The sequence below is a fragment of the Oryza glaberrima genome, chromosome 9 (assembly GCF_000147395.1).
Source record: "Oryza glaberrima chromosome 9, OglaRS2, whole genome shotgun sequence".
NCBI lineage: Eukaryota > Viridiplantae > Streptophyta > Magnoliopsida > Poales > Poaceae > Oryza > Oryza glaberrima.
This window is the reverse complement of record NC_068334.1, coordinates 18,440,283-18,562,178: the sequence shown is the minus strand read 5'-3', so window position 1 is coordinate 18,562,178 and position 121,896 is coordinate 18,440,283. Positions and strand designations below refer to the sequence as shown.

The following is a 121,896-nucleotide window of genomic DNA, read 5'->3' as shown; positions in this document are numbered from 1 at the left end:
GAGCTTGCTCGCCCTCCCTCCTCCATGAGCTCGGCGCAAGCAAGCACAAATTGTATTTTATCCTAGTTATTAAGCACTCTGACGTGTAGTATCTAGGTCCCGTTCTTTTCTCCAATAAAAGTTTGATGAAGATTAAAATTTTCGTGGCACGCTTTTTAAACTGCTAAACGGTATATTTTGTGCGAAAACTTTATATATATATATATTTCGAAGACCGTATCGATGTTCAAACCATAAAATAAATAATTATGAAACCGGAGGGAAACGCATTTGGACGAACTGTGGGATGGTATAATCCCAAATTTCTCACCTACATTAGGGCTTGTGGAGGAGACACCGAAGTGACTTTTACGTGTCCCAACCCAACCCAATGCCCAGCGAACTGCGGCGGCGACCACATCGGCGGTGCAAGCAGGCGCACCTCCGGCCATTCCTCGGTCCTCGCCTCGTGCAGGTGCTCCGCTTCTGGCCCTGTTCAGTTGCAAAATTTTTCACCAAACTTCCAATTTTTCCGTTCCATTAAAACTTTTTTTTACACATATAAACTTCCAACCTTCCCATCATATCGTTTCAATTTCAATCAAACTTTCAATTTTGATGTGAACTAAACACAACCAGACTGTAAAAAAAAAACAGGTCTGAAAAACCGGTCCGGTTAATTCGGCTTTTTCTTACAGAACTGATATTTTCTGAAAACCGAGGCTTCACGTAACAGATTAAATAAACCGAAAGTCAGAAAAACATTTTTAATCTGTCGAAAATTTCCACTCCACATCTCCCGTTCATCCCTTCACTCACTTCCCTCCTCCTTATCCACGAAATCAGGAGGCGCGGCGAGGGCGGCGCTCACAGCCGGCGGCGGGCGGCGGGCGGCCGCGTCGTCCCTTCTCCTTCCACGCACCTGGTGCGGCGAGGGCGGCGCTCACAGCGGGCGGCGGGCGGCCGCGTCGTCCCTCCTTCCACGTACCGCAACCTCGGGCAGGTGAGGATCGAGTCTTCATGGAGCGATGTTGTTTATTAGTGATGATTTTTCATGCTCGTGAATTTGTACATGATCTATTTGGTATTTGTGCCCTTACATAAATCTGAACTGCTTATTTATTTACTTGTGAAGTTGTCGTTCGTTCCTGGAATGGAAATGCGAAGATATTAATAACTGGTTAATTAACTAATTAAACAAACTAAAAAATATTAGGATTTGACAGGAAAACGATATTGAATTATTGATAGATTTGTCATGAAAAAACACGTTCATATGGTTATACTTTTAATATTTCCTTTAAATATGTAGTTTGAAAAAAAATAAGGATGAAACATGTGCATTGGAGACGGTGTCGATGGCCCGCTATGTTGTATGACACTGTAGTGTGTTCTTGTTTGCCTCGCTATGTTATAGATGGACAAGAGGACCAAGCTTTTTTGTATTATAGGGCTGCAGGGCATATGCGTCTAGAAAAAGGAAAAGGATGCGATGAGGCAAGCCATTAGAAATAGGTCAATGAATGAAAGGGATAGGATGGGAATTATCTAAACACTAAAATATGTAAGAATGATTGAACTTGTGTAAACATGCTTGGACTTAATAGTAGGGGTGAAAACGGTACGGAAACGGACGGAAACAACCTTTATCGTTTTCGTTTTCATATTTTTTTCGGAATCGGAAACCCCGGAAACGAAAACGGAAACGAATATTATCGAAACCGAAAACGGAGCAAAAACGAACTGGCGCGGATACGGTAACGAAAATTTATCGGAATACAAAAACCCCTCAAACTGAGCTTCAAACTTTTGTCAAGTCCAATTCTCAAGTCTCAACAGTCAACAATTCATCATAAAACACAATTATATGAAATCGTCTCAACAGCAAAATATATTCTTCTATAACTTCATATAATTTGCATAACAAATATTTAAAAAAAATTACAGCAAAACACCCTTGTATAAGATATATAGTATACACTATTATTCAGTGCTATACTGCTAATCTGCTATGAGCTACTGCTAATCTGCTATGAGCTATCACTCCATCATCAGTACATAGTTCATCAATTGTTTCGGTCATCACACAACAGCAGCACACATCAATCCATCAGTACAGTACTTGGATCAATCACAAAACAGCTACTTGCATTTGATGATTCCATCATAAATCTACAGCACAAAAGAAATCAAATCAATGGTTTAGGCTCGTCGGCTCGTCGCTGGGCTGCTGGCTGCTGCCGCTGGGCTGTTGGCTACTGCCGCTGGGCTGCTGGCTGCTGCGACTGCGAGGCGAGGCGTCGTCGGCTCCTTGGTGTGGCTGTGGCGTCGTCGTCAGTGGTGGTAGCGGCGGTGAAACGGCGGGACGGCGCCGCGGCCACGAGACGGCGCTGCGAAACGGCGGGACAGCGTTGCGAGATGGCGGCGGTACGAGACGGCGAAGACGGTGGGGGCGAGGTTGCGAGGAGCCGAGGATGGCGGACCAGCGGTGGCGCGGGCGCCGGGCGGTGGGCGCTAGCGCGATGCTCCGCCGCCGGCTCGCGGTCTCGCAAAGTTGCGATGCCGTGTGGCTGTCTCTCTCCTCTAGGGTTAGCCACTATTTGGGTAGATGCCGCGATTTGGGTTGGGCTTAAAACTTGGGGACGAGTTATAGACTATTGATTCTATGGGCCTTTTTAACTTCGGAAATTCCGATAATTTTTCCGGAATTTTTCCGACCGATTCCGAGTTCCGACGGAAACTGCTATTATCATATTCGATTCCGTTTCCGAGAAAATATTTCCGTTTTCGATTCCGTTTCCGAGAAATTCCGACCGGCTGATTCCGTTTCCGATAACAGGCCCAGAATCCGGAAAGTTTCCGTACCGTTTTCACCCCTACTTAATAGAGCCTCCTCCTTTCGCATTTGTAAACTTTTTAGTTGTCGTCCAATCCCATCCAACATGTATCCCAAACAAAAAATCGGTTCATCCAATCCATCCAACCAGACAGGCAACTTGGATCATCCCCCAAAAACATGGATGCCTAAAACCCATCCAAGCTTGCTTTCAAACCAAACACTACCTATGTATCTCTCGCAACGACGTAAGGAGTCACAACTCACAACCTCATAGGCCAAGTATGGCTTTCTCTAGGCCGGTCTTCATGATCAACTACCAGTGGCTGAAACAAAGCAAATAACGATATTGGGTTATTTCGTTGATCAAAATAGTCCAATTGAATTGTTAGTTGCTAATTTGATTCAAATTGACATCATTAGATGAATGCGAAAGGAAAGGCTTTTACATTATGAAATGTATTTTAGTAGCTTCTTAGTGGCAATACCTAGTGGCCTCTGCATGGCGCGTGCGGACCTTGCCTCGGCACCATGTGTCCATTGCCTCTGCATCAACGCACACGTCCGTCTTCCTCATGCTGCTCCACCAAACAAGTAGCTTATAGGAATTCATTGCGTTGCTTTCTGATTGCGCATGGGTTTTTCAGGTTGGCGCATGTCGAGTGCGGCGGTGAATGGATTGGCTGGTGCCGGTGGTGGCATCATCGCCCAGATCATCACCTACCCCCTCCAGACTGTACAATCATTCTCCCCCTACCATCTTATGTAGCTCTGCTGTTCCTTTATAGTCTGCTCAATCCTTCCTCATCATGATGATGGCCTGAGCAGGTGAACACCCGGCAGCAGACAGAGAGGTCAGCAAAAAAGAAGAAGGCCAATGGCGCAGCCATCGCCAATACTTCCACCCTCTTCCAGATGCTCCAGGTAGTTCCTCCTGGACTTTTAGTTTATTTGGAATTGCCTCCTCTAATGTTATAATGGCCAAGTGTGGAATCGAGTTACTGCAGCTGTTCCAAACAGAAGGATGGGGAGGGTTGTATAGCGGCCTTAAACCCTCTCTTATTGGCACCGCTGCTTCACAGGTAAATTCCACTGGTTTAGTAATTTGGTGCTACTCACATCATTTTTTTCTGTAACAATTGTATTTCCCTGTTTGTCAATGTGATGATACTTGGATGAGTCTGTACGGTGGTATTCAGGATTTATGGTTCATCCTGTTTGTGGTTGTAGGGAATCTATTACTACTTTTACCAGATTCTCAAAAACAAGGTGGAAGATCTAGCAGTTGCTCGCGGTAAGAAGGGTCTAGGGGATGGTACTGTTGGGATGTTCTCCTGGCTTGGTATTGCAGCTGTTGCTGGGTAAGCCATCTACTCTCGCACTGAAATTGCTAAACATCATTTATATGTCAAGTCAACCTGGAGCCCCAACATTCACCCAAAACAAATCGAATGCTTGTCTCCATTTAATGCTGGAATGAACAATTCAGTCTGGACAACCGGGACATTATCAGTTGGTAGTGGTCCAATAGGGCATCTCCATAGTATCCTGTCAAACGAATTGTAATAGAGTTCTGATGAATTTGACTGAGCTTGCAAAGGCTAACAGAGCGTTGAAACCTTAAATTGTTTCGGAAAGGGAGATAAGAAAATGTAATTCATGGTAATGTATGGTTGCCATGATTGTTCGTATGGCCTTGCCTCCTTAGAACTGACTGAAGGCGGTGATTAACTTTGAATTTGAAGCGTGTAATCCTTTCCAGTTAAGATGGTTTTTGTTCTGGAAAACCATAGCGCTGTGAAATAGAGTCACCAGTATGGCGAAGATTGCACTTTGAATGTAATATTGCAACATTGATCCTCAGGCATTCTGATGGACACTTTTCTCTGCTGCAGGTCAATCAATGTTCTTCTTACCAATCCAATATGGGTTCTCGTGACTCGTATGCAGGTAAATTTTGTTTAACAGTCTATATTTTAAAATGACATATAACACCAAAAAAGATCATCGATGATGGGGTTAGTGAGTTACTATACTGTATGTCCTGTCAAAATTCAAAAAAAGAGAAGAAATCTTCTAATATGTTAGAATATTAACATTGGTATTGCACCCATTGAATTTAATTACTGTTGCTTTTGCCCCCACTTTCTGGTAGCATACTTAACCTTCTTTGTACCTGCCTGACTCCAAGCATTAGCTTTGTTTTTATGATGACAATGATCCATGAAACTTCAGGAGGCGCCGAATCACAAGGATTATTGGTCCATGACATCCTTTGTGAAATTAGTTGGAAGACCATGGTCGGTTGTAACCAAGCTTGTATTAACTATGCAACTACTATTAAATTGGAACATTCTAATATTATTCAAAATATCTGTAAGTTTTTTTATCATCAGTTTGGAAATTAACTTTATTCCATTTTTCAGACACATACGCAAGCAGAAAAGAAGATCATGGAGTCTAAAAAGGAGCTTTTGCTGAAGGATGTTGCTAGGGCCAATTCAATAGAGGTCTCAATTCTTAAGGACAGGTTGTATAAACTTGATTCTGAAAAGCCTCGTCCATATGGGACAATTCAAGCGGTGAGTAATTGAGCACACTCACATTCCTTAAGTTGCTATACATTATTTTGTATATATAATCCATTTCTTAACAATTATGCAGCACATAAAATAAGATAGTACGTGAATCCCCCACACCCAACCCTGCCCCTCTCTATTTTTTGTTGAGAGTTGTGACCACATCTAGATATTTAGATAGATTTCTCACTTGTACTATTTAGATAGTACAAGAATTCTTGATTTTTTTATCGAATTGCTTTCTTCCTTCTAGGACTAATTGCTGCACTTACAGATTTTAAAATTCTGTTTGCAAAAAACTACAATGAATAGTAGCTGCAATTGCATTTCAAGTTTTGGGCTCTACAAACTTGCTTTTAACTAATCAAATGTATTTGTCACTGGTCAGACATGATTTTTCTTACTTTTATCAGTAGTATGTAGGTCCGGGAGGTCTACCGTGAATCAGGCATAAGAGGATTCTGGAAAGGACTTATTCCAACACTAATTATGGTTAGTTTATGTTTCTCAAAACATTTGAGCTGAAATTAGTGGTTATGTAAGAGTGACTATAGAGAATGAACCATTTAAATTGTTAGGTATGTAATCCATCAATTCAATTTATGATCTATGAAACATTGGCAAAGCGTCTCCGGTCAAAGAGATCTGGAAAGGAACTCCCAAAAAAGAACCTTACTGCTATGGAGGTATGGATTTGTTTTTTCGATTTAGCTCTGCATTAGAAATTTGCATGTATCTGTGTCTGTGGATATATGAGTTTTTAACAGTTAGATGGCATCAGCTATTTGCATGTGCTGCCTTCCTAGGAACTTCATGTTTCTTTTTTATTTCTAGAAATTTGTATTGTATCTTTCAATCCTATAAACCTGTTCACCGTTTATCCGCTTCGATGCAAATAAAGCTACATTGATCATGATCAATAATATTTGGTTCAATGTAAAAAGAATCATCGTTGGGATTGCTATAATTACCTTCAAATCATTCGTCTATAATTCTTGTACTCCATAAATTATTATATTTAAAGATGCATGCTACGGTTATTTGAGCAAACCAGATAATTTGGCCACATAAAGCGCCAGGACAGAGTAATTTCATACTACAATTAGCTATGCAGTCAATTTATGATTCTATGAATGCACTAAAGAATATTCATCATTATTACTTCCCTTTGTTTAATTATGTCCATAGCACAGACCATATATTTGTTTCTTTATTCTTCAGATCCAGAGCTAAATAACATCTTAAGCTCTTTGAAATTTCCTTTGATGCATTTATATGTCCTATCCTTACCATTTTCTCTTTGAGCAGGTATTCTTATTAGGTGCAATAGCAAAGCTCGGAGCTACTGTTGTGACATACCCATTGCTAGTGGTTAAGGTAAACTTAATATTATATACATGTAAATCATCTTATCTTGTGCAAAGTGTTAAAACTGATGCATTTCTCACTTGTACATCTGTTTAAGCTCAATTTTTTTTAAGAAATGAGGAATTACTGGCTTGTCAGATCAGCCAGTGATGGGCCACTCAGGATTGCCAAAATAGGCCTGAATAGAAACCCGGAAGTCCACATCGATGCTAGAGATTTCTTTTCCATTTCTCTACTCTGTTTCTCTGATGTTGTTAAAACAAATGCTTTCAGCAAAACAACTACAGTACTAATAGCTGTCCTGCATTGTTGCATACAACAACCCCATGAATATGCTGCACCACATTTTTGCTCTCCTTCAGAATATAATTTAATCTTGTGAGACTTTACTCAACAACGACAATATCTAGACCTGCCACGGGTGCAAGTAGTTGCAGGCAATGCCAGTCTATCTGGGTTGAGTGTATGAATGGTTTACATTATCAAAATAGTGTCATGTTTGTTTGTGCTATCCTGATTGTTGTATTGAACTAATGCAGTCTAGGTTGCAAGCAAAACAAGAAATTGGCAGGAATGTGATGTCCAGATACACAGGTAAATCATTTCCTACCATTTTAACTTACTAGCAGAAAACACTGTTTCATTTCCATATTTGTTGGGATCATTGTTTTTCCGCGCTGCTCCTATGTCTTGTGTGTCAGACATTTAGCTATACCTCTTCCGTTATAAAATGTAGCTACTTTTAGCTACGGATATAGATATTTTGGGACGGAGGGAATATTTGCTACTCATTGTGCAAGTAATATAATGCTGACTGCCTGTTTTCTCCAGGTACGATTGACGCGATCATAAAGATGATCCGGTATGAAGGATTGCACGGGTTTTACAAAGGAATGGGTACGAAGATTGTACAGAGCGTCTTTGCCGCCTCAGTTCTTTTTATGGTAAAAGAAGAGTTGGTAAAATTCGTAGTAATGTTAATTGCTAGGAGTAGGACTGTGCTCGGTCCTAGCTCTAAGAAACGATAGGCAGTTTATATATATCGATTATTTACAAGATAGGAAACCCAAAATGTCTCCAAATACTAATGCTTCTCTTCTTGATGGTGCGTTGTACTTTCCATCTTCAAAAAGAAACATTAACAGCCAATAGCACAAACATCAACCAAAATTTCAACATGCTGAAGAATTTCCTTGTTTTACACTACAACAATTTAGGCAGCGTTCGTTTGGAGGACATTGAACGGTGCATTTTTTGTAAAAAATTTTCTATAGGAAAGTTGCTTTAAAAAATCATATTAATCCATTTTTAAAATTTAAAATAATTAATACTTAATTAATCATGAGCTAATGGCTCACCTCGTTTTGCGTATCTTCTCAGTCTCCTCAATCCCCTTCTTCTCAAACACACCCTTAATCCTTTATTTGCACTTCTTGTCTGTCTCATTGACACGTGAGGCTAAGGACCCACAATTCAGTGACAGAAGGAGAAAAGTGCAAGATTGCCAAAAACTGCAGTAGCGTAGGTGAAATATGTGGGCAGGTTCGATTATGAAACCAGTTTCTCAGATATCACACTTATCATTTTCTTTTACAAGACAGAATACAGATGACTCATTGCTTACGCTTCTCTTCCTGCTGGTGCACTCCCAACTTTGTGATTAGGATTCCTAGTAGTACTAGTTAAATTCGTGACTTTGGACATCACATCCATGGATATAAATAGCGAGAGAGGTTAACCCCTGAGGGTAAGCCACAATCGAGAAATTCGAGAGTTTGGATCTCTTTGTATTATGGTCTTATAAGAAACTCATGAGGGGTGTTGTGGTTGCACATTATGAACAAATTCATTTGGTGAAGTTGTTTCTTAGTTTATCTAATTTATTCTAATAAAGTAAACTTGATCTAACGGTTGGTTTTGGACAAAACGAGTTTCTACAGAAACGTTATCGAAGCAGTCTTCAGTTTTACGGTCAGACCACCTTTTTAAGCCTTTTGAGGTTAGGGTGAACTCAATTATTTGATGTTTCGATTATGCGGGAGAGAAGATTCAGAGAGTTCAGAGATGATGTGCCAACCAGTGCTCGCTTCTTGACCAGTTCATGAGCAGATGGTGAAAAGCCAACAAAGGCTGACAAGATCTGCCACAGCTTTCTTTGGGCTAGCAAAGCTTATGCAAACGGCGGCGTCTGTCGGGTCGCATGGGCTCGAGTTTGCTCGCCCAAGGAGTATGGTGGTTTGGGGATTCCTGATCTAGAGAGGTTGGGAATCGCCTTGAGGTCGCGATGGCTCTCGCAGCAGAGAACTTCACCGGAAAAGCCGTGGCAAGGGCTTAGTATTCTGGTCTCGCAGAAGGAGCGCAATCTAGTATCGATTTCTATGGTATGCTTGGTAGGGGATGGGAATTCAGTGCTATTCTAGGAGGATTGCTGGCTGCAGGGTTCCTCCATTCGGTTGCTAGCACCGGCTGTCTATGCTGCAATCCCTGCCCGTCTCCGGAATCGACGCACGGTGGCTGAGGCAATGACTGACAGAAGATGGATCCAGGACATCAGTTCGGCGTTGGGTATTCAAGCGATCCTGGAGTATTTTAAGCTTTGGGATTGCCTTCGGTCAGTGCAGCTTTCCGAAGAGCCGGACTCTCTATCTTGGCGGTGGGAGACCTCAGGAGAATACTCTTCCCGCTCGGCTTCTCCTGTTCTCTTTTTTGGAAGAACTCTTCTCTAGCACAAGCCAATTTGGCAATCTTTGGCACCCTCTCGCTGTCGCTACTTTCTTTGGTTGGTACTCCCTCCGTTTCACAATGTAAGTCATTCTAGCATTTTCCACATTTATATTGATGTTAATAAATCTAGATTCATTAACATCAATATGAATATGAGAAATGCTATAATGACTTACATTATGAAACGGAGGAAGTAGCTCTTAACCGTTGCTGGACAGCAGACCGTCTCCGGAGTCGTGGTTTGTCGCACCCGGATCGATGTGTTCTGTGTGATCAATGCGAAGAGACAATTGATCATCTCTTGGTCACATGCCCGGAGTCGCGGCAACTGTGGTGGGTTGCGCTCAGAGCTATCGGGCATTCGGAGTGCTTACCGCTCAATGAACACTCTTTCCTCTCATGGTTGTGCGACTGTCGCAAGAAGATGGTCAAGGAACATTGCCGGGGTTTCGACACCATCGCGACGTTGGTTGCATGGACGATCTGGAAGGAAAGAAACAATCGAGTCTTCAACCAGAAGAGCAGAACTTGGGCGGAGGTTGCAAGGGTTATGACGGGTGAAGCGGAGCTGTGGCGGCTAGCTAGAGCTGCAATCCCCGTTTTGGTAGCTCATGTTAGTGGAGAAGGGTCGCAAAATTTAGTTGGAGATTAGGCTTTTGTTTCTTGGTTCTCCTCCTGTACCCTGTCCCCTTCGCTTTGTTTTTTTGGCCCGCTTTATACATGTATTTATTCCTTCTTAATACAAAGATGCGCTCCTTGCGTATTAAAAAAAAAAAAGCCAACAAAGGCATTGATCGTCGATGCCGCTGCTAGTAATCTACTACTACTAATATGCCAAGAATTGAGAAACTGTGCAGGATCAGCTCCCCTCCGATGCAGACTGAACATATCCCTGAAGATCTTGCGAGAAATTCCATCTGCATTCAATTCATTGGTAGTACACAGTTTCTTGAGCGGCCAAAAGGCCATCTTAATTGATTGCCAATCTATCTGAAATGGCATCCACTGCAGGTAGGAGTAGTGATTCTGAAGCTGGTTCAACTGCCGTAAATGTTCTTGGTGATGGCTGACGAACAAGTGAACATCACTTGGTATACATACTAGTAGTCTAGTACTAGTTGCATCTGCTTGGAGTAATTTCATGAAAACAATGGTTTGGCATCTAGTATGATAATGGTAACAAAATATCTTAAATCTGATGGATCACTGCACCTGGACCTGGACCTGGACAAGGACAAGAAGCAAGAATGCAAAGATTGCATCCTTGTTTTTCCCTCTTCTTCTGTCACTCACAGGGGATACGAGGAGTTTGTAAATGCATGCATTGAACTTGTGCATAGTGGAGTATGCAGCTGCCATGGCCGTATGCTATGCTGCTCTGCAAACTCAACTTACTCAAGCTCACATTCATCATCATCATCATCACAAATCTGCAAATCTGCAAACTGCAAATCTCCACAAGGTTGTCACCGATTCATCATCATCAAGGATCGCCACCTGCGCCAGATACGACTGGAGAAGGCAGGGTCCAAGTGGCCTTGGATTGGAACAGTTCAGTTCTTGCTCTCATCTTCTCTTCTCCTTTCTTCTCCCGGCTAGTACCAGTCATAGTCAAAGCATGTATAATTAAAAACTGTCACATTTGTGCAGATGCAGGAGAGAAGATTTCGAAAGTTCAGACTTTGGCTTTGGCCCTGTTTATATCCCACCCAAAATTTTTTACCCTGTTACATCGAACGTTTTAATACCTGCATGAAGTATTAAATATAGGCTAAAAAAATAACTAATTGCACAGATTGCGATTAATTTGCGAGACGAATCTTTTAAGCCTAATTGCTCCATGGTTTGACAATGTGGTGCTACAGTAAACATATGCTAATGACGGATTAATTAGGCTTAATAAATTTGTCTCGCGGTTTACTAATGGATTCTGTAATTAGTTTTTTTTATTAGTGTCCGAACACCCCATACGACACCCTATATAATACCCGATGTGACACGCCAAAACTTTACACCCCTAGATCTAAACACCTCCGATATGGCGTGCCAGTGCATTGATGGAGTATTTGGAGTACCGAAAGTCGTTGGAAAATTAATCGGCACATCATCAAAGCCAAGAACAACACTTGTTTGGTTCTGGGATTAGATGGGATGGGATGAAACCATCCTGATTTTTAGGATGGGATGATTCTACTCGTATGTTTGGTTCATAGGATGAGACCATCCCAGTTCTTTGTTTGGTAGAAAGGATGAGGGAGGTATGGGATGGACGCCATTTGTGGCTACCGTCAACCCATGTTCGATCCCGGCGGCAAGCTGGTGGGAGCGGTGTGGCCAGCAACTCGGCGAGCGAGCAAGCGGAGGAGGGACGGCGTGGCCGATGACTCGACGAGCACACGAGCGAGCAGGCAGAAGGAGGAGTGGTGGCGACCAACAGGCAGACGGGCGGACGAGCGAGAAGGCAGATGACCAGTCGTGGAGGAGAGGCAAGGCGGCCGCTCGCGGAGGAGAGGCGGCGGAGACAAGGTGACGACGGGTCGCGGAGGAGCGTCGGCCTCTCGCAGAGGAGAAGCGGCAACAGGTCGTGGAGGGTCGACGGCAGTGGGTCGCGGAGGGTCGTCAACCGCTCGTGGAGGAGAGGTGGCGGCGGGTCGTGGAGGAGAGGTGGCGGCCGCTTGCAGAGAGGCGTCGGCAGTTGCGGAGGTGGCAGATAGCACGGATGAGCGCCAGCGGATGCAGAGACAAGCTGACGTCGTGTGCTCCGTCTAGGTAGGACGAGCTCGTCCGATTGATTTTGCCGGATGGCTTGGTCCTAGATTTTGAGAGGAATATTCCTCTTCAGGGACCAACCCAACCCACTAACCCATAAACCAAATACTCCTCAAAGTGGGTTCGTCCCATTCCACCCCTGCAACCAAACACCACCTAGATGACGAGACAACACACGCGGCTGTATGCTAGTTCTCCCTCGGGTTACATAGCTGTGGAGATTTTGAGTAATATATATCTACACGAACAGCTTATCCGACTGAAGGTAGGAGGTGGACCAGATTTGTATATTACTACATCCGTCCCAGAATATAAGAAGTTTTAGAGTTAGACATGATTATTAAGAAAGTAGGTATAATTAAATAGGGAGAGGTCGTGATTGGTTAAGAAATGGAGGTAGGTGGAAAAAACGAATGATGGATAGTGGTGATTGGTTGGAATAGAATGTTGGTGGAGAAGTTATTATATTTTAGGATAAGTCCTGAGTGTTAAAAGTTGTTATATTTTTGGACGGAGGGAGTATGTAAATAGATTAGCTAGGCTTTGGACATTGTATTGCCTTGTGTTTTAAGGCATAGTCCGTAGTATTAGTCTTATGCAATTGAATAACTGAATAAGAAAATCCATATCGTGTCTGACTAGGTTTTCCCCTTTGTAACCTTGCCTCCGAACCTATATAAGGAGGGAGGGAGTCCCCTGAGGGCAAAGGAACACCAAGATTATCAGACCAATACAATATCCGGTGGATACAATCCCCGAAACAAAAGTAATGTATTATTTCTCATCGAGAAGGTCTGAATCTGTCGAAATCTTTGTCTTTGTACTCATCCACTTTAGATCTCATATGCTACCCTTTTTCTCAGTGTCAATTTCTAGAATCGACAATAACTATTGTTGTTTTGAATAAGATTGAGGTTAAAAGATCCATTTTTATAAAATTGTTTTTTTTGGAATATTCACTTTCAAACTAAGACCACTTGTCTTCTTCTTCTAATATTTACAAAAACTAGATATAAAGCCATGTTATTACCCTAAATATAAAAATATTTTTTTGCTCATTTCATTGTTAAATTGTAACTAGTGGTCCAAGTTTAAATGGAAACAAATTATAGGTATCAATTATTAAAAATGGAGGGAGTACAACCTTGACTATTAATAATGTTTAAAATATTTAGTTTGAAGAAAAATTTATAAAATTAAATATTTAACTGCAGAGATTCTGAAGCTGGTTCAACTGCCGTAAATGTTCTTTTGGTGATGGCTGACGAACAAGTGAACATCACTTGGTATACATAGGCCTGCTTTAGCTCCCAAAACAAAAACTTTTCAACCATCACATCGAATATTTGGATACATTCATGGAGTATTAAATGTGGAAAAAAATCAATTACACAATTTGCGTGTAAATTATGAGACGAATCGTTTAAGTCTAATTGCACCATGATTTGACAATGTGGTGCTACAGTAAATATTTGCTAATGACATATTAATTAGGTTTAATAAATTCGTCTCACAGTTTCCTGGTGGAATCTGTAATTTCTTTTGTTATTACACTATGTTTAATACTTCAAATATGTGTCCGTATATCCGATATGATAACCAAAGTCAAAAATTTTCTCCAACTAAACAAGGCCATACTACGAGTTGCATCTGCTTGGAGTAATTTCATGAAATTAATGATATGGCATCTAGTATGATAATGGTAACAAATTGTCTTAAATCTGATGGAACACTGCACCTGGACCTGGACCAGGACAAGAAGCAAAGATGGCATCATTTTTTTCTCTCTTCTTCTGTCACACTCACAGGGGGTACGAGGAGTTTGTAAATCCATGCATTGAACTTGTGCATAGTGGAGTATGCAGCCGCCATGGCCGTATGCTATGCTGCTGCTGCAAATCTGCAAACTCAAGCTCACATTCATCATCATCATCATCACAAATCTGCAAACTGCAAATCTCCACAAAGGTTGTCACCGATTCATCATCATCAAGGATCGCCACCTGCGCCAGATACGACTGGAGAAGGCAGGGTCCAAGTGGCCTTGGATTGGAACAGTTCAGTTCTTGCTCTCATCTTCTCTTCTCCTTTCTTCTCCCGGCTAGTACCAGTCATAGTCAAAGCATGTATAATTGAAAACTGTCACATTTGTGCAGATGCAGGGGAGAAAATTTCAAAAGTTCAGATATGGCATGCCAGTGCATTGATGGAGTATTTGGAGTACCCAAAGTCGCTGGAAAATTAATCGGCACATCGTCAAAGCCAAGAACTTCAAGTGACGAGACGGCACACGCAGCTCAGCAGCTGCATGCTAGTACTCCGGGTGGGTTTAGTTCACGTTAAAATTGGAAGTTTGGTTAAAATTGAAACGATGTGATAGAAAAGTTGAAAGTTTATGTGTGTAGAAAAGTTTTGATGTGATGGAAAAGTTGGAAGTTTGAAGAAAAAGTTTAGAACTAAACAAGACCGCCTTCGGGTTACATATATACCCACAGAAAGCTTATCCGACTAAAGTATGTAAATAGATTAGAATTTAGACATTGTATTACCTTATATTCGAAGGCATAGCCCGTAGTATTAGTCTTATACGGTTGAATAACTTAATAAGAAAATCCATCCCTTTGTAACTTTGCCCTCGAACCTACATAAAAAGGATAGAGCATAGGAACACCAATATCATCATATCAATATAATATTCGGCGGATACAATCCCGAAATCGGGAGTAAGGTATTATTTCTCAACCTGTTTAAATCCGTCTCTTTACTCATCCATTTTAGATGTCGTGCGCTACTCACTTTTCTCATTACCGATTTATAGAATCGACAATAACTATTATTGTGTTGAATAAGATTGAGGTTAAAAGATCCGTTTTTATATAATTGTTTTTTGGAATATTCACTTTCAAACTAAGACCGCTTGTCTTCTTCTTCTAATATTTAAGCCATGTTATTACCCTAAAAATAAACATTTTATTTGCTCACTTCGTTCTTAAATTGTAACTAGTGGTCCAAGTTTAAATGGGAACAAATTATAGCTATCAATTATTAAAAATGGAGGGAGTAATACCTTGACTATTAATAATGTTTAAAATATTTAGTTTGAAGAAAACTTTTATAAAATTAAATATTTACTTATTTTCTAAAAATTATAAAGAATTGTGTTTTGGAGATCATGTTGTTGTTGCAAGAACCCCTTCTTACTGTAAAGTTATGACCCACTAACTGCAATTAAGATTCTAAAGCTCAAACCTCGATGTGCTACATCATCGTTAATTCTCAGCCGTTGGATCAGTAGATTTGATTATCTCTGAACCGTTGGATGAAAAAACACAGTCTAATCCACCTCACACAGTCACCATGGGAGGCCCATCTAATTTGATCGTGGCCCAATTCAATAGTGAGGGATTTTTTCATCCCAATCACCAATCTCAGCAAAATATCCTACTGCAATACATGGGGTTTCAACTAGTAATAGTTGACTATAAGCTAATTATGAGCTTATGTGAGTGAGAAGATAAAGAAAAATATGAAATGTTGGCTCTTATGCAAAAATTAACTTTACACATGCTTCAAATAGATGCATTGTTAAGTTCATAGTGAAAGAGAGAAAAAATTGAAGCTACCCTAAGTATTATACTACTTTTTAGCTTTAATACGGGCTTAGAGCAATACTCCCTCCATCTACTTTTGATAGTTATATTTTATCTTGGCACACAGACAAAGGATAAGTAATTTTACTTATCATCTATTTAAACATGCTACTAGTCATTCCTTGTAAATAAACAATTCATTAATATTTACATTTCTCGATGCACATGTAACCAATTTTGTGTGGAAGAACGGAGAGTCGCACATTAAATCTGAGAAAGTCATTAAGATGATATGTTGTTGGATTGAAATATGCCTATCAAAAATAAAATTTTCAGATTTAGAAATATGCCTATCAAAAGTAGATGGAAGGAGTACTGAGGTGGAGGGGAGAAGAGAGGAGAGAGAGGAGAAGCGGGCTATAAAGTTACAGCCAGCTTGGCACAAGAAACAATAAACTCTGTGAGAGAGACAAGTGAGTCCTATATTAATGGTAAAGAACTAACTATAATATAAGTGGCCTGAGAGAAGACTGCAAATAACCTTACATGCAATAATTTGACTGTATTATTACCCTTGCTCTTATAGCTACTTGTTAGCTCCAAGCGCATTAATGTTGAGTTCAGGTCAGCTCGTGGGATGAGATTTTTTGGCGACATGTGAAACAAGATGAGCCATTATTAGTACATAATTAATCAAATACTAATTATTACAAACTTAAAAAAATATATTTATTTGATTATTTAAATAAGCTTTTACATAGAAAGCAATGCAGTTAGAAAAACTGTTTATGATAATTGTGGGGAGAGCTAAGTCGAAATGTAGAAACGGACGAATTGGTTCTTAACTGGTTCCAACCTCCGCTTCCTCCTTCCTAGCACACATGTTTCCCAAACTATTAAACGACGGGGTTTTTTGCAAAAAAAAAATCTATAGAAAAGTTTCTATAAAAATCATATTGATGATCTATTTTTTAAATTTTTTAGCTAGTGCTTAATTAATCATAATTCATCGTTCCGTTTTATGTGTGGAGGGTAGGGGGTTTCCAATCCCTTCAAAAGAATACAGAGTACAACGGTTAATACTCCATCCGTCCCAATATAAGTGTACCTAGAATCAGATGCGATATTTCATAATAAAATGAATATGAATAGGTAGTTGTCCAGATTTGTTGTACTACGAAATGCCATATTCGTTAGTACTATACTCCCTCATTCCAAAAGTCTAAGTCATATTTCATTCTTTAGTTTTTCCAAAAGTCTAAGTCATATTTCATTCTTTAGTTTTTCCAAAAGTCTAAGTCATATTTATAGTTACTATGTGCTATGTTAAATATTTTATCGAAACCCAAAAAGCCATTTTAGTACTTATAGATTGCATGTTCATTGGTTTTATAGTTAACTACACCTTGATCTTGGTTAAAAAGAAAAAGGGCTTCCAAAATACTTTTGGAAGGATGGAGTACTATAAAATGTGGCACCTGATCCGTTATTATACTATACTAGGTGTAGGAACGAATGGAGTACTTCAGTGCTCCCTCTATTGTAGAATATAAGACACAACTACTTTTTAAAGTTGTTTCATAATATAAGACGTGTATGCATGCATATCATTAATTAGTACCTCTTTTTCACTAAAATGTTACTCCGTATTATTTAAATCCTCCACCATTAAGATCTTTAATTTTATTAGGTGCATGCATTCTATTTATTAGGGTAATCTAAACTACGAGATGATAATAATTATTTTTTGGTCTTAACCAGGTTAAGGGTGACTGTGCCTTTTTGAAATGGAGGCAGTAGTCGACTAAAATTAAGCGTGGGTGCATAGGAAGAGTAAAATTAACAAGAGGTTAAAAATGGCGCGCCGATTTGTAGGTCGCAGCCTCGATCGCCTCTTGTAGATTACTCCAAGCAGATGGTGCCATGTGTTGTGGTTCAGGATACGAGGGAGGGATCAATGCCAAAAGGAGAATTGATGGTCATTATCTTGAGAAAAGAGCAATCATATGCTTGCTTAAAATATCCTCACAAACAGATTACGTACTACTCCAGAGTACTCAGTACAAGCAAAAGATCTAAAACTCCATTCGTCGGCATATTTAGTTGAATTTTAAACGCTTCCAAAATTTAAATTTTAAAACTTAATTTTGATATTTTTATCGAAATGAGAAACGTATATGAGTCTTTCGGCTAGCTTCACAAGGTAGTGGGCTAGACGATCTAGGTTTGAAGCCTCATCCCTTTTAATTATTTGATATTAGGTAATTCCATAATATTCACATCTTTTATATTTTTATCAAAATTATTTTTCAGCATTGGTTTTTAAATTGCTAAATACTGACATATAAAAATAAGGCTTTTCTGCATTTATATGTGTTCTTTTCTGCATAGATTGGTTTTTAAATTATATTTTTATCCATAAATTATTTTTATTTTGCTAATAAGCCAACCGATGGCAGCATTCAATATTTGCATGAAAAATACTGTACATATGACTTTGCCTACCTGAAATGAACATTAAAACCAAATTCTAAAATTAAAATCAAGCTAGACCGAGCACGTACAGCCAGTGCGTCCATTTTACCTGACATTTGATCTCAGTTCCGTTCGTTTTCACTCGTCCTTTCATGCTCCAGTTCCTTCTACTCCGTTCTATCGTCTCACGAGAATTTTACGGCGATTTTTTTTACTCCTTGTGTTGTACAGATAATCAATTCAGACACTTCTTTCGCAGATAAACAGTTCAGCTCGATTCCCGTTCTTTTCTGCATGGATTGATGAATAGGTAGTACAATTTTCATAAAACCTTTCTCTATATAGTTTCAAATCCAATTCTTAAACTTTATGATAAGTTAATTCATTCATATGTACTCCCTTTATCCTTAAAAAAACCAACCTATCATAGTACGAGATTGAGTTTTTTTTTTTACAGAAACAGTAGTACTCTTAAACAATTATCACAAATCATTCATATGTTCAGTCATTCAATAAAAAAGAACCGTAGAACACACGGCTAATGTTTTGTTTAAAAACGGACTGTTGTACAAATTATTGCTAAAGGTATATACTTAATTATAAGGATAAATTAAATATTTTGCTAAAAATAAGTTCAAAACAAATGGTCTAACCAAGTTTTTTTCTTAAGAAAAGAGTTATTTTTTTTCTAAATGTGAAGCAAATAATCTATTTCGATACTCCAATTAACAATTCGAAGACAACTAAAACCAACTTTTCTTTCTTGGTTTGTTTCTTCCATCTCCCATTTATATGTGTTGTGTGGGAGAGGGGTGCTTAAAATTGATGAAGATAAAGTTAAGGCACGTAAAACGAGAAAATCATTAGCACACGATTAATTGACTTATAATTATTACAAATTTGAAAAATATGTTTATTTGATATTTTAAAGTAACTTATATATAGAAAAAAGTTTTAGCACGAAATACACTGTTAGTCGTTTAAGGCTCTTTTGAATCAAATGATTTTATGTAGGAATTTCATAGGATTCATATCCTATAGGAATTTTTCTATGTTGCCATTTGATTTAAAGGATTGAAGTTTTTTAAATCCTATGAAATTCCCATGAAATGGCTCATTGCTTATAGATTTTGAAGGAAACTTAGCAAGAGCTCCAATCTATGAGAAAATTTCCTTTTGTGTCTATCTTTCTCATTCGATTCCTGTGTTTTTCCTGTGATCCAATTAAACAGTCATTCCTATGTTTTGCAATTCTCTATTTTACACTTGCATTCCTGTCAAAATTCTGTATTTCTTCCTATTTCTCTTTTTTTTCAATCATGCGATTCAAAGGGGCTTAAGGTTTAAGGTTTAGGGTTGTTTTGAATTGCATGATTGAAAAAAAGAAGCAATAGGAAAAGCACATGATTCAGACAGAAATACAAGTGAGAATAGAGGATTGCAAAACATATTTGATTAGACCACTTTGAATTGACGTTTTGGACAAGGTTGAAATCAAATTTTTATAAATTTGACCATCAATAACTTTAAAAATATTTAGTTTAAAGAAACTAGAACAATATATATAGATTTGTCTTTCAAAACACTATAATAAAAATTAAGCATGCATTTATTTATTGTGTATATTATAATAGAAAAATAAGGTCAAAGATATATTTTATAGACCATGTCATTGTCCAAAACGTCAATTAAAATGAAACCGGAGGGAGTAGGAATCGGTAGAGAAATATACTCAAAGGAAATTTTATAAGAGGTTGAAACTCTTGCTAAGTTTTCTCTAAAATCTATATGCAATGAGTTATTGCATATGAATTTCATATGATTTGTATAAATTCTTTGATTCAAACGAGCCCTTGCTCTGATTGATCTCTGTATCTACTGTATCTAGCTAGCATTGGGGTATTGCTTTGGCTATGGTGGCTATCCATCCCCATCGTTGTGCCTGCATCGCCTCTCATGACTCTCAATCTCTCTCTAGTGTGGTGATGAGCAACAACTAGTGTGGTGATGGGGGGAGGGGAGATGGAGGAGGAAGACAGTGCCCACTGAATGGGCACAGGCCGCCATTAAAGCATGCCTGCCTGCCATCTCTCTCCCCCCTCTCCGTGCCGGCCTCCCCCTCTGAACCCCCATTTATTGTCTGCGCTACGCCCATTAATGTCTAGACATGTCCTCTCTCTCTCTCTCCTCCTCATCGGATTGATTCTTGAATCTTGATTCTTTGCTGCCGTTGCATCTGCATCAGCATCTCTGTGTTCTTGCAACATTTGCTTGCTTTCTTGGTTTGGAGTAGCATGGATGAGGGTGTTTTTACTTCATGTCAAAATTAAAAGTTTGATTAAAATTGGAACGATGTGATGAAAAAGTTGTGTAGGAAAGTTTCGATGTGATGGAAAAATTAGAAGTTTTTGTGTGTAGGAAAATTTCGATGTGATAGAAAAATTGAAGGTTTAAAGAAAAAGTAGAGAACTAAACTAGACATGAGTGTATCTACTGCTGTAACAACAACTCTGGTTGTTGGTTGAAGAAGAGAGGAGAGAATAATTAATTAGGGCTTTTGTGAGATCGATTAATTTGGGTTTAGGGATGGATGGGTTGATGATTTGGACGTGTTGTGCGTTTGATTGCGGGGGGTTGGCATGTGCAGGTTCGCTCAGCAGTCAAGATCGCCATAAAACGCAGCGTATGAGATGCGTACCCTTCTTCTTCCTTGATTGGTTGTCTCCTCGCCAACCTCCTCTTCATGAGATGATAGTAATAATTCGTTCGTTTTTACCCTGCTCACAGTTGATCTCTGATCTCGTCGTACCGGATTATATATACATGTAATTACTACTGCATCGATCGTCAGCAGCATGGTTACATCTGATTGGATTTGTGTTAGTGATGCGATTTTAATCGATTATAAAGTAGTAAATAAAAGAGGAATAATGAGCAGATTAAGAACAAGGGAAAGAAATGTAATATGCATTCTCATGAGCTTAAAATTTTTCATGCGACAAAGCATGGCTGGATGGCTTCTAATGAAGCCCTAGGAGATCGATCGATCGAGCTATATTCAACTATCTTCAATCCTTCATGGTCTGCTTCTTTTCTGAAGATTTCAGCAGCAAAGAGATGAGAAGAAGAAGAAATGCTGATCACTTTGCAACGATTTAGATATACAGGGAGACTTGTGATCAAAATTCCCCTGCAAGAAGCAGAGTTCATGGCTACCCATCGATCTCTCATCGTCTTCCTCGTCGTCGTCGTCTTCAGATCGGAGCAGGCTGCGCGATTGATTGGATACTAGTTTTTACTACTACTACGCCCTCTTGGATGAGGTCGCTGGATCGTCCTCCTTGCGCGCCGGCGGCCGCGGCGACGGTGGCGCGGCGCAGACCGGGATCACTGAACGGACGCTCACCGCCGGCGGCGCGTGGAACCCGGCGGCGCCGGCGAAGGGCCTCGTCGGGGCGACGCCGCCGCCGTGGTGGTAGTACGGCGCGTAGTAGCACGGCGTCGGCGGCGGCATTGCGTCGGCCGCCCTGTCGCGCAGCATGACGGCGTGCAGCATGTGCACCAGCTCGGCGGCCTTCCTCCGCTCTTGCTCCAGCTCGGCGGCGGCGGCTCGGGAGCCGGACGCCGCCGCTTGCTGCTGCTGCAGCAGGTGCAGGGGAGGCAGTATCTTGGGTCCGGCCGCCGCCGGCGGCGGCGACGGACGCCCCCATCGATGTCTGTACAGCGACGTGGCGGACGAACAAGACTCGCTGGCGAGATGCTTCTTAGTTAGAGACGCCGCCGCCGCCTTCCCTTCGCCACCGCCGCCGCCGCAATCGTCCCGCGGCTTCAGCGCGGCGAGCACCCTGGCGACGACCACATGCTCCTGCTCCTCGCCGCCGCCGCCGCCGGGCTCCTTGCGCGCCTCCGGCACTGCACCAAACAACCACGAACACGTCTCCTCCATGACACACGATCCAAACAAGATCAAACACCAATGGCGATACAGTCGTTCTGATATTACTCTGCTTGAGCGAGGACCATGCGGCCATGGCGGCGTTCTTCTCGGCGTGCTTCTTGGTCTTCGCAGGGTCACCGGCGAAGCTCATCCCGGCGAGCTCCACCGTCGACGAGAACACCGGCGAGTGCCCGGGCCCCGACCTCACCGTCGTGTACACCGGCAGCTTCAGCCCCGCCCTGTGCGCCGTCTCCTGCAGCAAATTCTTGTACACCCCCGTCTCATCCTACACCACAAAATCACACACCACATCACAAATCATCTTCATCAACCACGACGACGACGACAAACAAGAACGGAACAATCTTACGAGCACGCGGGCGGTGAGGGAGGAGGAGGGGCCGCGGAGGGAGAGGCGGGCGAGGGCGACCTCGGCGGCGGCGTGCTCGGCCTGCCGGAGCGTGGTGCAGTTGGATGGCCCGTCGAAGGTCTCGCCATTGAAGGTGACGGTGGCCTTGAACCGCGGCGCGTGGTCGGGCCCTTCCCTCGTGCACACGTACGACGGCAGGCTGAAGCAGCTCCTCTGCGCCAGCTCCTGCAGCTGGTTCTTGTACATCGATCCTCCTCCTTCGTCTCTCTCTCCTCCCCACCCCCTCCCTCTCTACTCCTCTTCTTCTCTCATCATTTGATCATGGCATCATCATCTCCATTGATGGACAATAGAGAGAGAGGAGGGAGAGAGATTAGATTAGGTGTTCTTGGGGAGATTGGGAGATGGAGGAAGGAGAAGAGGAAGGTGAGAGTGTGTTTACTAGTGGTAGTGGTACTACTACTACTCTAGTAGGAGTACCAAATGGTGCATTGCTTTGCTCTCCTCTCTTCTTTATTTCTTCTTCTTGTTGCTCATCTCCATCTCTTTCTCACTCTAGCTTCACTCTCTCTCACTACTGGCCATTGTTGTTTGTTTCTCTCTCTAGACAATACTATGGTTGTGGTATGGGTGTAGAGAGAGAAAGTAGGGCAGAGTGGGGAGGGTGAGATGGGGGGCAGAGACACCTTCTGGTATTAATTGGGGGGAGAGCATTTATGGTGTTTTGTAAGCATGCTGCATCCTCACACACACAACACACTTACCTAGAGTCGTCTTCATCATCTCGCAGTGCAATGCATGTGTTGTGCAGACATGGATCGAGATCTCTCTCTCTCTCTTCTCTCTAGCGAACCGAATCGACGGTCGTGATGATCAGAAGGGTTTTCGTTTTCTACCGCTGTTGTTTTTTCATCGAGATGTGATCATCGTCGTCTTCACTCTCGCCACCACGTGATCCCAACGACCCAACGGTTTGTTGAATGTGTATAGGAGTACAGGTCAAAAGATCATTTTATCTCGGTTGGTAAAATGAAAATTTTACCTTTGGGCTTTGTTTAGTTCCACGTAAAAAATGAAAATTTAAAGAAATTAGAACGATGTGACGGAAAAATTGGAAGTTTATATGTGTAGGAAAGTTTGATGTAACGGAAAGTTGAAAGTTTGAAGAAAAAAGTTGGGAACTAAATAAAGCCTAGGGTGTGTTTAGTTCATACCAAAATTAGAAATTTGATTGAAATTGGAACGATGTGACGGAAAAGTTAAAAGTTTGTGTGTAGGAAAGTTTCGATGTGATGGAAAAGTTGAAAGCTTTTTAAGATAAAATTGGAAACTAAATCAAGCCTTGGTCTAATTTTACAGGCTCGCAAGATCAAATCATTCTTTGATCGAGAAAATAATCTCTTTGTTTTTTAATAAATGGTGCTGATGACTTCTGAATATATGATCATTCGTTTTATTCAAAATTTTTATATAAATGTATAAGATATAAAACATGCTTAAAATATTTTAAGTGATAAAATAACTAACAACAAAATAAATTTCAATTAAATAATAATAATAATAATAATAATAAGACGACGATGAATGGTCAATTGTGTAACCAAGTTAACGGCATCATCTATTAAAAAACGGAGATAGTATACCAGTACCGCTCGTGTATAGGTGGTGGCCGGTGGTGGCTAAACAACCAACAATGACCATGATTTAACGAAACAAGGTTGTGACTTGTCCCATTGAGGGGAAGTTGTAACCATACACCGATACACATTCGCATGCTTACTTACAAGAGAAAGTATATAAGTTTAAGAGTTAAACACAATGGTCAGATGAAAGTTTATTACACATACATCTTATCAGATCCAAAAATTGAGGTATATGTGCCATAACATATTTATTAGTATCATGACTTATTGATTATATTTAAACCATAGTATTATCCTCTACGTTTTGCTAAAAGCTATCGGAATCGTCTTACCCGATCAGCCTAGATCCACCTTGAGCCCTTGATGCTTATGGTTGTCTTCAAATGTATAAATTTGTTCCTCAATTAACACTCATGGTTTGACTGCTAGATATAAGGCGTATTTGAAAGAAATGGATTATAGAGTTTAATTTAATTAGCTTAGTCCCTTAACGATGTTTTGGAAAAGAAAAAAGCAATGCTAGTGCGTAACTGCCATGACGTTTTTTTCCCATTTACAATAATACTACATACCTTGACATTTGGCATTGGATTAAATAATCGTTCCAATAGTCTACATCTATCAAATATTCCTCCTTTAGTTCCACTTGATCTTTCTTAATTTCTACGTATTTTTTCCTAATCCTATGAGCCTGTTTAGTTGGTGAAATGAAAATTTTTGGATGTTACATCGGATGTTTGACCGGATGTCGGAAGGGATTTTCGAACACGAATGAAAAAAACTAATTTCATAACTCGCCTGAAAACCATTCTGGGAAAATGAAACTTCCCTGGAAGAGAAGCAAATGAAACGCTTTCATAAAAATTCTCGTAGAATCGAGAATGAAGTTTTCATTCTGTACATGCCAGATCATGAATTAGTAACTGCATCCAATCTCCGAAAAGTCCCAATTGTTTCGATTTTGAGCCTAATTAAGCCGTCATTAGCACACGTGGGCTACTGTAGCACTTAATGGCTAATCATTGACTAATTAGGCTCAAAAGATTCGTCTCGCGATTTACATGCAAAATGTGTAATTAGTTTTTCTTTTTATATATATTTAATGCTTCATACATGTGTACAAAGATTCGATGTGATGTTTTTGCGAAAAGTTTTGGGGAACTAAACAGGGCCAATGTAGAGGATTTCGTTTTACATTACCCATATTCATAAACTAGAAATTTCCCTGGTTAGATTTTAGAGGGGTTTTTTTTTAAGAGAAGGGTATCCACTCTTTTAGTTCCCCTTGATATTTCTTAACGATCTCGCTTTACATTACTCCTATTCATAAACTAGAAATTTCCTAGGTTAGACTTTTGAGTTTTTTTTAAGAGAATGGTATCCAACCGGATGTATGCAGCCTTTTTAAATTGAAAACATAGTCCCTCAAATAACTCAATCTGAAATTCGATCACATTGAAATTTGAATTTAGGATATTGAAGTGCTACGAAGGTTACTACAACCACTAAGCTACATATCCTTTCGCAGGCTTTAGAGGTATCTAGCTGATTTTGTTTCTCATTATGCATTTGTGCGGTTATTTAAAAAAGAGAATATAAGTTAGAGTGAAACACACTGATGAGATGAACAATGAATGGTCCTTTAATCACTATTGCAACAAAAAGTTTAATTAGTTGATATTGCTACTTTGCCTAATGCATATCATTGTGCCGACTTGCCCCATGAGACCTAAGTATGCTCTACCATGTCAAACTCGACCATCCTATGTGGCCATTATTTGGAAGTGGCAACAAGGGTTGAATTGCATAGAAGCATTCTTCGAATGTGTAAACTTATGTTGAAAAAGGCTAAATATTGGTTTCTTATTAGCACCCACAATTTGACTGGTAGATATTAATGTATATATGTTTGAAAGAAATGGATTATTGGTTGAATTTAGCTCAGTTCCTCTTGAGATTTTGGGAAGAAATTAAAGAAACGAAATCTAGCTGTAACTAGCATGATAGTTTTATTTCCATTTAGAGTATTTACCTGGACTTCTGGCATTGGATTGAATGGACATCCTAATGGTCTTACATCTCGCTAGTGTAAACTTAATATTCAAAGGGAAATAACCAAGAAAGAAATTAAAGCCGCCTCTTTTAGTTCCACTTGATCTTCCTTACTAATTTTTTAGTATTTTTTAGAAAGCTCACGTAGAAGATCATATTTTATACTACCCATGAACTTGACAATTTCTTTGGTTAGACTTTAAGAGGTAAAAGGCAGAATCATTTGGAAGAAAACAAATGTGCATAGAAACATGAGATTGAGCTAATCAGTACTATCATTTATACTTATTTTATATTGTATTTGGATGACACTATCTTATTTTTGGCTGTGTTCTTTGATGTGAGTTGACAACTAATCTATGTTCACAGAAAACAAAGTGACATATTATCGCATGATTAATTAAGTATAAACTAAAAACTTAACAAATGGATTAATGCGATTTTTAAAACAACCTTTATATAGAATTTTTTAAATACTGTTTAACATTTTTAAGTGTGCGTGTAGAAAACGAGAGATTGAAGGTTGAGAACCATCACAAACAAACTTAACATTAGTCTGTCTTAGAATATTTATAGTAAAATCGTAACGGATTTACTTAGCAAATTGCAAAGGATAGACAAATGTCAAACAACTTGCAATTTTTTTTACCACAATTTAAAACACATCGATTGATAGCTACCTGACGAGACTACCCTATCACCAGCCAGTCCAGCCCCTTTGGCTGCTAACCCGGTCAAAAAACGATCAAAATCATCAAGTACAGGGGACGATCGTTCAGCCGTTCTCACCAACCAAACAATGAAAATAAAAAAAAAAAGCCACAAATGTCAACGTGTCACTAGGAAAAGTCAAAATAATTCCCTCACTTTTACAATCCAATCTTGTCGATTATAATTATGCATATCAGCCAAAATTTAAACTTTTAACTTTAAATTTAGAGTTAATTCTAAGGGTTTTTACCGAAATTTATTTTTCAGTTTTTTTATTTTTAGATCGCTAAAAACACGCATATAAAAGTTATATTCAAAAACAATTTTCAGTTTGCGAATATATGTCCTATGGCTTATTCAACGACAGGGATAATCCTCCCACGATTTTATTTCATTTTCAAAAACCGCGCCGGCTTACCGGGCGGCGACTCGACCCGCCAACCCGCCTCCACGCCTACGGAGACTGCCACGCGGGCCCCACCCCCGCACACCGCCGCGAAAAAGCTTCTCCCCCGGGCCCACCACCACCCCCCCGGGCTACCGCCGCTGCCGCTGCCGTTGCTACGCGTCCCCCGACAACGTGCACTCCCTCTTCTCCTCTCCTCTCCAATTCGTCTCCTCCTCCTCACCACGCTTGCTTCGCCATCCCGCCTCCGCATCACCCGCCGCCGCCGCCGCCGCCGCCGCCTCCTGCTCGTGGTCACGGCTGCGTTGCCGGTGCTGCAGGAGGTGCTTCGGGGGGGAGATCTCGGTGGGGTTTGCTGCTTGCTGCTTGAGGTGGTGGCAGTTGAGGAGGAGGAGGTTGCTGTGGTTGGCGAGGTGGGGTGGGGCTTGGAGTAAGCGGAGGGGGAGGAGGAGGGGGGTGGGGAGGTGGTGGTCGTCGGGCAGGTGGGGAGGATGTACGTGCCCCCGTCCCGCGGCGGCGGGGGAGGCGCGGCTGGCGGCGGCGAGCAGCCTAGGGTTTACCAAGTTTGGCGGGGAAGCAACGTAAGCGCTCTCTAGCTCTCTGTCTCTTTCTGTCTAGCTTCATGGAGCAATTCGATTTTGTTTGCCTGTGAACGGTGGATCTGGATCTGGGCGCGCGCGCGCGAGATTAGCTGCAGCTTTTAGGGAGGATTTTTAGCCGTTTTATTATGCGACTGGGCGCTGGCGTGGGAGGAAATGCGATTTGTGTGATGCTTATGTTCGAAATGCGAGTTTAGGGGCTTGGTGTGACAGAAATTTGAGCCGTATTTGATGCTTACTGTTGACTGTTCGTGTTCTAGTTGTTTATGGTTGGGAAATATAGCTCTGGATGGGTGGAAGTCAGTTCATATTCGAATCATGAAATGTTGATAGAGCTAGGGGAAAGTGTGTGCTTTCTATTGTTACGAGAATACACAGCAGAAAATGTTTTATATTTATGTTCAGTGCTTCAGTTTATTCATCAGGTTGGGTGGGGACTGGGGAATGCTAGTTCATTAGTTTGTTGGGGAAGCTACTTCAATTCTCAGAATATGAACTTTTAATGACTCTTACATGATTATGAGGATCATGGAATGGGGACTGCAGCTTTTGGTAGTACAATATGTTGGGAATGTTTGATACAGAAAGTAAAATGTTTTATATCTGTTGTGCAGTGATTAGTTTTGGCGAGAAACACATTATATATTGGACCGTAAAATGCTTTGGTTGGAAATGTGTTATGCTCTATATTTCTCGTAGAACTGAAACATACCGAGACAATGGTAATTTTGGTCTAATTGTCTAAATGATCCTTTTGATTCCTTTGATGGGGTACTTGGATGCATTTTTAAGTAGAAGAATTTATTCAATGATAGCTTCTTTGATCCTTTTTATTCCTTTGATGGGATACTTGGAGGCATTTTTTTAAGTAGAAGAATTTATTCCAGGATAGTGTCATGCTTTAGCTCATCTACAGAGTGGTCTATGCACAGCGACCTTTGTACATGATTCAATCACATTCTGGCAGGTGTACCGTCAATAAATTAGTGCACGCTTCGTCTGTTGAACAAGAGGTGAATGAGGCATTTGTGTATGGAGATTACCTCATATTACCATCTTGTTCCTGGCATCTCCGTTTCACTAGATTCTCCAATTGGGACAGCGTGCAACTAGAACAAACAATCCATTCAAACATCTGTCATCTGCATAGTAGTGTGCTTAAGGTTGTGATTAGCCAACGATGTGGGATGATGAATAATCTTGTGGCCTTATAAAGAAGCAAGGATTAGGAAATCTTTCTGGGAGTTTGGATGTACTTTATTTTTTTGGCAAGAGTGAGGCTGTTTTCTTATTAAAAAATTTCTTAGCTTGTGGATATAATTGTCCATCCACCTAATTTTAACAAGCTAGAGAAGTTCTTGATATGGTACACATTCCGTGCTTGGGAGAAACAGCTAGGAATGTTTCATATTACAAAGCCGCTGAGTTACATTTTTAGATATCATTTCCTGTTTCTGATTATTTGGTTGTTTTCATGAGATTTTAGTTTTCTTTTGCCCTTCTCACTATTAGTGTTAGCAGCTTTTAACCTTGCTATATTGAGACATCACTATTTAATGCCATAAAGTGCCACTTTTTTGGCTAATCGACTCTGTTTTGAAAAATAGCATGCTGACCGTTTTTTTTATAAATTCACTTATATATTTGCAATTATTTCTTTTAGTTTCACGCATTGGATTCATTGATAACAATTATGGATCTTTTTTTCAGGAGTTTTTCTTGCAAGGCCGGTTCATTTTTGGACCAGATGTGAGATCTTTGTTTCTCACTATATTCCTCATTCTTGCACCAGTATTAGTCTTCTGTATATTTGTGGCTAGACATCTGATCAATGACTTCCCTGATCACTGGGGAGTTTCAGTTATGGTCGTAGTGGTTGTCTTCACAATATATGTAAGTATTGCTAATTTGCTGCTTCTCATTTTTTTTCTTGTTCCCTCTAAATTGATTGAAGGCTGTCTTAGTTCTGCTACTCTGAATTTGGTTCATATGACAGTTCAACCATGTTCTCTTTATCTCCTAGCGCTTGCATGATCAGTAAAATTTCTGGCCATGAATAAAACTATTATGCCAAGGGTTTTTATTTTAGTTAGATGATTATCAAAATCGGATAAATCTGTCAAAAGTGATGCACATTCATGTGTAAAGAGTAACATAGTATAATGTGTATAGGAAACACATAAAAATGTGATTGGCTACTCAAACATTGTTATCCATATGAAAGGGAGTTATGTGCTGAGTGAATAAATTACTTTGACAGTGTAATTTATTATGTTTGGTTGTTTGCTGCATTTATTTCCCGAGTGAATATGCACTGCTGCAGTGTGTGCAATTAACTGAAGCTTCATTTAATTTTCCAGGATTTGACATTGCTGCTTCTTACCTCTGGTAGAGATCCTGGTATAATACCACGTAATACTCACCCACCTGAGCCTGAATCGATTGATGGAGGCAGTGATATGGGAAATGGACAGACTCCACAACAACTACGTTTACCACGCACGAAGGATGTTTTCGTTAATGGAGTCATTGTGAAGGTCAAATACTGTGATACCTGCATGCTGTACCGGCCACCTCGATGCTCTCACTGTTCTATATGTAATAACTGTGTGGAGCGTTTTGATCATCACTGCCCTTGGGTTGGGCAATGCATTGGAAGGGTAAGTATCTTGATGTGTTGGAAGGTTTAAGATATCCTTATTGCAATTAGCTTGAAGATTTGATATCATGTGCGGTGTTGTGGTCTGTATACCTCTTGTTGGATTTTCTATATTAAATATTAGTAGATTGTTAGTTACTACTTTAAAGTTTTAACAAGTCAGCGCTAATTATCAACTTATCTGCTGCAGCGAAATTACCGATTCTTCTACATGTTTGTATTCTCAACCACATTGCTGTGCCTCTATGTCTTCGGCTTCTGTTGGGTGTACATTGTTAAAATAAGAGATGCTGAAAATTCAACGATATGGAAAGCAATGTTAAAGACACCGGCATCAATTGTCCTGATCATCTACTGCTTTATTTGCGTGTGGTTCGTTGGTGGTCTGTCTGTCTTTCATTTCTACCTGATGAGCACCAATCAGGTTGGTATCCTTTCGGGTTTTTTTAAGTTTTTACAAATAAATCTTTCAAGCATAGCTTAATGACTTGTTAACCGTCCTTTTCTTTACTTGTGTGTATCAGACAACCTATGAGAACTTTAGGTATCGGTACGATCGGCGGGCTAACCCATATAACAGAGGTATGGTGAACAACTTTCTGGAGATCTTCTGCACTGCAATTCCTCCTTCCAAGAACAATTTCCGAGCTAGGGTCCCAGTGGATCAAGGTTTACAACAAACACGCACGCCTGCTAGGGGTTTCATGAGCCCGAACATGGGTAAACCAGTTGGAGATCTTGAATTGGGTAGGAAACCCGTATCATGGGATGAGCCTCGGTCAGCAGCAGATATCAGAGATTTGGAAGTTGGCCTTGGGGGTCTTTTGGATGAGAAAGAGGGTAGAATAGCCCATGCATCCCCAGATCTTTCTCTTCCGGGTGAGCTTGTGGAAGGTAGGGCTGGTATGCATTCGAGACGATCAAGTTGGGGTCACAGAAGCGGAACCTCAGAGTCGATGGACAGCATCGCTGTGCAAATGGGAACCGAAGCTAACTGGGGTTCAATCAGCAGCGGCCATGGTACCACCAGTTCAACTCACTAGCACACATCACTGCATTTCTGACGCTGCATCTGCATCGATTGGATCCATCTCATGAATGAAGAACCATGTGTGTACTCTCTTCTCCTGTGCTGCTTTTCACCTTAGGATATATACACAGTGCTTTCTTCCTCCCGTCCTCTGTTGTTGTTCCATCCTGGAATGGGCATCTATTGATGCACATCCTGTTCTAGTGTGTCTTTAAGCAAAAATAACAGAAGATCTTTAACTCAATGCGTGGCTTGGATTATCTATCTGTATATATCGAGTCTGTAAGCAAGGTTGTCGTGTTTGGTTTGGTTTGGTTTTCGACGTTCTGTAACTGTACCATGCTGCTCGACTCTTACTCAAGAAATACTACTACCCAAATCATCCTCTTTTTCTAATGCAATTCTTTTTCTTCAAGTCTCTAATTGGATTGTTTTTTTTTCTTTTTGGGACATGGTATACCATCTGCTTCGCATTCTTCTGCATGCTGAGCTGCTCCTTATTTGATTCTTGTGTTATCTGCTCAACCTTTTGTATTCCTTTGCATACTGAGCTGCTCATTGGTACTATGAATTCGGTGTAAAAATTAACTTCAAATTCAATTTGCTCGAAAACTTTCATTAGCATATACTCCATGTAATTTATCCAGAAAAACAAAAGCCCAGTTGCAATTGCAACGGGGGTGCTCTGCTGGGTTATTTTAATACAGATGCCACTGAAGCGTGTGCAGCATCTGGCTCGCGCCGACCAATCACTCAACCTGCAACAGTTGCAACAGTGGGCTTGTGTGTTTGGCATGCTTTCCAACGCAAAAAGGGCACATGCTGAGCTGCACTCTCCTGCTCTCGCAGCAATGCAATGCAGAAGCAGCGTCGCTTTTGGTGCTCCCATGAAAATTCTGTGGCATCGCCAGTGCCAAGCATTCAAGTATATTTTGTACCACCATTTTCTTGCTCATACCAGAGAAAAATCATCATAAGAAACTTTGTATTTTGAGTGTTCTTCTGTGTGTCATGATCATATGTTCAGTGAGGCATGTTCTTGCATGTTTCACAGAGCTTCAGTTCCGCTAAAAAAGAGAGCAGAGCGGGCTAAAGTGATCTTAAAAAATTGAACTAGAAGGGTGAAGCCAGTCTCGGGCCACTCCACAGCTACACTTTAGACTCCGCTCCTAAAGTTAGATTTATAAGTTAAAGTCCTATAAAACAAACTCGGGTTTATGACGATTATTCAAGGACAAAAACAATGAATTATATATTAGAAAGTCGAAAGGTTGTTTTATAAAAGTTTTCTAAGAAATGTTGAAGTTTTTTTGGCAAAAAAAATGTAATATTTAGGAGGTTGGAAAGCGTGCCCACGATAATCCATAAGCCATTGTGTTAGGTCAAGTTGGATCGTTGTGACACATCAGTCACCAAATCAAAACCGTTCCAACCACAGTTAAGTACAGAAAATCTGAATGGATTCATGTGAGAGTGAATAAATAATCATCACTAAGAATCAAGCAGAATCAAGCAGGAAAATGCATGTTTGATTCCCCTGCCAGGAGTTCCTGATGCAAGCAGATGAAGCCAGTAAGGGCAAGGGCAATAAAAAAGACGACTGCTTACTCTAATCTTTATACACGTCATTTGGAGGTAACTTAATAGATAATAAATATAATAGTTGTCTCTTCACATTTACTGCAGCACACATATCAATAATTATTTAATTACTTCTCTCTCACTCCTTCCCAGCTGTTCTCTTTCCTCCAAGCCAATCAGGGAAGATTATTCATGCTAATTTCTTGTTCTGTCGATGGTGCTGTCGATAGGAAGGCTTCAAGCCAGCGCTACGTGTATTGGCGCCCGTGCATGATCGTCGACAGATTAATCGACGATGTTTCTCTCTCTTGGTACTCTCTCTCCGCCACATAGGTATAAAATCCAACGTAAGCTTACTATTAGCCGGTAATTTCAAGTTATTGTACTTGCCCTAAGTACGTAGTAGTAGTGGCCTCCAGCTCGAGCAGCAGTGCAGCACTAGAACTGATCCAGAAACATCAAATTTTCCAACAAATCAAAGTTCAGAAACTGGCATGTCATACATGGAAAATTCATACTCCTAAGTGCCTGCACCTGAAGATCCTGTGGATACAAGCAATGGTGTATATTTGGCACACAATCCAAATAATTAACTAGAGCAGATTCCATTGAGTGGCAAAAGGAGATGATATGATCAGGTTAGTGGCTTGTAGGCAAGTGGAGATCAATGAGGAGGTGAGGAGGAGATGAATCGTATCTTTGGTCTCCTCTTATCTTCTTCTTTTTGAATTTAATCTTCCTTTCCAATAATTGAAATGTTCAGAATTCGTCAGAACATTATAGATGATTAAGAGTTAACTATCTAGTTCTTCAATTAGCTCAAGGGAAGCTTCTGTCTTCTCATTGATACACATGGTACCGGCAGGGTTCCCAAACCACCGGGGCCGGAGTTACCACGCCCCGACGGTAGGTAACCGTGAAAAACCGTGCAAAATTTATCAAAAATTTAAATTATTTTTTAAATTTATTTGAATTTAAGGAGGTTACCGCGGTATTTATATTACCGTACCCCGCGGTAAGTCCGGTAACCGCGCGGTTACCGACGGTAAGGGAAACCCTGGGTAGGTATAGGTAGGTAACCATGTACCGAATAGCTGGATAAGACTGTGACAAACTCTGCATTTTGCCCTCCTTTTTCTTGTGCTGATCTGAGAAAAGAACACATTTATGCATCTGCTTAATTAGACCCAAGAAACGTGCACGAATACACATCAGCTCAGTACTCTCCGCAGAAAAGATTTTCTCAGGCTTATCTTCAGCCACAGCAGGAACTCCACTTGATCAGTAATAATGCATGCATGCATGCCAAGCACTTACTAGCAACACTACTTCTTGTTCATCTTCTTCGTCGCCATCTCGATAAAACTTGCCGTTCTTGGAGAAAGTAAAGGCACAGTTGGGCAGCTGCATTATTGAATTGTTCAGCTATTCACCAGCATGCTGAAAATTATTCAGCTGTTCAGTAGCTAGTAGAAGCAGAGAAGGTGCCAGTGAAACAAGCACTGAAACATTTCCGTTTCATCGCCTCCTCATTGCCGCGATGCAGAAAAGGCCTCGTCGCTGCATGCACATAATGTATTACCACCAAGCTTTGATCCGACAAGTGGCAGGCAAATGTGATTTGCAGCTGTAAAGCAAGTAAAAAAAAGGTATAATTGTCCATGGTTTGATGGTGAAATGTAACTTACTGATCAACCAGATGCAAAGCTAGTTTCAGCTGGTAATTAACTTTGGCCATCTCTGATAGATGCAACTAGCTTAATTGTGTTGTGTTTCTGTGACTCTTGTGTGTGGTGCATCATGTATCCACATACTTACATTTACTCTTTGTGTTCATGAGAATTGGCATGCAGCTAGCTAGCAGCATTGCTGAACCTGAATGCTGATCAGTTCAGAAAAAATCAGATATGAGCACCGATCAATGGATGGAAAGAGAAAAGGCCTAACCTTGACTGAACCGGCCACATTGCTATAGTGCTGTACTGTTGTCTGCATGCATGCATCTCTCTTGTCAGTGCTGGTCATGGATGTGTATTAACAGTAGTAGTACATTATGTAATGCGTCTTTGCAATTAAAATGCACAGTATAGTAGTAACAAAAACATGCCCTTTTCTTCCCATAGTTTTGGGGTCCATGCAGGTAATTCATGTGCAGATTCTGATACTGATGATCTGACAGACTGACAACACATGAATCCTCAGATACAACTGGAGAAGACATAATTTGATTACACTCTACAATATCTAAATATGTCTCTCCTATGTACTACTTTTTGAATACATTCCTGAATTTAGTTAATGGAAGGATTATTATCTGACAAATGTTCAATTATTCAGTAAGACTTCAGGTTATAGCAAACAGTAGGAGTATAATATCTCTGGACCACTTAGGCACTTAGGCACCATGTAGATACGTACATATGTAACATATGAGAAGAAGAGAAGCTCTACTACTATATATACAAGGCTTCTACCCCCAATGCCAAGCAACAAACATTGGGTGCAGTAGTGAATCCTCTTCAGAAGTTCAGAAAACTATAGCTTGCTTTTAGCATATAAAAATTAGGTGTTTTTATCTTCTTTTGAGAAGGAGATCAAGAACAGGCAGTAGGAGGCCTCTTCCTCTTCTCCATGGATCACCTTTGGGCCTCTGTCTTTGGGATTCTTGGTAAGCATCTCATGCATGCTAGTTCACCATCTATACATGCATCCATATGGTAGCATATGGCATGGCATGATCTCCCAAATCATGATTTTGTTTAATTATATGTATGACCTCAAGATATATTATTCTTACTGATATGCATGAAAAATGCACTTTTCTTCTCCACAGGAAACATCGTCTCATTCCTGGTTTTCCTCGCACCGATGTGAGTTTTGCTCATTTACGCCCTGATTTTTTCTTTTCCAAATCATTCATTCACCTAAACTTAATTACGCGTTCTGACAAGTGCACAATTAAGTTTTATTTTTTACTCAAAAAACTTAACGCGCACGTCCTGACTCCTGACACGCGTGTAGTTAAGCTTTGTCTTGTTCTTAAAAAAAACAAAAGAAGAAAAAATCTCAATAACTACGTGTTGTGGGGATTGTGCCAGAGTTTTGAATTTCAAAACATGTCTTTTTGCCAGTGGGGACTGAAAGAACTGAAATCACCGAAATTTTGGTAATTTCGGATTTTTTTGAATTTTCAACATATTTTGATTAAATTTGAATGAATTTACAAATATTTGACAAAAACCGAAAATTTCGGGGAGACTTTGTGCTTGCCGGTGGGGCCCGAAATTTTCGAACCGAAATTTCAAACCAATGGATGGTGCAGGCCGACGTTCCTGAGGGTGTACAGGAAGAAGTCGACGGAGGGGTTCAGCTCGGTGCCGTACGTGGTGGCGCTCTTCAGCTGCACGCTGTGGATACTGTACGCCATGGTGAAGACCAACTCCAGCCCCCTCCTCACCATCAACGCCTTCGGCTGCGTCGTCGAGGCCGCCTACATCGCCGTCTACCTCGTCTACGCCCCCAGGCCGGCCAGGCTCAGGGCGCTCGCCTCCTTCCTCCTCCTCAACGTCGCCGCCTTCTCCCTCGTCGTCGTCGTCACCGTCGCCGCCGTCGCCCAGCCCCACCGCGTCAGGGTGCTCGGCTCCATCTGCCTCGCCTTCTCCATGGCCGTCTTCGTCGCCCCCATGAGCGTCATCGTAAGAAGCTCTCACCTCATCGATCAGCTCTTTTCTTTTAAAGATATATAATGAAAGTTTTTATTGAACTCAGCCAATTACATCATATGATATTATAACTGTAGTAAGAACATTTCCCAACTTGAACTCAACTCATCAGTTTTTTTTAATATAATGAAAGCTTTTATTGAACTCAGCCAATATTACGTCAGATGATACAACCGTGCTAAGAACACTTTCAACATGAACTCATTTCATCAGTTTTTTTTTAAGATGATGGAAGCTTTATTGAACTCAGCCGATTACATCAGATGATACGATCATTAGCTTGAACTCAGCTCATTAGCTTTATCCTTTTTAAGATAATGGAAGTTTTATTGGACTGAGCCGATTACATCAGATGATACGATCGTACTACTGAGAACACTTTCAACATGAACTCAGATCATCAGCTAGTGATGATCTTGCATCGTACTTGTTGAGACATGTTTGCTGATCAATCGATCGATGGATGGATGGTTTTGCAGATGGTGGTGATCAAGACGAAAAGCGCGGAGTTCATGCCGTTCTCGCTCTCCTTCTTCCTCACGCTCAGCGCCGTCGCCTGGTTCTCCTACGGCCTCTTCACCAACGACCTCTACGTCACGGTAATTAAACATCTCGATCGATATCACATCAAATCTTGATCAATTCTCTCGACCAATTCATGAATTTCAATCAAAGTTTGAATTGTTTAATTTGCGTGTAGCTTCCAAACGTGGGAGGCTTCTTCTTCGGCTGCGTCCAGATGGCGCTCTACTTCAAATACCGGAAGCCCAATACGGCTGCCGGCGGCGTGATGATCCTGCCGACGACGGCGGCTGCGGCGGCGGTCGACGGCGCCGTGGCTGAGCCTGCGGCGGCGGCGCAGCAGCTGGCGGAGGAGCTGGAGATGGAGCTCGCGGCCGCAGGCGCGCACGCGGTGGCCGTGCTGCCAGCGAGCGCGCTGCCCGTGCTGGCCGAGCTGCACAAGATGGAGCAGGAGATCGGGACGCCGCGCAAGGGCGCCACCAAGACCGTCTGACACGTGGCTCGCCTCCATTGGTTGTCGCGTGCCATGTCATCATCGTGATTATTATATATATGGGCAAAATGCATCATACCTAGTAGTAAATTTCTTAATTTCAGCTGTTTGTTTGCGTTCCATTTGTGTGTTTGAATTGAGTTTGTATTGTGCAATTATCCCAAGAAAAAAGAAATGTGCATGTATTGGTTATGATTAATTAAATTAATTTGTATCCTATCAAGCATAGTTGCAAGTCGAGACTATCTTTTTTCTTCCTAGCCATTGGGTCTCCAATCCAAAGGTGAGACAGCCCATCTGAACTTCGCGGTCCAGTCAGCCCAAGCTCATTAGGCCCAGTATCTCTCTGCAACATTTTTGCATTTTTTTTTTCTTTCTTTGATAAACTCCTCTAGTGAATATGTGCATAACTGAAATGGACGCTGGCCTGACAAGATCAAATTAAAACCAACTCTTATGTTTGAGCCATAGCTCACAAGTCACAAAACAACAAGTGATTCAAACAAATCAGAAACAATAAGTACTCCAGTGATCTTGCAGGGGGAGGCAGTATTCTATCCAAGCAGACTGTTTGCTAATAATCTTATGACCATGAGGCCCCAGAAAAAAAAAATCACATGCACTATTTTAGACTTCCCAATTTATTTCTACACATAAAATTTTAAAAGGGAAAAAAAAAGAGAAAGAAAGACGAGACCACACAGCAGCAGCTAGTGCTTGACCAGCCTCTCTCCCATGTCTCCACTCCAGTCCAAGCCGATTCACATGCATTTGTTCTGTTGCATGTATGCTTCCTCTTCCTCCTCTCCTCTCCTCTCCTCTCCTCCCCATTTCTCATCTTCTCTCTCTTTCTCTCTTACTCCAATCTGATCTCCATTGCTCACCTTCCTAGTAGCTTAGCTGATCTCAATGGCGACAATGGCGAGCTCAGGAGCAGCAGCAGCAGCCATGGCCGTGTTCTTGGCAATGGCGCTGGTGTTGAGTGGCACTGAGGCCAGGTTCCTGTCCAACAACATCACTGTGGTTGGCTCTGTCTACTGTGATGCCTGCTCCAACAACACTTTCTCCAAGCACAGCTTCTTCTTGAAGGGTGAGTAGAAATGGTAGTATACCTGTTACACAGTAGCTCAGCTGCATTAGAGTTAGTTTTGATCAATGTGTCATTCTGCATTGTGGTCAATCAATGTTTTGTTCTGAAATATGGTGGATAAACATGGAGTGTTTTTACAGCAGGTTATTCTTTGTTTCTGCGATAGATTTACAAGATGCTGTAAATCTCTTGCTCATTGCACAGTACAACCACATGTAGGATGTCTTAGAAGTATTAGGTTTTTTTTTTCTGTTCTAGGAAGATGTCACTGAAAAGTGAAAACTAATAGGCAAGCGTGACAAGACTTCTTTTTGAGTACATTGATTCCCTATGAAGCTAAAGGAGACAGAGAAAAGTTGACATATGCACAATTGCACATAAATGTGTCTGTGGCTTGTTCTGGATTTATAATTGGTCTGGTCAATTTTCTTGGTCCAATTGTAATTGTTGTTTAGTTTTAGTTAATGCCTCACACAATATAACTCAAGTTTCTTAGGCCCACTTAAAGCTTGGCATACACTAACTGAAGTTGAAATACAACTGACAATTACTACATTGTGCCTTCAATTGCATAAATGCAGTATCATCCAGCTTCTACTACCCATCTGGGCTCTGGCATTGCAAACAGAAGTTTTAACTGGCTCTGAGATGTGCTTGTTACACAGAGTTTTAATTCAGAGTTTTGATCTTTTTTTTAAATGGAAAAAAAATGTTTCTGTCGGTTATTTTGAGCGGGATATACCTCTAAATATCATAATGCTATGCAAATTACAATGCTGCCTCAAGCTAGAAATTTCCATGTTTTTGGCTTTGTTCTAAAAATAACGATTTCATTATCTTAATAGAACATAGTGTCTATGAGTTGCCAAAGTATGACATTGCACTATATTACCAATGCCTCATTCTACATTGCCACTAAAACTAAAGCTAAGATCATTCACAAGAGCAGCTGGTTTCATGGATTTCATCATTGCATTCAATCTGAAATCTGAACAAGTAAAAATCAGTAACTTACCAGATATGAAATTGTCTTCATCTTTGGCAAGAACTGAGATGCTGAAGCCACACCACTAATGGCCACCATGGTGATGGATGCTGTGCAGGGGCCAGGGTGCTGATCCAGTGCAGCTTCAAGGTGAACTCCACCATGGCCGAGGAGCTGTCCCTGGAGGCGGAGCGCACCACGGACCAGAACGGCGTGTACAAGCTCGACGTGCCGGCCGCCGGCGGCTTCGACTGCCGGGAGGGCCACGACCTCCGGTCGGCGTGCCGCGCCACGCTCGTCCGGAGCTCCTCCGCCGCCTGCAACGTCCCGGGCCTCCGGGGATCCACGCAGCACATCGCCCTCCGCTCCCGCGCCACCAACGCCTGCTTCCTCAACCTCAACGCGCTCAACTTCCGCCCCGCCAAGCGCGACGCCGCGCTCTGCCACGGCGGCGATGGCGGCGGCGCCGCGTTCGGCTCGTCGCTCTTCTTCTGGCCGTTCTTGCCGCTCTTCTGGCCGCCGTACCGGCTCCCGGGCGGCGGCGGCGGGACGGTGTCGTTCCCGTGGCCGTTCCCCGTGCCGGACTGGCTGGTGCCATTCCTGCGGCCGCCGTTCTTGCCATTCACGTTGTACCAGCCGGCGCCGGCGGGCTCCGCGCCGCCGCCGTTCTACCGCTTCCCGCCTTCCCAAGAAGCATCACCATCTCAGCCTTAGACCTGAAAAAGTACAAAAAAAAAAAAAAAAAACTTGCCAAGATTAATCCTAGATTCTTCATGTTTAGCAGCAAGAGAGGTTGTGTGATTGTGACATTGTTGTAGGTGATGATTCTCCCTGCATCACACGTGTAGCTGGAGCTAGTTCAGGAATTGCCACCGTGTTCATCGGGCTGATGAATATGTGGAAGTGATAATTATAATGTAGTGACGGCAACTTGTTAGTAGTATTCGGTATATTGTCTTAAAATATTTCCTCGCTGCAGCTAATTTTTCAATCATATTTATATACTGATGAATGATATTGCAGCCGCTAACACTATCTTGGTACTTTTTTTTTTTACGAACCGGCACTTAGAATGTGCCAATTTCATTGAATAGAGGGAGAAATCCTGGTACCGTTTTTCTCACAATTTAAACTTCATTCCTAAAGGAAATAAACTGGACAACTATTTTGAAACCGAGAGAGTAATTGACAGATACAAAATAGTAAAACTTGTCAGTTGGGTGAACTCATGAAGGTATATGCCTGATTCAGTCCAGACATGAACCAAGGAAAAGTTTCTTCGTCTGCGTGTACCAGCAGAGTAACTACCCAATTTGCATATGGCACAAGGAACAGGTACACATGTCTCTAACCGACTGCTGAAAGTAGAGTTCATCAGAATTGATTGCTTCGTCTTGTCTCGCGGATTTTACTGGCATGGAACATGGTATGTTTTTTGCCAAGCCCAATGGTTTTCTGATTTCTTCCAGTGGAACTGACAGTGCAGTTTGACAAGGAAAAGGGGAAGCAGACACAAGATAGGACACGGTCTGTTTCATCATGTAAAAATGCATGGTTCAGAAGTAATTTGGCTCCTGGAAACACTTCGTAGTGATGACATTTCAAAGTTCAGTTTGATTCAACTATTCAGCAATCGGTTCCAACGTACACAAATCAAGCTATGTTAATCTGAATAAATATTCTCAACCAATAACAAATGGTTAAACTTATACGGAGTATATTCTTAGACCCAGGAGCAGATGTGTCAAATTGAGGAGAGTTGACAAGGACTAGGCGACCAAGACTGAATCCATAACAAAACAACCGACCATTTGGAGCGTTGCATTGGGTGAGAAAAAGAACAAAGAATCCTGTTTAGGCTAAACAACCCTTGTGGCTGGGGAGTTGGACACCTCCATTCTAAGTACAATCATGCACACAGGTCAAGAGGTGTTTATAGCTAAATCTAATGCATTATTGACATGACGCCACTGGCCTCTCCAAGTCGGCCATGGCGTCACTCTTTGCACACTTGCAACTCCTGCTCCAGTTATTAACCTTCCGGTGCTGCCGTACCTCATGTATACTACTATATCACTGCATCCATGGACCAAGTACTTAAATGCTATATATGCAATCTTCAGTTGTACTTAAATTCTATATATATGCAATCTTCAATTGTACTTCAATTCAATATATCCACTCTTTAATTGTAATTAAATTCTATATATGAAATCATTAATTGTGCAAGAACCATGGATATCTGCCCCCAATCCAAAAGATGGCCTTTGGACCAAGCATATATATCATTCACCACCTCTCCTTTCACCTTCCCACATGTTCTTGCTTAATCCTTTCACTAAATGTGTAAACAAGTTGTCGATGTGCCACCATTAGAAGGAGCATTTGCAACTTTGTAATCACTAGCTAACTAAAAAGAGGAAGCTTTTGTATACGTACGTGAGCGTGGGCATGGCCGAGAAGAAGCTGGCAATGGCGGAGAGAGGGCGGAGGGGCCTGATCATGAAGACGCTGGACCGGTGCCGGCCGCCGGCGTGGAGGAGGCCGGCGGAGGGGTGCCTCTCGGTGTACGTCGGCGCGGCGCGGCAGCGGTTCGTCGTCCGGACGGCGAGCGTGAACCACCCGCTGTTCCGGCCGCTGCTGGAGGAGGCCGAGGAGGCGTTCGGGTACGCGGCGGCGGGGCCGCTGCAGCTGCCGTGCGACGCCGCCGTGTTCGCCAGGGTGCTGGAGCAGATCGAGGAGGAGGAGGAGGAGACGGCGGCCGCCGGCGACGTGGCGGCGAGGAGGTGCGGCCTCGCCGCCAGAGGGCACTCCGCCTACCGGCTGCTCGTCCCCGGCGGCCGGCCTGCCCTCGCCGGCCGGTCGTAGGACGGTGCAGACATGCAGTGGAGTGTTTCTTGTCCATCGACTTATCTTGAGCTTGTGGCTCTGATGATAAATCCACCTAAATCAATTAATGTATCTGCAAATCATGAATATTGCAACAAGAGGTTAGTGCTTAGTACTAGTAGTTGATCAGATCTTGGGCTTGAGTTTTTCTTTTGTTGAGCTCATATTCACAGAAGATATGTGTCTCTTAGGTCGCAGTAACTGTTGATCAGTTGATGCAAATGTTATATATTCAAATTCCCTAGCTTTGGATATTTATGATACAGATTTCCCAAGCTTTGAATGTTTATGATACAAATCTCCCTAACTTGGAATGTTTTATGGTGGAATGATGCTTAGAATTATAAATAGGTTGCATATTTGAATGCATCTCACATTGATAAGTTTGTAGTTTTTGGCCTCCTGCAGTTCACTTGTCAATTGTCATGCATGTATTCATTATTTTGTTATACCAAGCTTTTTTAAGTCTACTATTCAATACATATAATATTACAAAGACTCAATGCTTCAAAAACCAAATAGTAAGTCAAGATAGCAATTAGCAAGCAACACAGCAGAAACACGGTGACGAGTGGAAAAATGGGTCAACAATGGACAAAGAACCAGTACTAACCAGCATGTACAGAAGATTGAATTCAAAAAAAGGAAAAAAAATCTAGTGAATCACTGCACATACCTCCTGGTGCTTTGCTTGGCTTGCTAGAAGGTTGGATCAACATAAGGGACTACAAGTATTCAGCAATTAACATCTACTGAGGCAGCACCTATGCTATTATTTTCAGCAGCACTTGAGGGACATTTTGTCAAAAAATCCAAATCTGAAAATTTCAATGTAATATGATATGCAGCTAATGATTAACTTTTCTTTTTTGCTCGGTCGGCCGAAAATCAACCAACCGAATTGTATTAAGAAGAAAAGAGAGAGTTCAGGTTACAAAACGACATTAAACTGTTGAAAAGGGCAAACAGCCAACCACGAAAGCAGCAAACTGATGTCCCTAAAAGGAAAAAAGCCTGGGCACAACTAATGTTTCAGTGTTAACTTGGATAACGAAAACAACAGCATAGAATTTAAAATGGCTAGGTTCCCTGTACTTTTGACATCTGTAGAGTCAAATGACAGGGGCCACATTGTTTCGCTAGCCCTAGTATCATCCGAAAAGCTACAACTCAGTCTAAGACTCGGTAAATAAAATCAAGCAGCAAGAAGAAAATGTCTTGTTACATGAAACGGGCTGACCTTTCAAAGAACAAGTGTTGGAGGCGAGAAGTTTTTTTCTTATACTCGATTGGAGGCGAAAATGGTTGTGAAAATTATACAATCTGGCATAAAAAAAGCTGGCAAATCAAACAGGCTGCTGGTTGTGTCATGTATGTGATCTTAAGCAAGGTGTGGGTAAAATATTCACTCTTTAGATGAGTTTTTTGGATCTTTACCTCAAATTCATAGAGTCCTGGTTTTCAATACTTGCCTCACCACTAGAATGTCTTCAGAATATGGATTCTGAAGCCGTCAATTTGTAACCAAATTACAAGAAGAATGCAGTTACATGGTCGCATACTTTTAAAGCATGTGCAGTAATTCAGATTAGGCATACCAAGACTGCGGTTGCGTGGTTTCTGCTCTACAAAGATATCGCAATTACAGAAGTTCTGGTGAAGAAACACAAAGTACACACCCTTGCAACTCCTGAAACTGAGTTCACTTATTCAATACTCATTGAGAAACAGTGACTCTCAACCTCCTTCAGGCGGCCTCCTCTGTTGCCTCTGACCACTGTGCTCTCCTTCTTCATTCCTGCGTTGACTCGCCAAGGGCGCAGCGCTTTCGCTTTGAGGCCTTTTGGCCTAAGTTTGAGGGCTTCCTCCAAGTTGTGCAGGACGCCTGGCAACCTCCTGCTAACCTTCCCCCCTCCCCGCGCTTGCCTGGTGTTTCTCTAACACGGCTAAGCGCCTTCAGAGCTGGAGTGATCGTCACATCGGTAGCGTCCGCCTCCAGCTGCAGATGGCGAAGGAGCTCATCTTCCGTCTCGATGTCGCGCAGGAGAACCGGTCTCTCTCCCCCCTGGAGACCTGGTTGCGACGAGACCTGAAGTTGAAGTCCCTTGGGCTTGCCTCTCTTGAGCGCACCATCGCCCGTCAGCGTTCGTGTCTGCTTTGGCTCAAGGAGGGTGACGCCAACACCAAGTTTTTCCACCTTCACGCCAGAGCCCGAAGATGGAAGAACTTCATCTCACGTCTTAGAGACGGGGACCAGCTTGCCGTCACCCATGATGAGCTTCAAGAGCTCGCCTCTTCTCACTTTGGCGCCATCATGGGGACGTGCGTTGAGCGCGAGCTCGCTCTTTATCTCCACTCCCTCGGCCTCTGTCCGGCGCAGCTTGGTGAGCTGGACGGCCCCTTCTCGGAGGAGGAGGTGTGGGCGGTGGTTAAGTCTTTGCCTTCTGACAAGGCGCTTGGTCCCGATGGGTTCACGGGTCGGTTCTACAAGACTTGCTGGCCAGTGATCAAGTCAGTGGTTTTGGCGGCTCTCAACTCCCTCTTCTTGGCTTACGGCCAGGGTTTCTCCTCCCTCAATGATGCCCTCATCTCTCTCCTTCCTAAGAAGGATGAGGCCGTTGACGTTCGAGATTTCCGTCCGATTAGCCTCATTCACAGCTTTGGGAAGTTGTTCTCTAAGATTTTGGCCTCCCATCTTTCTCCTCTCCTCGACGGGCTTGTGGAGGCCAATCAGAGTGCCTTCGTCAAAGGCCGATCTCTTCATGACAACTTTTGCTATGTCCAGCTCGCGGCAAGGGCTCTCCATGCCAGACGCACTCCCCGCCTTCTTCTCAAGGTGGACATTGCGAAGGCTTTTGACACGGTTAGCTGGCCGTTCTTGCTTGAGGTGCTTGCCCATCTAGGGTTCAGTCAACGCTGGCGTGATTGGATCTCCCTCATTATTAGCGCCTCCTCTTCCCGGGTGCTGATCAATGGGGTGCCGGGTCCGCGCTTCCTTCACCGAAGGGGTCTTCGGCAAGGAGACCCTCTTTCTCCTATGCTTTTCATTCTAGTCATGGAAGTGCTCAATGCGATGCTTCGTAAAGCCTCTGATTCGGGCGGGTTCCTTCCGCTTAATGATCGCGCTTTGCGACACCGCGCCTCCCTCTACGCTGATGACTTGGTCCTCTTCCTCTCCCCGGTTCGGCAGGATCTCGAGTTCATCCAGGGCATTCTCTCGGTCTTTGGTGCGGCATCCGAGCTGCGCACCAATTTTGCCAAATGCTCGATTACTCCGATCCGCTCCTCGGATGAGGACCTGGAGCTGGTTCACTCTTGCTTCCCCTGCTCGATTTCTGATTTTCCTTGCACCTACCTCGGCATTCCGCTGTCCATTCGCAAGTTGCCGAAGGCGGCTCTTCAGCCACTGGTGGACAGGGTCGCTCATCGCCTACCACCTTGGAAGGGGCGTCTCACCACTCTTGCTGGTCGCTCCGTGCTGGTCCAGTCTGTTCTCTCCTCCATTCCAGTCCATGTGTCTATGGCAATCGGCCTTCCTGCCTGGGTTGTTAAGGCCATTGACAAGAAGCGACGCGCCTTCTTGTGGACAGGTACAGATTCGGTTCATGGGGGATAGTGCCGGGTGTCCTGGACGAATGTCTATCGTCCTAAGGCCTTCGGTGGGTTAGGAATTCCTAACCTCAGGTTGGCAGGGTTCGCCTTGCGCATTCGCTGGCTTTGGCTTCAGCGTTCCGGGCATCCCTATTGGGATGGCTTGAAGGCCCCGGTTGAGCAGTCTGTCTCTGACATGTTCGAGGCGTCCACCTTCTTCGTGCCGGAGGATGGTGAATCTATGCTCTTCTGGACTGACCATTGGATTGATGGAGGCCGCTCAGTGGCCTCCTTGGCTCCTGACCTCCTCTTCGCTGTGCCACAGCGCCTCCGTTCGCGCACGGTTGCTTCTGGTCTGGCGAACAACTCCTGGGTTTCGGACATCCGCGGGGCCCTCACTGTCCCTGTCATCTCCCAGTTTCTTCTTATCTGGGATGCTGCGCTCCGAATTCAGCTCTTGCCGGGTGTCAGAGACCGTCTTGTTTGGCGTTGGACGAGCGACCAGCGCTACTCTGCGCGTTCAGCGTACCAGGCCTTCTTTTTTGGCCAGCACTCCTTTGCCTGTGCCGATCTTCTCTAGCACGCGAAGGGCCCTGCTAAATGCAAGTTCTTCCTCTGGTTTGCATTTCAGCGGCGATGCTGGATGGCCGACCTCCTCCTAAAGCGCGGCTTGGATAGTCATTCGGCCTGCCCCTTCTGCGGTCAAGAGCTTGAGACAGCGAACCATATCCTCCTCGATTGCGTGTTCGCTCGGCAAGTTTGGGTCCGTGTGCTGTCGCCTCTTGGTTGGACTGCCTCTCTCCTCTCCAGGGTAGCTGTCTCCAAGATTGGTGGCCTTCTTCTAGGGTTTGCTTGCCGGGGCATCTCCGGGCCAGTTTCGATTCTATGGTCCTCCTAGTCTCTTGGCAACTGTGGAAAGAGCGGAACTCCAGAGTTTTCGACTTTGCATTGTCATCGGTCTCGGAGGTCCTTGAGTCCATCCTCTCTGAGGGCCACCTTTGGTCTTTAGCTGGTATCGCTAATTTTGGGGTTCTCCTAGGAAGGTAGTGGCTCTGCCCCCTCCCAGCTATTTGGAGTTGTGTGTAGCCGTCACAGTAGTCTTTTGTCTCTTATTTATTTTAGTCTTTTTTCTCCCCTTTCTTGGCATAAGTCGGTCTGACTGATTGCGTCATGTAACAAATATTCTATTCTTCTAATATATTGACGTGCAATCCTTTTGCGCGTTCGAGAAAAAAGAAACAATGACTCAGTGAGGCCCATAGGAAGATATTTGATCAAGCTCTAAATTCAATAGTCCCTGACAGGTTCCCAGGCATAGAACTTTATTCAGAATTTTGGACGATTGCCTCAACAAACTTTCAAAATAGGTAAAAATACCAATATTTACTGGAACCTCCATTCCCAAAGTCCCAATCTACAACTTGCAATAAAAACCAGGCGATTACAGTTTATCCCCGAAACCAAGTAAACCTACTGTCCACCAGGGGAGATGCAAAGCATCGCAAGACATAACTGTCGGAATCCCCAAGCAAACCGCACAAAAATCGCATCGCATGAATACTAGCGCGCTATGATCCTACCAGTACACAGAGCACGAGTATAGAAGGCTAGTTGTTGATGACTTGAGATCTGCGAAGAGAACGAACAGAGCGAGGGAGATTCACCTGGGAATCCCCGCGCGGTGGAAGACTGCGAATCGCTCTCCCCGGCGGCTCGCCGTCGCCGCCTCGCTCCGCCGCCGTCGCCATTGGGTTTACCGGAAGGGCAAACACGCAATATCAAAGTACGCGAGGGGTCTACATGGAAAAGTACCAAACAAATGGGCTGGACTCACAATCAATTACGGCCCGGCCCAGTAGATACCACCACCTCACACTCCATTCACGAGGCCCACGGCCCAAGTGACGCCTCCTAAACCCTAATCCTGGCAACGGACGGCGGATACAGCCCACCTCCTCCCCCCACGCCGCATCCGACGCTCACGAAGCGTCCACGTCGCCCCGACGATTGCTTTATAAAACCACCACCTCCTCCTCGCACCACCAGTCGCCGCCTTCTTCCTTCTCCTCCTCCGCCGCCCGCCTCGCCGCCTCCCGAGAGCTCCACCCTCGCCTCCGGCGAAATGGTAAGCTCCCGTCTCCGGTGCCAGTTGCCCCCCGCGGTTCTCTTCCCGTGGATCTTGCGATCCGCCGGCTTAGATTTTTTTTTTCTTCAGTTGCAGCGTCGATTTGTAGCTTTGTATTTTGTGTGTGAATCTTGGGATGCTCTAAGTAAGATTTTGGATGGCGAATCTTGCAGGCACCGAAGCGAGGCGGCAGGGCGCCGGTGCCGGCGAAGAAGAAGACTGTAATGCTCGCCGTCTCTCTGCTCGAAATCTACGTTGTTTCGTTGTTGGGGGGCTTGTGATTTACTTGGATGTTTTGCTTGGTGGTTCTTGCAGGAGAAGGTGACCAACCCGCTGTTCGAGAAGAGGCCGAAGCAGTTCGGCATCGGCGGCGCGCTGCCGCCCAAGAAGGATCTGCACAGGTTCGTGAAGTGGCCCAAGGTGGTGCGCATCCAGCGCCAGCGCCGCATCCTCAAGCAGCGCCTCAAGGTTCCCCCGGCGCTCAACCAGTTCACCCGCACCCTCGACAAGAACCTCGGTATATATCTACATCTCAGTTCGTTCATCATGTCGGATTGCACCTGGAACGCTAATTGGCCGAACTGGTTAGGTGTTACAAATGTCATTTCCTTGTTAGGTTTGTAATTGTAGTGACTAGCTGATGAATGTGTCTTCAGTTTATGATGACCTTTTGGGTGTTCTAGTCGAACATAGTTATCTCAAATTAATGCTGGCTGTGTCGGTATTCTTGTTGGCATGGTAGCTCTCTGTCCAAATTTTATTTTAGGATAGAATGTTAACCCTGTGTCAAAAGTGGTGCTTTTAAGAATGGAAAATTGCTAAAGCAGACTATTGAAGTTTTGCTGCAGTATATGGTGGTTGTCAGTTTTTATCATGTTTCTGTTTGTTTATCACTATGATTAGACTCAACGCTGTCTCTTCAACACCATTGTTATGTAGGATCGTGTTATCAATTTCTTAGTTGTTACCATTTCAAAAATGAAGCAAGGAAACTCATCTGTTAAATTGTTAATTTGTGTAGAGGAATTAATGGCATAAAAAATATCTGATGTAAATCTTTATTTGCAGCAACCAACCTGTTTAAGATGCTTCTCAAGTACCGCCCTGAGGACAAGGCTGCCAAGAAGGAGAGGCTTTTGAAGAGGGCCCAGGCTGAGGCTGAAGGGAAAACCGTTGAGGCCAAGAAGCCAATTGTTGTGAAGTATGGTCTTAACCACGTGACTTACCTCATTGAGCAGGTACAGGAGCTTGTTAATGTGTTCATTTCTTTGTTAGTCACTCATCAAGGAGACTTATTCATGGGAACATATAATCAAACACTTTACTGATAATTTGAATGCTTCTCGTGCAGAGCAAGGCCCAGCTGGTTGTCATCGCTCATGATGTTGATCCAATTGAGCTGGTTGTGTGGCTTCCAGCCCTGTGCAGGAAGATGGAGGTCCCTTACTGCATCGTTAAGGGCAAAGCTCGCCTTGGATCGGTATATTTCCTGACTCTCCATACTCAAATTGAATGTACTTATTGAAAGTATAGATGCTAATAGGAAGCGGAGCTCAACCTTCGCAAATGATCATATGCAGATTGTTCACAAGAAGACTGCATCTGTTCTGTGCTTGACCACTGTCAAGAACGAGGACAAGCTTGAGTTCAGCAAGATCTTGGAGGCCATCAAGGTAAGAAACCACGGCATCCCTTGTTCTCTCATTCATTATCATCATGCTATCCAGTGCTCTGCTCTTTAGCCTCATTGCTAACTCGGTGAACCATAACTTTGTAGGCGAACTTCAACGACAAGTTCGACGAGGTCAGGAAGAAGTGGGGAGGCGGCGTCATGGGCTCCAAGTCGCAGGCGAAGACCAAGGCCAGGGAAAAGCTTCTCGCTAAGGAGGCCGCCCAGCGGATGACCTAAATTATATTCGCCCCCCGCCGTTGAGCTCGCCCTGTAGTTTCATTTTTCAGTGTAATGATTTTGACGAGGAACTCAGTTAGCACCATGCGACAGTGCTGTGGTTTTCTGAAGTCTAGTTTCATATATTTTCTGTTCACCGGACCATGTTGGGAAACTATGCAAGATATCAGAGCTTTACAATGTTTGGTTTCTACGGAGTTTATGCTGTGTGTTTTGCTACTCGTTTGTGCTGAACCTGAACATAGGGCTTGATCACTTTGATGCCATTTTCAGTCTTATCAAATTTTGGTAAAGTTACCAAAAAAAAGTGGTTATATTTAGTTTGCTGCCAAATTTTGGTAATTTTGGTAATGTTAAATTTTGGTAAGGTTTTTTTTTCATCAAAGTAAATAGCCCCATAAAGTTCATTTCACAGCCTTACCGCCATTTAATTTAAGCAAAATTATGAAAGCTAACATGTTATTTTTTTAATTTTTTGTAATGTCGAAAGTTCTTGGTAGTTTTGCATTAGTTGAAAGTCAAAGTCATACGAAAAATGTCAATTTTGATGGATATACATAAATCTAAGATGCGAGCTCGCAAAAAATTCCGAAACCGTAAGTTTATATTGGGCTAGTAGTAACTCTAGATTAGGCCTAGCCCAATTTGGACAGTTGGCCCAAGATTTTACTTGGAGCTCAATTATGGAATAAGTTCACCGGAGGTCCCTCAACTTAACAGCGAGATTTTTTGAGATCTCTTAACCACAAAACCAGAAATCTTCACCTCTAAACTATACAAAACCGTTCACTCAAGGTCCCTAGGCAGTATATATGAGTGGTCTCGCTGACGTGGCATCCTAGTTAGCCAAAAAAAAATTAAAAAATACGTGGGTCCCACATGTCAGCTGCACTTTTTTTTTCTTCTACTTCTCTTCTCTTTTCTCTCTTCTCTATTTCTCTTCTTCAGTGAAGGAGGCCGGCGGCAGGCGCGCTTCTCCTTCTCTTCTCTTTTCTCTCTTCTCTATTTCTCTTCTTCAGTGAGGGAGGCCGGTGGCAGGCGGAGCAGCGCGCGCAGATGCGGGTGGCGTAGCAGAGGGCAAGCGCCAGCGGAGCGGCGGCGGGCGCAAGCGCGGCAGGCCGAGCAGTCGAGCGCGAGCACGACCGCGGGCAGAGAAGCGGAGGGCGAGTGCGGCGGCGGGTGGAGCGGTGGAGGGCGAGCATGGCAGCGGAGCGGAGGTGGGCGAGCGCGGAGGCGCATCCAGCCCACCCCAACCGACCAAAGCACGCCCTTTGCCCTCGGCCATAAGCCCCGCCGCCAAGTCGCCGTCGCCGTCCTCCTCGTCGTCATCGAGCGGCAGCGATGACTTCGCGGTGCTCCTCGACGCGGAGCTCGAGCTTACCTCCGCCGCTGACTTGGCCTCCGCCGGAGACGACAACTTCAAGGAAGACCCCTCCCAGCCTTCCCTCCTTCCTTCTCGAGCTCCCTCACGCCGGCGCCCGCGTCTGCAAGGATGGGAAGCCGACAGTGCTGGTCGTTGTGGTCAGCTCACTTGCCGCGGCAACGCTAGTCCCAGCGCTAACCGGCTGATGCGTCTGCGGATCGATGCCCTGGCTCATGAGCTTGCGCTTGATGTGCTGTTCCACCTGCAGAACCAATCAATCAGCACCAAGAACACAAGAAGAGCTAACCGGAGCAGATGACAACACATTGAAATTTGTTTTGCTTACTTGTTGTCGAGAAGGGCGTGGAGCTTGATGGTGAGCTCGTAGTCGTCGTCAGTGAAAGTTGCTGCACTTGAGGTCGGGGCTGAGGTAGTTCATCCAGTGGAGGCAACAGCTCTTTCGGCAGCGCAGCAGCCCTATCGCCTTGGGGAGGGAGAGAGGGTCGACAGGGAGAGCGCGCCGCTCGTCGGGCGGCGGCGGGGCCCGTGGTCGAGCACCCGGCACATTCGAACATCTCCGCCGCCGAGCTCACCGCTCCCGCCGGCCGCCATCTCTCCTCCGCTCCCGCCGCCGCCATCGCATTGACCACCTCTCTCTCCCTCTCCGCCGCCGCCGTCCCCGCTCCGCTGCCGACCACCTCTCTCCCCCCGGTCGCCGCGCCTGCTCGAGACTCGAGAGAACTCGGAGAGAAGAAAAGAGAAAAAGAAAAAAAACAGAGAAATGTGAGACCCACACCATTGTCTCACTTACATGTGGGCCACACATATTAATTTTAATTTTTTTTGCTGGCTAGGATGCCACGTCAGCAAAACCACCCGTATATACTGCCTAGGGACCTTGAGTGAACGGTTTTGTATAGTTTAGGGGTGAAGATTTCTGGTTTTGTGGTTAGGGGACTTCAAAAAAAATCTTGGTGTAAAGTTGAGGGACGGCCAATGAACTTATTCCCTCAATTATTTCCCGGCCCATTATACGCATCAGCTTGTCACTGGCAGGTGGGCCTGGGTCCCGTGTCCCCACGTGCTCCTCACTCGCTTCTCGCCACAAAGTCCAAAAAGCCCACGAGATCAAGCCGTTAATCCAACGTAAAGACAAGTTCCCGTGCTCTCTAATTTCCTCTTCCTCTGATCTCGCAAACAAAAAATCCCCGGGAAAAGAGAAGCGGCGGGACAAGATCGCCAGAGATTCCACGGACGGACCCAAGGTGAGCAAGCTCGATCCATCCCCATCAATGCCTGCTCGGTTCGATCTCGCTACTTCTGGATTGCGCCGGGCGCGTTTCGCTGGTCGAATCAGCCGGTTTTTTGGGTGGAAAGATTACGACTTACTAGTTTGGTTTCTTGTTTAAGATTTGTGTTCTTGGGAGGAGGCGGACCTACTCAGGCTTGCTGGGAGATTGCTCGTTGTTTGTTTCTGTTACTGCGGTTCGATGCGCCGTTTGTGATTCGCGTGTTCGTTACTGAATTTTGCTTCCGTGGATGGCGGACAAAGGGCATATCGCGCCGATTCTTGGAGAGTTCTCTAGATCTGGCGGGAATGCTCGGCTCCTTGATTTGCCACTGCTCTTATGCCCCAATTAGATGGGAGGTTTTAGCTCTTACCCTAGGAGGATTTGTGCATCTGTTGCCTGCTACAGTTAGGTCATGGGAAGTGCGTACTTCTTCAGTGATGTGGGAATTTTACTTGTGCGTCTAATAGTGAGAATGAGACAAATAATTTGTGTGTATGTGCTAATTCACGTGATTTTTAGTAATTCTACCTTTGTATTTTGTCTCTGCATTGTCGTAGGGAGTGAGTCAGTGAGCTATTTCTTGAATACCGCACTATCTACCTGCTTTTTGAATTTGAACCCTTTAATAACTACTCCCTCTATCCCATAATATAAGGCGCATACACATTTGAAGATTCAACATTTAAAACATTTAACCAACAGTTAGTATAATATTAAATGAATTTTATTTGTTAAAAAATATATCATTAGATTGAGATTTAAATTACTTTCATATGGTTATAATTTTGTTGCTACAAACCTTCTAGGATATGAGAAATTATAAGTTAACTTTGACCATGCCTTATATTATGGGATAGAGGGAGTATATAGTATGTGAATTTGGGAGACTGCAGTTGTGTGTTCTTATTTCTCTTAAGCTAATAACCTCACTCGTCTTTTTTTGGGTAGAATGTTACAGCTATTTGATAGTAGTTCTGTAATCCTATGTTGATACTGTCTAAATTCTATGGCTTTGTGTTTCTTGCAGTAGGACAATGGAGGGGAGTTTGAGATTGGGGTTTCTGTTGGTTCTATGTATCTTGGCCTTCTTGCGCCCTGCTGCAGCTATTCGCTTCGTGATCGATAGGGAAGAGTGCTTCTCTCATAATGTTGATTATGAAGGAGATACAGTTCATGTATCCTTTGTTGTGATCAAGGCAGAGACGCCATGGCATTATACCGAGGATGGCGTGGATCTTGTGGTATGATCTTGTTTTTCTTTTTCTTACGTCCAATCTTCATCCATGTAAATACTCCACAATTGTAGAGTGTGGTGAGATTCTTGCTTTCATTTTTTAATAAGGAACAATAGCTGGCTAGATATTTCCGTTCTTGTAGTCTGATAACGGGCATGGAGGATTGCATATGGACTCCATGTTTTGTTTGATGCTTGCATGAGCCCTTGAGAACTTTCCAGTTATGCCGCATCCAAAACTGATTCAACTTTGATATATGGCAGGTTAGAGATCCCAATGGTAATCAAATCCATGATTCCCGTGACAAGATCAGTGATAAGTTTGAATTCATAGTTCATAGGAGAGGCGTTCACCGCTTCTGCTTCACCAATAAATCCCCATACCATGAAACTGTAGATTTTGATGTACTTGTTGGTCACTTTTCGTATTATGACCAGCATGCCAAAGATGGTAAGCATTTTTCTGGTTTTGTTAAATTTGTCTAGCAAGGAGCATGTGGTTGATTCCTTTACTCTGGAAATATGTAGAACATTTCAGCGCCTTGTTTGAGCAAATTGCAAAGTTGGATGAAGCCCTCTACAACATTCAGTTTGAACAGCACTGGTTGGAGGCCCAAACAGACCGGCAAGCAATATGTATGTTCCTCGTGTCTTACTCTCTCCTTTAAATACTAGTACTTTTTCGAAATTGTAATATGTGAAGATCTCTTGTTTTCTTTTATCTTGTAATAAATAGAACTTATGAGTTGTAGCAAATGCTCAACTTTCTGTTTCTGTACTACCGACAAACTGTCCTGCCTTAGGAGCTCCAGCCTTTTATGTCAACCTTTGGACCAGACCGCCACACATGCCACATTACCAAACATCTTGAAATTGATAAATATTTGTTACATTGATGAACAACATGAGAACACACACCATCTTCTTTTCTTTTTCTTTTTTTCCCTTTTTTTTTGTAAATATCATGTTCTGTCAAAAGCAAAATTTACAGTATCTCATAAACGTGTTTTGATGCTAAAACTGTAATACTATATTTGTCTATCTGATGCAGTAAACGAGAACATGAGTAGGAGGGCAGTTCACAAGGCATTCTTTGAATCAGCTGCTCTCATTGCAGCCAGTGTTGTGCAGGTCTACCTACTGCGTCGCCTCTTTGAGCGAAAGCTGGGAACATCGAGGGTCTAATTCTCTGATAGTAGGTCTCCTTATACTCAACAACCCAACTGTATTTCAATGCTGCAAAATGTGTTTACAATATCTGTTACATCCTGCTCAGATATTTAGCATTTTTGTTCAGAATTTTGTAATTCAGTTATTTACAGTACTGTGCTGCAGTAACTTGCCGCCTCATCAGATTCATTTCAGTGCATTATATCTATCGTCACATGTATATTAGGTCCTAAGTATTTCCACGGTACGCACTGCTTTAAAACCTTTTTTGCGATCAAGGTACAGGAGTGCTAGTATTGAGAAAGAAAATGAAGAAAGAATTCCTTTTCTGACAAAGACTCCTAAACTTCAGCTCATCAGCATTCTACTTTAGTTTCACAATTTCAGAATCCATATTTCGATGATAACCATTTAGTATGAAGTATTCAACGTTTATTGAGCCTGTATTATTTCTGTATTTAGCTGTCTGGAGGTAGAAAAGCTCAGACGATACCAAATCCAAGGAGATGACACCAAATTGGTTTCTTGCTAACATCACACCATCTGATTAGGATACAGTTGGAAGCCATGTGCAGTCTGGTTGGTCCTAAATTCTTTTGCTGACTGGATTTTTTCGTGTTATGGATAATGATTTCACAAATAATGATTGGCACTACTGCTTGAGCCGATAAGCATAACAACTCTGGTATTCGCATTTCAATGTCCAGTTTGGTTGGTACATGGAGTCACTGACAATCGAGTTTGGAATCTCTGACCAAACATAACAGCCGCCCGTGACACGTATCAACATCAAGGATGATAACCAATAATCTTGAATTTTTCAGTAAATTCTGCCTGAAGCACTGTACTTTGTAAAGTTGCATTTCAGATATCAGCACTTGTTCTCTGAATCAGTTGTAACTTTGTCAGTAATTTAGTAGCCTGAAGCCCTGTACTTTGTAAAGTTGCATTTCAGATACACGAAATCAGGCATCAGCATTTGTTCTTTGAATCAGTTCTAAACCTGTGAAACCTTTTCATGAGTGTGTGAGCTCCACCAGAACACTACCTCACTGTTCATCCACAGTTCATGCTGCTGTTATTAAGCTCAACAAAAACCTTGATGCAGTGATGATTGCATAGTTTCAAGGGACAAGGTCATCAGTCTCTGGATGAATCTGAGGCTGAAAACCGGGTAAAGTTTTGTCATGGTTCAAGAGAAACGAATGCCATTGTTTGTTCAGTTTAAATCTTAGCTTTTACAGAACAAATCCTACCAAAATGTACACAAATTCATGAGATCATCATCTCTTCTCCAGATAAATCAAACACTCCCTGTGGCCATATACTTAGAACAAAATTTTAAGAGAAACATCTAAGGGTCTTCCAGCTAGCTCCATAAGGCGGTGGGCTAAATGACCTGGGTTCGAAGTCTCACCCTTCTAATTATTTGATATTAGGTTATTTCCTAATATTCGTGTCTTTTTAGAACAAAATTTTAAAATTCCGACACAAAAATTTCTCAAATGCTTAGTTTTTTTTTTAAAAAAGAAATGGTTTACATAGATTTGTCTCAAAGAGTATTGTCATAAATATTACAAACTTGTTATTAGATTTTATAAACTTATTCTGATATAAAATTGATGGTTGGAATTATAAATATTTCGATTGAATCATATCCTAAACAATCATATCATAAACATCAAATATTTAGGCCTGTTTAGATTCTAATTTTTTATTCAAACTTTTAACTTTTCCGTCACATCGAACTTTCCTACGCATATAAACTTTTAACTTTTCCATCACATCGTTCCAATTTCTTCAAACTTCCTCCACCACTGTACTGTACCCCCACCATTCCTGTCTCTTCTCTTCTTCACTCCACTCCACTCCACTCCACTCCTCTCCCCCATTTGGCCACTAGCTTAATCCCTCCTCCCCCATTGGAAGGAAGGACAAGCTCGAGGAGCTCCTCCTCCATGGAGCGACGTGGTAGCCCGTACGGCGTCGCGGCGGCGGCGGCGGTGGTGGTGGTGGCAATGGCGGCGGCGGCCGGCGGCGAGGCGGCGAGGCTGTCGCCGGAGCACTACCGGTCGACGTGCCCCGGCGTGGAGTCCGTCGTGCGGTCGGTGGTGGCGAGGAAGGTGAAGGAGACCTTCGTCACCGTCCCGGCCACGCTCCGCCTCTTCTTCCACGACTGCTTCGTCGAGGTGAGCAGCGGCGGCTGGCACTGACCCAACCAACCCTCGTGTTCTTGATTCAGATTTCAAACCGGAATTGGGGGCGTCAGAGTTTCAGAGTCGCACTCGCACCCTCAGATTTTCTGGTTCTAGGTTTCTTGATTTCTTTCGTAATTGATAGCCTCTGTTTGATTTCGGCGAGTAGTTAGCTTTGCATTTGGCATTTGAAAATCCTTGCAAAATTTTCGCAGCTTTTGCAGCTTCAGAGCTGCTTGTGATGCACTGAATTTTTCAGCATTACTCTGCATTAGGCATTTGCATACTTGCAAAGCTTACAAACTTTTCAGCTGCTTTCCTGATGCATTCAGGATTCAGCTTAGCAGCATGAGGGTCTCTGAATTTTCAGCATTAATCTACATTTAATTGCATCAGAGATCATGTCAAAATTTGGTTTGTTAGTCTCAGGGAAAGGAGAGAGATTCTTTATAACTTTCCTCACATTCATATTCATGTTAATGAATCTAGATAAATATATATGTCTAGATTCATTAATATCAATATGAATGTGGGAAATGATATCAATATGAATGTGGGAAATGATAGAATGATTTGCATTGTGAAACGGAGGGAGTAGTAGTATGAGATAATGAGAGATTAACAGTAGATTAATGGTACGAAATGGCAACTGGATTAGCTCCAAATCACGCACTCGTCGCTTCTGCCATGTGACTGCACGACCCTTTTCTGTCAACTGGGCTGCGTAATCAAATGCTCACGACAGATGCTTCTCTGAATCCCTGCTGGAATACCAGGCGCCACGTTGTCGTATCCGATGTGGCGGACACGGAATTCCGTGCCGTCCACGTCATCATTCCTCCCATTTCATGATGATTTCATACTCCGGGTTATTTAGATTGATGTCATTTCAAACCATATTTTTTTTATAAAGTTGTTAAATATATATTTCCATTTATTTCTTTATCAAACTCCAGTAAATACATAAGAAATCATACAAAAATTTGATAATATTGTCAAAATTTAGTAAGGTTTATTTTGGCTTCAGTTTAAACAGACCTTTAAATTTTTGATAGGTGTGCAAATGCTTTGATCACTTTGAAAATTGAAGTTACGTACGTTTTCAATTGGCACTGAAATTATTTTGGGGGAATTTTAACCTTTTCTGACAGGGGTGTGACGCGTCGGTCATGATCGCGTCGCGGGGCAACGACGCCGAGAAGGACTCGCCGGACAACCTGTCGCTCGCCGGCGATGGCTTCGACACGGTGGTGCGCGCCAAGGCGGCGGTCGAGAAGAAGTGCCCCGGCGTGGTCTCCTGCGCCGACATCCTCGCCATCGCCGCCAGGGACGTCGTCGCCATGGTAAACCATCCCATCAATCCTCCTCCTCCTGCCATGGCGAAAGCTTTGCTGCCTCTAACAATGTCGATCAATCAATCAATCAATGGCGTTGCAGTCGTCCGGCCCACGCTGGACCGTCGAGCTCGGCCGGCTAGACGGCCTCGTCTCCAAGTCCGGCGGCGTCGCCGGCAAGCTGCCGGGCCCGGACATGCGCGTCAAGGACCTCGCCGCCATATTCGCCAAGAACAACCTCACCGTGCTCGACATGGTGGCGCTCTCCGGCGCGCACACCGTCGGCTTCGCGCACTGCACGCGCTTCGCCGGCCGGCTGTACGGCCGCGTCGGCGGCGGCGTGGACCCGTCCTACGACCCGGCGTACGCGCGGCAGCTGATGGCGGCGTGCCCGCGCGACGTCGCGCCGACCATCGCCGTCAACATGGACCCCATCACCCCGGCCGCCTTCGACAACGCCTACTACGCCAACCTCGCCGGCGGCCTCGGCCTGTTCACCTCCGACCAGGAGCTCTACGCCGACGCCGCGTCGCGGCCGGCGGTGACCGGCTTCGCCAAGAACCAGACGCTCTTCTTCGAGGCGTTCAAGGAGGCTATGGTCAAGCTTGGCAGGGTCGGAGTCAAGTCCGGGAAGCATGGAGAGATCAGAAGAGACTGCACAGCTTTCAACTGAACATAGTTGCATAGCTGCACTGCGACATTTGTAAGTTGTAGCAATTGGGGATTTGATCGTATATTAAAAATGAAATCATTTCAAGGTAAGAATTTCATACTTTCTGTTTTCGGTCCAGAAGTCATGGCTGAGTGATGAAAGCGACAAAATGCCTCTTAAGTTAACTCTACAATTAAATTAAAATTCAAAATAGCCACAGCTGAAAACAACCGAAAAGAATTTTTGATCGTTTAAGCCACGGATGATAAGCTACTCTTGCTGTTTCAAATTATTTGTCGTTTTAGGTTTGTTCTAAACCAAACATATCTATATTTGACTACCAATTTTTAGAAAACCGTATAAGTTAACAATACATGAATTATATATTATGAAAATATTTCTCATGGTGAATCTAAAAATATAAATATTGAGATGTTAAACTATACGAGTTTATAGAAATTAATGATTAAATATAAAAATTCTTGACTTAGAACAAACCAAGCAATTTAAAACGGATGGTAAAAACAATTTATGGATAAAACCTTTTATTACCATTCTTAATAGTTTGAAAAGCCAATACCCAAAGATAGACTTCGATGCAAATATCTGAATCAACACTAAAATATTTTAGTTTTAAAATTTAAATGTTAGCTACGGTTAATAAGTTAACAACAGTCTCTCTCTCTCTTTCTGTCTGCGCAACGGCATGCGCAAATCTGACGTTCGCAGCCGCTTGCCTGACGTTGATACGTGTAGCTTCAGAAAACAAAACTGGCAGAGCTTTCTTGTGGTGGTAGGGCAATGGCCACTGCTTGCTTCCTGGGGTTGCTCTCCTCTTGCTTTCAAGACCCATACTTTTGACCTAATCACCCAAACCTTTCCTTGCTGTTGTCTGAACACGGGCCATCTTGGGACCTACTCAACGCTTCCAGCATGCATGGACAGTTGCCAGTAGCAATCAGATGCTACTAACCATTTTCAGGTTCAGATATCAGAAGATATACAGAGCTTTCAGATCTTGCTGTCTTAACAAGGATCCAGGTGTTAGGTCATGTCCAGAATGCCTGAATTCATACCGAAATACTATCCCGTTCCAAAATATAAGAGATCTTGAAAGTGCAAATACATTGCCAAAATCCCTTTATATTACCGAATAGTTCAATTATGGCATGAATCAAGAAAAATCCTGGTTCCCAAAACAGAGCCCTTGAGACAGAGTAACCATTCTAACCAAAACAGAGGCAACAGAGCAGCTCCATAAGATTGGAGACAATCAGTCTGACAGTGCCAGTTGAGCAAAAACAAGATACAAACCTTGAAGGAAAAGAACTCTCCAATTCTGAAACAATTATAGGATACATGTAATAAATAATAAAACCAAACCGTTCTTTTTCCATATGTACAAAGTTTTCTGTTAAAGCTTGCCATCCTAATTATAATATATAAAACCATCTAAGCTTGTTGCGGCGTTACATGGTAAAAATGTTGTCCGGGAAGGAAAAGATAGGATGGCAACAACGTAATGCCGCCCAAACTCTTCTGCTTGTATACACCTCCATGAGAACCTACTTCTCATTCAACTTCACATGTAGGACATGAATGGAGGCTTGGAAAATATATACCCTGCCAGAAGATACAATCCAAAGCTCTTGTTATACGATAACGTTGGAAATAGGTATGAATGCAATAAAGACAACAACTCTTAAAAGCATGATAGTGATGATAATAGTGATATAGGCATGATACTGTTTACAGTCAGTAGGACCAAGAAAGGAATTGCACTGATATCATATTTGAACTTATTTGGGTTGTAATAGCTGATCTTGATGGTGAACTTAATACATCTGCATTAATTTACCACAGAAAATTGATGTAGAATACTGTTCGTTTGTGAGGAACAAGCACATCAAGGTTGGCAGGGAAATTGAGGTTCAGCTTCACCTGTATTACACCCATATAAAGTATTTTCTAATTTCAACAATTAACTAGCTATATCAATTTTTCTAGATGCATTGACAGTGAAATCTTGAAAGGTGAAAGGAATACACTAGGTCAAGCTTAACTAGGCTATTCTATTCTTCCTGGGAATCTAAGAAAGCTCTTCTTCTCGATTGTCACTAGTTGCATTTAATTCCTCTCAAGCTCCTTTGTTCCTAAGAAACTCAGCTTGTATCCCGTCGAAACGAACAAAGTTATAAACTTAAGCTTTCTGGTCTCCTACTTAGCAAGCACGAAAGCGCTCAGGCATCCATTTCATTGTTATATGGCCCTTTTTGACTCTATATGTTTACAGCTTCTTTCCCCCTTTCAGTTCATATGGTCGGTGCTCACCGACGCAATTTAGTCCCTTACTCCCTTTCAATATCGAATTTCATCAACCTGAAGCTATAGCCAGCCTCTCTACATCAAATTAGAGATCCAAAACATTTGAGAATCATCTGGATTGCATCGACAACCACCAATTCTGACCCTTTCCACTTCTTACCATCGCGTCAATTTTATTTTAACTACGACAACAAGCTGCTCACATTATTTGGAATGATGTCCTCCCGAACTAAATCAACGCAACAATCCTAATAAAACCACAATTTAAATACAGAAGCTACACATATCTCAATTTTCAGAGAAGCACCCAAAGTATGACAGATGCTTCACAATTGGGCATAATTTAAGCAAAGGCGCTCAATTTAGCGCATTTTGAACTCTGATAAAGCCAAGAAACACCACCAATCATCATATTTACCCCCCAAATTACGCATGAATCCACAGTGAATTCCCCAATCCTGACTAACCCAAACATGTAAAAAGAGGAGCCTCTTCCCTTTTGTCCCCAAACATGTAGGAGCCCTACTCCTAAACGGCCAAGATCACGTACATGTGGAGGCCACCTTGGGCGAGGAGGAGCACGAGGCGGGCCAGAGGATGGCCCTCCAGATCACGGACAGGTTGGTGACGAACCCGACGAGGAGGAAGACGCAGGCGAGGCCGATGACCCAGGGCATGAGGAAGAACCCCAGCATGAAGGTCACCGACCCGCACAGCATCAGCGCCACCGACGCCCCCAGCAGCATCGACGCCACCCCCGCCGCCGTCACCTGCCGCGGCCACGCCGCCGCCCCCCGCCCGCCCCCTTCCTCCGGCCACGCCCGGAGCACCGTCAGCAGCAGCGCGCACAGCTCGTACATCGCCCTCGACTGGTCAGCCTCCGCCGCCTCCGCCGCCGCCGTCGCCGACGACCTCATACCACCCCCTAGAATTCTTCAAGAATCGAATTCAAGAAATCAAGAACCGATCGCCTCCTCGGCGGTGGCGCAAGAATCTTGGAGGAGGCGAATTGGGTCGGAGAAATTGGTTGTCGGGTCGGGTTTGCTTCTCGATCGCTCTCTCTCTCGCGTTGGTGGAATTGAAATGGCGAGAGGAATGGCGAGATGGGGGAGGAGAGACATGGGGGGAGATGTTGAAATAGAGGGGGGAATGGGAAATTGGGAATGGGCGGAGACGTCTACGCTACGAGAGGATAATGGTAGGCTGGATTTGTTTATTCGGCAGTTATTTCCGGTGTTGGCGTGGATAACTGTGCAATTGATTGGTTGCGTTGGCGGTCAAATTTGCACTAGCACTTGTTGAATCCCAACGTTTCAAGTTTATGGAAAACACCTCAATATTTGTACTCCCTCAGAAAGTCGTTTAGAACAGCAACACGATCTCTAAAATACAACTTTAACTTTTTATTTCCATAAAAATATTTATTCAAAAAGTGATATATTTATACTTTTATGAAAGTATTTTTCAAGAAAAATCTATACATATAATTTTTACATTTTCAAATTCAACAACTTGAGAGTTATTCATGATTTATATTCCTAAGGTTTGACTTAAACATTTTCCTAAACGACTTCCTTTATGAGTACGGATGGAGTACTTCTTTCTCCGTCCCAAAACTACTTCAAAGTTTATTGTAATATTTTAAGACAAATGAAGTATACTATCTTCGATTATAAATATTTTATGTTTGGAGTAAGACACGGTCGGACTTTTGATAAAACGTTGACGATCATTAGTTTCTAAATCACTATTTTTTTTAAAAAAATGATATGAACCGATTTGGCTTGAAAAATATTATTATAGTACTATGGGTTTATTGGATCTGCGAGTTTATTATAACATGAATTGAATGTCGAGGTTTCAGAAATTTAACCACCTCTCTTCTCTTATGGTACTCCCTTTGGTTTAAAATTTATGGATGTTTTGGACAGAATATCACGTACTACTCCCTCCTGTGCCAAATGAGTTGACGTTTTGAGGCTTAAAAATATTATAACAGTACTATAGATTTATTGAACCTGTGAATACCACTCTCCTATATATAGTGCTCCCTCCGATTTTAAAATTATTGATGTTTTAGGACAGAAATCTCACATATCAAGGAATGATTAATTGTGACGCTACTCTCTCCGGTGTCAAATTAGTTAACATTTGGACTTGGGAGGCTTGAAATATATTATAATAGTACTATAGATTTATTGAACCTGTGAATACCACTCTCCTATATATGGTGTCCCCCTCGGATTTTAAAATTATTGATGTTCTGGGACAAAAATCTCACGTATTAAGAAATGATTAATTGTGACGCTACTCCCTCCGGTGTCAAATTAGTTAAAGGCTTGAAATATATTACAATAGTACTATATATTTATTGGACATCCAAATTTATTATAATGAAATTGAATCTCAAGGTTCATAAATCTAACCACCTCTCTTATATATGGTACTCCCTAATTATTGATGTTTTGGATAAAATCTCACAATGCCAAGGAATGATTAATTGTGATCCTACTCACTCGGTGTCAAATTAGTTGAAGTTTGGAGGCTTGAAAAATATTATAATAGTATTGTGGATTAATTGGACCTGCGAATACCACTCTCCTATATATGGTGCTCACCTCCAGTTTTAAAATTATTGAGATTTTTGGACAAAAATCTCACATATCAAGAAATGATTAATTGTGACGCTACTCCCTCCGGTGCCAAATTAGTTGACGTTTGGAGGCTTGAAATATATTATAATAGTACTATAGATTTATTGGACATGCGAATTTATTATAATATGAAATTGAATGTCAAGGTTTCATAAATTTAACCACCTCTCTTATATATGTACTCCCTCCAGTTCCAAAACTATTTGATATTTTGGACAGAATCTCATATACCAAGGAATGATTAATTATAATGCTACACCTCCGATGTCAATTTAGTTGAAGTTGGAGGCTTGAAAAAACATTCTAATAGTACTATAGATTTATTGGACTTGCGAATTTATTAAAATATGAAATTGAATGTCAGAAATTCAACCACCTCTCTTATGGTACTCCCTCCGGTTTTAAAGTTATTGATGTCTTCGACAGAATCTCACGTACCAAGGAATGATTTGTGATATGCTACTCTCTCCGGTGTCAAATTAATTGATATTTTGAGGCTTGCAAGATATTACAGCAGTATAATATAGATTTATTTGGACCTGCAAAATTATTATGATATGAAATTGAATGTCAAGGCATCATAAATTTAACCACCTCTCTTATGTATGGTACTACCTCCTGTTTTAAAATTATTGATTTTTTTGACATAATCTCACTATCAACGATATTATATTTGTTTTTATGGGACGGAAGAAGTAGATCACGGTTTACAAGAAAAATGCTGGCACAGGTGTTAATTAATTAGTGGTATCTCCTGTTCTCTGCACCCTTTGGTAATTTTGACGACGCAGTGTTATGCACAAAACACGTGGTGATATGGTGCATGTGCATTATTATCAATCGTATCTATTCTTCATTTCAGAGATGGCTTGCTCATTCGTGTTTCGGACAGTACGCAACTCCCTCCAAATTATTTTTTTAAAATCTAGCATTATAACGGATGAAGTAACAGGAATTATAAGCTAATACACAGCAAAGATCTGCCGAAGTGCATTATTTTTTTTTACAAAAAATACTTATATATTCTAAGAGTTAAGTGTACGAACGGGCTATAAACTTGTGTGCAGATACATTATCTAGATCTCTAAACTCTTAAAATATATTTTCAAATTATTAAACTTGTTTTGGATATCATATATGATCAAATGAGCTTTATCCTACTCCATACGGTGATGTAGCATGTCATGGTGACTTTTACAGATCATTAGTATTTTTTTTAAAAAAAAAATGTTTTTCTCCTTTTAGGTAGAGAGGACAAAAGATAAAATAAAAAAATATTGAAAAAAATTAAGGTGGAGGGGAGAAAGCTAAGACGAGAAAAGATAAAATTAAGAAAATACTATTGACGCATAGCTAGGCATCACTTTGATATGTCATGTTTAGTATATCACGTCAGCTCATGGAGTAGGGTAGGTTGGAACTCGTTTGAATCTATATCGACGTCGCACCGAAGACAAGTACAGAAACTCGGAAATGTATTCTGAAGGTTTAAGCATCTAGCTAGATGATATACTTAGGGACCGTCCTTGTCTAATATAATCTAATTAATATATGATCTAAACGTGCAACGCGAGGGTTGGAGTTGTTACCATCTCGATCTATGGTAGTGTTACAGAATGCAAGCTGGAGCACTGATGGCGATCGAGGTACGTGTTTATAATATAATGTACCCCGATCTAGCTTGATTCTCTTGTCCTTGTTGCAACGTGTTACACGCGAGGAAGTCCCATTCGGTTTGAGACAACGATGATGAGAGGAGACAGTAGCAGCAGGTACGCGAGGAAATCGTGGGCGACGACGTACGTACGGGTGCCGCCGTGCATTAATGGCTGCGACATATTGTACTACCTCCGTCAAAAAAAAAAAAAAACCTGGGTTTCCGTATCCAACGTTTGACCGTCCGTTTAATTTTTAAAAATTATGAAAAAAAATAAAAAGACAAATCACGCATAAAGTATTAATCATGTTTTATCATCTAACAACAATAAAAATACTAATTATAAAAAAATTCATATAAGACGGACAATCAAACATTGAACACGAAAACCTAGGGTTTGTCTTTTTTTGGACGGAGGGAGTAGTAGTAGTATCGTTCTAGATAGTGCTATATATTGAGCAAGTTTAATAGTATAGCCAACTATTAGCTCTAGTTCATCTATAGCCAATTTAATAGCTTATTTATACAATAGTTATATACTACACTATTAATATATGGTCCCACATCTCATACACACACAATGTATTAGAGTCTGTGCTGCAGTTGGCTATAAATCTGAAGCTCGCTTTCCTTCTTTCTCTTCTCTTCTCTACTGCACATGTGCTTACAGGTGACTTGTAGCTTGCTACTGCACTCGCTCTTAGGTTGTACAAATAGTCACCACAGGATTAGTTTCCGGGCAATCCTGGGCAACGCAAACTGTGAACCGCGCTGGATGTGTACATCGTTGTTGCTTGCACATGGTGATAACATGGGCATACTTTGAACTCGGGTTGCATGTACTGAGAGCATATAAGTGGGTCGATCCGTGAATCTACTTATAGCCTCAACGTACCGATTTGGTACAACTCGTTAGGAACGCTATGTTCACGCCAACCCCGCATTTCGATCAGCTTGTAGCCTTGTATCCTTGACGTACCGATTTGGTACAACTCGTCAGGAACGCTACTTTCATGCCAACCCTGCATTTCGATCAGCTTGTAGCCTTGTAGCCTCAACGTACCGATTTGGTACAACTCGTCAGGAACACTACGTTCGTGGCAACCCTGCATTTTGATCAGCTTGGTGACGAAAGAGTGCGTTTACGACGGTTGTGTTCGGTAGTTTGAGTTGGGAACTAATTAATTCCTCTCACATGTAAAAGGGAATAACTCATTAGTTTATGATTAATTAAGTATTAGATAATTGTTTTTAAACATAGATTAATATAATTTTTTAAAACATATTTTTTTTAAAAAAATACAAGGTTGGCAATTTGAAAAGTGTGTGTGCATAAACGAGAGAATAGAGTTGAGAACTTAGTGCCTCTTTGATTTGCATGAATAATGTAGGATTTTTGGAAAATTCTAATCCTATGGAAAAAAATTCTTATGAAAGGCATTTAAATAAAGGATTGTATCCTATCATATCATTTAAAATTCCTTTTGAGTCTTTGTCTCTTATTCAATTCCTACAATTTTTTATGTGGTTCAATCAAACGGTTATTCTTATGTTTTTTTTATAATACTCTATTTTACAATCACATTTCTACTAGAATCATATTCTTTTATTCCTATTTTTTTTATAATTCTTATGATTCAAGGGGACTTTAGACTCCCAGACACAGCCGAACTTACCAATTTGGGAAGGCTACCGTCTGTAGGAATTAACTGCCGTCCAAAACCGCAGATCGATGTCAGTGTTTGGTGATGGTCTCGTTGTCTGAACTCTGAACTCTGAAGCCGCGGCCGCCGGTCTCGGTCTCCAGCCATGTGGGTTCCCGCCGGAGAAAGTGCAAACTGATTCTAGTGCTTGTCGCGAAGCGTGCCATGGCGAGCGAGCTCGTCGGAGACGACGAGGCAGCCGTCGTCGTCGTCGGCCGCCGCACGCACGCAATCCCGTTCCGGCCCAACTAATGATTAGCCGGCTGCCGGCCCAATCGACATGGGCCGTATGGCCCGAGTTACTGTTTGCTCCATCGGCCCGGCCCAAGCTAGCAATCCCATATGGGCCCGAGTTGCGTCCGATCTATATATCGTGCGGCGAAGATCAAAGGGGGTTAACTGCAAAAATACGCACGGGCTGGCCCTACGTTTTGATGGCAGTTTTAGTGCAGATGAAGTGGATGATTCTTGGATTCAGATTTGTTTCATCGAGCCACCTGAAGCGATGCACAATCCAGCTTGGAGATGAAGTCTATCTGTTGGAGTTTTGCCTCGAAATCGCACGGAGAGTAACATCCTGATTGCACTCTGTTTTCACCATAAACATTGGGGAAATTTGAAGCAGAATACTCTGTCTTATATTTTTGAAAGATCAATGAGAATGCTTACGGTTTTAATTTTTTCGTTTATGTTTATACTTATCAGTCATGATTTTTTTTTTGCCAAGAATATTAAACAAACGGAAGATCCCTAATTCTTAGGGCATAATATGTAGTGTTTGGTTCGACCAGTCCGATCAACCAGCCAAACAAAACTTCAGTTTAGTAACTGCAGTATTACAATCGATTTGTGGGACCAGCAAAAAAGAATCGGCCAATCACTAGTCTGTCCTTCATGCATGCATACACAACAAATAATTTTTTACTCGTTCCATTCGATTCTAATTCGAAGTTCAATTTGTCCTCTGATAAATACGATTCGACAGCTACAAATATACATTGTTCAATATACATTAAAATTGATTTAATGTTCACACTGCAGATGCTCTTATTCAATATTAAAACAATTGACCAATGTGGTCACTATGTTTACAAAATTAATGAAAACAAACTTCCCAAATCCCAACCCTTATAGTAATGTTTTGACACATGATGACTAAGCTGTTGGACGTTCGTCACCATGAAGTATAAGAACAACAAGTTTTTAGTAGTTTTTTTTTTTTTTTGGATAACACAAGTTTTTAGTAGTGATGGCCCTTGGTGCGGCCGCACCCCATGATGGACGCCGGCAGCCGCGGCAGCACGTCGACGCCCTCCTCGAACACCACGCCCATGCCCATGTACACGTGGGCCTCCAGGTGGCAGTGGAACAGCCACACGCCCGGGTTGCTCGCCCTGAACCTCACCGCCGTCCACCCCATCGGGTGCAGCGCCACCGTGTTCTTCATCACGGCGCCGCCCCTCGCGCTCGCCGCGTTCAGACCCGGCCCGTCCACCTCCGGCACGAACTTGCCCTCGCCGTAGCCGAGCACCCAGAAGTCGTGCCCGTGGAGGTGCCACGGGTGCGTCTCGCTCCGCCCGTTCGGCGGCGGGATCGCCGTGTTCTGCAGCACCACGTCGACCACCGAGCCCAGGGCGAGGCGGTACGCGGCGTGGCGCACGGCGAGGCTCGCCGGCGGGGAGGAGAGGTTGAGGCTCCCGTGGTCGTAGCTGTCCGGCGGCGGCCGCTGGTCGAACTCGCCGCGGAGGCCGTGCTTCATGGCGACGAGGTACGGCGTCGCCGGGAAGCTGAGGGAGACGCCGTTGATGGCCCACTTGGTGTGGTTGTCGATCTTGCTCTGCGTGTTGAGGAGGAGGAGGACGCGGTCGGGCCTCGCCGGCGGCGGCTCGACGTGCCCCGGCAGCGCGGCGAACGACCTGCTCTGCGCCACCCTGCTCGCCGTGTCGTTCCACCGTGGCCCGGTCGGCGGCGGCGTGCGCGGGTGATCCACGGCGGCGGAGGCGTACCTGACGACGGCCCTGCCCGGCGCCGTCTTGGTGGGGTCGCGGCTGACGACGTGCGACGCCGCCCAGTAGCTCCGGGACGGGTCCTGGTCGGCGGTGACGAGCACGGAGTAGGTCTCGCCGGAGTAGATGAAGAGGTTCTTGACCACCACCGGCGTGACGTAGTACCCGTCGGCCTCCACCACCGTCATCGTGTGCCCCTCGATCTCGAAGCTCAGCGACGCCAGCGACGTCAGGCTGCCGATGCGGAGGCGGTACGTCTTCCCCGGCGAGGCGGTGAACAGCGTCGGCCACCCGCACTCGCCGCCAAACGCATTGCACGCCGCGCCACCGCCATTGCTGGCCGCCGGCGGCGAGCAGTTGAACACGCCTCTGCCGTTGATCAGAAGCGACTGGGGCTCGCCGACGAACACCATGGGGACGGAGGCGAGGCCGACGGCTTGCTCGTACACGCTCTGGTGCCACCAGTCCATGAGGAGGACGGTGTGCTCGCCGTCGTAGGCGAAGGGCTCGGCGACGCCGTCGGGCACCGACACGACGAGCATGCCGTCCAGCCCCGCCACGCGCTGCATGCCGTAGTGCGCGTGGTACATGTACGTTCCAGGCTGAAACCATCACAAAAACACCCAGAAAATCAATCAAAATTTGCTCATCCAACCATCCAAGCAAAGAACTAAGCATCGATCGATCATTGCACGTACTCCCTCCGTTTTAGATTATAAAACATTTGACTAAGGTTATTAAAACAATAGTAATAATTTTAAACCAAGATAAATTTATTATAAAATATAATTAATTATTAATTTCATAAAACTAATTTGGTAATGTAAATATTACTATAGTTGTTTATAAAATTAGTTAAATTTAAAGTAGTTAAAACATCTTGTTACAACTGAAACTGAGGGAGTAGCTGCTTACCCTGTCAACGACGAATCTGTAGGTGAAGGTCTCGCCGGGGAGGATGGGGCACTGCGTGACGCCGGCGGTGCCGTCAGCCCACGGGCTGCCAATCTGCGACGACACATTGCCGTTAGAACAATACCCACACGGACGAACACATGATCGCCGGCGAGCCGGCGACGGCGAGGGGGATGGAACGGAGATGAAGAATGACCTGGCGGATGCCGTGCCAGTGGATGGCGGTGTTCTCGGTGTCGAGCATGTTGTGGACGGTGACGACGAGGGTGTCGCCCTGGGCGGCGCGGATGGTCGGCCCGGGGGACTCGCCGTTGATGGTCACGGCGAGCTTCCTGAAGCAGTCCGGCGACTTGTACTGGTACGTGATGTTCCACGTGTGGTGGTGCGTCTTCGCCTCCGCCGGCGCCGCCGCCGCGGCGGCGCACAGGCACGCCAGCACGGCGAGCCGCCACGTCCTCATCACCGCGCACAAAGCTGACGATCGAGCTCAAGGATTGGGATTTTGCGACGGATCAGAGGCTTGGAAATGATCGGTTTCGTGAGCAATCGGCGAGGTGTGTGTGTGTGTGCGCTTTGTGCTTTGCACTGCTCTGCCTCGAGGCATCGAGTGGATTTATATAGTTTACGCGCGTCAAAGTGGGTGTGATTTTGCGCGCGCGTTCATAACTGGGGGCTGGGGCTTTACTACCTGGTCAAGCATGAAGCAGCTACAGAGCTCAGGTTGAAGCGTTCGACGGTGGTCCGGGCCGTGGCTCGTGTGCGCGTGTGGGGGCATGGTACTTCGTCAGATCATAAGCGTGTGCGTGGCTGTGTTCGCTAGTTTCGTTTCAGTTGGGTACATCTCCCAGAAAACGGAGCGGTACATAAGACGGAGCGGTACATAAACGCGTGACTAATTAAGTATTGGTAATTTTTTTAAAAAAATGGATTAATTTGTTTTTAAAAGCAACTTTCATATATAATTTTTTTAAAAGAAAAACACACCATTAAGCATTTTGAAAAGCGTGCGCGTGAAAAACGGGAGAGGGGGAGTTGGGAACATGAGGGAAAGAACACAGTCAAGTGGGAGTATCTGATATTTAGCATAAGATTTTATCAAGATCTTGAAACATTGACTATCAATAGTTTGTCAATTAATAGTTTGTCAATAAACGTTGGCATACGTTTAAAATTAAACGGAATATTAAGTACTAGTAGTTTTATAAACTTTAGGCTCCATTTGAATAACTGGAATGAAAAAAACGGAGAAATAAAAAAAACATATGTTTCTAATAAGAATATAAGTGCAAAACAAAGGACTACCGAACGAAAGGAAAAACACAGAAATAACCATTTGATTAGACCGTAGGAAATACAAGAATCGAATGAGAGAGATATAATCAAAGGAAAGTTTTCAAGAGGTTGGAGCTCTTGCTAAATTTCCTCCAAAATCATTATTCACTCCATAGGATTTTTGAAGGATAGGATATAATTCAATCATTTGTTTCAAAGAAATTTTCCTACAAGATTAATTTTTTTAAAAAATTTCTCTGTTTTATATCTAAATTAAATGGGCCCTTATTCTATTAGACAGATGAAGTTAGAGTGAGTATATCGTGTCCTAATGAACATTAATTAGTAGTAATCCTATATATTTCTTTATACTTATATACGTTGCTCATTTAGTGTAATTCATAAATACTATTTCTCTTTTTTCTTATAAAGCCACATTACTTTAATACTAGTTTCTAATACTTATATGATTAATTAATGATCTTAATTGTGTTCCTCTTTTTACAAAAGATACATCGTCTCAATTATTTGTAGACTTAGCATGGTCAACCTATGGATCATATTGTCTCTTGTCTCTTATAAACAACATCATCTTGATCAACTATTCTACCGTTCTTAATAATAGATCAAAGATGCATATTCCGTAACAACGCGTAGTATCTAGCATTTCCATATACTAATTCGCGGTGATGATTTCCATGACAAAATATCATGTTTATTTCGAGGAGTGTGGTCAACGAAGCGTAGCTCTACTAGGGTTTCATAAATGCTACTTCCCCTCCGTCAAAATATATTAACTTTACAATTTATCTTAAATAGAGCGTTTACCTACTCACTTATCTCAATCAAATATAGCCATTTCTCATTTAAATCTACGTATAGAAGCTCAAAAGTGCTTTATATTTTTTGGACAGGAAGAAAAGATAGTACTACTTATGTTTTATGTTATAAATCGTTTTGACTTTTTTCCTAGTCAAGTTTTTTTTTACGTTTGACTAGGTTTGTTGAAAAATATAATAGTATTTTTACCATAAAACAAACATATTATCAAAATATATTTAAATGCTAGATTTAATGAAACTAATTTGACGTTTAAAATGTTACTTTTCTTCTATAAAACCTAGTCAAATTTAACAATGTTTGACTTAGAAAAAGTCGAAGCGAATTATAATATGAAATGAAGGGACTAGTACTTTGTATGTTTTAAATTACTGGTCGTTCTACCATTTAAAAGTTATGCCAAAACACTTGTCATTCTCATATTCCAAATCACTTTTTAAATGCTTTTTTCTTCTTACCTTTCTCTAACACAACCATGCTAGTAGTAGTCTCTTATAAGGAATTCTAATTCTTACTTTGAAAACATGATTAATATGTAATTAAGAAGAATTGCAATGTAATTTGCTATGACTTCGTACGATTTTCTGGAACGACAAGTCCAAATTAAAACATAAAACGGAGGAAGTATAAATATATATATATACACGCTTCGTTAAACAAACTAGTACTAACAAGCAAACTACCATTAATGCATTTGGCGTTTGAATTAATACTATGAGTTGTACCCGTTGTCTATCAGTGGAGATTGTCTACAGTAGCAGCCGCTGACATGTGGGACCGGGTTCACCTATTAGCCACTGCTACTATAAATGCAGTACTGCGAAGATCCATGTCCGTTGTCTATGCTTGTTGCGCCTGCTCTGCTCTTTAATTGGTAAAAAGCATTGGTTAGGGCTGAATGCAAAATGCATGTACTCCTGGTCCTGGACGCATGCTTAACGAAGACGAGATCCAGTCGAAGCCTTTAAAAAAAATGAACCATATATATGAATAAAAAGCAAATCACTCAAGTTGAAATGCATGCATCTACATTTTCGCTCGTACGTTCGCAATCACAGTTTCGGGTCAACTAACTATCTGCGACTCGGACAAGTACGACTGCTTGACAGCCCAACTACCTGGGCTACTTGCATGTTTCTTTTCCTTAATTTTCATGCAGACCAGCATGCTCAATTTTTTATGTACAACGACAGCTATTTTTTTAGACAATGATGTACAACAACTAATCAGTTAACCTAATACTCCTATATATAAAGAACCTAGAATGCACATGAGCATGGTAATTAAACCTCGACATTTTATTATATTTGACACACTGGATATATAGTCAACAAACTTTACCGCAAATTATGAAATGTACAGGCACTGCACTGTACCATACGTAGTTTTTGTGCAGCATATAACCATAGGCTGTCACGTACGGCCTTTTATACCACATACTAGTCCTTGCACGCTTAATAATAATTAAAAGTGCGTGCATCACATCAGAAAAGTTTCAACACGCTAGCACACAAACACGGAATTACTAGTCTCACTCTTGTAGGAGAAGATCAATCTAATGGTGCGACTTGATCTGTGTCGTCACATCCGTTTTTATTGGTTGTCGCATCGGCCTTCAGGAGTTCAGGGTAGCCATGTCGGCATGAAGGCAGTCACGCATGAGTTGTTCATCTGCTCTGGAGTAAACCTACGAAGAGAATCAAATTGTGTTAAGGGTGTATTTAGTTCACGTTAAAATTAAAAGTTTGGTTGAAATTGAAACGATGTGACAGAAAAGTTAGAAGTTTATATGTGTAGAAAAGTTTTAATGTGATAGAAAAGTTAAAAGTTTGAAGAAAAATTTTAGAACTAAACTCGGCCCAAGTTCATGTGTAGAGAGCATTCCATACCTTTTTTTAGCACAGAATAAAATAGATACGCACGATTGAGTGGACCTCCTTAGTAATCTAGTAAGGCTAGAAAAACACCATTCATGTCTCTTAAGCATGTGTTAAAAAAGCTTACTCACGGATGTATGCGTGAGTGGGTGTACGCGCGTGTGTAGTGGTATATATGTGTACGTGCAAGTTTTTCCCGTAATAATGGAAAAATTAAACTGGATACACAATTGGTTTCAAGAACTAATGAGATCAGAGAAACGATCATGAAGCTGAAATGAGTAACATGCATTTTATACCCGATCTGCAAGGTGGGCTCGGCGGCAGCTTCCAGGGAATGGAAGAATCCGTTGCCACCGTGCGGTGGCACCTGCTGGACGGCATGAGGCGACTGCCGCTCGTAGCCGAGTAGGGTGGCGCCGTGCTCCCACACTTGTCCATGCAACTGGTTGCTCTCCTCCAGCTTTTCCTCGCAAACGAATCAAACATTAGTAGTGCTCGTTATTCTTTTCTCACTTGTGTTTTTTTTTTTCATTTCACAGCATCATTTTGGTTATTTCACAGAGCTACGTAAGCAGGCGTTAGCCAGGAGATATATATATATCCGAGGAAGAGATGCCAGGAAAACGGACCTAAATGCCTAAATCGCAACCGAAAACAGTGTGACCTCGTCTTGATCAATTGTTAATATGCATTGCTTACGTGTGAGAGATCCTTATGTTAATTAATATGCGCAGTTGAAGTAATATGCTGTACTACGAAGCTTCATGTACGTATTCGTTATGTAGAAATAACCAATACCAAATGTTCTTTTGTAATATATACAATTCATCCTACAAACTAATATGCATCAACGTACACAAACTTGTCCAGTTTCTGTTATACGCCCTTACAAACCATATTTTATATGTTCACATGTTTGTAAGTTTATGTGGAAGGAATATATAAAGTGCTAACTAAACACTGATGTTAACATCTACACATTGAATTCCTGATCAGATTAAATTTAGTACTACACGGATGCGTGGCTTTGATTTTGAACAAGCACACATAAAAGTGAAGTGTATAAATTACTTTTAAAACCACATACTTAGTTCATGCAGAATCTTAAGATCAAGTAAATGCATGAAACTAAAACGGGACAAGGAATTAAACTTACTTTTCTTCTGAGGCACTTATTTGCTTCACACAACATTTGTTCCTGAAAATGATTTAGGTATATAAAATTAGTTTTGGAAATAATAAATTTTCTTGCCTGAAATACATAGTTGGTAAGTTTTATGTCAAGCTTGTACCCTCCTCTGGAGATCAGTGAGCTGATCAAGCATATGCTGTGTCTGCAACAAGATTAGAGTTAAATTTTTTTCAACATTTCTGAAACATATGTGAGAAACAGTTAACAAATTACCCTTGTGGATCTAATGTGCCTCAAGGATGAATCAAGTTGTTTTTCAAGCTGCTCTAGCTCTTTTATGCCAAGTGTCCCAAGATCTTCACCAAGAAGATTCCTGTAATTGTCAACAGAAAGATCTACTAAGTTAGGCTGTGTTTAGTTCCACACAAAAATTGAAAGTTTGAAGAAATTAGAACGATGTCAACGGAAAAGTTGGAAGTTTGTGTGTGTAGAAAAATTCGATGTGAAGAAAAAGTTTAAAGTTTGAAGAAAAAAGTTAGAATCTAAACAGGGCCTTAGTTCTGTATATTTTACACTGGAGTGAAGTACATGGGCGGTCCCTAAACTTGTGTAGGTGTGTTATCTAGGTCCCTGAACTCCTAAAATATATTTTTAGGTCCCTAAACTTGTCATGTGTGTTATCTAGATCCCTGAACTCCTAAAATGTATTTTTAGGTCCCTAAACTTGTCATGTGTGTCATATAGGTCCTAACCGGTTCAAACCGGCTCCATGCGCTGACGTGGCATTGCCACGGTGGCACCTACGTGTCATTGAAATCCACATGTCAAGCATATATAAAAAATAAAATTAAAAACCATACTTTCTCCTCTTAGGTAAACATAAAAAAGACAAAAAATCTAAGGTAGAGAGGAGAAATATGCTTTTTTAATTTTATTTTTTCTATGTGCTTGACACGTGGCACGTAGGTGCTATCGTGGCATGCCACATCAGCGCATGGAGCGGGTTAGAGCTCCTCTGGACCTAGATGACACCTCAAGACAAGTTCGAGGACTCGAAAATGCATTTTGAGAGTTTAGATACCTAGATGACACGCCCGTACAAGTTTAGGGACCGCTCATGTACTTCACTCTTTTACACTGTGATTGATGCACGCATCTAATTCTCTAAGCAACTTCAGTCTATACTACTGCACGCATCTAATTCTCTAAGCTAGCTAGTTCTCCCTGAGATTACTGTTTTACCACTTGTAAACCCTATATAATAGAGACGGCGGTAGGACCTTCATTGGTTCACATATATTACTTCACTCTTGTTAACACTAGTCATATGTGTTTTTTCCATGCAATATAGTTTTTTTTTCACCCAAATGGCCAAAAAGTATCTAGTGTACACATAATTGTTCTTGCCCCAATACACAATAATTTATCTACTTTGCATATATATGAATGAAACCAATTAACTGTGCTCCATTTCGTCTTTGATAAAATTGAACTCATAAGTGGAAGCCTGATATTACCTTTGGGTCCTCTGTAAATTTTCCACCCGTGCCTTCAGTTTGAGGTACTCATTGCGGCTGCTTTGCACTAACTGAAAAATAAATTTAACTTCAGTACAAAGAAATAGGAAACAATTTAGAGATTCTATGTGAAAACAAAATAATATAATTTCACATGCAAAATTAGGCTTATGAATGAACAATTTATTAGAAAACAGTGATATTAATTCATGAATCCATCTATCATATCATGGTCAATAACCAGTGACTAGGAGCTTTTCTGTTTTATATTCAGATCTACATACTAGACATTTCAGCTAGCACAAATTAGAGTTGTAAATCAGTGTTATTACATGTGGAAACACAACAACAATACTCATTCTAGTTATAGCACTCTTTCATATGCAACCTTTTGCAGTGCTCTCATTTTTCATTAAATTTTGAGTCTTGTAGCAACATCACATACATTAAGAAGCACAGCGAATATATTAAATTAAGACTTCATTTTTAATTGTACTATTCAACACGTGTATATAGTTGGTAATTAATGATAATACTAAAAGCAGCATATCTAGGATCAATCAATTAAACTGCATGAATCGAATTGTTGAAGTATTATCCAGTGAGACACAGATCGATTAATCAGAACACAAAGCTAGTCTATGCATCAATTTAAATCCATAAAAGCTTGTCATAACTCACTAAAAATTAAAATATATTAATAGAATCTAGTAACCTCATTTTCCTTGTTCTGTATTGCAGTATCTGGCCCACCATAGCTGCATTTTTGGTATCTTTCCAAAGTTCTGGTCATGCTGCAAGTTTCAAAAACACAAATGGCTATGTTTATGGAAAAACGAAATAAAGGAACATATATAGTTCGCCCATAACTAAATACTAACAATCTAGGGCACATTCTTTTCCGGGGACCACATCGATTAATTAGTAGATGAAAAATCTTGTTTCTCACAAAACATGAACATTAGCTCCATGACACGGATGAAGGTGCTTGCAAAATTGGAGACAATTTCTAAGAAACAATAACGTTTTATCTTAATTCTTGCATCGGTAGTTTCAAGTTGATTTATAATTTTATATATGTCCATGATATCAACCTAGAGGCCACTTTTTGTAAAGAAAATGGAGTACACTCTTTAAAGAGAGATATCAAGTTCAGACGACACACAATGAAATGGCATAACTTCACGCAGACTACTACTACAGCTATAATGCTCACCCCCCCCCCCCCCCTTACCGCGTCAATTTAGTGACCTTTTAGCTGTGTTTAGTTCAACGCAAAGTTTGAATTTTTGTTAAAATTGGAGATGATGTGACTGAAAAGTTGTGTGTATATGACATGTTGATGTAATGGAAAAGGACTGAAGTTTGTATCCAAACTTTAGATCTGAGCATAGCCTTTGTTTAAACAAGACGTGAATTCAGATTTCGAAAAGGATCTACAGTACACGTTGAGTATCAATTTGTCAGCATAAAATACTCCACTGAACTAGCTCTAGCTAGAACTAGAAGAGACATCTGATGAAGACCAATCTTCTGTACTGACAGCTCAGCTACGAGAGCTGAGGAGACCAATCGAATGACAATCGAAAGCTGTCACTAACTGTACCCTGCAGATACTCAAGTGAGTCCTAGGAATATTGTGTACTCCCTTGCAGGATTTCTTCCGAGGAGCAGAGGAGGGATGTTTCACTCACCCCATATCCAAATTGAATTCCCTGGTCAATGAAATCATGTACTCTTATTTGTGAATATATTTAATGTTAGAATTTTATAGGCGTATTAATTTTAATTAAGTAACTTAGGTACAATGGAAACCATTTAAACATAACTATAAAAATTGGCAAGCATGCACTCCCTCCATAAAAAAAGAAAAAGAATGCTAAAGTCTCCATCTACTTACGGCTGATTATAAGCCATAACGGCTTATTAGCAACCAAAATATAATTTGTGAGTAAAATTGTATATGTGTCTTTAGCGAATTAAAAGTTAATGCTGAAAAACAATCTACATTGACAAAACATTAAAAATTAACTTCTAAATCAAGTTTCGAAATTCAAAATTCAATATTGGCTTATAATTCATAGGGTAAAAGATGAGGCCCTAACTTCTAACTATAAATCTGGACATAGCCTATATATGTCCAGGTTTGGCAAAAAGTTGGTTTTTTCTGCGACGGAGCATATATTAATGTAATCATTATCTAAACTATATAATGATGTAATATTCACTATAGAAGATATTCTTAAAATGATCAGTGCAATACAATGAGCAAGAAAATTGAACCTACTAAAGTTTGGAAAATGTATGATTCAAATATGAAATGAAGCTCATGAATGCCTGGCTTATCTACCCTAACTAATTATTTATCTCTAAACACAATACCAAATGTTTTCTTCCCCCCCGAAAAAAAAAACAAATGTTTTCTAATTCAAAATCAATTCAACTAGCTTATGTGCGGCTTGTGAATTATGCCTAGCCAATCAGACGCTCTGTGTTTCTGAAAGACAATTATATATATAGTATTATATGATTTTTCATATACTTATCTCAGGAGAAACAGACTTTATATTTATTGATGTTGCCTTTAATGATGCAACCATAACTCACTTGAAAAACAATACTCCCCTGCGGCCATCCCTTAAAAAAACAAAGAGACAAAATCTTAAGTGAAACCCCCAAATCTTGTAAGGTATGCTGCCTCCAAACCGTGGAATTCATGCAGTGAACGTTTGTTTAGACACACATCCGGTACATGGCTAATGATATGCATGATCCCTTCACACCCCCCCCCCCCCCCCCCAAAAAAAAAAAAAATCATACATACCCTAAAAAAATTGCCCCTCAAAAAACTAAAAATTGAGGAAAAAAACAGATCCCGAGGGAATTCGAAACTTGCATACCCTCCATTAGGAGATCGATAAAATTAAGATTCGAAGCTTCCAACGATTAATTTTCTCCGTAAAAATCGACTTGCTGATCCAGGCTTAAATCCTGAATGTCCCATCCCATGCATGCACATAAATTAATCGCAATTAAACCAAACTCAAAACCATTAAGCGCGCCATCTCAAAACCACTACTACCACGGGATCAGAAACCCTCAGATCTACGTATTTCACCACTCCCTATTACGCTAGCTAGCACCCGATCGAACGAACAAAAACCCTAATTATTCCCACAGAATTCCACCAACTTCCTTCTCCCAAACCCTCCCAAAACTCACCAAAACACGAGCACACTCGCAGATCCACCATGTGCAGCCCCAGATCCCCGCAAAATCGCCACCAAGAAGTTCACAAAACCATCGTGCGCTCCAGATCTGGAGGCGCAGGCGCGCGCAAGAAACCCTAGCTAGCTACGTTGCAAGCAGCTACCGATCTAGCTATAGCAGATCGAGGCGCGCGCCCAGTGCGTCCATGTATATATACCTTTGGCCGCTGCAGAACTCGTAGAGCTTGCCGCGGTTGGAGAAGATGATGAGGGCGACCTCGGCGTCGCAGAGCACGGAGAGCTCGTACGCCTTCTTGAGCAGCCCATTCCTCCGCTTCGCGAACGTCACCTGCCTGTTGATCTTGTTCTCGATCCTCTTCAGCTCCACCCTCCCTCTCCCCATCCCGATCTCCTCCTCCTCCTCCTCCACCTCACCTCACCGCCGCTCGAGCTCGATCAATCGCGAGATGAATCAACCAATCTCGCGAAGCGAAAGAGAGGGGAAAGCTAAGGCGAGGAGGAGGAGGAGGAGGAGGAAGGGGATGAGGGGTTTAAAAAGGGAAGGGGGAGAGGGTGGGCAGCGGCGGTGGGGGCTACCCGGCATTGCCATTTCCGGCAAGGTGGTGGAACGACGCGGAACCCTAGGCGGTCTCGATCGATCCATCGTACGCAAAGGCAAAGCTATCTAGGTTAATTTCGCACTAATCTCCGACCCAATTCAATGCGTCTCTCACTGATTGCTTTGGATTTTTTTTCTCTCTCTCTCTCTCTCCTCGTCGACGCAGCGGTGGCGACTGAGGATTCGACAGGTCGAGAAATTAAGCGCGGAAAAGCTGGGGAAAAGTGAGTAGAGTTGGGCGCTTTTGCACTTGAAACCTCGGAGTTTTCGGGTTTCGGGAAAAATACCCTTCTTGTGTCCACTAGGAGCCGGTGGGTGATCTGTTGGGAGAGTTTAAGGCCTTGTTTAGTTCCCAAAATAAACAATTTTCACCCATCACATCGAATATTTAGATACATGCATGGAGTATTAAATGTGGAAAAAAGACCAGTTACACAGTTTGCGTGTAAATTGCGAGACAAATCTTTTAAGTCTAATTGCGCCTGATTTGACAATGTGGTGCCGCAGTAAACATTTGCTAATGACGGATTAATTGAGCTCAATAAATTTGTCTTGTAATTTTCTGACAGAATCTGTAATTTGTTTTGTTATTGTACTACATTTAATACTAATGTGTGTCCGTATATCTAATGTGACAACCAAACCCAAAAATTTTCCCCAACTAAACAAGGCCTAAGATTTTGGGAAATAGCTAGTTAGTATCCAGCTTCTGAGAATATGGAGAATGTGGATTTCTCAGCTTCTGTTTTCTAGTTAATTTTCTAGATTCTATAATTAGAGCTTTTGAGAATTTGGATGAAAAACTAGACTATGTAGAGGGGATTAATATGATTTTGAGAGAAGATACAGCGGTCAGAAAATCCCCATACAGACCCTTAGAACTTTTCTCTTGGGTTGCAGCTGCAGATCAAAGCAGCAAAATGAACCAAGGTAGCATAGTATATATCTAGCTAGCTAGCGATGTGGTTGCCAAGTTGCCATAGTTCGTGTAGACAAAATGGAGCTGTTTGGGTTTGGATAGAGAGAGGCTTCTTCGATCGGTATATCTCTTTGCCTGCAGAGAACCTTGCCGTTGCAGTGCTTGCAGTAGTAGATATATATGTGTGTGTAAGGTTTGAAGTCTTGGCTAGGCAGGAGTGTATGTTCTTTCATTTTACCTAATTGGTCGTGATTCTGAAGAGATCGATATATATTCTACCTGGGATATATAGGAACTGATCAAAGGATTAATCATTAATGTGTATGTAACTTTGGTGTGGTAACGTATCACAGATGTTAAGTGCAAACTAGCTAGCTAGAGATGGACAAATTAGGCTGCAGGCTAACTAATTTTGGTTAAGTTAATTAGTATCCATGCATGCTGGGAACTCAAATTAGCAAGAGGGGGAGATATATGAAAAGCAAAATAACTAGAGTATGTTATAAAATTAATGATGTATTCATGTTGTGGTTAATTTAATTAGGGGTTGACTGTTGGCACGGGGTGTCCAGTTTATAAAAAGAAAAGTTATCATATGAATTTGGCATGTGCTATGTATATGTGAAATGTCAATGAATTAAACCGTCCCTGTAAACTTTTTAAATTGTGGCTTATTCAGCATTATAATTTTTTTTACCTTTTTTTTCTAGACCAACATTTCAAAGGCTGACCAAGTTTATAAAAAAAACATACTAACATTTTTAAGATAAAACAAACGTAGTATCTAAATATATTTAATGTTAGATTAAATGAAACTAATTTGATGTTTTAGATGTTGCTAATTTTTTTTATAAACTTGGAAAAAAAGTCAAATCAACTTATAATATGAAATGTAGGGAGTAGCGTGCAAAGATTACATTAATTTTGAAGTGCATTGCAAATTTTGTGCTTGTGGATATATCCGGTTCAATTTATCAATACAATAAAGTTGAATGTTCAATATCTAGTATCATTTGCACTTTAATGCTTAGATTAATAAGTATATAATGGTGCATGCTAGGTATATCTATATTATACATGCATATTTTTCCTCTTAATTACAACTAATCCGTACGTATACGCATGCAGAAATAACCCCAACAAAATTATGTACGATACAGTAGCCAACCCAATGTGTTATATACCACAATTAACACGGTTCGTTTGAAAACTACAAGCTCAGGTCAGGTTAGGCATGCCAGGATTTGGCATTTCGCAAAAAATGGTTGGTCATCGGTTTGTGAAAACCGAACAATATTAGTTGGTTTTCGTATGGTGTTAACCAAAATTCATCAGTATTTAACGGTTCTCGATGGATCGGCTTGCAGTAAACGAGTGGAAGGTGGTTCTTTATTTCAAAAACAAAAAGGTAATTAAACATGGGTATGCAAGACTGTATCACATACGGAATAATAGCTCAGCAAATTGAGCCGTTCTTTTCTTCAAATTCCTCAATTTCATTAGCACGTTTTTCAAACTATTTAATGGTGTTTTTTTTAAAAAAATAAAAATTCTATATAAATGTTGTTTGAAAAATCATTTTTAAGTTTATAATTATTAATATTAATTAATTATAAGCTAATGAAATTTCTCGTTTCAAGTGAGCAGAAAATTTCTCTCCAACTTAAGGATATAAGGGCACCTGCAATGGTTATCTATAGGCTCTATACAAGAGATCTATGTCATCATATTTTTCTAATTGGAAGAGATTAAATAAAAAGAGAGCGAAAGTAAAGCTATCTACTAACCTGGAGATAGTCTATAGAGAAAAACGATGCAATGGATAAGAGAGCTATAGATACTCATGTAGACATACTATTGAAGTGGTTTACTATTAATCTAGTCTATTGCTGAGATGTACATGTTTTAGAGAGAGCAACTTACTTTATCATTGTGGGTGTTCTAAAGAAGCCGTAAAAAGCTACACCACCAACACCGATCCCCCGCACGCAACAACATGGTTGGTGCGCTTGACTAGACCCTGAAGCCCCCGTCACCGCGTCGTCGGCAGGCACACCTGCGAGCACAACGGTCCGGACCGGGTGCTCACGAGATATCTGCAGGCAATTTTAATCTGGGCTATATATATATATATATCGTCCCATCTCGCGCGCGACTTGATCGATCGGTGATCGCGACCGGCCGGCGTGACGGAGTACGTACGACGGACGGACACGTACCGGGTCGATCGATCGGATGCCATCATGCCGCGATCGTCGATACGTACCGGGCCCATGGTATTCGTCCGTTCGATGTATCGTCGTACCCAATGCCATGGACGCGCGACGAACGATCCCGGCCGCCGGCTGATCCATGGATGGATCGATCGACGTGAGGACGCGGACCCGGAGCAGGGAGAGAGCCGTGTGTGCGTGAAAAAATCCCGGTAGATTTTGGACGGCAAAAGCCACGAAATGGCTTGGCTAGCTTGCTAGTAATACTTCCTCCGTCTCATATTGATTTATTCTAAAAATACGAATCTAAACATATATAGTCCCCATATTAGATTGTAACGTTATAGAACGGAGGGAGCAGTAGGCAGCTTGAATGCTTGATCTGTCGGCGCGTCCCGTCCGGCCCGGTGCCTGCCCACAAACTACTCGCGCTTGCTTGTTGCTGCCTTGCAATCAATCCATCAATCAATCGTCTCAGCGATCAATCAGTTCAATCAGTATTATGTGTGTGTATGCGACGCAGCGACCGTGTCGTGTTGTGCTTGTGCAGTTGTGCGCCATTTCCATTGGCGTCATGTGACTCATGTCACATGGGCCCAAGACGACGACCTAACGTGCGCTGCAGATGGGCCGAGTTAATTACCACTGGCCGAGAAAAAGCCCAGACGGAACAGAGCTCCTCCTCCTGCTGCAGTGCTGCTAGTGAAGTTTCTGTACAGGAATTTCCATGGAATTCTCTGCCGCTATACTCTTTTAATGAATTAAATTTGAATATATAGTGTTCATTCAATTTTTTTTGTTAGAAATATTTGGAATACAGCACAAATATACCATCGGTCTCGTACAACCATTGTGCGAAAATGACGTGGAAATGATTTCGCGACCGGTATCGTGCAGTGAAAGTACGAGACCATGCGGTCTCGCTCAAGCAAACAACGATACCGCTCAAACAATCAACGCTATCGCTCAAGCAAAGATACCGTGCCTTGCCTATTTAATTAGCGGTTAATTATACTGATTATTAATTAATCACTAATCAGGATAATTAATCACTAATTATTATTAGTTAATTGTTAATTAAGTACTTGATCACTAATCAAATGGATCCCATTGGACAATGTCGCAAATGGCTTCTGCGATCTCACTCTTTCCATTCCGCGAGAAACCGTGCGGTCTCGCGCTTTCGCCGCGCGATACCATCCGTGATGTTATCCCCGCGTCATTTTCACGCAACGGAAGTGCGATGCCGATGATATATTTCTGCATAAGTTTTTGCATCCCAAATATTCCTTAGAAAAAATTGAATGAACGGTACATTTTCAAATTTAATTTCTCTTTTAATCACCGGTGAATGTCCACTCGTTTATTGCATGTCATCTAAATTATTATTAATTTTTTAAAAAATAATTGACAAGATATGTAATATATCACTACATAAACATGTAAATTAAAATTCAATTTCTACAAATTGTAACATAAATAACAAATAAAACTCAAAGTAGTGTATATATATTTGCAGTTAAATTTCTCAATTTTGTTACAGCTTGTAAAAGTTAAAATTAATATTGCATGTTTTTATAGTGATATATTACATATCGATCTATCTAGTTAATTTTTTAAAAATAAATTTATAACTATTTAGTTGATATAGTTGATATGCAACTAATGGATGGACGTTCACCCGATGATTAGAATCAATCTCCATTCTCTGCCAATTTCTGTGCAAACTTTGCTGCTGCTCAGAGAGGTAAGGTAACTAAAACGGAAGCACCACAAGAAGAGATCGAATAACACCGCACATCACAGGTAGTAGTAGTAGTTACTAATTACGGGAGGAACAGCTACTGATACTCTTAACTCTTAATGATAATTACTGGGGAAGGCTACTAATTAAGCTACTGCCACGAGAATGGGAGCGACGGCGACGTGCCGTCGGAGGAGCCCTCGCCGCCGACGTGAAACATGCCGTGGTAGTTCATCTCGTTCTCGTTGGAGCCCGGCACCAGCACGGCGTTCAGCTGCTGCTGCTGCTGCTGCTCGCTGTCCATGCTCGGGCAGGCGAACCCGCCGCCGGCGACGGCCGCGGCGGCGGGCGAGCTGGCGAACCACGGCGAGCTGCCGCCGAACTGCTGCTGCAGGTTGGGGACCAACGGCTGCGCCATGGGGATTTGGTGGTGGTGGTGGTGGTGGTGGTGCTCGGCTCCCGCCGCCGCCGCCGGTGACGGCTGGACCATCCGGCTGACGTCGACGCTGGAGGAGTTGGCCGGGGATGACAGAAGAGAGAGAGCACAATCGGAGTCGAGCACTTGGTGGTGGTGGTGGGCGGTGGTCGTCGTCGTCGTCGCCGTCGTCAGCCCGTCGGAGGAGAACATCTTGTTGCTGCTGCTGCTCTCCGGTGGCGGCGGCGCGACGACGGTGGTCTTGAGAAGGGGCTGGCACACCGAGATCTCCAGCGTCGCCGCCGCCGCCGCGCCACCGCCGCCGCCGAAGCTTATCTGATCGCCCTCATGGAGGAACGGGAACCGCCGGCCTTCCTTGGGGGAGAACGCCGCCGTCGTCGCCGACGACGGCGAGCCGACGAAATGCGGCTGCCGGCTGGTCATCACCGGATGAGGGTGGTGGTGATGGCTGTAATATGGGGTCTCCTCGGATTTGATGATCCCAGGCCAGCTTGGCTCTGGTCTTGGAGGAGTGAAGGACGCGAACCTTGTCCCTACATTTGAATACAGAACTAAAATGGCCGTCATTAAAACAAATCCGACGAAATGAAATCTCCATTATGTAAAATAAATAAATGAATGAATGAAACAAGCCCTAGAACAGCTACTAAATTTGTTCGGTGTGGAAGAAGAAATTCAGTCCGTTGATTTAACTTTAAAGCTCCAGTTAATGTGGGTATCTGGAATTTCATCTCAGATTCCAATTCTTGAATTAAGTTTGAGTGATTAACTCACCATGCCCACTAAACACAATAACCCATTCATATATGATAATAATAATAAAAAATCTGACAATAGTATCAGAAAGGTAAATATCAATTGAAACATAATACTATGCACAACAAGATATAATTTTTTTTGCTGTTTTAACTGAAACATAAGGGTTGCATTGTGCTCTCTAAGCTCCATGTAAAATATAGGCAAACCTATCATCGATTTACACAGGAGGAAACTAGTAGAACTTGCGGAATACGTAAGTATCAGGTAGATTACTGAACCTCGGTTCTACATGCTACATTTTATGAGCAATTGGGGTATAATTTGCAGTGGCATATTGGTGGAGTCTACATATACATTACTTTTTGTTTGCTTTACAGCTCAGATTTCTGGTTTAAGCAAGAGAGGACATTACATAATTTATTTTCAACTATGTCATTAGCATTCAACATACTCTTCAAAACAACAGTTTTTAAACAAGAATACCTTGTTGACTTGTCATAAAGCTGCCAGAACTCATGCTATCTGCCTGTGGCTTCCTGCGGCGTCGATTGTGCCCATCCAAGCGTTTTCTACAACTACGCTTAGCCTCATCAAACTCCCCAAGCAAGTGAAACCTACAGAAATGAAAAGCTATGATGAGAATTCCAAACATCAAAATCCTTTTTTAGTACTTAATAAATCTTTATAAAACAAAGCTTGATTGTTATACTAGGAAGTGAAAGGGAAAATAAAATAGAGCTGCTTTAATGCTGAAAAGGTAGTGTGAGTTCTAATTGAAGCAAAAACATATTCAGATGTACTTGTTTTATCTCAGAGATAAATAATACAGTACATACGAATACTTCAAAATTAATGGGGCTCAGATGCTATTTAAAAGAAGAGGAATGATACGTGTATTTATTTGCTGAATATTCAATAATAGCACCCAGCTTCAATTAAATAAAATGGTACACGGCTGGACCAATCGTATTTCAATGTGTCAGCTAACAATTTCAATGCATGGGGATTCAGTTATATAAAAGTTTTGTACTGGCCTGTCAAGCACAAGAGAAAAAAAAACAGTACACTTTGGCCTCTGGGACATTTGGACCACGGTATAATGGTTCCAGCAGGTATATGGCAGTATGCATCGCACCAGCCTGTTGCTTCATGAGGATCACCTTTTTTTTTTGCAATGAGCACTGAGGAATACTTGATAAAGACTGGCAAGCAATATGGCATTTTAATTTTGCTCCACTGGGCATCTGGGAGAGGGCAATTAATCGTTGCAAAGGAGTCCCCACAGGATATAAATTTTTCAGGAGGTGGCGAATGATTGGCGGATAATATTTGTACTGTGTTAAAGGTAACATGATGCAGAGGTAATTTGCTCATTATAGCTCAACAACGTTAAAGGACATCACAAAAAGTCCACAACTGAACTAGAGATGAACCTAATACAAGATCTCGGCTTGCGTAGTATTTTTATAAAATAAAAAATTGACAAATTGGAGGCGCGCATTAGCTCCAGAGAGTAGGATTCATATCGGCGGAAAGTGGACCACATTATACTCAGTTGGTAAGAGTAAGCATTATGCTTGGAACTAATTTAGAAAAGCAGCTAGTTGTTATGTCCTGAAGGAAAAGGATTTTCTTTTTTTTGTTTTGTTTGTGGAAGCAAATGATTCAGCTGGAAAAGGACGACCATGCTTTAACAACTGTTTTATTTCAGTTCAGTAGTCAAATAACAAGGATGATGTTCATATTCCTGGAACAAGATATACTCTTGAAAATTAAATATAGCTTTTACTGTACAGCCAAATCGGTCAAAATTTCACTGATATCTTACCCAAAAAATACTGATCGAATTTGAAAAGGTGCACACAAACCAACCCCAAAACACACAAAAAGGGGTAAGGCAACCTATTGGGTGTATTTATCTGATTTGTAATTAGTTAACCATTGAGTAGACATTGGTATTTGTAAGGGTTATCTGGTTGAATGCACTATACAGACTGTAGTTAGCTTTCAAACAGCAACCTTGTTGGTCCCAACAACTTAAATAAAGAGCATAGCTAATAACCTGAAGCAAAGCAAGCCATAGTATAAAGCAGGTTGCATGTTCAATATCATCTTTACAAATCAACAGTCCCTCATAATAAATACTGTTGCACAAGGATCCACGGAAAAAAGTGAAATAACTTGTATGGATCTGGTCACTGATTCAGAAAGGAAAGATCTAAGCAGAAAAGGGAGCTAGGCAAACATGTCAGAAATGGGGCCTAATCAACCAGGGTATTACTTAACTAAGAGACATTCTGATTCTTAAACTCCTCAAAGCAAAAAAAAAAAAAAAAAGGAATCACATAGATCCTAAACTACCTACCTAATGTGTTGGAACTCCATTTTTACTCTTAAATTTTGCAGCTGACCACAAAAGAATTGCTACCTGATGTCAATGACACTACCCGTGAAACATAATAAATTTCTTCGGCGATACAACGTAAAATTCACGAATTTCCAGTTCATTCATCACTTTCAAACAAAAACCATGAAGAAAGTGGCCCCAGGGATAATGTGCACATGTAGCAGGTATCATAACAAAAGACCCAACTCCATCTGATCTTTGGCACATGAAATGCATCAGTGGCTTTTTAGGGATAATAATTACCACTGATGGGTCAGAAAGTTACTAGTGCAGAAATAGGAAAAGAGGAGGTTATAATTCAGGTATACCGGTTGCCAAGGTAAAGTGCAACAGGGGAAAAACTTGTGGTACATCATATGAAAAGGCTGAAAAGTTGGCGCCGGAAAAGGTAAAGCTGTGCATCCTTGGAACAAGACAGCCAGAAAAATGTTCATCTCATCTCATCTCATCTAATCTCTAGTGATAAATTTTCTTGGAACAATTGTGCCAGGGAAAGGGAAAGCCGAGGCCAAAGAAAGAACTGATTTGGCCTATTCACTTTGAACAAAGGGAATAATCAGCAGTGAAAAGAAAAGGATGTAGAAGAGATAAACTGAACCCCAATCAGTCAGTGTGTGTTCTTGGTTGCGGCCAATTTTTATTATTTTTTTCCATCGCACAATTCAGGCAATGATCTTTTGCAAATCACAATCCGACGTGACACGATTGCGGGCAGTCATCGATTCGGGAATTTAATCAATGTGCTGAATTTAGCATGGCTAGAATTGGTTATGAACTGAAAATTTGCCAAATTTTACCCTATTTTCTTGTGCTTTTTTTTCTTTTTTTGGTTCGTCAGATTGGTTTACCTGCTGCACTGCTGGCAGAAGCGCATCTCGCGGCCGGAGACGACGACGACGGGAGTCTTGGAGTGCGGCTCGCACACCTTGTGCCGCCGGTGGTAGTCGCGGTGCTTGCTCAGGTCGGCCTTGCAGCCGTCCACGGCGCACGACGGGCACTGCCCGCCGCCGCCGCCGCCCCCGCCGCGCGGCCGCTTCAGCGTGCTCGTGGACGGCGGCACCTTCGCCACCGAGGCGGCGGCGGCGGCGCTCGACACCGGCGCCTTCGCCGCGGCGGCGGGCTCCTTGAGCGCGTCCGCGGCGCCGAACTCGCCGAGCCCGCCGAGCTTGAGGTCGACAGAGCACTCCGGCCGGCCCGGCGCCCCGCGCGACGCCGCCACCGCGGCAATGCCCGGCTCCGCCGCGCTCGCCGCCGCCGCCATGTTCGGCACGGCGTTGTGCTCCAGCTCGGCCAGGTCCCAAGAAACAGGCATCTTGAGATCCCAATCCATGGCACGACACGGCTCCACTCCACGCCACTTCTTGGCAACTTGGACACCTCGTCGTCTACCTCTCGCTTTCACGGTGAGGCCACCACCACCACCGGAGGAGGAGGACGAGGAATGGCCGGTTTGTCGCCACCGCCCGTCGCTCTCATCCCACGGACATGCCGCGGCGAAGGTGGCAACTAGCGGCGAACGAACGAACCAACGAATTATTGATCGCAAACACCGAGATACCAACAAATCGAGCGCCAAGAACAGGGCAAATGCAACAGATCAGCAGCAGAAGCAGAAGCTTATCCTGATAGGGATGAGAGACACACTGAAACACACACACAAAAACACACTCTCTTCACACAGCAGAGGAGAAGAGAGATGACCAGCAGCTGCAGCTGCAGCTGATGCTGATGCTGATGCTGCTGCTGCTGCTGCTGAATGAGCAAGTGAAATTGATGGTGGTTGTGCTTGGCTTTGCTACTTGTAGCTGCTGCTGCTGCTACACAACACAGCACACTGCACAGATGCAGCACAAGTGCACAACACAACAAGAATACTCTACCACCAAGGAGGAGACTAGTAGTGGTAGGCAGTGAGTCAGTACTACTCCTACTTGGTTTTTGCAGAGGAGGCAAGTGCAGACTGCAGAGTTGTGTAGTGTTGTATAGGCAGTGAGTGAGTGATCTTCATCAGTGATGAGGGGAGGAAGAGGAGGAGGAGAGGTGGTCATATATATATATATATATGTGGCATTATAATACTCCTTCTGTTTACAGATAACCATCGGTTTTGACTTTGAGTTGTTTTGCTTCCATCAATAGTGGCTTTAGAAATAATTTTGGCTATTACCATCAAACCTGTATCATTCAATTGAGGAGTCAAATGTATTTTTTAGGAATTACTTACATTCAAATCTATCTGCTTTTACATCGCTTAAATCGTACATTAAAAAAATATCATGCTGATGTGTTTAATGAGGCTAGTCCTAATATTACGACTGTCATTTAAACAGTAGCAAATAAATGTGGTTTTTGGTGTATTGTCGGGGCCTTTCAGCTCGATGACGAATTCCTTAGAAAGTCGTTTACCTCAATTGAATAAGGTCGGGTCGAATGAGTTGTGTTTATACAACAGACGGGTAGTTGTTTGTGGTGAGGGTGTTTTACCCTCTCCACTGTGGTTTCCTACTTCTTAATAAAGTGATAGGCATACTCATGTATATTAAACAAAAATAACAGCCAGAGTTTATCTACCTCTAATCAAAACAAACATGTATTTGTGACCGAAAGGAGTATAACATACATTATTTTACATGGAAAAAATTCTTATATTTTGGGTAGAGGTATTAGTAATATACTTGTAGTAATATGTTTTCTAGCTTGGCTTGTTTTTTGTTTGCTGCATGGATGGTCTGATGCAGTGTTTGCATTGCATTGCAGCCATTCATCTCATCAAATCCCTGACAGGGATTCTAAAGGAGCAAACAATGAATGGGGGTGGGATGGGGGCCCCCAAGCACCACAGGGCCATGTTCATCCTTTAACACCAGCATGGAGCCATTGTGCCGCAATAATTGGGGAGGGGTTGGTTTGGTTGAGGGGAGGCCCTGGCCTCTTGGAGGCCTAGTGCAATTACTTTTCTTGGCTTCTTATTAGCAGAGGTTTGGTGGTGTGTGTTGGGATTTATTATTTGGGTGCCACAAATTAAAACAAATCAAATGGCTTTACTGTCCTGCTACAGTAGCAGGGGTTGTGATGTGTGCAGCTCAGTGTTGCTATCTTCTGTCTTGGGGTCATTGTTTGATAGTTTGCTCTCTACCTTACTGAAATTCGAGAAATGGGGTATATAGGTATATTTGGTTCGGTAGGATAATTGTATTTACGTGAGATCAAATTATGATTTTTTTATAATAAATTGAAAACGTAGAATATTTTTTATTGTGACTCTTTCACCGAATTGTATACGGAACTTTCGTTGTTATAAATAGTGCGTGTGATTTAGATAGTTGAAGGTTACAGTTAAGAAAAAAGATTCTTTCATGGAAGAAAAGTCAAATATTCATAGAAAACTCTAACTGGTCTATGTTTTCTGATTGCATAAGTACATTATATATATATATATATATATATATATATATATATATATCTATATATATATATATATATATATATATATATATATATATATATATATATATATATATATATATATATATATATATATATATATATATATATATATATATATATATATTATGGTTCTTTATATGCTATATGCTGTTGGTTCTTGTGTGTTCCTAGCTAGCTACTGTGTGTTGCAATCTGATTCTTTCTTTTCTTGAAAATATGCAAGCTGATTTCTCACTGGGATTGTAGTAACAAATGGCGCAAATGTCACCCAAACTTCGTATACATCTCATTGTCAAACACAAATAAGCTTCACAATTAACACATGTCAACTTTTAGCCCGGTGATTCAAGCTAGCGTGAAAATTATCACGCGCCACGTCACTGTTGTTTAATGTATGGTTGTTGGGTTGAACTCTTAACAAACATTCATGCTAATCATTTTGTGTCAAAACTCCATCTTATAGAAAATAATAAATTTAATAATTAACTAACTCTACATGAAGGATGTTTTAAATTGTCTTGACACTTATCCCCTTGACAGAGAAAAGGACATCAACCTTAAAACTAAGAGCCTATTTGCAGCTGCTTTGTAAGGTGAGTAGGAGCAATTTTTAATTCCAGAAGTGTGTAGACCACACATTCTGACTCCAAAAAAAATCTATCTGAGCAAACTTGCACTTGCACACATTAGTTTAACCCTAAAATTCAAGATGTTCCAACTGCACCTCTCCTGCAGGTCACTGGTCCATTTGATCTAAAAAAAACAGTATATCATGGTCCATTTCTCCATCACAAGTACATATTATTAATTTTATATATCACTAGTTTATATCTTGTCGCCACATGTGGCACCAGACCAATTCAGAATTTGGTGTTTTTTATATACACAAAAAATACTTTTAAAATGCTTTGGGGGTTCTTGTTTGGGAGGGAGCCTGTCCTTTGCCTATTGCCAAGGACATGGGGCTGATTTGTTTGTTTGTTACTTTTGGGTGTCCTTGACTTCTTGTGTATAAGGGATAAAGGGCTTCTAGGTAAAAAAGAAAAGAATAAATTGGATGATAGGTGAAGGATTGCTCTATCATGATAGGCCACTCTCTCTCACACCATGTAGCCTTTATTTTGCAAAAATTGTGGAGGAGCTAGAATGATTGGTTACATAATGTTTCTCCTTTGTACCTTGTGCTTCTTCTTCTATTTTTTACTGCGTTTGCATCTGCCAGTTAATATGGCAAAATTTTCCCCAATATATACGCTCCTTACATAACGATGTATTTCCATTGCGCCTTATAAATCTTCTGACAAATATTAAATAAACAATGGAATCTCAGAAATAAGTAAGTAGCCATTACTTGGGTTGTTGATAACCATGGGAATTATTTCCCCACAAACAATAGTTTGCTATACATGTTTTGCACAATTTTTTTTACCCACAAGCAACATCACTTCCAAATAGCAGTATTCTCAATATGCACCTTTTTTTCCCTTTAGGAATACGCAAAAGGCATTCATATAATTGCATTATGGGAATTATTTCCCACCAACAATAATTTGCTATGCATGTTTGTACAATTCTTTTTACTCGCAAGCAATGTCACTTACGAAGGAGCAGTATTCTCGGCATGCATATCTTTTTTCATGAATACGCGAAAGGCGCACATATCTCATTACATTAAGAGTTTTGATGTGTACATTTAACTTCCAGAATTTTTACACGATTTGAATTTTTGGGGTGTGGATTGATTTGCCGAATGATATTTCTCCTTTTGTACATGTTCTTTTTTAAAATTTTACTGTATTTGCCTCCTTCCAACTAGTATAAGAAATTAAGAATAACAATAGCTTGTGCCACATAACCTACTGACTAATAATAGTATAAAATACAAATGGGATTTTAGTAACAAAGTACGTATAGTCAGTATTATGATAATTGATAACCATGATAATTACTATCATTTCCCTAGCAAGAAAAATACACTTGATATGCATACTTTAATTTGCATAATTCTTTATACACACAAATAGCGTCGCTTCCAAATGAACAGTATCCTCGACATGAACATTTTCGCATTACGAATCTCGACTCTCGACGTGTACCTTTAGCCTTTAATTTGGATTGTTTTTCCACATTTTTTTGCACGCGTTCGCTAAATTTTACTTCTAACAATTAATTAAATTGGCATCCTTGTGTCCAAAACAAACAGGTAGCAGTAATAGTAAAAACAAAACTACTCCGTGTGTCGTAACAAAATTTAAATTTCCCCATAATTAAATGTTGGTCGCTCGATTGGCAGATTGGCAAGATGGGATGCATGTGTCCGGGGAGCAAATGCGTTTGCAGAAACGGCCAAGCTGCGTACGAGTGAAGTTGACGCCAATTGTCAAGGCATGAATGTCACTGTAAGCTCCAGGGGTATCCAACGAACTTTGTCTTTCTTTCTCCCTCTCTTTTCTTTTGGGTTAGTTGATGTATAACAAACTTGCATCTCAAAAGTCAGAACTACTATAATGGCATCCAAGAAACCAAAAAAAAAAAGGAAAAAAGTCGGATTAAATGACTAAAAAAAAGTACTATTCCCTCCGTCCCCTAATATAAGATATTTTCACATTTTTGCTTATGTTGTTTGATCATTCGACTTATTTAAAAAAAATTAAAATTATTATTTATTTTATTTGTGACTTATTTTATTATCCAAGATATTTTAAGCACAACTTTTTGTTTTTTATATTTACATATAAACTTTTTAAATAAGACGAGTGGTTAAACCGTAAAAGTAAAATATTAAAATCCCTACTACCACGGCGCATTCTGTCAACATGTGGCTTCAGAACTTATAGCTAGTACTGGTCCTAGATGTAGTCATCTAGATGTCCAAAACATCTAGTAGTACCTAATTTGGGTTAGTGACTAATCAGGAAATAATCCCTAGGATTATGCCCTTGCCAAACTAGGGATGGGTTACGGTGATAATGTACTGGATGTTCTTAATTAACAGCATATCGATTAATCCTTAATTAACAGCACATTAATTCATGTAGATGATGATTAATTGTAGGACAGACGCATGCATATGATGGCACAATGAAACCAAACTTGTTTTTCTTGACCAAAATTGCACGAAATGGGAAAAATCTAGTACTTCATGGTGGGTGCCTAAAGTCCTAAACCGTGGGTATTATGCTGCAAGTTATCAAGCTGTACCGGCAAAGTACCTCTTCCACTGAGCTAGCTTTTTCTTGTTTGGTGGGCTCGTAAACTAGATCAACTTTCGTAATCATACGCTCTCTACGGTCACGAAAACATATCGTTTTGATCATTGACACACACAACATGTACAACTAATTTCTGTTGCCCGAATTATTTGAAAACTAGATAAAAGTAATAATTATAAGTTTTTTTGGGAGACAAACTTATACCTATACATTCATCTAACTATTCTATATGTTTTTTTCTAGATAATAACTATTCTATATGTTATTAGCTTCTTCAATAATTTTATAATATATCATATCCATGTTCGACATTTTCAAAACATGACTTGAAAATGGAGGGAGTAATTGTCAAGCTACGTACGGGAATTCATAAGACCAAAGCTTGGATAGAGTACAAAAGAGAAGAAAAAATCTCGTTTTTCACGTGCGTGTTTCCCAAACTGATAAATAGTGTGCATTTTTGCGAAAAGTTTCTATAGAAAAATTATTTCAAAAAATCATATTAATCTATTTTTCAAATATAAATTAATACTCAATTAATCATACACTAATAACTCATTTTGTTTTACGTATTTTCTCAACCTTCACTTTTCCTCTCCTCTCAAACATAGCCGATAAGGAGACGTGAGTTGGCTTTCAGTAATAGCTGGCTGCGGTGCAGCTGCAACCAATGCTTCTGAACATGCCTTTAGAGATCATATAGTTGTCAACCGCTTCATCGTGTGTTTCCACCAGATTTAACCGTTACGATTATCACGGAGCGACCTACATAAAAAAAAACACGCAATTATTTCATATGATAGTAAATATTTCCCCCTTTGAAGTTTTTACTACCCAAAGCGACAAGTTTTTACCCCCGTAACAAATTAAAAATAAATGAGACCACATGCAGCCAGTAGCATGGCGTGCAAGTGGGATATCGAGGGAACTCATCAATGGACAGTTGGATTGGTTTTCCCACTGTTTGGGAGGCAGGCGGTGGTTCCCTCTCTCTTCAATGTGCCCATCGCTGATGCCAGGGCTCTCTTCCTTGGAGGACAGGACCACCCAAAATAAAACTCCTCTGCCTCTGCCTTGGCTAGAGAATTCATACAGCCAGGTTCATAATCCCCATGACAGATAAAAAACCGCTTGAATGATATATTTGGATTTCACAAAAATCGTTGATAAAAACCGACAAAAAAGGGTAGAATACAAACAAGTATTGTTAAAAAAAATTAGTTAATTTTTTTAAGTTGAAGGAAAAACGAGTGGTTTGTGGTCCAGAAATTCATATAGAATCGTAAACATGAGAAGTTCTTTTAATAACCCATAGACAGTGTGATGTTTCGTATCGATATAGCGGTAAAAAATATTATAAGTCTACAAAAGGCTTTAGTCATGAAAACGGAAAAAAAAAACACACCACGCGTATACAACTAGAACCCACTGCTGAAGAGCAAAACACAACACCCTAAAAAATATATTTCAAAAGATACCTCGAACGAGGATATGATACCAATAGCGTAAAAATAAATTATTCAAAAAAACTAATGTAACACGCTATGATTGTATCTTGAATTTTCATAACTACCTATTGAATAAACTAAGCGGCTAATATCTCTTTGTTTGTAAAAGTTTTTGTAAGAATTTATTTTACCATGTATAGCATCGCTCTTCTTTTTCCCTTGCCTCTGTTACCCTCTTTTTAACTCTTCTAGAAGTAAATTCATATGCCATGTTAAAGAAAAAAGAGAGGGAGAGGAGGCAAATTCATGTGCCACTCGTGATAGTGATGCAGGTGCTTCGTAGTCCACACAAGCGTGCGTCCCTAAGATACTGATCTGCACGTCACAAAAACAAGCCCCCTTTTTCCAATACCGCCTAGCTCGAAAACCATCAAATGATAGTATACTCCCAACCATGACAGTCTAAGTCGACCAAATCCACACAATCTAAGAGCAAGTTTATTAGTATAGTCCACTACTAGCTCTAAATTATCTATAGCCAATTCATCCAATAGTTGCTTATTATACTTTAATATCTGGTCCCACCTATCATACACACATTACGTCTTAGAGTCCGTGCTGTAGCTGGCTACAAATTTATAGCCCGCTGCTCTTCTTTCTCTTCCTTTATTTCTTTAAAATATGTTTATAGCTGCCTTATAACCAGCTATTGTACCTGCTCCACGTACAAACTCCAGCAAACCTCTACCGAAAGATCCCCATGATGTTAGAGACACATTGATAGCTTTCTATAAACACCAGTACACATACCCATCAGAATGTCCACGTATCAGTGACTCATCAACATCGCTAGTGTTTGATAAATTAACACCATTACATACACCCTTCTGACGTGAGATGTTCACATATCACTATATTAGTGACTCATTGACGTTGTTAGTGTTTGATAAACACCACTACATGCTCCCATCTGATGCCCACATATCAGGGACTCACAGTTGGCGCCTGCCAATTGGCATCCCACTTGTTAGCGAGACGTGGATGTTATTTGTCTTCTTGTTTTGGTTTATTGGCTTAGACTTTTAAGTCAGTTTAAATTCATTTTTCATCCATCCCAGACATATCAATACAAAACTAAAAAAAACTGGAACACCCCCAATTCCAGTGTAACTATTTTCCATCTTATCTACTCCCAATACAAATATTCTTTACTTTCACAAACTCCAATGCAGTGACTACCTTTAAAGTAAACTTATTTTGAAACAAATAAAAGAGATTAAAAATGAACCTAAGCCTCAATAAAGAGGCCCTTAAACGTTTTGACTCATAAATTCGCTTATAATTCTAAAACAAAGGGCATCATCTTTTCTCTTATACTTATACTTATCAACCAAATTTAAATTTTTAACCTTAAATTTGGAGTTGATTTTGGAGTTTTTTCATTAAAGTTTATTTGTCAGCCATTGCTTTTAGATCGCTAAGAATATATATATATATATATATATATATATATATATATATATGAAAGTTTTATTCATAAATTATTTTTCATTTACAAATGGTCCGAAAGATGGCTCCAATAATTTTTGTTCAAGCCAAGAATGCATATATATAGCCGGAAGCCCGGAAATATATATGGATGCGTCCCATTCGGACGTAGCGATCTCGCGTCGCGTCGCCGTCGGGCGAGGGGCGAGACGCAACGCCACACACAAGCAAGCGGAGGCGAGGCGAGCGTGCGTGCGTTCGTGCGGGCGGTTGCTGGGCGCGCGGGTGGGGGGGAGCAGTGGCGGCGACGGCGACGGGTCGGGTCGGTCGCTTTCGGGGCACATGCGCGGGGGGCAGGGGAGAAACGACGGGGTTTAATGCCGCTTTTGGGCGATTTGGAAATTTAAGTTGGATCACCTACTGGTGGTTGCTCTTTTATTTCTTCACGGGTTCTTTCACACCTTTTGCTCTGCGGCTGCCCTGCCCTGCCCTCGGTGACGAGCTCGGATTTAAAGCTTAAAAGTTTCTTTTAAAACTCGAGAAGAAAATAAAAAGATTATGTTGGCAGAATTCGAAATGGATGTTTGTAATAATGTTGCAGGTGCTTGTCGGATGCGATTTTTCTTTTTTCTTTTTCTTTTTTTTTTGGGAAGGGGGGGGGGGGGGGTAGCTGATCTGTTTCTGGAGGTGTGAATTGTAACAAGACCAAAATGGGAGGATCTTGGGACCAGAAATTGGCACATTTAATCAGCCCCCTTAAGACAGCACTGTGCGCCAGCGATTGCAGGTTGAGACTTGAGAGAGAGAGAACAGCACACACAAAAAGACAGACCAGTGAATTACTAGTACTACCTTTGCCTTGTCAACAACCAACTTCTGTGGCTGTTACTCCTACTATACTGTACTTCTGAGTGCATCCTTCCATTGGATGGAGTTACAATTTAAAGCAAATATTATGCCAGTTTTGTGCTAAAAGTCATCTGATTGGGAAAAATCCAGTGACATGGACACCCTACAGGCATAACAATTCTCCAATTAGCCCAGGGGAATCAGAAATCAATCAATCTAATCAGCTCGATAGCTAGTTGCTACGAAGGAGTATTCTCCTACAGGTAGATCTCTGTTTCAGGCTTTCTATGTTATCCGATCAGGAGGAGCAAATGCACGGACATGTAATCGGATCAGGTGCAAAACGCAAGGACATCAAGTTGCAGCGACAAGGCACGGATCTCCACACAGTTGAGCGCACCAACCAACATTCCGGACTCCAGAGGACAGCTCTCTTCTTGGAAAGAAATGCTCCCTTCTTTTATTACACTTGCATATGGCATTCCACTTCCACACCAAATATCATCCTTTTCAGGCATGTGGCAATAACATCGACTCTTTCAGCAACCGCAACGCAATTCAAAGTTTTGGACCCCCAAAAAAGACAAGCGGCTGCGTCCTAGCAGAACTACAGAAAACCGTGACCACAATCTGCGAACACCAAACAGTGGACGAAAGTCAGGAATAGTTGAAGAAAAATAGGCAGGTCCGTCTAGTACCCTATATTAGTACTTGGAGAAAATAAAAGCAGTCCCTTCTAAGTACCCAATATAAGATTGATTGTAAAACATTGGGTGCCATGAGCCTGTAACATGTCAGTTATTAGAAAGTATCAACCATAAATGTCTTGCTGTAGATAGAGTGCGTCTATTAATGGCATAAAACAATTCTACTAGGAGTAGTTTGTAAAAACAGTCCAGTGACTTTTAGTAAAATATACGTATAATTTTCAATTCTTGGATATTTAACTTAAAAGCTTTCAATTATCCTTATTAACCTTGATTGTTTAAAAGGATTCGTACCACAAATCATCTGGCAACCATGTAGATCTGTTCACTGACTGTTCATCTTTATTGGAACCTACGCGCTGCAAGAGGAAAGAAAAGCAAGCGTATGAGAGAAATATATACATATTCCCTCCGTCCCAAAAAAAGGCAAACCATGGGTTTTCGTGCCAACGTTTGACTGTCCATCTTATACGAAATTTTTTTATAATTAGTATTTTCATTGTTGTTAGATGATAAAACATGATTAATACTTTATGCGTGACTTATCTTTTTAATTTTTTTCATAATTTTTTCAAATAAGACGGACGGTCAAACGTTGGACACGGAAACCAGGGTTGTCTATTTTTGGGACGGAGGGAGTACTCCAGATACAAAGAACAGAGAAGCAAATAGTCATAGCACAAATATGATCAAGCCATACTCTCCCAAATACTGAAATTAATAGCAAAGCAAAGAGATTTTCCTATTTCCAGCTGTCAACATAACACTTACAGACAGTGAGACAAATTATTTTGCTAACAGCATATAACAATTAAAGTGAGAAGGTTATCATGTAAAAGAGCAGATGTGATTTACCATCCGTTTGCTTATATATGGTTTCATCTCAAGGGACAACTTGTTGCTCTTCTCTTCGTGAGGCTTATGGTTTTTCTCAAACTCTTTCCTTGATTCCTTTCTTGTACCAGATTGCCAGACACCACCAAAGTTAGGGAGCCAACTAGAATCAGATGTTTCTGGAACAAGTTCACCTCGTTTTTCCATCTCCATTTCTGCTCTTCTCCTCTCTGCCCATGCAGCTCCTACACGCTTTGGGTTAAGCTTTCCAGATTTTCCTTTCCGAGAGGATGGACGAGCATAACCACTAAGTGACTCATTCTCCTGATCACGCTCGCTAGCTTCTAACCAGGGAGGAGGAGCACCCGTGTGCACATTTGCTTTCAAGCCTTCATAACATAACGATATTATGTTAAATTTCACACAACAATAAGGAACTAAAAATAGATATCTTTCATTTGCTAGAGCTGCAGCCTCTTTTTGCATCCAAATTAGTGACATGCTTCAACAGAAATCGTTACAAATATATATATATTAGAAAAACTGTAAAAGTGTATAGTACCCTGACTGGAATTTCCACCAGAGTTTCTCTGTTGGACCTGAAAAAAATTAACCAAATAGGAAGAAAGCAGTCATATCTTAATCATGCCTGACATCAATGATGTATACATGAATAATAATGCAACAAAGTACGAGACAATATCAACGCTTGCAACTTTGCATCAGAAGAGTTGTGGGTAATTATGCTTCTTTTAAGGAAATTGGAACCTGCAAGCTAACAGAGAAGGCTTTTTTTTGGGGGGGTAAAAGAGATACTGTTAGCACTAAGATTTGAAACTAAAAAAAAAACGTTTAGCATCCCCACAACTAAGATACAAGATATCCAAAAGATAAAATTGACATGCTCCTGCTTTGAACGACATCGACTAAATCAATTTTTTTTCCTTGTTCGAAACTCTGAATAGAAAACACTCGCTTAGTTGTTAGCTTTGCCTCAAATTTCACAGCAATGAAACACAATAATGGATAACATCCAAAGGACCATTTGCAATACCTTTTTATGGAATATATGCATGTGCACGTGTTGCTTACTTACATGAACAGAACAAGAAACCGATGAATTTGGTCCATTTCCGAGGATAGTAAGTTGACCACCTGTGGAGAAAAGGATAATTAGCAAAATACTACTAATCAAATGGTAAAATAATACAGTAAGGAGCATTTTAAAACTCAGGTTCACCTTTCATTTTTGTGCCTGCACTTTGAAACAAGTCTGTACCCAGCATAACCTGTTGTTCATGTAATGCAACCGATCCACAAGGTATGATGGGCACTCCGAAAGTCTCAAATGGAGCAGAATACAGAATACTTCCAAAGGAGGAAGATCCCTGGCATGCTGTACTATTGGGGTAGTATGCCCCATTAGTAGGACTTTGTAAAGGCATAACAACATTAGATGCAGTATTACTAGAAGACGGGATGTAAGTTTCTGCAAAATTATCCAAATGTTTAGAGGTAGATTTATTTCGGATATCTTTCAGTGGCCCCAGAGATGGTCCAATCAACCCTTCGGTCGACGTCTCTTGTTCTGTACTCGAAGACTCGCAGCACTTCTCCCACTGAAATATCAGAAACACCACATATTAATACACCCTCCGCGGCTCTGCCACACCTGCCACACCTAGAGTGATGAAACAATGTACTTGGTAGCATAAAACAGACAGCAGTGCACCTTAGCAAGCTCATCCTCCGAAATCCTAAACGAACCCACCTGATCCATCCCACCACCATGCTTTTGCAGGAAAGCCTTCACGCCATTTAGGTGATCCTGGCTTGCGAGATGATAAATAGCATTGCTACTGCAATAGAATAAAATTGGGCTCAGATCAATATAGTAATATGTAAGCATTGAAACTTCTTTCCAATTTACCGTCAACGCTAATGTAATGTTGCTCCAATAGCGCCCTAGCCCTAATGCACGGGAATCCGACGCTACTGTTCAATTTGAGAACTCCTAAGGGCAATCCGAACTGAAACTAGAACCAACTTATCCAGATCGAGGAAACCCTAGGAGCAAGGGGACGAGTTGAGTACCAAGCGAAGCGGCTGTCGAGGTCGACGAGGTCGGCGGAGCAGAAGGGGCACCAGAGGCGGGAGCGGGCCGCGGAGGACGGGTGGCGGAGCGCGCGGCGCAGGTCGAGGAGCTTGGAGCGGAAGCGGGAGAGCGCGGCGGCGAGGGCGGCGCGGTGGGCGGGGAAGTAGCGGTGGCGGCGGCCCTGGTCGTGGTTGCGGCGGCACAGCTCGCAGTACTCGAAGGCCGCCGCGGGCGCGGCGCCCCGCTTCGGCGGCATCGGCGGAACTCGCCGGCGGCTCGTCGGCTCGCCGCCTCCGCCGCCGCGGCTCCCGCGCTTGTGCTTGGTGCTCGTTCAGAATTCAGAGTTCAGGAGGTTGGGGATGGGGGCTATTGGAATTTCAATTTTGGAAAATTTCGTGCCGTTTGGAACAAAAGAAAATTTTCCGTTCAAAAGAAACTCTTTTTCACATTATTCTTTTATATAGGAGTTTACATAACACCGGCCCATATGTATTTTTTTTTTCAATTTGATATCGTATAAATCGCGATTTGTTATTTTTTATTTTTTGCTGAATCACAGCTGCTTGACATCCCAGTTCTCTAACGAGTGATTTCCCCACTTTGCACTTGTTGATCTTGCATCAATTTATCACTCTTTCTCTATAAACAACTCTACACATTTCACACTTGTATTTTGGGGTAAGTACCTCCTGCTGAGCTGCACATGCTCCCGCTACTCCCTCGGTTATAAATTGTACTCCGTATTAACTTCTACTAGCGTTTGAAATTTATTCAGAATATAATATGATTCATTGTTTTCTATTTAGCCTATCATAGCCACATTTAAAATTTTAAATCTTAATTTTAGAGTTGATTTTTTTTAAAAAAATATGTTCTAGCATTGGTTTTTAGCCATAAAAAACATATATAGACAAAAAAATATCTATAAATTATTTTTTTAGTGGCTAATATGTGTTACGACTTATAACCAGCTATAAGCAGAATGCTCAAACTCTCGTCTCAATCAATCTCAGGTTTCACAGCCATATTGTATTTAATTAATCTACCTACTTACTCATCTCAATCGATCATAATTATCTCCCATTAAATTTCACTTACTTTTATCTCCATACAAAATTACAGACACTCTTGCAATTTGAGACAGAGACAGAGGAAGTTTCTCTATTGCTTGTCGAGAGCATCAAATATTTTGCAAATGAACTGTAAGCTCCTATTTGTAGTGTTTAAGATTTTAAGAAGCGGCTTGTTCATAGCTCTAAAAATGTTGGGTTTCTAAGTGTTTATTTTCTGAATTTTACAGTTAAGTATTCCTGGAATGTGGGTATTTCAATGTTTAGGGTAGTTGAAGATCCTTGAAAAAAAAGTGGGACGTAAATCCTGGTTTAAAATGCAAGAGGCCGGTTCTCGTCTTCCTTATGGATGCCTTGACTGTACATGTGTAGAAACACAGCACACTACACCGACCAAACGAAACGAATTGACCGATATTAATTCGTGAAAAGATGGACGCTCTTGTAGTCGTAGACAACTCTCCAGAGCATACTATTCCGGTCCCGTACGTAAGAAACGCCAACGAACATCCATTGCCGTGACACGCGCGAGGCGGCAGGTGTCCCGTACATGCTCCTGTGACCGGCCTGGTAAAAAAAAACCACAGTGCAACGCAAAGTACACATCTTACTCCTATATACTGATGCGGCGGCGATGTCCATCCAATCCACCACAAATCTACCAGACGTTTCTGTACACTGTGCACTATTGAGGGGCACCATCAATGATGCATAAACAACCGGCACCACATTACTCCCAGGAGGCGTGACCACCGCGACAATGAATATAACTTGCCAACTTGGGATGGCAACCACAGGACGCGATCGATGCCCTCCGGCTCCCCCCCATAACTCGAGTGGTTAGCGCAGGTGTACCGCAAAGAGGACGGCAGAATCGAAAACCAAACGCAGGAGGAGCAGCCGCGATCCAGGAGAAACTGTGCCGGCCAACACTGTTCAGGCGGAGAGGAGCCGGCCAATACTGTTCAGGCGGAGAGGAGCCGCGGTCCCCTCGGGAGGCTTCCGCCATACGGCACGGCAGCCAAGCCGCCCCTGTACGCAGAGAAGGGCACAGTAGCTGATGTACTACCTGGTTCAATCAAAGAAGGCTCACCTGCTGTCTCCTTCACTGTTGCGTCGAGAGACACGGGGCTCAGCTGGCTGCAGTGACGAGCTGCAGTGGAGTGATTTAAAACCTAATCGAAGACGCAACAAACGTGAGATGCGTTTTGAATGCTTAATTTGAGTGTGTGTTAGCACATAGTAGCGTCTATCTCCATTTGCCATTTGGGACAGCGGCATGCACAGATATCTACGTGTGCGTGAGTGCTCTCTGACTATCTGCACAAACTTGAGCACCGGAACTAGGAATGGGATGGATATATCTACTTGTGGTCTTCTGCACCTGAACTACGATGTTAGTTGCTCCTGACGCTTGCGACACGAACCCTCACTGAACTTGAACTTGAACTTGGGACTTCTGGCGCTTGACGTACTGGAGGATCGGCTCCTTCACCTGCGGTCATTTTCACGGGATCAATTAAACTCAACTTGATTACAGCGCCAAATGCCAAATACTAGTACATGCCAAATGCCAGATGTTTCAGTTCAGAGTTGGGACATGGAGAGTTTACCGTGCTGGCCTTCCTGAATCGCTTGTCCTGCGAGCACTGCGTCCCGCCAGCACCAGCCAAAGACTTTCTGACCTTCTGCCCGAGAACCCCACTCTCCAGGGAACAAACGGACGCCTGCTGCAAAGGTATCACACAGTTCATCACCTTCAGCTCTACGTTTGTCTGTGATTTAATTTACCTGGATTCTGAGTCGCATATGGCTCCGAATCGTCTGGGGTTAGTAGGGGATCAGGTTTCGGTTATACCTCGCGCACGCTTGTAGGAGTCCTGCTTGGATCCTTATCCACCGTGGAAGCTTCCTGCCCGCTCTGCATGGACACGTTCTGCTGCGGCTCCGGAAGCTCCCGGGTGCGGGTGAGGTCAGATCCGACGGACTGGAGGCAACCCATCGTCGATCCATCTCTCATTTCATGGCCTATAAAGAGAAACATATTGGACAATGTCATGTTAGTACTATATACGCAAAGACAGATGCCAAGTCCATGGAGATGCGGATTGTTGTTGCCATTACCACTCAGGTGGTCTTTGCGCTCAGGCTCACCAGGTTCTGCATTGGTATCAATGGCCTGCATGATGAAGCAGAGTTTCAGATTAACCATGAATAAAATGAATGTTGTGGAATGCAAAGAATTACTAGATAAAAACTTGGTGCTGTTAGATATGATTATGGTACCATTTGTTCGGCTATATCGACTTCCAGAATCTTTTTTATCTCAAGGAGCTTTCTGTTGGTGACTTCAGAATGAATGACAGCTTTGCCTGTAAAATAGAGTGACATAGGCCATAAGATGGTATGGTGCACAGTAGTAGTGAATCAGTCATTTGCTCAAAGATTAGTACTAGTTCTATTAGTACAATGCATGGCGGCAATGGTCAATCTGAAAAGATAAGAGTGATGTATCTGAAATTCCTAAAATCATTAGTTTTCATCTAAAGCAGCAACAGCTTCAGTACATGTATATTCTTCACAAGTATTACAGTTAGACAATGTTTTTCATGAGGCATCCAAAATCCTTCTTCAAGAGAAGTTGTTGACAGTTCTTCATATAATAAGTGAACATGACAAAAGGTAATCACTTGAAGTTGCACATCTATGTAGAAAATGACACTCAGTTGGCATGTTGATTCAGTTATTCTTCTTTCACAGTTGTAACAGAATTGAGCAAACAATACATAACTTGCTCCTGGCTGATAGACTAAACCAGAAAAGTAAATAATGTACCATAGAATAGAAGCATTTGAGATTTGGCAAGAGATTAGTTCAAGGTGTTACCTAGTCTTCGGTTGGCTGAATTCTTGACATATCCGTCTTGCACCATTTTTTCAATTAACTTACGAACCATGTTCTGGCTGGCCTCCCCATCTAGCTTGCCATGAAGTTTGCCTACTGACACATAATCCATTGGAAGTGCATGGTACAGTGCCTGTAGCAACGATATATATCAGCAGAAATGACATGATGACCTTCAAATACAAGCCAAGGGTAAGCGACAGAGATACACCTTCATATACATCAGATCACCATTGCTATTTTTAGTTCCTTCAGTAGGTGAGACATTTTGCATGATGACCTCTTTCTTTATGTGTGGTGTTGTAGGATCAGCAATCTGAAGCCACTCTATGATGTTAGTGATGGACAGTACAATATGCCACAGGATAAAACTAAAATATAGCACATGAAGAAAATGTTTGGTTGACCTTATTAACAGAATAACTATCCTTTTTTGCTCTGGATAGTAAACCATCTTTAAGTAGCCTCTCCATAATATCTGAAAAGTGAGTCATTAGTCAAGTATTTCAAGGCTTTAGTGAGAGTGAAGAAAGAATGCCTGGTAAGCACACATAAGTTTTTCCCACCACTACCTTCAACCATTTCCTGCAAAGCATTCAACAAGATATTGTTAATAGCCAGCCATACAGCTCATACAGTATATCAAGATATTGTTTGATTTATAAACACTGGTGACATAAAAGCGGGTAAAAGTTTGTGACCTACTTGTAAGTCTAGCACAAAACAGTAAATACTCTAAATAGCTATTTTATTATATAAATGAAATACCAGTAGGCATTACCATTGATATGTCGGGGAAATTAACAAGGACATCTGAAACCTCAAGACTTTCAGTGTCTCTTGAGCATATCCACTCTCTTACTTGAGCTGTTAGCTCTTCCTCATGAGCAGGATCTTGAGTATCATCTGCAAACATACAAAGTCAGAGAAACGTATGAAATTTTCAGGTACTACAGAGTCAGAGAATGTTGAACATGTATTGCACACTTCATGAAAAATTAAATGAGCATCCAAACATTTGAATAATAACTTAATAGTTGACATAAAATTCATTTGTATGGAAAAGGATGCACAGATGAAGCTCTCAGATCAAATTAACTGACCTTCTGAGATTGTACCATTTTGACCTTTGCAAGTCCCATCTATTTTGATAAGTATGTTAGCACCAAAAACAGAAAGTACAACAAGAATACAAACAAAGAAACTTTACCATTTGGAGCAACAATGTAACGCTCTGCTTCAGATGGGCGAACCTAATAGAATTAGCGATTCAGTCTATACTACAGGTAAAAGGAAGACAAAAATATGCGTATACATCGAAAGGTGGCATCACAGCACACTAAGGAGAAAATTAAGAGAATCTCACTAATAAAGATGCTCAATTATATGTTCTCTTAGGTCTTTACCTCAGTGTCAGAAAAATCATTATCTTGGTCAGATTCATTATCCAAGCTCATATTATCATCTTCACTGTTGACATTGTTATCATCACAAGGGTCAAGGACACTCTTGACCTGCATAAAGAATAAAAACATATGTAGCAATGAGTTTAATTGAGAAAACAGAGGTTTCCTGGTCCAAACGACTGCTATCTCCATAATCCACTACCTTCAAAGCTAACACGAGATGCTTGCTATTGACATTTCCAACTTCCATCTTCAAGGGGTTCTTGTTCCATATATTTATGGCCTCGTTGTCAGCGCAACACTTAAAAAAGGGTGGCTCGTAATCTTCAGGCTGCAAATAGGATAATAAATTAACTGCTTTCGATTCCACGAACAAAGTTCTATAGAACAGAAAAGGTTGAATCCTTCATTTGTTCAGAGCAAAAATAATTATCTATTATGGCGGCTTCAAGTTTCAGTAAATAGCAAGAACAAATTGCTGCACTCACTGTGACATCATCGTAGTATAGCAGCTTCATTAGAATGGTCCTCTGAGGACAAATACAGGATAGCATTAGGTAAGTTCAATCCATTGTAACAAATCTGTGGAGTGCAAAAATTACCTCCTCTGGCATTTGGTCCAAGGTCCTCATAAGTGAAACCAGTGTTCTTATCATCTTACAAGCAGAGCTCCTGATTGGGAACCATATGATCATGTCAGGATATCAGCAGTGACTAGTTAAAGCTTACAATAATTACTTTGCAATTGCCACACACATATAAAAACCAATAAACAACCATTAATGAGCTTATCTAAAGGACTAAATTGAAACCATACCTTCAGAACTAGAATTCTGCAAGTTGTGGAAGAATATTTAAGAACAACTCGCAGAAAAGTTGGACTCAAAATTATAAGCCCAACTATGTTTTTAAAAAGGATTTACATCATTTATTGCCACCTCACAGTCCTATGTACCTAAATTTACAAAGTTACTGGAATCTATGTACCTCACTTTTTCACCACATTCCTTACATAGAAAAAGAAAATCTGAACTCCTTTTAGTCATCAATTTGCTCCTACTTCTTTGAAATCATAAAATTTTAAACTATTGTTATGTTGGGACTGCAACTTCATTAAACAAACACTCTCCAAAATGTATAATGCTAAGCAATATGAAAAATTAACCATTAAATCGTAGCATTTAGCTAAGCAGCATGGATAACTAACTAGAAGTCTAGAATGAATCATAGCCTTTAAAAGGGATATGTATGAGAGAACCTCATCTGATCAGGAGTGACTTCTGCTGCATTTGATTTAAATGTAGCACTGTTTTTCTTGCTCCCTGTGCGGCTCAAGTTCATTGCAACTTCATCACCGCTCGTGTTGGGGTAGCTAAATGAGACTGCAGGGGAGTTTGACACAGAATAAGAAAATGTTTGACATATGACCCACAATCACTGATGTAAAACCAACTTTGTATGCTAGAAGTTAGCCATATTTCACATGGTAATACTCACATGCATACTCCTCAATCATTGGGCCTTCCTCCTTCTCACAGATGCAGAAGAGAAGGGTCTTGAGATATTTCTTCTGTAGTGCATCATAGACACCTAAAATTTATCACAAAAATGGATTAAATGAACAAATTGGAAAATTAAAAAGATTTAACACGTAAAACAGGACATATTTTCACCTTTTTCCATCCAATCAATCAACCTCCTCGACTCAGCATCCATGGGCATTAGCTTCTTAATCTTCATCTCTGCAATAAATAAAAGGGTGTTCCAGCTAATAATATCATATCATCTGAGGAATTTGGTGTATAAAAGGGTTAGGGACTATAGGTAATGTGACCTAGTGCCGGAACCGACTTATCATTGAAGTACTTCTCAGGGAATAGACCTCTGATGTAGCTGATGTTGTATATAGCAATGCGGAGCAAATTCCTTGTCTGTTTGGTCAAAATATCACCACGTTATCACAATAGCGTTCTACCATACATAATTCAAAGAGAGTTCAGTATTCAATGTAATAGAAATAGAAGGGCAATAAAATCATCACAAATTGGATTACTGATTAACAAGTTTAGGCCTTATTGGATCCTGGTCCACCCCCAGGGATGGACTGAAATTGTAGTTCAGTTTCCTAGCCCATCCTGGAGCATGGCCCAGGGTTTTGGGCTTGCCAAACAAGGTGAGGCACAAAAGTTCACCAAACAACAAATGTGTCATGCTTTTCAATACTTTAGCACATGTTGAATCAAATAGGGTACCAGTCCCATTCAAACACACACCTGCAATAAATTTCTTAACAAATGCATAAATGAACATGGACCATACGATATATTTCACCTACTATGCACTTGCAGTCATGGGATCCTAAGCACTTCTAGGCAAAGTGCAGCTGACCATGTGAGCAAACAAGTACTAGAAAAGACAAAGAAAAACATTATTTGATTGGATATAAACCAACTGGTTTTTTGAAAGTACAAGAGGTACCAAAGTTTGGTGATCAACCAGTAATCCTAAAACTCATGTGGCAAAGCCAATGTCCACTTATTAAACCGAGTATCTAACAAAGATGTTAAAATAGGAGTGAGAGTGGGGGCTAGTCTAAAAATCATGCCAGCAGAGGTTTAATAAGCTGGCATATAATTCCTAAAGGCATAACATAAATTCCAAATTCAAATGATAGCGCAACAAAATAACCGATTATAAACAGAAGTGCAGCTTTTCTTATCACAAACTAATGCAGGATTAAGCAAATGTCTGTTCAAACCCAAAGTAGTGTATTGGAAATATTTTAAAAAACAGAAGAAGAATTAGGTCATAGAACTATCAGAACAGGAAATCTGGGAATAACCAAACCAATACGTGTGGTACTGTGGTGTCTCAATTCCACGTCCAAGCAACAAGTTTGAAAAGAGAAACTAAAATTACTCATGGAATCTGCTGCTGCCAAAAAAACTCTGAAGTCTAAAGAGATACCAAAAGCAAGCACAGCAAGAATTCAACGAACTGAATAAATTTTAGATGCTTCTAACAATATGATTCGAAACGATTGGAAGTAGAAACTCTTCACAAGGCTATGGAAGCAAGGAAAAAACCTTTTTAGGCCCTGCCAATTTGATCGATTCAGTGAACCGTGGGGGGGCTTGCACCCATGATTCCAGCATATAATCATCTACGCACAAATCATCAGGCCAATGCTCGTGGGTTTCACAACGAAACAAAAACGAAACGGGATTATCAAACCAGCGAATGTCTCCTAGAATTCCAACCAAGGTAGGCAACGTTTGTTCAAAACCCAAACAACTAACAAGCCTACTGGAAACATTTGAAAAAATCGACTCATACGACTGTCAGAAATGGAAATCCTGAACAACCAGGCCCAGGCCAATACGAGTCGTGTCTCGATTCCATGTTCAAGCAAGCATTTCGGAAGCAAAATGAAGTTACTCACTGTAACTGCTGCTCCCAAAACACTTCAGAAGAGATTCCAAACGCAAAGCACATGAGAAGTTCAACGAACTGAACAATTCCTTAGATGCTTCTGGCGAAACAGTTCGAAACAACACGACTTGAATTCGAAATTCTTCGCAAGGATATCTAAGCCAGGGAAAAAAACTTTCAACCCTACCAATTTGATCAACTACGCAGACTGCGGAGACTATGCGCCTATGTTTCCAGCACGATGATCTATGCACAAACAATCAGGCAAATGCCTGTGGGTATCACAACGAAACCAAATCGAAACGCGACTATCAAACCAGTGAATGCCTCCTTGAAATCCCAACCGAATCACCACGCGAGTAGCAAAACAAAGTGATGTGATCGTTCAACAAAATTCTAATGCTGAGAGAATCGCACAAACCAGTAGAAATTCTGCTCAAAATTTCTGCGAAATTTAGCAAACCAACCAGAGATTTTTCACGAGAACATTATGTCAAAAATTTTTCACGAGAACAGATTCGGTGCCTCAAACCAGAGAAACACAACTCACATCGATCAAGCAGCAGGGAGAAAAACCACCGAATCATCATTCAGTGCGATACCGAAACGATCCATCAGTTACGCATTCGAGAGATAGTGCTACACGGAGAAACCAGAAACCAACTCCAATCTGAGATACCCAGAAGCTTTTGAACGGGCGGAGAGCACCAGAGGAAGTGAAACAAAAATCCCAGGACTCATGCTCCAAACACGCCTAAATCCGCACGAGAAATCGGTTAAAATCTGCAAAGCACCAATGAAATCCACCCAAAAACACTCGCAAAGTGAGATGCTACTGATGCTTCGCACTGGCCGCCCAACTAGCACCATTTGGTAGTCAGCGGACGGAGACTACCAGAGAAAGCGAGAAACCCAAAACCCCACGACGATCTCCAAACACGCCCAAAATCCGCACGAGAAATCGGTTAAAATCAGCAAAGCAACAGTTAATTCCACCCAAAAGCACTCGCAAAGTGGGGGGAAAAAAATCCGACACGCGTGACCACCAACACTCGAATCAAACCCAAATCGAACGCCAGCTACTGCAAACCCCAGTACACCACACGAGCGATCAAATCCACAGCGAAAAACCTCCCAAAAACCTCGGCAGAAAACCCTCGATCGGATGTCCGGCACCGAACCACCGAAATCGAAAGTCGCACGGGAATCGAACAGGAGATGGGCGAGGAGAGAAAAAAAAAACTCACCAGAAGCAGCGAATCCTGCTCCGTGATCTCCGCCTCCTTCGTCTTCTGAGCCATCACCTGCATCGCAATCACCCACTCCGATCAGCACGCACACACCAGCAAGCGCAACGCGAAATCGAAGCGAGAACCCACCATTTCGTCTGTACGGCGGCGCGCCGCGCGCGAGATGAGAGAAGGGAGAGGGGAGAGGAGTGGGAGAGAGAGAGAGAGAGAGAGAGAGCGAGAGAATTTGCGGGGCTTTGGAGAGCTAGTTTTCTCTTCTTCCTTTTTAAGTACTACTGTATATATTAAAGATTTAAAGTGTTATGAATTTTACCCGGGTGCTTTTCTTTCGAGGAAATTACCGTACCCGAGCGCCTTTTCTTTTGAGGAAATTAATTAGCTTGTAAAACAAGTACTAGTAGTAGCCGTAAATTTAATTACGTGTCTGCCACGTCGACAGGACGGGCACGATGCGTTTCCGGTTTCCTGCTTCCGAGATTTGGAGGACCCGCCTACGCTGCGCCAGCCTGGCAGCCTGCCTCCAGCTATAAAAGTACTCCCCCTCGCCGTGATTCGCCCTCGTCTCCCACCCCGCTCGACCGCCACCGTCCTCCTTGCTCGCGTCACGCCGCCGTCGCCGTGCTCGCGTAGTCGCGTTCGCGTCCCACCCCTCATCCGGCGCGGCGCGGCCGCGCGGCGCGCCCCCTCCGCTACGCCATGGCTCTTCCGACGGCGACCGTTGCCAGCCTCCCGGAGCTGCGCGCCCTCGTCCGGGAGGTGGTCGGGGAGTGCCGCGTCCAGGTACGCTCCGTCGCGGCGCTGCGGGACGCCCCCGAGATGTACCTTGCCCTCTCCGCCCTCTCCGTCGACTACCAGTGGCAGGTCGAGGACGGCGACCTCGAGCGCCTCGCCGACGTCGCCGAGCTCGCCCGCGTCCTCGACCTCATGCTCAAGGTCCACATCCCGCAGCTCAAGCTCCAGCTCGTCGACGTCGACCTGCGGCGCGGGCTCCTCAACGACCTCGTCGGCTTCCGCGTGAGGGGTTCTCTCGCCATCCACGCGCTCACCCAGGACATGGCGGACGATGTCCTTGCTGCCAGCCCCATGCCCACCGCCGGCTCCGGTGCCCTGCTTCTTCAGACGCACTCCCGTCTCACGGAGCTCCTGCTGGACCGCCTCCTCCTCCACTCCATGCAGGCGCGGGCTCTCGCACTCAGGATTGGTCATCCGATCTCGACGAGTGTGCAGGCGCTCGACGAGCTTCTGCACAACGACATCGCCAACGGCGTGCGAGCGGACCGTCTCCCTGAGGCGACTCCAGGTCAACTCGATCGCGCTCTCCATCGCATTACCAACATGTTGGGATCGCCTGTTTGATTTACCTCCCTGTTTGATTTACGAACAGAATTTTGGATGTGTAGTAGTAAGAGATTGTATCGCTTAGTCCCCCTGTTTTGATTTAGGGATTTGAGAGTTGATCTACGAACAGAAATTTGGATGTGTAGTAGTAAGAGATTGTATCGCTTAGTCCCCCTGTCACTTTAAAAAACGGGAATACGCAAGGAGCGCATCTTTGTATTAAGAGGAGTAAAAGTCTGTATAGGTGAAAGAGAAAACACAGCAGGACACGGGATTACAGGAAGTCACCCAAGAGCATTAAACCCTAATCTCGCGATACAATGTTGCGACCTGAGCGCTCTAAAGGCGTGGCCGGTATGGCAGTATTGGCGAGCCGCCACAGCGCTGCCTCTTCCGCCATTGCCCTTGCCACTTCTGTCCAGCTTCTGTGCTTCTGGTTGAACACCCTATTATTTCGCTCCTTCCAGATAGTCCATGCTGCGAGAGTAGCAATGGTATCAAAACCTCGCCGTTGAGAGCTCGGTAAGGTTTCCCTCTTGTCACACAACCAGGAGTGGAATGAGGTTTCATTGACGGGCAAGCATTCCGAGCGACCGATTGCCGAGAGCAGTAGCCACCAGAGCTGTCTTGATTATGGGCATGCGACCAAAATGTGGTTGATGCTTTCCTCGTGCTGATCGCATAGGACACACATGCTAGGGTGGGGCAAGCCCCTGATGCTTAACCTATCCGCCGTCCAGCAGCGGTTGAGTGCGACCAACCAGTTGAAGTAACGGCAGCGCGGCAGCGCCAGCGATTTCTAGATCGGCGTGGATTGGAACGGGATTCGACCGAGGAACAATGCTTGGTAGGCGGAGCGGGAGGAGTACATGCCTGAACTTTCCCATTTCCAAATAAATTGGTCATGGCGATCCGAGAGCTCTATCTCCCGCAACAACGACCAGAGATTGAGATACTCTACGATGGCCTGCAATCCGAGGGCTCCTTGTATATCGCTTTAGGGATTTGAGAGTTGGATGTGTAGTAGTAAGAGATTGTATCGCTTAGTCCCCTGTCACTTTAGGGATTTGAGAGTTGTTATGGTTGATTTACCAATTGTTACGATTTGTTGCATTTACCAATTGGGATAGAAATGAATGATGACCTTCATGTATCAGCAAAATCTACCAACTGGATAGAAATGAAATGATTCTACGCTCTTGATGACCTTCATGTATCAGCAAATTAAATCCAGTGGCTGCCAGAATTTTCTTTTCGTTGGCTTGTTACCTGACTTCTTGAATGTGCAACTAACCATGGTTGAGTGTTGAAATTTGTTTAAGGAATTGAGGTCAAGCTGTAGATATCTTGTCAGCCCAATGCAACCAAAAATATGTTGATAGTATAGCTGGTAGAGCATCTGTAATTGAAATTCAAATGCAGAAACCTCTTATTAACCTGTTTATCACTTGGTGTCAAACAAAAGGTAGATGTTCCAGTTAATGTCACTAGCAAAATTTAGAGATGAAAGACGAAAATGATTCAGTTGTGTCCTGGGTTAATGAAGAGAAACGCAAGCATGTAAAGTTACAAAACTTATTGGACAGTATTATAATAATGTAGTAAATGAAGAGAGAAATTACATAACCATCTACGCTGGATAAATGCTGAGAAAAACACAACTAAGATTTAACATGACAACGGCTGCAAGGCTTCGTAACAGCTAATTTAACTGTCGAGGGAACTTTTCGCTCGATGAATGTTTCAATTGCCAATACCGCTCTGTTGGCTTCAGTGAGCATCTTGCCTATAGGAAAACATTTATTGTGTTCGCCTGTAGAACAGCTAGAAACACCACGGGTTGTATCTAGTGTTAGGCACTTGAGTGAGGTTGTATTGTCAAGAATATAACATGTTAGCTCGATCAAGCTCTTTGCAGAGCAGAAACCAGTGATCTTCACGCTCTGGAGGTTGCCATGACGATGGTGTTCAGGCATCTGCCTCAATTGCAAGGAATCTCCAAAAATTGAGACATGCCCCATGCGTTCTTGTGATACCTGAAGATGAAAAGCCAATGTGCTTCAATTGATGGTTACCACTGTAAATGGCCAATACATAAGTTTAAAGAATGAAAATTAACTTACATCCAGAAAGAAAGTCTCCAAGGAAGGAGAAGCATCAAGAAAAGAAACCAGAGAAAAATAATCATAGGCTGGGGAAAAAGTGACCATTCCAACAAGAGAAATAGTCAAGCACTTGAGGTGGAGGAATTTGCTAGGCAACATTGGTGTGTCGACCATCTGCGGAAAGATAATCAGACTGATGGTATTCTTCTAAAGTACTGTTTTTTCGCCGGGCCGGCGAATAGCCGGCCGATGTATATTAAGAGTAAGAAAGGGAATGTACAAGGTAGCGCGGTGCGTCAATGCACCACCATTACAGACATAAAAATAAAGCTAAAATCTCACAGAATGAGTTGCTACAGAGTGACACATGGGGCTAACAAGACCTGCAGCTATCCAAGTCTCCCATTCATCCCCCATGGCGGAACAAAGCTGGGGAATCGTTGCCGCGATCCCTTCGAACACCCTTGCGTTTCGCTCTTTCCAAATCAACCAGGTTACAAGGATCACCCCCGCATCGAACGTTTTGCGGTCAACTTTAGCAACAGATTTCCGGGCTGCAAGCCACCAATCAGCAAAATCAGCTGACGGCGAGGAGCACGAAAGGCCCAGACGTGTGCGCACCCGACCCCAAACCTGTTGGGTGAAAGAGCAGCCCATGAAGATGTGCTGACAGGTTTCCCCGTCGTTGGAGCAAAGATGGCACACTGGAGCAAGCTTCCATCCGCGGCGTTGTAGGTTGTCGGCAGTGAGGCAAGCATTGCGCATGGCAAGAAACATAAAGAACTTACATCTCGCCGGCGCACGAGACTTCCAAATAATCTTGCCAAGAGGGCACCTCGTCCTGCCTGCCGAGAATAGTGAATAGGCTGAGCGCACTGAGAACACACCATCCGGAGCAGCCTTCCATAATATCTCATCCCGACTAGCAGGGTCCAGGGAGATTCCAGAGATCACATCCCACAAAGCTAGGTATTCGCCCAACGCCTGGACCGAGAGGCCACCTCTGATGTCCGAGACCCAGGAATTATCGCGGAGAGCAGCCGCCACTGACATCCCACTGTTCTTAACGAAAGAGAAGAGGATAGGTGCCCTGTTTTCCACCGAACCGCCATCGGGCAACCAATTGTCTTTCCAAAACAACGCATCTTCTCCATTCCCCAGGACTACCTTGCAGCCGGCAGCAAAGCAATGCAAAGTCTTCCTGTCTGCCAGTGGCGCGAAGCGTGCCCACATTCGATTCGGCTGCGTTCGGCGCAGCCATATCCACCTGGCACGGAGAGCAATGCCCATTAGACGGAGATTTCTAATCCCCAATCCGCCATACTCAAATGGTTGGAAGAGTTTATCCCAGGCTACAAGACTACACGACCCCGCCGCCTCTTCATCCCCTTTCCAAAGAAAACCCCTGCATTTCTTCTCAATTTCGTTTATTGCCCAGGCAGGGAGTTCCAAAACAGACATGAAGTAAAGAGGCAGTGCCATTAGGACGTGTTTGATCAAGGTTAAGCGGGCATCCGGGGATAACAGCTTGGGTTTCCAGCCCGCCAAACTTTTTGCAAGTCTGTCCATCATTGGTTGAATCTGCACCTTCGTCGGTTTTCTAATGGAGAGCGGCAACCCAAGGTAAACAATTGGTAGCATCTTGACTGGGCAGGTCAACACCTCTGTGACTTCATCAACTTGCGCATCAGTGCAGTGAATTGGCGTTAGCGAGCTCTTGAGCAGATTGGAAACTAAGCCAGATGCCTCACCCATCACCTTGAGAACAAAATTGATTGTCAGTGCATCACGCCTGGAGGGGTGGAAGAAGATCACCGCGTCGTCGGCGTAAAGCGAGGCACGCAGCGGCAGGCATACATTGGCGAGCGGGGAAAGCTCTCCTCGTTGCACAGCCGTTGCACTGTCTAAAGTACTGTTGTAAGGATATAGCAAGTCCATAATCATTTAAAGTTTTTGGGTGTACCTCATGAGGAGAGCCAATGGTTAGAGTTTCAAGATTTGGCACATTGGATGGAAGCTCTGCACAAGCATAATAGACAGCACCAGGATAGCACATGGATAGGCTCTTCATTTGCAACGATTCGCCAAGCAAGAGTTGCACATGATTAATTCCAAAGTGAAAACTACCAAGATTTGGAGCACTATTCTCTATGACTTGCAGCATTCTACATTCAAACACTTCCAGGTGGCTAAGGCGTTGCAACAGGCAAGGTATCTTCACACAAATTATTCCATAGCAATAGTTAAGTTCCAACCGCTCCAAAGCATAAGAATTAGAGAGAACGCACCCTAACTCATTGCCTGTAATATGTACAAAGGCCAGATGCAGCCTCGTCAAGTTTCTTAATTCAAGGTTGATTGTGGGATGGAAAGAACACCTGCTAAGATAAAGATGCCGCATTGAGCTTCCTCTCCCATCAGATAAAAGTGAGCACGGGAAGTTGTACTCATCATCATATTTTGAATCAAAGTAATTTGTGTTGTACGATAATATCTCAAGAGTGAGTTCTTCAATCGATGGTGTAACAGCAATCTGAAGCCAACTGTCGAGATAATAACTGGTGCTGGCATTGTAAAATATACCAGATTCAAACCTTAATGATTTGATGCCAATGCCTGAGTGGTTTTTCAGAATGCAATCAACTTTCTTGATGAAATTCAAGTCCGGTGTTTCTATACGAAATATAAGATTAGGATGGTATCGCCAGAAACTACGAAAAGCACGAGACACGCATGCAGCACGAGCAGCATCCCGTAATGGCATTAGGGAGTGTATATGACTCCAGATGTCCTGCATGTATCATCAGGAAAATATTGTGAATGTAAACAATTGCCTCAGTTGGAAGCGAAAACAGTACTAGCATATAGGGTATATCCGTATAGCGCATTGGAATTTGTGGTAGGCAAATTGAACTGCATTTTTATTTTGCTCCTTTTCTCTTTCAAAGTTTTAGTAGAGTCTGTCCTGAAAAGGATACCGTATGTAGACCGTCGTCAGTGACTAGTAATGATAAACTAATATGAAACTTATGCTTAGTTAGGCAAGGACTAGCCAATAATATATTATATCTGAGCATATGTGGGTAAACTAAGATGTATGAAATGATGTGTTTTTTGTACAATAGCATCCTACAAATTATAAAAGATAGAAAATAAATAGAAAAAAATACACATATATTCTTTATAAGGTACAATTCTCAACAGATTTGGCAGAAAGCCGATGTAAGAAACCAATAGCTTTGGCAGCTACACCGTGAGAGATAATAGATTGAACAGACCAGGAAAACAAAAGAACGCCATCCTACAAGAATATTCACTTCTCCCACCATTTATACTGAAATTAGAGCGAACAGTAGTGAAACCACTTCACATGAACTGTGAAGCCAGCAAAATGGGCATGGTTTACTTCAAAGCTTTCTCACTCTCCTAGTCTAGACATGTTAGTTGTCAACAATCCTGCAACAGACATATTGCCCAGCATCTCAATGCCCACTGAAGAAGATTTTGAGAGCAGAATGGGATATTGACAAACATTTGTGCCACATATAACTCTGGTTACCAGCAGTGACCAAACTCAGATGTCCATGGGCAGTTCTCATCACTTCCAAGTTGCCGGTATTAACTTCTTTATGAAAGTTAGTTTTCAACTGAACTAGGAAGGCATACGCTTGATGGATGATGAGGAAGATACTAAAGACAAATTGCAGGCCAACGGTTCTGTAAACATACATTAGGAAACTGCATCTAAACCACAGTAATAGCAGAAAAAGAAGTACATGAACCCGGTCACTGATAAGAGGGGGGGGGGGGGGGGGGCAGAATCTCTAAAAAACCAACTGCGGATCTAAGACCCATCACCAACAGTTTTCAGCGGGAGGGGTAAAGGTATACAGAAAAGCTGATCCGCGATCGATCGCAAGGGCAATCTGGTAGCGATCAGTTGCCCCCCCCCCCTCCCCCTCCTCCCTCCACCTGATTTCTTTTTTTGGCACCGCATTACTTTCCTATTTTAGTAAATTTATGCACCTAAAGTTTATACCCCTCAAGTTTACACATCTAAAGTTTAGAGACCAAAAGTTTATATATCCGATTCAAATTTGAATTTGAATTCAAATATTTTTTATATATAGTATTTCTATACATCTAAAGTTTATAGACCTAAAGTTTTTAGATCTAAAGTTTATAGAACTAAAGTTTATAAGTCAAAAGTTTTATATACATGTTTCAAAT

General features: G+C 42.1%; 15 protein-coding genes and 1 pseudogene across 18 annotated transcripts in view; 8 read left to right on the top strand and 8 right to left on the bottom strand.

The window, feature by feature from the left end:
- The first annotated feature begins 765 nt into the window (after positions 1 to 765).
- Positions 766 to 7,974, top strand: LOC127785428 (peroxisomal nicotinamide adenine dinucleotide carrier-like). The gene is made up of 12 exons (XM_052312873.1): positions 766 to 982; positions 3,463 to 3,551; positions 3,644 to 3,739; positions 3,823 to 3,897; positions 4,046 to 4,176; positions 4,711 to 4,765; positions 5,242 to 5,397; positions 5,818 to 5,886; positions 5,973 to 6,080; positions 6,703 to 6,771; positions 7,302 to 7,356; positions 7,594 to 7,974. The coding sequence occupies exons 2-12, from the start codon at positions 3,471 to 3,473 to the stop codon at positions 7,788 to 7,790; spliced, it is 1,092 nt and encodes a 363-aa protein (XP_052168833.1). The 5' UTR covers positions 766 to 982; positions 3,463 to 3,470; the 3' UTR covers positions 7,791 to 7,974.
- A 13,277-nt stretch (positions 7,975 to 21,251) lies between these two features.
- On the bottom strand, positions 21,252 to 23,329 carry LOC127785385 (double-stranded RNA-binding protein 5-like). The gene is made up of 3 exons (XM_052312821.1): positions 22,628 to 23,329; positions 22,324 to 22,543; positions 21,252 to 22,232 (listed from the first exon to the last, which is right to left on the bottom strand). Exons 1-3 carry the CDS (start codon positions 22,871 to 22,873, stop codon positions 21,625 to 21,627), a joined length of 1,074 nt encoding a protein of 357 aa, XP_052168781.1. The 5' UTR covers positions 22,874 to 23,329; the 3' UTR covers positions 21,252 to 21,624.
- Positions 23,330 to 27,638: 4,309 nt separating this feature from the next.
- LOC127784885 (probable protein S-acyltransferase 7) lies at positions 27,639 to 32,128 on the top strand. The gene is made up of 5 exons (XM_052312300.1): positions 27,639 to 28,020; positions 29,749 to 29,931; positions 30,399 to 30,698; positions 30,888 to 31,121; positions 31,222 to 32,128. Exons 1-5 carry the CDS (start codon positions 27,931 to 27,933, stop codon positions 31,738 to 31,740), a joined length of 1,326 nt encoding a protein of 441 aa, XP_052168260.1. The 5' UTR covers positions 27,639 to 27,930; the 3' UTR covers positions 31,741 to 32,128.
- A 3,683-nt stretch (positions 32,129 to 35,811) lies between these two features.
- On the top strand, positions 35,812 to 38,302 carry LOC127784219 (bidirectional sugar transporter SWEET11-like). The gene is made up of 5 exons (XM_052311407.1): positions 35,812 to 35,976; positions 36,142 to 36,178; positions 36,631 to 37,003; positions 37,510 to 37,629; positions 37,731 to 38,302. The coding sequence occupies exons 1-5, from the start codon at positions 35,940 to 35,942 to the stop codon at positions 38,043 to 38,045; spliced, it is 882 nt and encodes a 293-aa protein (XP_052167367.1). The 5' UTR covers positions 35,812 to 35,939; the 3' UTR covers positions 38,046 to 38,302.
- Positions 38,303 to 38,843: 541 nt separating this feature from the next.
- LOC127783653 (uncharacterized) lies at positions 38,844 to 41,957 on the top strand. The gene is made up of 2 exons (XM_052310847.1): positions 38,844 to 39,135; positions 40,239 to 41,957. The coding sequence occupies exons 1-2, from the start codon at positions 38,955 to 38,957 to the stop codon at positions 40,832 to 40,834; spliced, it is 777 nt and encodes a 258-aa protein (XP_052166807.1). The 5' UTR covers positions 38,844 to 38,954; the 3' UTR covers positions 40,835 to 41,957.
- Positions 41,958 to 42,263: 306 nt separating this feature from the next.
- Positions 42,264 to 43,278, top strand: LOC127783655 (protein SMALL AUXIN UP-REGULATED RNA 9-like). Its single transcript, XM_052310848.1, has one exon. It carries the CDS (start codon positions 42,572 to 42,574, stop codon positions 42,986 to 42,988), a length of 417 nt encoding a protein of 138 aa, XP_052166808.1. The 5' UTR covers positions 42,264 to 42,571; the 3' UTR covers positions 42,989 to 43,278.
- A 5,370-nt stretch (positions 43,279 to 48,648) lies between these two features.
- On the top strand, positions 48,649 to 50,827 carry LOC127784415 (60S ribosomal protein L7a-2). The gene is made up of 7 exons (XM_052311708.1): positions 48,649 to 48,725; positions 48,899 to 48,946; positions 49,041 to 49,242; positions 49,794 to 49,963; positions 50,077 to 50,205; positions 50,306 to 50,398; positions 50,503 to 50,827. Exons 1-7 carry the CDS (start codon positions 48,723 to 48,725, stop codon positions 50,632 to 50,634), a joined length of 777 nt encoding a protein of 258 aa, XP_052167668.1. The 5' UTR covers positions 48,649 to 48,722; the 3' UTR covers positions 50,635 to 50,827.
- A 1,132-nt stretch (positions 50,828 to 51,959) lies between these two features.
- On the bottom strand, positions 51,960 to 52,436 carry LOC127783819 (myb-related protein 330-like; annotated as a pseudogene).
- Positions 52,437 to 53,133: 697 nt separating this feature from the next.
- Positions 53,134 to 56,647, top strand: LOC127784416 (transmembrane emp24 domain-containing protein p24beta2-like). 3 transcript variants are annotated; one of them, XR_008019485.1, is made up of 7 exons: positions 53,134 to 53,262; positions 54,317 to 54,530; positions 54,788 to 54,974; positions 55,052 to 55,159; positions 55,575 to 55,718; positions 56,156 to 56,272; positions 56,401 to 56,647. XR_008019485.1 is itself a non-coding variant. In XM_052311710.1 (6 exons), exons 2-5 carry the CDS (start codon positions 54,324 to 54,326, stop codon positions 55,706 to 55,708), a joined length of 636 nt encoding a protein of 211 aa, XP_052167670.1. In that variant the 5' UTR covers positions 53,134 to 53,262; positions 54,317 to 54,323; the 3' UTR covers positions 55,709 to 55,718; positions 56,401 to 56,647. The 3 variants fall into 3 exon arrangements, 2 of the variants coding, with proteins under 2 accessions (XP_052167670.1, XP_052167669.1); XM_052311710.1 differs by lacking the exon at positions 56,156 to 56,272; XM_052311709.1 differs by having other exon boundaries at positions 56,156 to 56,647.
- A 951-nt stretch (positions 56,648 to 57,598) lies between these two features.
- Positions 57,599 to 60,092, top strand: LOC127784414 (peroxidase 73-like). The gene is made up of 3 exons (XM_052311707.1): positions 57,599 to 57,882; positions 59,040 to 59,231; positions 59,326 to 60,092. The coding sequence occupies exons 1-3, from the start codon at positions 57,652 to 57,654 to the stop codon at positions 59,893 to 59,895; spliced, it is 993 nt and encodes a 330-aa protein (XP_052167667.1). The 5' UTR covers positions 57,599 to 57,651; the 3' UTR covers positions 59,896 to 60,092.
- A 1,006-nt stretch (positions 60,093 to 61,098) lies between these two features.
- Positions 61,099 to 63,381, bottom strand: LOC127783600 (uncharacterized). The gene is made up of 2 exons (XM_052310788.1): positions 62,750 to 63,381; positions 61,099 to 61,497 (listed from the first exon to the last, which is right to left on the bottom strand). Exons 1-2 carry the CDS (start codon positions 63,114 to 63,116, stop codon positions 61,457 to 61,459), a joined length of 408 nt encoding a protein of 135 aa, XP_052166748.1. The 5' UTR covers positions 63,117 to 63,381; the 3' UTR covers positions 61,099 to 61,456.
- A 5,809-nt stretch (positions 63,382 to 69,190) lies between these two features.
- On the bottom strand, positions 69,191 to 71,675 carry LOC127785156 (L-ascorbate oxidase-like). Its single transcript, XM_052312576.1, has 3 exons — positions 71,331 to 71,675; positions 71,135 to 71,227; positions 69,191 to 70,821 (listed from the first exon to the last, which is right to left on the bottom strand). The coding sequence occupies exons 1-3, from the start codon at positions 71,592 to 71,594 to the stop codon at positions 69,454 to 69,456; spliced, it is 1,725 nt and encodes a 574-aa protein (XP_052168536.1). The 5' UTR covers positions 71,595 to 71,675; the 3' UTR covers positions 69,191 to 69,453.
- Positions 71,676 to 74,523: 2,848 nt separating this feature from the next.
- Positions 74,524 to 81,521, bottom strand: LOC127784401 (MADS-box transcription factor 8). The gene is made up of 8 exons (XM_052311692.1): positions 81,203 to 81,521; positions 78,491 to 78,569; positions 77,776 to 77,846; positions 76,532 to 76,631; positions 76,419 to 76,460; positions 76,283 to 76,324; positions 75,423 to 75,586; positions 74,524 to 74,933 (listed from the first exon to the last, which is right to left on the bottom strand). The coding sequence occupies exons 1-8, from the start codon at positions 81,385 to 81,387 to the stop codon at positions 74,870 to 74,872; spliced, it is 747 nt and encodes a 248-aa protein (XP_052167652.1). The 5' UTR covers positions 81,388 to 81,521; the 3' UTR covers positions 74,524 to 74,869.
- A 4,918-nt stretch (positions 81,522 to 86,439) lies between these two features.
- On the bottom strand, positions 86,440 to 92,101 carry LOC127784400 (squamosa promoter-binding-like protein 18). Of its 2 annotated transcripts, none has more exons than XM_052311690.1 (3): positions 90,930 to 92,101; positions 88,158 to 88,288; positions 86,440 to 87,466 (listed from the first exon to the last, which is right to left on the bottom strand). In XM_052311690.1, the coding sequence occupies exons 1-3, from the start codon at positions 91,409 to 91,411 to the stop codon at positions 86,631 to 86,633; spliced, it is 1,449 nt and encodes a 482-aa protein (XP_052167650.1). In that variant the 5' UTR covers positions 91,412 to 92,101; the 3' UTR covers positions 86,440 to 86,630. The 2 variants fall into 2 exon arrangements, with proteins under 2 accessions (XP_052167650.1, XP_052167651.1); XM_052311691.1 differs by having other exon boundaries at positions 86,440 to 87,448.
- Positions 92,102 to 100,517: 8,416 nt separating this feature from the next.
- LOC127784580 (meiosis-specific protein PAIR2-like) lies at positions 100,518 to 114,450 on the bottom strand. The gene is given in 30 exon segments (XM_052311914.1): positions 100,518 to 101,155; positions 101,527 to 101,591; positions 102,088 to 102,455; positions 102,629 to 102,665; positions 103,163 to 103,221; positions 103,307 to 103,685; positions 103,799 to 103,925; positions 104,161 to 104,342; positions 106,703 to 106,726; positions 106,845 to 106,961; positions 107,090 to 107,259; positions 107,356 to 107,410; positions 107,518 to 107,603; positions 108,118 to 108,268; positions 108,347 to 108,451; positions 108,543 to 108,613; positions 108,708 to 108,720; positions 108,917 to 109,041; positions 109,239 to 109,277; positions 109,346 to 109,388; positions 109,542 to 109,649; positions 109,744 to 109,872; positions 110,030 to 110,071; positions 110,144 to 110,213; positions 110,800 to 110,923; positions 111,039 to 111,210; positions 111,213 to 111,283; positions 111,376 to 111,472; positions 114,221 to 114,277; positions 114,353 to 114,450. Coding segments are annotated over 30 exon segments (3,090 nt in total). The 5' UTR covers positions 114,356 to 114,450; the 3' UTR covers positions 100,518 to 101,154.
- Positions 114,451 to 117,222: 2,772 nt separating this feature from the next.
- Positions 117,223 to 121,896, bottom strand: part of LOC127785320 (uncharacterized) — a 6,062-nt gene continuing 1,388 nt past the window's right edge. The window contains exons 3-5 of the mRNA XM_052312757.1: positions 119,630 to 120,457; positions 117,685 to 117,840; positions 117,223 to 117,597 (exon numbers count right to left, since the gene is read on the bottom strand). Of these exons, the coding sequence (XP_052168717.1) occupies positions 117,223 to 117,597; positions 117,685 to 117,840; positions 119,630 to 120,457 (1,359 nt within the window). The remainder of the gene's footprint in view (positions 117,598 to 117,684; positions 117,841 to 119,629; positions 120,458 to 121,896) is intronic.

Bases quoted from the DNA above. Each gene is read 5' to 3' on its own strand.
- LOC127785428 (XM_052312873.1), top strand. From the start codon at position 3,471: ATGTCGAGTGCGGCGGTGAATGGATTGGCTGGTGCCGGTGGTGGCATC. The intron at 3,740-3,822 runs GTAGTTCCTCCT...GAGTTACTGCAG, and splicing joins CCCTCTTCCAGATGCTCCAG to CTGTTCCAAACAGAAGGATG. The intron at 7,357-7,593 runs GTAAATCATTTC...TGTTTTCTCCAG, and splicing joins TGTGATGTCCAGATACACAG to GTACGATTGACGCGATCATA.
- LOC127785385 (XM_052312821.1), bottom strand. From the start codon at position 22,873: ATGTACAAGAACCAGCTGCAGGAGCTGGCGCAGAGGAGCTGCTTCAGC. The intron at 22,544-22,627 runs GTAAGATTGTTC...TTTGTGGTGTAG, and splicing joins CCCTCACCGCCCGCGTGCTC to GATGAGACGGGGGTGTACAA. The intron at 22,233-22,323 runs GTAATATCAGAA...TGTTTGGTGCAG, and splicing joins ATGGTCCTCGCTCAAGCAGA to TGCCGGAGGCGCGCAAGGAG.
- LOC127784885 (XM_052312300.1), top strand. From the start codon at position 27,931: ATGTACGTGCCCCCGTCCCGCGGCGGCGGGGGAGGCGCGGCTGGCGGC. The intron at 28,021-29,748 runs GTAAGCGCTCTC...TCTTTTTTTCAG, and splicing joins AAGTTTGGCGGGGAAGCAAC to GAGTTTTTCTTGCAAGGCCG. The intron at 29,932-30,398 runs GTAAGTATTGCT...TTAATTTTCCAG, and splicing joins TGGTTGTCTTCACAATATAT to GATTTGACATTGCTGCTTCT.
- LOC127784219 (XM_052311407.1), top strand. From the start codon at position 35,940: ATGGATCACCTTTGGGCCTCTGTCTTTGGGATTCTTG. The intron at 35,977-36,141 runs GTAAGCATCTCA...TCTTCTCCACAG, and splicing joins CTCTGTCTTTGGGATTCTTG to GAAACATCGTCTCATTCCTG. The intron at 37,630-37,730 runs GTAATTAAACAT...ATTTGCGTGTAG, and splicing joins CCAACGACCTCTACGTCACG to CTTCCAAACGTGGGAGGCTT.
- LOC127783653 (XM_052310847.1), top strand. From the start codon at position 38,955: ATGGCGACAATGGCGAGCTCAGGAGCAGCAGCAGCAGCCATGGCCGTG. The intron at 39,136-40,238 runs GTGAGTAGAAAT...GATGCTGTGCAG, and splicing joins GCACAGCTTCTTCTTGAAGG to GGGCCAGGGTGCTGATCCAG.
- LOC127783655 (XM_052310848.1), top strand. From the start codon at position 42,572: ATGGCCGAGAAGAAGCTGGCAATGGCGGAGAGAGGGCGGAGGGGCCTG.
- LOC127784415 (XM_052311708.1), top strand. The intron at 49,964-50,076 runs GTACAGGAGCTT...CTTCTCGTGCAG, and splicing joins TGACTTACCTCATTGAGCAG to AGCAAGGCCCAGCTGGTTGT. The intron at 50,206-50,305 runs GTATATTTCCTG...GATCATATGCAG, and splicing joins GCAAAGCTCGCCTTGGATCG to ATTGTTCACAAGAAGACTGC.
- LOC127784416 (XM_052311710.1), top strand. From the start codon at position 54,324: ATGGAGGGGAGTTTGAGATTGGGGTTTCTGTTGGTTCTATGTATCTTG. The intron at 54,531-54,787 runs GTATGATCTTGT...GATATATGGCAG, and splicing joins AGGATGGCGTGGATCTTGTG to GTTAGAGATCCCAATGGTAA. The intron at 55,160-55,574 runs GTATGTTCCTCG...TATCTGATGCAG, and splicing joins AACAGACCGGCAAGCAATAT to TAAACGAGAACATGAGTAGG.
- LOC127784414 (XM_052311707.1), top strand. From the start codon at position 57,652: ATGGAGCGACGTGGTAGCCCGTACGGCGTCGCGGCGGCGGCGGCGGTG. The intron at 57,883-59,039 runs GTGAGCAGCGGC...CTTTTCTGACAG, and splicing joins TCCACGACTGCTTCGTCGAG to GGGTGTGACGCGTCGGTCAT. The intron at 59,232-59,325 runs GTAAACCATCCC...ATGGCGTTGCAG, and splicing joins CCAGGGACGTCGTCGCCATG to TCGTCCGGCCCACGCTGGAC.
- LOC127783600 (XM_052310788.1), bottom strand. From the start codon at position 63,116: ATGAGGTCGTCGGCGACGGCGGCGGCGGAGGCGGCGGAGGCTGACCAG. The intron at 61,498-62,749 runs GTACGTGATCTT...ATCTTCTGGCAG, and splicing joins GCCCAAGGTGGCCTCCACAT to GGTATATATTTTCCAAGCCT.
- LOC127785156 (XM_052312576.1), bottom strand. From the start codon at position 71,594: ATGAGGACGTGGCGGCTCGCCGTGCTGGCGTGCCTGTGCGCCGCCGCG. The intron at 71,228-71,330 runs GTCATTCTTCAT...GTGTCGTCGCAG, and splicing joins ACTGGCACGGCATCCGCCAG to ATTGGCAGCCCGTGGGCTGA. The intron at 70,822-71,134 runs GTAAGCAGCTAC...TGATGGTTTCAG, and splicing joins ACAGATTCGTCGTTGACAGG to CCTGGAACGTACATGTACCA.
- LOC127784401 (XM_052311692.1), bottom strand. From the start codon at position 81,387: ATGGGGAGAGGGAGGGTGGAGCTGAAGAGGATCGAGAACAAGATCAAC. The intron at 77,847-78,490 runs GTTACTAGATTC...TTTATTTTTCAG, and splicing joins TACAGAACAAGGAAAATGAG to TTAGTGCAAAGCAGCCGCAA. The intron at 76,461-76,531 runs GTAATTTGTTAA...ATCTTGTTGCAG, and splicing joins GGCACATTAGATCCACAAGG to ACACAGCATATGCTTGATCA.
- LOC127784400 (XM_052311690.1), bottom strand. From the start codon at position 91,411: ATGGATTGGGATCTCAAGATGCCTGTTTCTTGGGACCTGGCCGAGCTG. The intron at 88,289-90,929 runs GTAAACCAATCT...TCATTTCTGTAG, and splicing joins TTCTGCCAGCAGTGCAGCAG to GTTTCACTTGCTTGGGGAGT. The intron at 87,467-88,157 runs GTATTCTTGTTT...CGGCCATTTTAG, and splicing joins CTTTATGACAAGTCAACAAG to TTCTGTATTCAAATGTAGGG.